The 144,179-nt window shown below is 36.1% G+C and overlaps 10 protein-coding genes and 4 pseudogenes across 11 annotated transcripts; 11 read left to right on the top strand and 3 right to left on the bottom strand.

Moving 5' to 3' along the window:
* Positions 1 to 4,244: 4,244 nt before the first annotated feature.
* Positions 4,245 to 5,298, top strand: LOC141489404 (trace amine-associated receptor 2). Its single transcript, XM_074190051.1, has one exon. The coding sequence runs from the start codon at positions 4,378 to 4,380 to the stop codon at positions 5,296 to 5,298; it is 921 nt and encodes a 306-aa protein (XP_074046152.1). The 5' UTR covers positions 4,245 to 4,377.
* A 32,496-nt stretch (positions 5,299 to 37,794) lies between these two features.
* On the bottom strand, positions 37,795 to 38,860 carry LOC141489918 (aurora kinase A- and ninein-interacting protein-like; annotated as a pseudogene).
* A 2,188-nt stretch (positions 38,861 to 41,048) lies between these two features.
* On the top strand, positions 41,049 to 45,754 carry LOC141489403 (putative E3 ubiquitin-protein ligase TRIML1). The gene is made up of 2 exons (XM_074190050.1): positions 41,049 to 42,300; positions 45,591 to 45,754. The coding sequence occupies exons 1-2, from the start codon at positions 41,049 to 41,051 to the stop codon at positions 45,752 to 45,754; spliced, it is 1,416 nt and encodes a 471-aa protein (XP_074046151.1).
* Positions 45,755 to 45,818: 64 nt separating this feature from the next.
* On the top strand, positions 45,819 to 50,506 carry LOC141489402 (putative E3 ubiquitin-protein ligase TRIML1). Its single transcript, XM_074190049.1, has 2 exons — positions 45,819 to 47,070; positions 50,343 to 50,506. Exons 1-2 carry the CDS (start codon positions 45,819 to 45,821, stop codon positions 50,504 to 50,506), a joined length of 1,416 nt encoding a protein of 471 aa, XP_074046150.1.
* Positions 50,507 to 50,570: 64 nt separating this feature from the next.
* LOC141489401 (putative E3 ubiquitin-protein ligase TRIML1) lies at positions 50,571 to 55,206 on the top strand. The gene is made up of 3 exons (XM_074190048.1): positions 50,571 to 51,822; positions 54,839 to 54,920; positions 55,050 to 55,206. Exons 1-3 carry the CDS (start codon positions 50,571 to 50,573, stop codon positions 55,204 to 55,206), a joined length of 1,491 nt encoding a protein of 496 aa, XP_074046149.1.
* A 140-nt stretch (positions 55,207 to 55,346) lies between these two features.
* Positions 55,347 to 60,050, top strand: LOC141489400 (putative E3 ubiquitin-protein ligase TRIML1). The gene is made up of 2 exons (XM_074190047.1): positions 55,347 to 56,598; positions 59,887 to 60,050. Exons 1-2 carry the CDS (start codon positions 55,347 to 55,349, stop codon positions 60,048 to 60,050), a joined length of 1,416 nt encoding a protein of 471 aa, XP_074046148.1.
* A 64-nt stretch (positions 60,051 to 60,114) lies between these two features.
* LOC141489399 (putative E3 ubiquitin-protein ligase TRIML1) lies at positions 60,115 to 64,815 on the top strand. The gene is made up of 2 exons (XM_074190045.1): positions 60,115 to 61,366; positions 64,652 to 64,815. The coding sequence occupies exons 1-2, from the start codon at positions 60,115 to 60,117 to the stop codon at positions 64,813 to 64,815; spliced, it is 1,416 nt and encodes a 471-aa protein (XP_074046146.1).
* A 64-nt stretch (positions 64,816 to 64,879) lies between these two features.
* On the top strand, positions 64,880 to 66,277 carry LOC141489398 (putative E3 ubiquitin-protein ligase TRIML1 pseudogene; annotated as a pseudogene).
* Positions 66,278 to 79,774: 13,497 nt separating this feature from the next.
* Positions 79,775 to 80,806, top strand: LOC141489917 (trace amine-associated receptor 3). The gene has a single exon (XM_074190268.1). It carries the CDS (start codon positions 79,775 to 79,777, stop codon positions 80,804 to 80,806), a length of 1,032 nt encoding a protein of 343 aa, XP_074046369.1.
* An 11,498-nt stretch (positions 80,807 to 92,304) lies between these two features.
* LOC141489916 (trace amine-associated receptor 4-like) lies at positions 92,305 to 93,342 on the top strand. The gene has a single exon (XM_074190267.1). The coding sequence runs from the start codon at positions 92,305 to 92,307 to the stop codon at positions 93,340 to 93,342; it is 1,038 nt and encodes a 345-aa protein (XP_074046368.1).
* A 6,629-nt stretch (positions 93,343 to 99,971) lies between these two features.
* LOC141489397 (trace amine-associated receptor 4-like) lies at positions 99,972 to 102,063 on the top strand (annotated as a pseudogene).
* A 10,231-nt stretch (positions 102,064 to 112,294) lies between these two features.
* Positions 112,295 to 113,326, top strand: TAAR5 (trace amine associated receptor 5). The gene has a single exon (XM_074190266.1). It carries the CDS (start codon positions 112,295 to 112,297, stop codon positions 113,324 to 113,326), a length of 1,032 nt encoding a protein of 343 aa, XP_074046367.1.
* An 11,457-nt stretch (positions 113,327 to 124,783) lies between these two features.
* LOC141489914 (trace amine-associated receptor 6-like) lies at positions 124,784 to 126,614 on the bottom strand. Of its 2 annotated transcripts, XM_074190265.1 has the most exons (2): positions 126,600 to 126,614; positions 124,784 to 125,821 (listed from the first exon to the last, which is right to left on the bottom strand). In XM_074190265.1, exons 1-2 carry the CDS (start codon positions 126,612 to 126,614, stop codon positions 124,784 to 124,786), a joined length of 1,053 nt encoding a protein of 350 aa, XP_074046366.1. The 2 variants fall into 2 exon arrangements, with proteins under 2 accessions (XP_074046366.1, XP_074046365.1); XM_074190264.1 differs by lacking the exon at positions 126,600 to 126,614 and having other exon boundaries at positions 124,784 to 125,839.
* An 11,889-nt stretch (positions 126,615 to 138,503) lies between these two features.
* LOC141489913 (trace amine-associated receptor 8b-like) lies at positions 138,504 to 139,559 on the bottom strand (annotated as a pseudogene).
* Between the last annotated feature and the right edge of the window lie 4,620 nt (positions 139,560 to 144,179).

The following is a 144,179-nucleotide window of genomic DNA, read 5'->3' as shown; positions in this document are numbered from 1 at the left end:
AGGAGAAAGAATTAAGGGGGGGTATAAACTACTGAGACTAGTTTATTTTCAAATCTTCCTCTGAAGGCAATTCTTACAGATGAAAGAGCTCCTGAGATGTTTGTGCAAGATCATTTTCACTAAGATAAGTGCTTATCAATTCAATGTGACTATTGTAATAGATACAACACTCATTTATATGTGAACTCTGATATGTGTTTAAAATTCTGTCTGTTTTTTTAATAATAAAATTCTGCCCAATGTTTTTCAACTTTTTGAGAATTTGTTCTTCAGTCTTGGATCACTCTCTTTAATAGAGATCATAGTCCCTTTATATCTTGGAAGATGCCATTGATGGCTTGGCACATCTTGGCACAAAAAGTCATTCTCTAGAAATTAAATTTTAATGTCAATAACTAATTTACATTTTACTAATTATTGCATAATAAAGAATATAGTGAATTATTGATAGGAATAGAATAGTATCAATAATATTGATCAATTCCTCACAATCATATAACATTTTTCTTTCTTCCTTTTTCTTTTGAATTACACTCAATTCCAGGCAGTACAGTAGAATGGATCAAGAGATAGCCTTGGAATCAGGATGACCTAGATTGAAATTCAGCCTTCAGAGTGACCCCAGGACAAAGTCACTTCATCTCTAAAGGCTCTAGGTCGATTTCTGAGACTATAAATTGTTAATCAGGTTCCAACCTAAAATGATAGGAGTTTCTTCATATCATTGAAATCTCAATTCTAGTTCCTATCTTTATTTTAAATTCATTGATTTCTTCCCTCTCTCTTTTGTTGATTTTTATTTTCAAAGTACTTTTATATACATTTTAATGTCACAAGGATATGGTTATGAACTTGCTCTGGTAGGAGACATTTCTCTGTCTCTCCCCTGCTGGCTTTCTTCATAAACAACATGAACATCCAAGATCAGTGTTATGCAAATTAAACAGAACACTTGTGTCATTAGTTGGCCATTTCTGTGTCCTAGTCTAACAATTAATTCTACTTTGCTTCTATTCTACCTTCCTATTTCGGAAAGTCAGAGTGACATAATGGAAATGGCACTGGAAGCATATGGCATGGAGCTGGTATCAGAAGACCCAGGTTTGGTTCCACACTCAGACAATTACCAACTGTGGAAAAATCACTAGAGATCTTTGAGCCTCAGTTTCTTATATATAAAATGGCGATGATCCTATTTACACTATGATATCAAAAGATTCTTAAATAAATGTAAGCTAATATGATTACAAAAAAAAAAAACTTCCACATTTTAGAAAGATTATAATCACCTCTAGTTGTGTGGATATTTATCTGACCCCTGAATTCTGATGATTCCAGAAGAGAAAGTGGGGCTGGTGACTTTGCACATCCCTCCCTTACTTGAATCCAATTCAATTGCATGTCATGGCATTGCCTACATGATGTCATGGTCCTTTTCAAGAACAAAGGACTAACAACAAAAACAATCTATGATATATCTTCTAAATTTTAAAGACTTAGTTTTCAGGAAGAGTATAGGAAGTAAGGACTCTGAGGTACATTTTTTTTATTAGTTTTTTTTTTTTGCAAGGCAAATGGGATTAAGTGGTTTGCCCAAGGCCACACAGCTAAGTAATTATTAAGTGTCTGAGACTGGATTTGAACCCAGGTACTCCTGACTCCAGGGCTGGTGCTTTATCCACTGTGCCACCTAGCTGCCCCTGAGGTACATTTTTAGTTTAAAAAAGTCAGAGCATCAATTATTAAGTCCTCTGGCTCCCTCTTAAATATGCAATCTTTTGGCCATTTTTACAATGAAAAAAGTTTGAGGCTTTTACCTCAGAGTAATAAATACTCTCCACTGTTTTAGAGGGAAAAAGGCAGAGGGAGATATCATTCCACTTCCAACTTCTTGCTTCAAGTGCTTATCCTAACTGTTTCTGAACTGGTAGTTTTAATTAGGAAAAATTTCCTTCTTACTACCATTCACCATTGAAATTCAAAATTGCTCTTAATGACTCATATCTAGTGTTGAAGGTGAAGGAAATCTGTGAGCATCAAGATAAATCAGAGATAGATGCTTATGTCCTCAGAGGATGGAGGAGGGACCTATCCTGAGTTAGTCTTTGAAACTTCAGGATGCTAAGTCCCACTTTCATTTTCAGGTTCAATTCCCTAAAGACCTACTGTTGAGTTATAAATCACCACAACCTACATCTTTTAGTTCTTTGAATTCAATAATTAACATTTCACAGTGGGTAGGCAAAAAGCAAAAAAATAATAAATTCCTCCCTGATTTCTTTGGAAATGGAGCAGGTAAGTGAGAAAAAGGGTATTAAGTGGATTAGATCTACATTTGTTTTTATTATTTGAGCCTTTCTTAAGAAGCAAAAATTCAGTTTCAGTAAAAGTGTGTTTGGTTGCTTGTGTTTCATGTTCTGTTTCTCATTTATAACTCTTTATAACAGCAAATGCCTAGGAACAAAGGGATAATACTGAAGGCTAAATCTAAATTTAGTGTTTTGATTTTGGCATCTTGCCAGGGTAATATGTTCCTTCCTGGGGGTGCCTTTGGCATTTGGAATCTTGGAAAAGGTGAACAGCTTGTTCCTAAATTGCCAAGTAAATCATAGTTTTTCCAGATTTTCCTCCAACTAAACTTTTATTATACAGTAGGAAAACAGTATGGCATTAAGTCAGCCAAGAGACTTAATCTGAATGAAGGAAAACCAAAATTTTTATTCTTTTTCTTTTTTGTAGGATGTGGTGTGTGGGAATGATGTGCAGATAATATGGATAAAAGACTGGAGGGGAGGAGGCAACTACTAGGGATCTAGATTAGCAATCTTGGGGATGTTCAGAACCCATAATATTTCAAAAACGATGAACAAGAAACTTATCTCCAAATAAAACTTATAATTAGGAGTCACTGCATTAATATGTCTTTACAAAGTACAGGTTTAAGAATTTTGCTTATCATTGTAAAGTATATGTAAAAACAAAATTTGTGCTCTGCCATTAGTTTACTCATGAAGGTCACTTTAGAAGATACAAAGTGTTAAAACTTAACTGATAGGCTTCCATAGGTAAGAAGGGAAGAATGAGAAAGAGATGCTTTGCTATCATTGCTTGATCATATCCTGATCTCAACCTTCTTTTGTTAAACTTAAATCAAAATCCTTTTCAGAAAACACTAGCCCAGAGAAAGACTTAAGAAGTTCTGAACCATCTTTCTGTCATGTCTTTATGTAAATGGTGATATTATCTGTCCCATGCTGATGTTTAAATGCTTATGATAACTTGTATTTATATAGCACTTAAGAATTGTAAAACACTTTCTAGACATCTGACTTGATCCTCACACTATGGCAATGAAGTGGGTACTGTAGGCAATGACTTATGTATTCTTTTCAAATACTTATCTCCTATCTCTATACATTTGCCTAAAGTGACCTCCTTGCCTAGCTCTTTTTGAGGTTCTCATCTTTCTGAAATTACTTTGCATGTATTTATCTCTATATTTTTTGTAAGTAAACAGACAGAAGAGTTCCTTTCATTTTTTTGTACCCGCAGGACCTAGCACTATGTCTTTCACTAGTAGGTACTTAATAATTTATTGAATGGAACTGATGAAATTAAGGTCCAGATAGGTAAAGTGATTTATCCTAGTAATGTTGAATGTGTGATTTGTATCTAGAGCTTCCTTATTCCAAGTCTTGTATGCCCCCCCCCCATATAGTATGTTGCTGCTCAATGTGGGTCAGATTACTTATATGAATTTTTCCATCTTGAAAGATATGCGTCACTTAAGAGTGAATCAGTAGACTATTTACTCAGAATAAATGTCATCTAAATTGTTTATGGATGCCTATAACTAGTCTAACATAATGCAACTGAAAGAAGGTATTAAAAGACATATGAAACCTTTTTTAAAATTTTACATATATATATATATGTGCAAAGAATTCATCTGACTCTTCAATTTAATCCAACTATTTACATTCACATTTAGAAGTCAATAATTTATTGAATTACTGATATCCACTTCAAGATATATGCACTGTGAAGATAAAAACAAGTGTCAATCTTCAAATGTTCAAAAAAGCAATTTTGTTCATTTATAGTCATTAGAGTATGAGAGTGAAAACAAATCTAAAATGATGAGCAACAGAAAGCCTCATAATATTTTAAAATAAAAATCTTTGAACTACCCATGTTATATCTGCTCATGTTAAAGTAACTTCTGAATTACTGTATTTTTTGCAAAGCATAATACATGTGAAATGTTACCTGACAGTCTTATATCTTCTTGCTTTTCTGAAGGTAGCCTTTAACTGCTCAGAATTTGGAAATGGATCATGCCCAGAGAGTGATAGATCATTAGGCATTCGAACTGCCATGTACCTATTTATGTCTGGAGCTATCTTCATCACTATTTTTGGAAATCTTGCTATGATTATTTCCATTTCCTATTTCAAACAACTTCATACTCCAACCAACTTTCTCATTCTCTCCATGGCAGTCACTGATTTTCTCCTGGGATTCAGCATTATGCCCTACAGCATGATCCGATCTGTGGAGAACTGCTGGTATTTTGGAATTCTTTTCTGCAAGATCCATTACAGCTTTGACTTGATGTTAAGCATAACATCAATTTTCCATCTTTGTTCTGTAGCCATAGACAGATTTTATGCTATATGCTACCCTTTGCATTATTCTACCAAAATGTCCATTTCAGTAGTAAAGAGGTTGTTGCTTCTTTGTTGGTCAGTACCAGGAGCATTTGCTTTTGGGGTGGTTTTCTCTGAGGCATATGCTGATGGAATAGAAGGCTATGATGTTCTAGTAGCATGTTCCAGTTCTTGCCCCGTGATGTTCAATAAGCTGTGGGGCACCACTTTATTTATGGCAGGTTTCTTCACCCCAAGCTCTGTGATGGTAGGAATTTATGGCAAAATTTTTGTAGTATCCAAAAAACATGCTCGTGCCATCAATACCATCCCTGAAAATCAAAGTAGTCAAATGAAGAAGGAGAAGAAAGCAGCCAAAACTTTGGGGATAGTGATGGGTGTCTTCTTGTTATGCTGGTTTCCTTGCTTTTTCACAATTTTACTGGATCCGTATTTGAACTTTTCTACTCCTGTAATATTGTTTGATGCTTTGACCTGGTTTGGCTATTTCAATTCCACATTCAATCCTCTAATATATGGTTTCTTCTATCCTTGGTTTCGCAAAGCACTGCAATATATTCTCCTAGGTAAAATATTCAATTCACATTTTCACAATACCAATTTGTTTCCTCACAAAGAATTGGGATAGAGATTCAGGAGAATTACTTTAACCTCTCTTAAAGTATAAAATGTATTTATATGTACATATATTTACATGTGTAGACATTATATGTGCATGCATATATGTGCACAAGTATATGAATGAGTGGACTAACCTTGGACTCAAGAAGACCTGAGATCAAGTTTTACCTCAGATATATATATCAATTGGGTACCCATGATAAATCAAAGTCTCAGACAAATCTCCAAGACTCTAAGTAACAGGTGCATTGGTGATGATTTGTATTAATGGAATTTGATGAGCCCAAAGAAATCACAGATCTGGACAGTAATATTAAAAATGTATACATATAAATCTCTAAATACAAGGTGTCCCCAAAGTCTTAGATTTGATAGCTTAATCAATAAACAAACTGTATTAAGTACGACAATATTCCAGGCACTAAGCTAAGTACAAGGGTTTCAAAAAGAGGCAAAAGACAGTCTCTGCCCTCAAGAAGCTTAAAATCTAATGGGGAAAACATTGTATAAACAAATATCTTAAAAGCAAATTATATATGGGATGAATTGGAAATAATTAACAGAATGAAAACATTAGAAATAAGAGTTAGGGAATGCTTTGTGAAGAAGCTGAGATTATAATTGGGTCTTAAAGGAAATCATGGAGGTTAGTAGTGAGAAAGGAGTAGTGAGAAAGTATTCTGGGCATAAGGGATGGTTGGAGAGAATTCCAGGAGCCCGGGGATGGGGTATCTTATTTATGGAACAGTGAGGTTAAGCTGTAATAAGCTATTTTAAGTGTTTAGTAGCATAAAGCTTCACTAAACATTTTGGGACAACCTTTATAAATATATGAGGAGATATGAAAGGCAGACCTGGCTTGTAGTCAGCAAGACTTAAATTTATGTCCAACCATCAGCACATACAAACAGTGTGACCATAGGCAGTCTCTTCTCTTTTAGAACTCATGTTTCTTTAAATCAATTGATTACTTTACCTATGATTATCTAGGAGAGGCTTCTAATGCATTTGGAGGGTCTCCCCTATTTGAAGAATTGTATTATATATGTATATGCATATTTGCATAATTTCAAAGCAAAACCAGATTAGTTCCCTAGGTGGCAGAACAAGTTTCCTCCTTTGAAAATGAAAGTGCTAAATTAAATGATCTTTAAAGATTCTGCTATTAACATTTTACAATAAGAAGAAAAAACTACACTCATCAATACACAAATACTCATATATGAGGGTTTGAGCTATGGAAGAACAGTTCACTTCAAAGAAACTTTCTATTTAGATATTCTAATGTTCTGTTCTTGTCCTACCCTGGGATGTTCCATTCCCCAAACTGGAATTTTCAACATTTCGCCGACTGCTTCTAGGAAGTTATCTTACCCTTATGATTGCATAGCAAAATAATTATTTTTGGCCAGACCGTAGAACGAGACAGTTAGTTGATTAGAAGACAAAGATATCTTTGCAAGCCTAAAACTCTTTAATGGGTTCAGGTGTATTATCAGGGAGGATAAAAATAAAAGTAGAGAACAAGCACAAATATTTCCTTGTCATTCCAAAATTTAAGTATCAGTGGATAAGTGGCAGACATATTTGGCAGAGTCAAAGCTGAAGGATTAGATGTAGATAATATTGTACTTTGCATGAGCAGCTAAGTGGCAGAGTGGATGGAGTACTAGCCTTGGAGTCAGGAACACTCCTTTTCGTGAGCTCAAATCTGGCTTCAGCCAATCGTTAGCTATGTTATTGTTTTTATTGTTGCTGTTTCCGTTGCAATTTGAAGAAGACCATGAGACATCAAATGAATGATGGCATGACTTACACACCATGTTGACTGCAGTGAGGAAAATATGTGCAAAGACATCTCACCGTCTCTTCCAGAACCATCTTCACCCCATGGCTTCATTAAATAGGAAACAAGACTTCTGGTGATGTCATGGATGCTGTGGGAATTCTTGGCCTTTTGGATGCAAGTCGTCTATGTAACCCCTGGTCGAGTCACTTGTCCTTTTTGCTGCAGTTTCCTCATCTGTAAAATGACTTGGAGAAGAAAATGGCAAATCATTCTAGTATCTGCCAAGAAAATCCCAAATGGGGTTGAAAATTACTGAACAATAACAACAAAATTGGGTATTGTCAGATTGCTATTTATCTTGTTGATGACTATTAATTGTAAAATAAGGTTTATCAGAATTTGTGTTTATAAATCTTTAACTGACTTAAAATTGGAATGGTTTGCATTACTGTGAAAAGGCTATGTTGAATGTTTTGTTTGACTTTTTAGAATGGATGTAAAGAGATGACTTTGATTATAACTCTGAAAGAATCATTTTTAAAGCAATAAAATGTGGAAGCCAACTAAAAAAGGCAAAATATGGTGATGCTGAATCTGAAATCAGAAATCCTAAACTTAAATCCCAGTATTATTTCTTACTACCTGTGGGACTTTGGATCTTTTGTATGTAGAATTACCCTTCTATCCAATGACAATTTTCCAGTCATTTCTAAACCAGACCCCACTGCCGCTCATGCCCTGCTTCCTCTTCCCCACTGGATCTTAAGTTTTTTTTTCTCAAACTAGAATGGGCACTCATTAAGGGCAGGGATTGTTTTTGTTTTTTTTACAAAATCCTTAGTTTATGACATTTAATAAATGATCTTATTGTTACAAAAATAGAGTCAACAAAATGCCTTCCTGATTTATTCAGTTACAAAAAGATCCTGGGTAGAACCTCTTCACCTAGTCATATCACCATTTAAGTCTTGACACTGGGGCTCAGTCTTTAGTATAGTAAAGATATTATCCATTTTTCCTAATCAGTGAGTTTGTACTTAAAAAAAGGGTCAACTTGGAAACTCTCCAGTAAATCACTCTCCATGAATTTTTAATATAATAATTGTTACATTTTCCTTGGCCTTTTTTTCCTGTCTCCCAAAGAGGTTTGTACAACATTCTGTAAATAGAGCGATCAATAGCTGCTGTTGACTGACTGTGCTTGGTTCTCATTAGAGCCTTGTGCTGGGGGCAGCAAGATAAGGCTGCCTGGCACCTCCTCTACCTCTAAAGCTGGAAATCAACCTCTTCTATTGCATGCATCTCTTTATCATGCATCTTTATCCTTTTGCAGCCTGGAGTAATAACAATAATAGTAATGCTAAAAACTGACATTTATTTAGCACTTTAAAGTTTGCAATGGGATTTAAAAGTACATTTTTCTTAAAGTGCAGATTGGACCATTTAGTTCCTTTGCTCAAGAAACTTCATCAGCTCCTTCTTGCCCATTTGATAAAATATAAATCATTCTGTTTGTCATTTTAAATCCGTCATGGTCTAGGTTCATTCTACCTTTTTTAGGCTTGCTATTAAAAATTTGGTTAATTAAGTGGCACAGTGATTAGAACTTTGGACTTGGAATCAGGAAGACTCATCAAATTTGGCATCAGATGCTTACTAGCTGTGTGACTCTTGACAAGTCACTTAATCCTGTTTGCCTCAGTTTCCTCATCTGTAAAATGAGGTGGAGAAGGAAATTGCTTTAGGATGTCTACCAAGAAAACCCCAAATGGGTCATAAAAGGTGGACATGACTGAAAAACAACTGGACAACAACTAATTTTTCCTCTTCACATACTACACATTCTTGTCAAACTCCTGTCTGATCTGATGCTTCTCAATCCTAGTGTTATATTTCCTACCTCCACACTTTTGCACCGGTTAATTCCTCATTCTTGGAATAAACTCTGCTCCTCATCTCCACTTCTTAGAATCCTTACTTCAAATCAGATTCAGGTGATGGATCACTTCCTACCCAAAGTTTTTTCCCCCCAATTCCTCTAATTATTAATATTCCCTTCAAATTACAAGCCTCCATATTTCATATATATATATATACATAAAAATGTCATTAGCCTGTTATATGTTGTTTCTGCCTAGAAGAATGTAATCTCTTTGATTGTTGGAATTGTTTCATTTTGTATTTATGTTCCCAGAGCCCACCTCTCTGCATTGAATAGAATGGGGAGTTCATTAATATTTACAACTAAATCAGAGTCCAGTAACATACAAAACTGGTTACTTGTATTCCCACAATGTTAGGCTAGTCAATTTTCCAGGGGTGGCAAACCACCTTCCTCCTCCTTGTAGGAAAATACCCCAAGTGGAGGTTATCATATAACTTCCTAGACAAAGTTCTGATAATCCCCTGGGAGCAGCAGAACTCTAAACCAATTTCAAAGTCAATTGACTACAGTGTTTGTCACGTCTCAAGCAATTTTTTAAGAGAGGATAGTGCATAGTGTTTACTATATGCTTTTCATGAAAAGATGAATATATATGCATGAAATATGATAGTGAAAACAATAAGAAATTTTAAATTCTATTTCAATTTTAACTTTGTCATTCATTTATTAAACACTTTGCTATGTGCATAGTTATTGTACTAAGTGCTGCAGCTAAGATATAAGATGAATAAATCACCATGTTTGACTTTATAAAGTTGCAATCTGACACACCAAGGACAACCACAGAAATATATGTGCTTGAGTCGAATGTAAACAAAATGCTCTGCAGGACTTTTGGCAGGAAAGATCATTTGATCTACAGACTTTTCTCATGGCTTGTAGATATTTAACCCCTACCTGCTTTTTTTCCTACTTGTCTTAGAAGTTAATGAAGATAGCAGCTCCTTTATCTTGAAATCTGGACCTTGCCTCTCATTGCTTCTTTCTTGAATCTTGTTTTGACTTTTCCCTTGGTTTTCATAACTGCCTTTTTCTCCCTCTCTTCCTATTTGTCAGCCCATTTTCTTGGATCTTCATCTGGGACACATTGACTAACTTAAGACTTGGTCCTGGGTCCACTTCCCTTTTCCCTATATACTATTTTACTCAGTGATCTCATTAGCTTCTATGGATTCAATTATCCTTATACACAAGGTTCTCATATCTATTTTTAAACTTATTTTTATTAGTAATTTTTGTTTTTATATCACCTTTATTTCTCCCATATCCAACAGCTATCTCTTATAACAAAATTTCAAAGGGGGGGAGGAAAGCATTTCAACAAAACTAACCAACATATTGTGTCTAACAGCATATAAAATCAATCTGTAATTCCCAAGTTCTGCAATGAAATCAATTCTTCTCTGGGTACAAGTTTGGTGATTATAATTAACAATGTGCAGTTTCATTGTTTCCACAGAAATTTCACTCTTTAAAAATTTTTAATTTATAAAATAATGCAAATATTTCAAAAACAAAGTAGGATAAAAAGATAATTGAATGTGAAACTACAAATCTATTATTTACAACTTGCTATTCTTTTTAAATATAATAAAGTTATCATGTAACTTTCTTTTTTCCCCTCTTCCCTCCTTCCCACTTCACCATAGGGATGGCTATCATTTTATATATATATACATATATATATATGTATATATATAATATATGTAAATCATTCTATACATCCTTCTATTTATCAGTTCTCATGGCTTTTTATCCAGCATTAACCTCTCTCCTGATCAAAGTCTTTTATTTTCATCTGCCTCTCGTATATCTCAGATAGCATATCCCATAGACATCTGAAACTCAACATATCTAAAAGTGAATTCATTATCATTTTCCCCAAACCCTCTTTTTAGGAAGACCATGACATCAGGGATAGGCACATGAGTGAGGTAGTGTTGTGCTAAATCATTAATCTTACTTCCTTTTCCAGATCCAATTAGATCCAGTGGATCCAGGATGACTGGAGATGACTCAGAATGTGAGGCAATCAGGGTTAAATTACTTGCCCAAGGTCACACAGCTAATAAATGTCTGAGATTGGATTTGAACTCCCATCCTCCTGACTCCACTGTAGGACACTACCATTCTTTTAATCGTCTAGGATTATAACCTATGTGTCATCCTTGACTTAAACTCTCTCTTATGTTTCAGATCTAATATAATACCAAACCCTACTTATTCTACCTTTGTAATATCTGTCTTGTACATTCCATTTCCTCCTTTGACTCTATTCTAATCTTCATTGTCTCATACCTGATTGACTACAATAGCTCTCTGATTGATTTCCCAGTCTCAAGTTTTTTTTTAAGTTGCATTTCAACCCCAACTCAGCTACCAAAGCCTTTTCCTAAAGAACTATATCAATCCACTTGTCTCCACCTAAACTCTAGCAGCTTTTTTTAACTTTAGGAGCAAATATAAATCCTTTGTTAAGTTTTAAAATCCTTTATAGCCTAATTTTCTTATACTTTATAAGTCCCTCCCAGCTATGCCTCCTATCCATGTCTCCATGTCTCCTACTCTACAATTTAGTAATACTCAATTACTTGCTGTTCCTCAATCCATACTTATTAATGGTTTCTCATGCCTGAAAGTGGTAAGACATTCATGGCCCCTACAGGAACACAAACATCTTTCTACAACAAATTCACTCAGCTCCAATATCTAGACACCACTATCTCAGACAGAGTTTGCTTACCTAACAATTTGAAGATCAATACTGACCATAAAGGTGTTCCAATAACCTTTCTGTTTTCTCAAAGTGCTATTCATAGCCAAACTAATAAATTGTTTTCATATGAACAATACAAACAGTAACTGACATGTTTTTTTTTCCATTTCAGAGGGAATAGGGGATTTCAGGAAGTGGGGAAAACCCTAGTTCACTAAAGAGGTAGTTGATGACGTTAAACATTTCATTACTGTAAATATGCTCCCACATAAACTCTGGAAAAAGTTAGAGCAGCCAAATCCAATTATTTCTGGCTACTCAGTTTTGCTGAATTCTGTTCATATCAGTTCTCTATAGAGGCAAATAGCATAGATCAAAAGAGAGTGTGAAAAGGGGATTTCATCAGAGGAATTTAATATTCAAGAATCTATGGAAAATAGTGAAAATCAAGGGAGCTCTGAGAAAAATACCCATTTATGCAAATTCTATTTCCTCTGAGAAAAAATGATTATTTCTATCTTTTATTAAAAATTGAATCAGGATTAAAGTATTTCATATTCTACTTCCTTATCCAGAAATCAACTAAGTGTGGGAAATCTTGGGCAAAAACTGACCCAAGCTAAGATCTAATCAGAGTAGAAGAAATTCTACAAAGATATTATAGCTTAATGGGAGAATTCCTACTCATTGTGTTTGGTCAGACAGGTCTGAAATAGAAGTGAAGGGAGAATATTTCAGGTATGGGAAACAACTAGGGTAAAATCACGGAGATTGGATATGGAATTGTGTGTGAAGATCCACAAGAAGAACATTATGGCCTGGATCACAGAGTTGAAAGAAATTAATTCACAATAAAACAGGAAAAGTAGAATATGGCCAGATTATGAAGACTTTTAAATGCCAAACAGCAAAATTTAAATTTGATCCTTGAGGAAACAGAAAACCACTATAATTTATTAAGTTTGTCACATGATCAGATCTAAACTTTAGCAAGATCATTTGGAAGCTCTATGAAGTATGACTTGAAATTTGGAGAAGTCTTGAAGCAGGAAGAGTAATTGTTAGGCTATTGCAATAATTTAGGCAAGTGGTAAAGAACTCTAAACTAGAGTTGTGTGAGTAGAGATAGAGGGATGGTTATGAGGTGGAAAGAAAGAAACAAATACAGTTATACAGGTTGACTATTAGAAATGGAAATTTTTGAGTTCCAAATTCTCTCCCTTCCTCCCATCTATAGGTTAAAATGTGTAGTCATTGGGGCGGCTAGGTGGTGTAGTGGATAAAGCACTGGCCTTGGAGTCAGGAGTACCTGGGTTCAAATCCAGTCTCAAACACTTAATAATTACCTAGCTGTGTGGCCTTGGGCAAGCCACTTAACCCCATTTGCCTTGCAAAAACCTAAAAATAAATGTGTAGTCATGAATCACAATAGTCATGTTGTATAAATATACTCCACCCCCTCAAAAGAAATGACAAAACCTCAAGACAAATAAAGTGAAAAAAAGTATACTTCAATCTTCATTCAGATACTATCAGTTCTGTCTTTGGGATGGATAGTATTCCTTACCATAAGTCCTTCAGAATTTTCTTGGGTAAGCATTACCGAGAAAAGGAAGGTCATTCACAGTTGATCATCCTGAAATATTGCTGGTACTTTGTACATAGTGCATTTCCTATTGTATCTGCTCATGTAAATATTTTTTTACTGATAACATCTTGCTCATCATTTCCCATAACAAAATAGCATTTCATCTCAATCAAGTACCACAATTTGTTCAACCATTCCCCACCTGATGGGTATCCCTTAATCTTTATCTCTCCATCACCAGAAAAGAATTGTTATAAATAGAGGGTGCATCTATTTAGTATTTCTAGAGATGACTTTTGGAAACATATCCTATAGTACAATGTGGAAAAGTAAGCAGAATTTTTTTTTAAGTAGACACTCATGCCACACATGGATTTCACTGAATATTTGTTGCTACAGAGAAAAGCTATAGTCAGACAAGGCCTTCTTCCATCAATATCAAAACTAGCATTTCTGTATCAGCTTGAATGAACCAATTATTTCAGTTATTCTAATCTAACAACAACAGCATCAATAATTAATATTTATATAATCCTTACTATGTATTTTGGTCACTGTGCTAATCTAGTTTTCCATGCTAATATAACATCAACCCCAAAACATTCTTGATGAAAAAATGGTAAGATGGGTTTAAAAATATATAATTTCTACCAGAAAGATCTTTTGAATAATTGAGAATACAATTTGGCAGAATAAATTGCATTTTCTTATTCTATCCCATTATTACCCAAAGGCTATAGAAGACATATAGGTTCTAGGCTGAAATTTGTAGCTATGGAATAGAGTGAAACTAATTGCCAAATAAAGTTGTTTGTATACAAACAGAACATTAACTTATTAGAACTAAGTTCATAATTAGTTTAAAATGGACATGAATAATAAAAAATATGGTATGCAATTGAAATAATTTGACTCTAAACTATTTAAAGAAGTAGTTGATGAAAATAAGATGTAGTCAGTAAGTATGATTAACATTATTTTATTCAAAAGTTTAACCCACTTAAATTTATTGCCATAACAAAGAGGTCAAAAGATTCCAGAAAACTTTTTGGTCAGCAAGTAATACCAGGCTAAAATATAAACTAACCTATAAACATATTATGAAGAAGATAAGATGATTATGAATTATATCATTTCATGAAGCAGAGGAGTAAAATCGGCTTGAAGGAAATTTGGCAAAATATCCAACTAAACAAAGTTACTCAAAGGGCACAGATAACGTTTGGGAGACTTATAATAATGTTATTTTCTATATCAGTGATAAAGAAACCACAACACTTGGATCTAAATTGGTATCATAGACCTAGATTTGTTTATAGAGAATGCAAAGATAGCATTGTGAAAAATAAAAATGAGAAAAAAAAATCCAGATTAGCTCAAATGATTTTAAGGAGAACATTTGAGCTAATAGCAATATGATTGTAAAGTCACTTAAGGACAAAGTATTTGAAGGAGGAGAAGGCACAAAAAATGTGGGGGGAAAATCATAAATTTTCTTAATACTGAAAAATATGGCCACAAGAACACAAAACTATTTACTTATATGTTCACTTTCCTGTCCATATAAAATATTTTTAGTCATATATATAGATGAAGAGAGCATCTTACTTTAATGAAAGTTTTAATAGGAAATAAAGTTTTACAATCTACATGCAACAATGGGATATGTCATTATCCCATTATCATTTCAAAATAAACTGAAAGATGCATAAATGTTTTATTACATCATGTTTTATTTTTGTTGTTGTTGCTGGGTTGTTTCAGTTGTGTTTAACTCTTCATGACTCCATTTGGGCTTTTTTTTTAGCAAAAATACCATAGTGGTTTGCCATTTCCTTCTCCAAATCATTTTACATATGAGGAAACAGGCAAATAGAATTAAGTTACTTGCCTGTCACACAATTAATGACTGACTCCTGACTCCAGACCTGATACTACCTACTATGCCTAGTGACTCATTTCATGTTTACTGTTTGAGAAAGCATTCAAATTGGTAGAAAAAAATGTTCCCTTACAACTTGTTTTCAAGAATCATTCAAGTTAACTTGAAAGACCTAATATCAGAAAAAATTCTGTTCAAAACCCCTATGATCATAAACATCAAACAAACCATCAAATAGTGATGATGCACATTTAGTGGAGATTCCAAATTGAGGAGGGATTCCCTGTAGATAAAGTTCTCTAGACATCCCTGCTTGTGGTTGATGTTGTGATGATGCCATCAATCTCTAGATTATTATAGAGCCCCTTGGAAGAGATTTGTCAATACTTGAAGGAGATTAGCTTAACCTTTGACACAGGAAGGATGAAGTAACTGAAAAAAAATCTGTTGTGCAGATTATGATATCGCTATATATGTCTCAGACAATGAATTGAACACACAGTGAATTGTAAGATTCTCTAATGACCCCAAATTTTCCATAAAGATAAGACCAATTAAAAAATAGCATTCTACTGGTGCTGTTAGGCAGCAACAAGACCAATCTCTGAAGAAATGAAAATGAATTTTAAGCAGAATGCAGTGAAGAGAAATCTGGTGGGTATGAGGAAGCTAAAACATATTATAAGTGAGGAACTAAGAAAAACAGAAGTAAGATATGTAATCAAGGCATTATATGACTGGAAAAGCAGATGGACTGGTTCAGCGACATTGGAAAAGGATGACTGATAGACAGTCAGAATGTTCCACTGGAGCCTTCACCATGTCAGGAAGTATTAATGAAGGACTCCAACATGTGAGGTAGATGCCATGAAGTTCAATGGAATAGTGGATAGCTATCCTAGAAGTTAAGAATTCAAAATCTGGCTTCAAACACTTAATATCTGGGTAAGTTATTTTTTCTTCTGTATGCCTTAGTTTCCTTAACTGTAAATTGAGATAATAATAGTATCTATCCCCCAGGATTGTTATGAGGATCCTATTGTTGCTGCTGGGATTTTTGGGTCACCTGATAAGCATAGGAATTTAGGGACCATTGAAAAACAAAAGAATTTGCATGCTCTCTGGGAATATTAAAACTGCTCAGGATTTTATTATAGTAAATTATTACAAATATACAAGTTAAAACTCCTGTAGAAGCAATCACTTTAAGAATAGGCTGGGTGAAATTTGAGTAAAAATGAGAGAGGGAGAGAAAGAAATAGAGAGAGAAAAGAGCAGGCAGCCATGAGACTTGGCTTAGTCTGACTACATGGCTTGGGGGAGGCCCATGGCACTGCACTGGCAGAAAGAGTGTAAGAAAAACCCATCCTGCTAGAGTCAAAGAAGGAAAGAAAGGAAAGAAGCAGTGCTTCCTGTTAAGTACTCTTCTGAGGGGCAGCTAGGTGGCACAGTGGATAGAGCACCCGCCCTGGAGTCAGGAGTACCTGAGTTCAAATCCGGCCTCAGACACTTAATAATTACCTAGCTGTGTGGCCTTGGGCAAGCCACTTAACCCCATTTGCCTTGCAAAAACAAAAACAAAAACTAAATACTCTTATGGGTTAGGTTGAGTAAAGTGAGGGATGCTTAGGGTGATCTTACACCTTGGGCCAGGTATCTTTCAATGGCAAACTACATACTGGTTCCTTAGTGTCCCAAGGTTAAGTGGAGGGGAAAATGGGAGATAAGATACAAAACAACAAGGTCAAGGGGAGACAGGATACAATCAACAATTTATATCTCAGGAGCAAACAGCCTTCCACAATTAAGATTTTAACAGCATTAAAGCTACATTCATAATTCTCTACATCAAGATGAGGTCTTATTTGTAAAGTACTTAACATAGTGCTTGGCAAAGAATGGGTGCTTAATAAATATATGTTCCCTTAAGAAAAGTTATGGAGGGGCAGCTATGGCACAGTGGATAAAGCACCAGCCCTGGAGTCAGGAGTACCTGGGTTCAAATCCGGTCTCAGACACACTTAATAATTACCTAGCTGGGTGGCCTTGGGCAAGCCTCCCATTTGCCTTGCAAAAACTAAAAAAAAAAAAAGTTATGGGAAGACACTGGCAAAAATTGCACAGGATGAGCAGACATTTTTGATCTCCAACACTAGAGGGAACTAGGTGAAAAGACCCAGAAACACCTTCAAAGAAGAAATATGGCTGAAATTTTTTTTTTTTAGGTTTTTTGCAAGGCAAATGGGAGGCTTGCCCAAGGCCACACAGCTAGGTAATTATTAAGTGTGTCTGAGACCGGATTTGAACCCAGGTACTCCTGACTCCAGGGCTGGTGCTTTATCCACTGCACCACCTAGCTGCCCCCACTGAAATTTTTTCTAAGAAAGATGGTCATGGATTTCACTTATATTTCCTCAGATTTACCTAGGTTTTGGAAGAAATAAATGCTGCTTACACCCCTCCAGACCATTTTATGTTCAAGTTATAATATTCTCATTTAAAACAGAAGCTATGTTTGTCACTGCCTTAAATCTTGCTGTATTGATTTCCATATTCCACTTCAAACAATTTCACCCTCCACCAGCTTCTTGATCGTCTCCTTGACATTTGCTCACTTGGGAGCTAGGATTTGTAATTTTGCTTTGGACACTGTGGTCATGCTAGTGGAAAGCTGCTGGTATTTCAGTTCATTTTTGTAATATGGACCTTGACCTCTATTTCTCATCTGTTTCATTGTAATTGATTGATCTCATACTGTACGCATTTCACTATACCACTATAGCACCATGTCCACAACAAAGGGGCTACTAGCATTTTCCTGGTTAACCCTGTGAACAGTGAACTTTACTTCTAAGAACAGAAATGGTTGGAAAGTCACTTTTCTGCATAAAGCCTCCTTTTAATCAGATCAAATTAGCAAATGTAAAAGGTGAACCTTGTTTTTAAGCTAGCCTTATTGTCTCCTTAGGTAGACCTCCAAATTAGAAGGGGGAGAATCCCCATACTTGATAAAGTTCCAAGGTCTGGAGAGCTCTTCTGAATTAATAAAATTATTAATAATGATCCTTTTGCCCTTAAGATATAGGACTCAAACAAGTCAGGGAACTCCTTTGATGGACAAGTACTGAAAATTCTATCTAGTGAAGACCCTTCTTCTGATTGTGCCAATGTATAACTCCTCCCCCAGAAAATCTCTTTGACCTCGATGCTCCTGAGTTCTTTTTCATGTTTACCTGCAGGCCTAGATGGACATTAAATAAGTTCTGTTACTATAACTCTGTATGTCTTTTATGAAAACAAAACTTTAAGAAAGTTTTTTCAACCCCAAACATCTCCTCCTTTTTCTTAGTCTCTTCAATGACCAATGTCTTAGGCCTGAAGGCTTATTAGATTCTTGCTGCTTGCTTCTAGGTCTAGGCATCCCCTTTCAACAGATTCTGAGGGGCAATACTGTTTATCACCGATTTCTTTATTCTTGGTTCCATCAAAATTGATAGGAAAATTTCTGAGTTTTCCAATGATATGTTATAAGAAGCAGCAACATGACTGAAAATGCAAAAGGGGAGGAAAGAATGCTTTCTAGGTAAAGGATTTGAGCATGGTGGTTTACCTTCTTTTCCTATCCATCTCTGCTTTTTAGAATCTCTGTTGTTGTTAAATTGTTTCTAACTTTTTATAATTCCATTTGGGTTTCTCTTGGCAAAGATACTGGAGTGATTTGCCATTTTCTTCTCTGATTCATTTTGCTGATGAGGAAATGGAGGCCGACAAGGTTAAGAGACTTCTCCAGAGTGACAGTTATTAAAGTGTCTGAGACCAAATTTGAATTCAGGAAGAGAAATCTTCCTGACTCTGGGTTCAGGACTTTATTCCACCTGGCTGCCCTTTGAATCTCTAGTTTCCTTTAAATACGAGATCAGTTACCTTCTACAAGAAACCTTTCTTCATTTTCCCTATACCCATTACTAGCCTCACTTCCTTTTGAAGTTATTTCTTTATCTATAATTTGTGTATTTACTGATAAGTTTATATGTTGTTCCTCTCCAGTAACTTGTCAGGAGCAGGAAATAATTCCTTTTTGTCTTGGTATTCCTAGTATATCACACAAAGTAGGTGTTTTATTTACTAAAGGATTTTTTAATTGTTAAATTGAGAAAAAACAGACGATTGAATTTTATATTGTGTGGTAAAAACAGGATTTAGTTGTAGAGACTTAAATGAAGTTAGTCGGGAATGGTTTTATGGGGAAGAGGAGTCTTAATTTGGCTATTATTGCTATTTTTGAAAATTATAAAATAGGATTATTACATCTTATTTAGTGGATACATGTGAAATCCCTAACTAACAAATGGATTGGGGAAAAGAATTAAAAAGTTCATTTTTAGTGATTGTTTGGAACAAAAATGACTTTTTTTTAATAGAAATAACATTAGAAACATTTATTGGGTTTCCAGATAATTCAACAGAAGTCTATTTAACTATTCTATAACATAATTATAGTGTTACCAGCCTGAATATGGGGTCTTGGGTCAGATATAGGAAGAACAGAGAAGTAAAAGGAGAAAAAGGAGACTAATTTCCTCTTTCTTTCCTGAGAATAGGTTTGGACCCTTACAAAATTTTGAAATAAATGAAATAATCTTAAGTATACATATACCTCTGTCTCTGTAACTCCACTCATTCCTATTGTTCTTATTCCCAAATCTACCATATTTGCACAATGCCTTCATGCTCTAATCTCTCTACCATGATCTGTCAACTATACTTAGTATCTCATAAAATGGTCAATGTTCCAAAATTACCTACCTTCCCTCCTCATGAAAAAAAATCTTATTTGCTAATAATTTTTTGTTAGATGTTAGAAGAAAAGAATTCTGAATGAACCAAATTAGACTGAAGTGTGACTAGTCAGATATAGAAATAATGTTACTAGCAGATGGGAGACTGACAGCCTATTGACCCCTGAGAGGGATTTGTTTTAAACTCCAAAGATGTTTTTACTTTATTTTAAGCCTTGTTAATAAAATCAAAAGAGACCAGATGATCTCATGATCAGGGAGACAAGTTTAAGTCTCAACTGTGACATATACTAGCTGTATAATTGTGGAAATCCCTGTGCCTCAAGCAATTCTCTAAAATTATTTTACTAAAAAAGTGCTGATGGAGGTAGATTCCCACTGAGTTCCCTACACTGAAGAAATAAAAGGTTTAGTTAAAAAAAACACCACCACAATAAATCATGCAATGATTAAAAAATAACTCAGTAACAAAGTCATAGTCATTTGCAGTATAAATAAAACAAATGAATTTCTGCCAGCAAGGTTTGGAACTTGAGATATTTTGAGTATAGTCATTACCAGGAAAGAAATCTATCCCCTGGTCTGCTACTTCACTGCATTTTTTTTAAAAACCATTTCAAATTTATTTTGTATATAGTTTCTTTGTATATAGTTGTTTGCATTTTGACCAGAGCATGAACTATCTATATCCGGTACTTAGTATGGTGCCTGAAGGTGATTATTGACTTGAGTTGCTGACTTTTACAACTTCTTTCATTTCTCTTTTTTTTAAAGATCAAAGTTTTCCTTTCACATTGGCAGTGGAATCAGAGATGTGTTGGATGTAGATGCAATTCAACTCATAGTAATTAAAAGCAGAATACATCCAGATTACAATATTACTCCTCTCTTTTCACAATATATCTCTTTTATCTTTGCATTCCTGTTATCTACAATAGTTTTTAATTTACAGGAAGCATTTACTAAATGTTGACTGATTCCTAGGACTCACTGGGCCAGCATTTGAGCATTCAAGATAACACTAACATAACAAAAGATATCCAGGCACTACTGTGGTAGAGGATACATTCAGGAACACACATACATAATTGTGCACATGTATTGTTCTTTTGCAAAAGAGCTTGACCATGTGAAAAGGTCTTACTTAGACTTTTAGCTCAATCATTAGCCTCTGGAAAAATTAATGTTTATTTTGTGATTTATGTATTTCACATGATTTCCTTTCAAAAACAATAGCTATTTTTAGACTAAATGTTCATTATTCTTTCAAATGTAAGAAAGCATTGGTAGTTGATCCAAAATGACCCATTGCACCCTTCTTCTTTGTTAAATATAGAAAACACCTGTCTCATCCTTTTGTTCTGATTTGCTGGGTTGGGAACACCCAGCCCTAACTCCTATGGACTGTTCCTGGAATCATAGAAGATTCAAGGGAAAGAAGAATGAAGGTCAGGCAATTTCTCATCTCTAATCCATATACTTATGTGTCCCAAGATATAAATATAGATATAAATCCATGGGATTATAAATTTTTCAAAGGTAGGAAATGAATTCACCTTGTTTATTCCCAAACTCCCATTACTTAGCACAATGACGAGCTACAAAATAGATTTGTATTTTTACAGTTACAAAGTCCTACATAACTACAAACCACTGATTCCTTTTTTCAGTCATTCATCAAGCAATTATTATTATGCATCTTCTATCTTTGCTCAATACTAATTTGGATATTAGAGATATGAAGCTCTTCAGCAGAATTATTTTATTTACATTTTAAAAAAATACCCATTAGTGGCATAAAGGTTGCCAAAGGTTCAGAAAGGTTGTCATGAGCTTAAGGTTATACAGACATTTACAAAGCAGGAATAAAATCTCAGTTCTTTGACTCGAAATATACTATTCTTTCTACTGTATCTGGCTGATACAAAATACTGAAACTATACAATGAAAATGAACATCTTATATTTGGGAATGGAAATAGTAAGATACAAATTATTTAGAACCCTGAAATGCATACTACATTTCTGAAACTTTTTGGTATACTTTGTTTATAAATCTCATGTTTATGAATCTAATGGTTCTTCTGGTAAGTCTACGAATTGTATGGGGGGGGCTCTAAGTTACATAAGAACTGGGAATTGTAGTTGTTTCCAATTATGGAAGAGAAAAAATATTGAAGTACCAGAAATGCAGGGCAGAGTCTTACACTGCTTATTTTTAACTTTCTCTGTAGAGAAACATGAAAGAAGAGTAGGAATGAGAGGTAGAAAGAATGAGGTTGGCAGTAGTAATAGCTGCAGCAGTAGTAGAGACCGACCCTAATTCTCATAGCAGGTAGAGCCTTTCCCTTTCCCTGGCTTGAAGGTCAACTTAAGAAAAGAATCCATCAAAGAGTGATTGAATAGTATGTCCTTGGGGAAAATAAACAAACCAAAACATTAGGATAATAGTCAATCTACATCCACTTTCTACTTCTCACTTACTTTATTAATCTGAAAATAGATTGTTGTGCTCTTTGCCTAAATTTTTTTTGGTATTTGCTATGTGGTTTATTGGTTAAACTATATTTAAAAATATTTACTAAAAAAGATAATTTTCATTGCATTCTGAGTTCTTTTTCTATAAAGAACACAATAAAGTTCTGCCTTTACTCTCAACTCTAACTTGTGGATAATTGATTACACTAAATTCAAATGACTAGGAGACCATTGTCAGTCAAGAGATTATTTGGAAACTTAGAATGTTTTATATATATTTTAATTAAAATCTGCATTTTTTTTATCTTGGCATTGAAAGTCAGTTGAACCTGAAACTTTGCTCTAGACTAAAACATCATGAAATAGGTATAATCTCTTCTTTCAGACAAGTTGCATTTAATTCCACCCCCCCACTCCACCCAGGTAGGGGGGAGTGTGTGTCTGTGTATGTGTGTGTGTGTGTGTGAGAGAGAGAGAGAGAGAGAGAGAGAGAGAGAGAGAGAGAGAGAGAGAGAGAGAGAGGGAGGGAGGAGAGGGGGGAGGGAGAAGTGAAGGGGTGAAGGGGAAGGGGGGAAGGTGGAAGAAGAGGAGGAAGGAGCAGGACAAAGGAGAGGAATCACAATATCACAATATGAGCAAACCTTACTAGGTGGGAGTATGATCCATTCTATACACTTTCTCCAAAAGGGATGGAGATAAATTCATACAAACTTTCCTCTCCATTGCCCTCTGCTGGTCAATATTTATAACTTGCTTTGTTCACAAAATTAACATGATTCGCATGTTAAATTTAAAAGAATAGCTTAAACTTGTATGTTTATTTTTTGGGGCATCCTTTTTTATGCCTCTCAAGGTCACAGAGCAAAGAAAGAACAATTTTAAACTTCAACCTTAAAAACATTTAGAGAAAAAAAGGAGAAAAAACGTTATTGCACCTACAATATGATAGGCTTTTGCTGAGTACTTTATAAGGATTCCATATGATACTAACAACAAATTTGGGGGAGTGTGGCAGGTGCTATTATTATCTATTTTACAGTTGAGGAATCAGAGGCAGACTCAGCATATCCTCCAGTATACTAACTACCTTCTCTGTTGCTTGGGTTTCTCTCTCTGACCTGAAACTTGAGAATGTTTAGTAACAAGAAATATATTTCTCATCTCTAAAGCAATAACTGGATGCCAATTCCCCAAATTCTGTTTTTTTCACATCTTTTGAAGTCTAATTAGGCATATAAGAATCCTTGTCTTGCTCCAGAGGAGAAAGTGAGACTGGTGACTTTTGCACACTCCTCCTTCACTTAAATCCTATCCAGTTTCAAGTCATGGCAGAATCTTTCCAATGTCATTTGTCATCTTTGAGAACAAAGGACAAGCTACAATAAGGTATATAGGAATCTATATCTATCAACCTCTACAGCACTACTCAATAAAAGAAATCTCAACTTCAAAGATACTGCAGAATTCTTTTTTCTTCTCATTTAGCAATGATAGCTTTCCCCTCATTTATTGCACCCAAGTTCCAAATCCATCTTTTGTTCATATCCAAAGAAGAAATGATATATTTTAATACTTGTTCTCAGTCTCTGGAATTGTTATGAACTAATTTTGGGAGTTTTTAAACTTGTTTTTAAGTCTCATTAAATTCCCCGTTCCTTCCCCGATTTTCCTGCAAACATAGTGGAGTGGTTTGCCATTTCCATTTCCAACTCATTTATAGACAAGGAAACTGAGGCAAAGAGGGTGAAGTGACTTATCAAGGGTCATATAGCTAGTAAGTGTCTGAAGTTAAATTTGAACTCATGTCTTCCTGACTCCAGTCCCAGCACTCTATCATGCCACCTAACTGCTTCTCAGAAGTTATCTCTTTCAACCCCTTTATTACAGATATTAGACTACAAAGACCCACATGGCTTAAGTGACTTGATCAGCTAGTTAGGGGTGGAACTTAGCATGAACATTCAGGTCCTCAGTTTTCTTTCTATTATTCTAAAGTGTCTATAGCTAAACATTTGGGAAATCCAAAGAAGGTTCTGTTTGAGTCTGACTACAAAAAATACATGGAGTAGTATAGGAAGTACCTTGGCTTGTCTAAATCATTTCCCATTCATATTCTGAAGTGTTTTCAAGTTCTATTACAAAACAATGATAAATAGTATTATACACCTGAACTATAACATATAAAACTCAGAAGAAGCTACTAACAATTCCACAACTGCAGAGTTTTGGTTGCAGAAGGAACACAAACTCTGAATAATTAGTTTCTAATAGATAAATCCCATATACTATAGTCAGACATTAAGTGATTAGATTATTTGCATAGACTGTTCAGCTAAATAATTAGAGCTAGGATTATTGAATTAAATAGTATTTATGTGCTTGGAATATTATAGCCTGAATGTCTGACATATAAAAAAATGACAATCTTGGTTTGCTGAATTCTTAGAAACCGATTTCATAAAGAATAAAATATTCTTAGATAATTTAGCAACTCATAATGCTCTAACAGATTTTATTTAAAAAAGTATATTAAAAAGTGAAAAATCATTTCACTGTTTAAAATTGCCCCATCAACCAAAAAAACCCCAAACAACTCAATAAATGTCAGTCTTATTTCTGACCCCAAGTAAGGTTGACTATCCATTTTTCTATTAATGCTTCTTATATTGATTCAAGAATGAAAGCTGAAGCTCACCCAAAGGAAAATAAAGAGGACAAATTGTGGGTATGACTAGGCTACTAAGATGCTTGCATATTTTCAAATTGTACAGGAGTTGATAAAAAAGAACACCGTTAGAGAGATATATGAAGATAAAAGAAATGGACTGGGTATATATAATAAAAGTAAGGGAAAAATCCCCCAGCTCCATATGTCAACATAAAGAGATGAAGATCAGAGTCCCCAACAAATTGAATGGATTGGTGAAATTATGGGAGGACATGCACAAGATTCACTTATAATGGGATGTCATATATGAATGAAATTTGTAATATTAGAGATCTTATCTAAATCCAAGAGATCACTGATCCATAATCAATGTAACCTAATGAGATGAAACCAGGATATAGAGCTATAAGGAAAGGGAAAAAAAATCTCTGCATCTTTTGATATTAGGTAATGACTTTTATAGATCCACCATGAAAATAAACTACAAATTCACATTTATCAAGTTTTACAGAAGTTGGGTTTTTTTGTTTGTTTTCCTCTCAATCCTGTAGACATTTCTAAGCCATCAGAGTGATCTCCTCTTTTTTTTTCTTCTCTCTATCTCATACCTCTACTTCGCACCAAAAGTTTCCTGGACTTCAGAAGTAAACCTCAGTCCCAGGCTGAGGGGGGGTGGTGGTTTCAAGTGCCCTGGATGCTGCCCTTCACTGATTGGCTCTGCTCCAGTCCCTTAAACATGGGTAAGGGTTTCTTTCAGACTCTTTTAGATCCCACTGTATCCTTTCACTTAGAGATACCTTTGCTATGTATATGTATATGGAAGTTCTGGTGGCACTTGTGGACAGTGTAGTGATCAGACAAAGAAAGAAGATGAACTCAAAGACAAAACCAATCAAACCAAAAAAAAACCCAAAAGGTACCACAAACACCAAAATATTAATAGTACTATATTGTATTATCACAGATATAGAAGTAAAATAGATGTTCATAAATTAGGTAATGGCTAAAATATTAAAATACATGAATATTATGGAAAATTGCAATGCTATAAGAAATGATGAATATAACAAATTCAGAGAAGCACGGAATGACCTGAACTGAAGCAAGGTGAAACTGAATCAAGAAAACTATATATATATATATATATATATATATATATATATATATATATATATATATATATATATGTTATATATATAGGGAAAGCAAAGTAATCTTTAAAAATGCTGTGAAATTATTATAAGCAAACCTGGCCCCAAAGGGGTTGCCTGGAGGCACTAAGAAGTTAAGAAGCCCCCCATGATCCCAGAACTAGCATATATCACAGAGGTAAGGAAGAATTTGGACTCAGGTCTTCTTAATTCTAAGGTCAGCCATCGACTTACTGTCATGCTGCCTCTGAGTATCCCCAATGTCTAAAATCACATTCTACTTGTAGCTACTATAAATACACATACATATACCCAATATATACACACACTCTCTATATATGTATATGTATAAATATATATGTGTGTGTGTATAAAATATATTCCAGTCTTAGAGTTTTGGCTAGTGTAGAAAGTTTCAAAGCCTAGGAAATGAGAATCTTTTGAATGAGAAATACTCACAAGGCACAATGCTCTAATGGAAGCCATTGTGTTGTCAATACAATTCTTATCTTTAAAATCACTAAAAAAAATCGTTAAAATCATTAAAAATATTTTTCAGTTTTTCTTTAAAATATTTTAGTAATAAACTATTTCTAGCAATTTTACTTTTCTGGACAAAAATTCAGGATTGTCTTTAAGTGCAGTGAGAGCAATAAGGAACATCCTTGGTTTATTTTTTTTTCCCTCTGGATTTCTCAGAGGGGTATGAGCAAATCAAAAGGAGAAACAATTTCACCCTGATTATAGACCCTGCTATTGTTCAGTTTGTGGCTCATGCACTGAGGTGGTAATAAAGTTGTTCCAAGGCCTTGGGAAAGATAATAGGTTGTTAGGAAGCCATAAATTGTTTCTGTCCAGAAGCTGAATGAATAATGTCTGAATTCCCATGTATTATTTAAAGATATTTGTGATTCTGAACACAGTGGCTAAGAGTCTTGTGATTATTATTATTATCTCAGTATCACTCTAGCAGCTACACACTTTGACAAGTATCTGTTAAGCATGGTAACCTCTGGCACCTTTCTATTGGGATGTTTGGTGATGCCTGCCAGCATAGTGAGACTTTTTGAGAAGGTCTTCTTTAAACTTCACACCAACAAAGATAGACTAATAAACTCAGTATACATTTTCTATCAATAGTCCTTCATTTCTTATAACCATTAACTGAGCTATGAGACCTACTGAGAATATGATCAAAATGAGTACCTTGACTGCATTCAATTTGATTCAATTCATCAAGTATTTATAATTTATATATATAAGCAATAGAATATATTAATAATACTTATTAATATAATTGTGTTCCTTCTTCTATGCTTTTTATTATTTCCCCAGGAAAGTCACAATATCTTATCTTTTGCAGCTCAAGCTCTACCAGATTACCAAGCACCCACTTTTCAAAGAAAGGGGCAGTTTTTATTCAGATGGGTCAAACTCTATTTATGAAAATCCATCTCCTTGATTCTGTCAGTATGACTCTTTGTGGATTACTCTTTTCTGAGCTCTGTTGTTGTGGGAGAAATAAGAGGTATTTTGTCTCCTCATCCCAAACAATTCGAGCATCACTGTTAGTTGTTACCTTATATATAATCAATCCATTTGTTGATCGACTGGATTTTATTAAGCACTTTATTAGTCAATGGGGGCACAAGGACAAAACTGAAACATCCACAAGCATGTATATATTAAAATTATATACAAAATATAGGGTAAATAGAAGGCACTTTTGGATGAGGGGAGGCACTAGCATTTGAGGGAGAGCAGACATTAGACTTTGAAGGAAATTAGGGATTCTAAGTGGCAAATATGAATGATAATTCAGTTGGAAGTTCTGGTGGCACTTGTGGACAGTGTAGTGATCAGACAAAGAAAGAAGATGAGCAAAGATTTCACAGGTAAAGGAAATCTAAACAGTAATTGTTCTCAGGTTCTAGTTATTTTTAGGGGAGAAAGCAGTGCAATCATTTAGAGTGTAACATGATGTAATATAACTGTAGTAAAATGAAAATATTTACATTGTTATTTCCCATTTTAGACAACTTGAAAAATGTTTTACTTTGGTTTTTAAAGAGCATTGAACTTGGAGTGAGAAATTCTAGTTTTAAATCCAAGTTCTGTTTTTTCCTGCCTATGTGACTTGGGATAGATCATTTAAGTTTTCTGGGCTTCCCTATGTCTATGAGCCTGTTAGTCTATTTTTCCCCCTTCTATATTGTCATGATTATAGACCTCAAAAAATTGCAGAGTAAACAATAAGGCTAACTTTTGGTAGAACTGTGAAATGGCAGAATTTTATCTTTTATTTATTCATTGTCTTCTTTTCGATGCCCTTTACTCTACATCCTCATACTCTCTCCTCACTATTAAAAATAATTCAGGCTCAGAAAAGGAGTTTATAAATAAATTCTGACTAAGGTATAAAAAATTGTTAAAGCTTAAGATGTTACCTCTCCCTTCCTGAATCATGGAATTCCAAATATCATCTACAGCAAGGGTTCTAACTTATAATCCATGACCTCATACATGGATAGATAGATTTTAGGGGTTTCATGAACTTGGATGGGAAAAATAATTACATCTTAATTCCTTTTGTAATCCAATATATAGCATTTAATGAATTTTTTAATTCTGAAAAAATATTCAAAGGCTTTACCAGGCTGCCAAAGGAATTTGTGATAAAACACATTTCTGATCTAGCGAGTAGAATGTTTCTTGTTTGGGGACTCTTCCAATAGACCTGAAATTATATTAGGTAGGCCATTGTATGTTCTTCCTATTTGTTTGGGGATCTTATAAAGAACATTCCTGTTCAAAAATAATTTGGTCTACATAATTTTTGACAATCCAATCCAACTCATATCCTAGTACTCCAAAGGGCTAAACTATGTTTATATGTAACTTATTTTCACTTAGAATTCAAACTTAAAATGCCAAGTAACTTTCTCCATAGTTTACAACCCTAACAGCTAGAGAAAGATTATTCTTACATCAGCTAAAGTTTTCATCTCCAGATCAACACTTTGCCATCTGTTTATAGATACTGAAAGGTCTCTAAATTGCAGTTGTTTTCTTTCTTTAAAAAAAAATAAGGCCCTCTGGTATTTGTTTTCTTAACACCACTAAATGTACCTGTTTCTCTAATCAGGTACAGTGTGAAATTATTTCTCATTATAACTAAGACAAGAGGCAAAAAAGGATGTGTTAATAATGCCCCTATGGTCTCCATTGCAACAGAGGAGTTTGGCAAGTGAGAATCAAATGAGAAAGAGACTTTTACCCTTGGTATTGCATCGTCAAAGTGTCAAACTGTAAATGAAGTGCAATGGGGATTGGTAAACAAGCAATCAATATAGCTGATTAATAGGCTCATTAATAGTGTCCTCTCTGGGGACTTCTATTCAAAACAAAAAGTATTCCCAAAGAATGATAGCATATGTTTGAAATCCATTGAAAACTTTTTGAAAATGATTTTCTAATTATGAAACCTACATGGAGAAAAAAACATTTTGGAGTTAAGAGTGTACAAGATCTAATATTTCAATTTATTTTTTAATGTGACTATGCCATTATTATAATATTATATTGTGATTTGTTATGCCACATTAACCAAATCATAATATAATATTATAATTATTTTTTAAGTGGAGAGCGAGAGTTCACATGGGACTTGTAGCATAGAAACTCTCTCCACTGATGCATATAATTTAACAACTATTCTCTGATCTATTGCAATTTTAGAGAATTTCTATTTCAATTTTAGAGAATTCTAGTCACCCTGAAGCTAATGTGGTCACAAGTACTTGAAACTAGTTCTTTCTGATTCTAAGGCTGCCCTTTTGTCTAGTACATCACTGTTAGATAATTAAATTCAAAAGTTGAAAGATTTGATTAAGATTGTAATACTAGGTAAGTCTAGAGTTATGTGAAAAAGGTGCAGTGCTAAATAGAGACAAAATAGATAATTTAAACTTCTATCACCTAATCACATAAGTAAAGTTTTTGATTGAGATGAATCTCATTCAGTCAATGCACATTTATTAATTACATATTATGTCCCAGGCACCATGCTAAGGGATGGGGATACAAGGAAAGATAAAAGTTCCTGTTGTCAAAGAACTAACAATCTAATCGGAAAGACAACATGTTAACAGCTATATCCAAACAAAATATATACAGAATAAATTGGAGGTGACCAACAAAGGGAAGACACAAGAATTAAGAAAACTAGGGAAGTTTTCTAGTAGAAGGTAAGGTTTTAATTGGTACTTGAAGGAAGTCAGGAAAATGAGGATATTTAGAAGAAAAGCATGGCCCACATGAAGGTCAGTCAGCAGATGGAGTGACTTGTTTATAATGAATTCATTTCTCTTTGTTTTGCTGGTATGAATCTGACTGTAGCACATGATATGATAAGAAGGGATGTCTTTGATCTCTGCTTAGACCTAATTCTTTGCACAAAGCACAAGCATTACTTGCCCTATTTCATTTTTGTATCTTTAGAATCTTAGCACAGTTTTTAACTTAATAAATGCTTTACATTCATTCTTTCATTCTTGTTTTCACTGAAACATACCTTAACATGACCTATAGATTGTCCATTTTTCTCCTATACCTCCTGTCCTATATCCACAAAATTCTTTTTTTCTTCTTTCCTGTTGGTCCAAGTCTAGACAAATGTATTTAAACAAATTTGCGTTGATTTTTTGTGGGGGAGGGTTGGGGGCAGGACAAACTTGTTTTTTCTCAATAGCAACACAATATTATGCAATGAAACTAGTGGACTCGATCATTCATTTCCCTGGTTTTATGAAGACTGGAGAGGCAGTCAGGTGGTACAGTGGATAAAGCATCAGGTCTGGAGTTAAGATAGATCTGAGTTTAAATCCAACTTCAGACCTATTTGTGGAACTCTAACAACCTGTTCACCTCAGTTTTCTCATATATAAAATGAGCTGGAGAAAGAAATGACAAACTACTCCAGTATCTTTGCCAACCAAACCCCAAATGGAGTCTGAACAACAAAGTTTGAGTACCACCTTTGCCATTTTATAGCTGTGTAATCAAAACTACTTTGAGACTGTTTTCTCATAAAACATGGTAATGTTAGAATGAAGTGGTTGTGATGATCATAAAACACTATGCTACTCTAACATGCTGCATAAAGGAGAACTGTTATTTGGAGGTGTGCTGGAGTTAAATTTTACCATGAAGGAGCTATTGTTAAAATTTTGATGAGAACATTTATACCTCAGAAATGAGCAAATGTTACAAATCAGGGTATTTGTTGTTTTGTTGATTATCTAGACCTAAGACAGTGATGAAGGAAATGTTAAGGATATAATTTAAATTTAAAAGTATGTGAAGTATATCTTTTTTCCTCCAGGGGGCTAGTGGTTAAACATTTACTAGCTATCCCTGGTTGCACTGATTCCCTTTAGGACAGAGGGCAAGAGAAATTCTTTCTCCTAGGAAATTCTGAAAGTAAAGTAGGAAGTCATGAGTCAAAAGGAGCAACACTCTATCTGTTCATTATTACCTTCAAGATGACTTCCTTCCTTTCCTTTCAGAGCTTGAATTCAGACATTTAGATTTCTATGAGGCAAATAGGAATGGCTTGGCTTGTAGTTGTGGCAATCACTTCTGTTTTGACCTGAAAATTAGCTATTGTTATCAGAGACATTCTGATTTTTGAGCAGGTATAAAGATGGGAACTATGAGTAAAGAGGATCTGAGTTACTTAGACTGCCAGCTATTGGCTGGTGAAGTGGAAGGGAGAGTTAATTTCCATAATTCTTTTCTTTTGCTTAGACTATCTGATCCTGAGAAAGCATGTGGGTATCCCATTCCTTTATTATTCCCTTTGCTTTGTATCTATTTGCTTACATTCTGCCTTTTCCATTAGATTGTAAACTCTCTGAGGTCCAGGACTATCTTTTGCTTCTTTTTTTTGTATACCAGTAGGTGCTTAAAATGCTTATTGATTCATTTATTGATAATCCTTTCCATGAACTAAGAGTGTGTGTGGTCTGTAATCTCTTCAGTCACAATTGAAGATCTGGGAAGGCAAGTGGAAGAAGTCCAGGGACAGCTGAAGGAGATGACTGCATATGGTAACATTTGATGTCTTTCATTTTATACTAATATTCAGTAAACTCTGTGATCACAGTGCAAATGCTAAATCTTTGAATTTGTGAATGTGAGACTTGTGAGTTTGATATTTCAAGAAACATTCCATTTGATCCCTTATATTAATTTCATTCTTGACCAAAATAAAATATTTAGTGCTGACACTGACTTTACAATTGGAGAGATCATTTAGCTATTTGGAGTCTGAGAGCCCTCTCCTGGCCAGTGGGCACCCTGCAACTTTTTTAGGAAGGTCTCATACTTGATCAGAGAAAAACTGATCAGAAGCCTGACTGGTGACTTAAGGAGGATGTTACCTGGTGGGCAACTCAGTCTGGTACTCCCTGGCTAGATAATTAATATAATGATATTCTGTCTTCCTGTGGGTTTAAGAAAGTCAGCCCTCACACAACATGCATAGATTTGAACTGTTTGACAGTAAACCAACTGTCTAGTTCAGAGATTTTCCTATAGTTTTTGTGTGGAGGCTTCAACAAAGAGAAATCTGAAACTCAGTAGGTGAGCATCATACCCTTTCTATGTAGGAACAAAATGTCTTTGTATCTCTAAAAGAGAATTCAGCTCCTACAAAATTCTTTAGATAAACTATTTCAGATTTTCATCCTCTAGTTACAGGACTAGCATTCCCCCCCTCCCCCCGCCCCCATACACTGCAGTTTTTGGCTAACCTGGTATGTACTAGCATAACTAGGATCTGAACCTTCATAATTGTTAGTGTTGCTGACAATAGCCACCAATGGTCAGTGTTTCTAGTGTCTTCTTTACGTTTCTCAGAGTAAGTTAGATAACTTTGTTCTAGTGGAATTTGGAGGAGATAGTTAAGTCAGATAAAAGGAGAGTTATTTTACCTTTCCCAAAAATATTTAGCAGCAGGAGCTGACCACATGGGAGGTACATAATTATTGCCCTGTTGTGCAACAAACTGGCGTAGGAAAAGACAGTTTTCCAAAATGCTGTGGCCAAAGATAAGTAGCAGAACAGATTTCTGTGTTTTGATTTCACATAACCTTTTTAGGATGAAGTTGCTCAGTCCTTCAACTTAAGGGAGCTACTAGTAGCTCTTTTTTTTTTTTCTGAAACTGATGGGGAAATAGCCAATTTTATTGATGCATGCTCATGTCTATCTGAAGTGGAGGAGTCCCCTCCTGAACTTTGTCCCTTCATGCTTAGTGATTGCTAAGGAAGTCAGTGTTTCACTTTAATGGTATTTTCACTAATAGTTACTTCAGGGAGTCAGCTTGTCAGCATAGTCAGGCAAAATAAATTCTTGCATTGACCGTATCCAAAAAAATGGGTCTCTTTCTTGAGTTAGTAGCATGGTTCATCAATCACTTACTGGAATTGCAAAACATTCTGATTTAATTTAATATTGAATTAATTAAGTAAATTAATTCAATATTAAACTCTATTTATTCTTCTCCTCCTCATCCTTCTACTTTAAATCCTTCAAACATCAATTGAAAAGAATGAAAGCCTAGACTTGTAACAATTAACAATGAGACTAAACATTTATTTAATGCCTTCCCAAAATTTTACAAATATTATCCATTTGATCCTTACAACAATCTTGAGTAGTTGCTATCCTGATTTTTCAGGGGAGTAAACCGAGACAATCAGAGGTTAAGAGACTTGCCTAGGGTCACGCAACTAGTACGTGTCTGAGACTGGTTTTAAATTCAGTTCTTCCTGACTCCAGGCCTAGTACTACATTCAGTCTAACTTCCTCATTTTATGATTGATAACCCTTAGTCCCAGAGAGATCATATGATGTTGAGATGAAAGAGTCACTTAGTTCAGTTCCTTCATTTTATAGATTAGAAAAATGAGGCTAAAGAAGTGAGTTCACTTGTCTAAGGTTACACACATGGGGGGACAGGAAGACCTGAGATCAAATCCAGCTTCAGACACTTACTAAATCTCTGGGAAATCATTTAACTTTTGCATGCCTCAGGTTTCTCATCTGTATGGGGGGCAGCTAGGTGGCATAGTGGATAGAGCACTGGCCCTGGAGTCAGGAGGACCTGAGTTCAAATCTGGTCTCAGACCTATAATAATTACCTAGCTGTGTGACCTTGGGCAAATTGATTAACCCCACTGCTTTGTAAAAACTGAAAAAAAGGTTTCTCATCTGTAAAATGAGAACAAAACTTGCCTTTACCTCTGAGGGCTCCTATGAAGATTAAATGGGAGTCCAATCTCCTCATTTTTACAGATGAGGAAGCCAAGCCCTAGTGGTTTAGTGATTTGTCTGATATTATGAATCTAGTGATTTAAAGGTTGCATAATAGATATGTACTTGTTTTCACAATTTATAACAGGCTTATATTTTCTGTAGGAATTGAGAGGTTTAATTACACATCTTTGTTTCAGTCAATGGTTGGTGACGTTGCAGGAAAAATAATTTGTCTAGCATCAGTTATGTTTAATCCTAACATGGCTAGTTAGTGAGTGAGTAGTGAGTGCCTCTGAAACTTTATAAAACTTAATTAAGGCACTATACCTACCTTGTGGGAGAAGAAGAGCCATAAGATGTCACTGAGCAGTTAGGTGCCCATTGAGAATAATTAGGTCATAAATTGCAGGAGTAAAAGGAATTCAGGAATAGTACATTATTTTTTTTTCATTTATTTATTTATTCTTATTTTGTACAAATAATTTTTTTATACATTACTAAAATATTTGTTTGAGAGTAAACATAAAACCCCTCCCCCCAAAAAATATCGACCCACATGGGCAATAAAGTAAAGGGGAGAGAAAAAATTAAAATTAAAAGAAAAGAAAAATAATAATAATAATAATTGTAGGTATGGCCAGGTGGCACAGTGGACAGAGTATCGGCTCTGGAGTCAGGAGCACCCGAGCCCAAATCCAGCCCCAGACATCCAACAATCACCCAGTTGTGAGTCCCTGAGCAAGCCACCCCAACCCCATTGCCCTTCAAAAACCAAAAAAAAAAAGACATAAAATAATAATAATAATAATAATAATAATAATAATAATAATAATAATAAGGGGTGGCTGGGTGGCAGACAGAGCACTGGCCCTTGGGCCAGGAGCACCTGGGTCCAAATCTGGTCTCAGACACCCAACAATCACCCAGCTGTGTGACCCCAGGCAGGTCACCCGGCCCCATTTGCCCTGCAACTCTCCCCCCAAAGATAATAATAATAAAATTGTGCTTCAGTCTGTGTTCTATCACCAGTTCTTTTGCAGGTGGATCATATTCTTTATGATAAGTCCATCTCAAAAGTTACTACCATATTTTCCCACTGTTGCCATTGCTGATGGCAGCTCCTTCCATTCATACTTCTCTACTACCATGTACTATATTTTCTCTCTCCTTTCACTCCAACTCTGCTGTAGGGTAGCTGAGTAGCACAGCAGACAGATCCCTGGTGCTGGGGCCAAGAGGCCCCGAGCCCACATACCACCCCTTAGGCCCAGCATCCACCTGGTCCTATGGTCCTGGACAGGCCATCCAATCCCAGCCCCTTGCAAGAAGTAAAAAAGAAAATGTGTTATATCTGACCACTCTCCCCCCATGGTCCATCCTCTCCTCCATCACTCACATCACCCCCCTTCCCCCTGTCCTCCTGTCTCTCCTTTTTACTCCAGATGCCTATGCCCCATTGAGGATATATGCTGTTTCCTCTCCTAGCCACCTGTGATGAGAGTGAAGATTCCCTCATTCCCCCTTGCCTTCTCCCCCTTCCATATCATTGCAATAGCTTATTGTAATAAAGAAAAATCTTATTATATGAAATATCTTGGGATAGTACATTATTACTGATTTAGCCACTATACTACCCAAGTCTTTCTGTGACTAATTTATGATTATAATTAACTTAAAAAAATTTTTCTTTTCCTTCTTTTAGTTGTGAACTTAGTCATCAACACATAGAAACATTTCTGGATACAAAGAACATTTCTGTACACAATTTTAAAAGTAATATATGTATATATATAAAGTTTAACATGACATAGTTAGAACTGTTCTATTTTTGTTCCCTCCTGCATTTTTATGTATATTTTAACATATTTAATTTATATTGTTTTTGTCTATCATTATTCAATAATTGTTTTCTAAAGTAAAAACCCTCTTTCCAGAGAAATATGCATAATAAAGTCAAAATCAATACATTTTCAATGTCTAAAAATGTATAATTCTTCTACCTTCTCAAAGGTGGCATGTTTGTTGATGATATGTTTAATGATTAGTCTCTTGAAGTCATTATTGGTTTCCATTATTTTTATTTTCATCATACAAATTGTTTTATACTCATTTTAGTCTGAATTAGTTCATACACACATTCTACAGTATTTTTGCATCTGCCATATTCATAATTTTACTTTTATGGTTCCAATTTTAAATAGAGTTTATTCTCCAGGACAAGAATTGCATTATTTGTTTACAGTACTAATAAAATTCAGTGTTGTCCACTTCTCTGGGTCCCATGATCAGATAGGGATCAGGAGGACTAGAAATAACCCTGGATGTGAAGCAATCAGGGTCAAGTAACTTGCCCAAGATCACACAGGGTCAAGTGTCTGAGAGCACATTTGAACTCAGAGCCTTCTGACTCTAGGGCTGGTTCTCTATCACTGTACTATCTAGCTGCCCATATCAGTCGGCATGTAAATATCAGCCATTATTATTATTACTATTGTTATTATTATTATTTCATTTAAAAATTATTACAAATTTAACATTCAATAAACAAGATGGAATTGAATTGAACAACAAGCCAAACCATAAAACCTAGTAGAACAGAAGATGTGATAGTGGGGTTAGGAAATATGAGTGATAGGTCTTGTGCATGTTTCTGAAATCTCCCCCTGGAACTAATATAATCCACTTCCACCTGAGTTTCAACATCCTCAAAACCCTAGGATGAGAGAATTACTGATGGAATTACAAAGGTGAAACCAAATTGTAACAAGCCACAAGTTGAACATAAAGCACTTCTAAAACCATTTGAACAGAAATGTTTTCCTTTGAATAATTGTCATGGCCATACTACAGATCTCTGAGATGAAATGGCATATAGGCATACACTGAAAAATAACACCAAAATTATCTAGATTTAGGAGATGTGATCTCTATTCAGATCAATATAGTGGTTTGCTCCCAAGAAAAGATGAGATCAATAATTTCCAGAAATGGTGGGGGCCAACCGCTCTTACAAAGCTAAAAAACACCAGACTGCCTTCATTCCCTCAAATCCAGAACTAGGGCCCAAATCAGGACCATCACCCCAAATGACTACACAGCACAAGGCTCAGGTATTTTCCTATCTAGATATTTCAGGGTCTTTTAATACCCTGTAACCACAACAAAAATTCAAAAGCAGTACTTGATAACTCTGTTACCTTGAGAGTCCTGGGTAAAGATCATATCAGGTTGGGAATTTAACTGAGAGGTGCCTAGGACAGACTTGCCCTGGCAGTGAACCTGAGGAGTGAGGGATGTATGCTGGAGCTTTCTTGGGAGGTTGGCTATATCTTGGAGAGCAGCTCTAGAAGGGTGAGCAATGACCCTCTGGCCCTGAGAATCCTCTGTGTGGCTTCTTAAGTCCATGTCCATGTCCTGTCTCTCACTATCCCAAGAAAAGACCTGACTGGAGGAGGGACTTTGTTCCCCTAACTCTGTGTTCTTTTCCCTCCAGGGATCCCTGCTCTCTCCCTTCCTTGCTTTGCCATATTGGTGGCCTTGTTTGTTTTCTTTAAAAAATACTGTCCTTTCCCATTCTGACCTGTCCACTATGCACTTAGTCTCTTGCCCTTGCCAACATGTATTTTCTCACCCTCTCTTCTATGGGTTAGCACACAAAGGCCTTTGGAGTTCTGAGTGAAGGCAAAACCCACCTCAGTAGAACCCAAGTTCAACTGGAGCAGAGGCATTTTCTGGTCTTGGATGCTGAGCACAGGTGGTCTGGCCTCTCTGCAAAAGTCAGATTCCTCCTTGGGAAATGGAGAGGGGAAGATGAGCTCTTGAGGTTCCTCAGTGATGGAAGGAGCTACAGTTTCATGACATTGGGCACATTCATCCCCAAGGACCAATGGAGGAGGATCCAACCACATCACATCTCTTTTCTGCTCCTTTCTCTGACTTGCTGTACCAGGTGAAGGCCTTGCCTTTCCTGACTTTGAAGTGAAAAATGATGTAATGCCAGTCTGCCTTCTCTGAGTAAAGCCAACAATAGTTTATTTCTCAACTCAAGCTGAAGGCAGCATTCTGGTGATGGGACTGGATAATCAAGTCTTAAATACCACAAGTGTATGCATTTCTCCAAATGCTGGGCATATACATTTTCTTCGGTTCTTTGCTGAACATTCTGTTTCTTCAGTGCTGCTGCATCCAGCCACATGCTGCAGGCCTCGGCCTTAGCAGGGGCTCTTCTTCTCATGGTCACTGAGAGCAGGCTGCTTGGGTGTGCTGACTGACCTTCCCACTGTAAGCCGTGTGCCAACAGCCTTATTATTATTATTATTATTATTATCTACCAGCACAAATGAAATGCTACCATGTATTGTGAAAAATGAATCAAAAACTTGACTTTTTCCTCTAGGGGAAACTCTCCAATTCCCCAGACTTATGATCTCAATCTTTGTTCTAAGTGAGTTGTAGTTTTCATGTCAACTTAACTTGGAACAAAGTCCCTGCATTATCTTTCTTTGGGCAGTAGCACTGCACTGCCACTGACATACTGGATACTTTTGTCATTTAAAAAAGAAAAGGATGAAAGATATTTTTCCAAAATAGGAAATTTGGCTTTACTCTGATATAGGAAGCTTTCTTTGGAAGCTCTTGCTTCAGATCTCACCTCCTCAAGTTCAGATTCAAACCTTGTATTCCTTTTTATGATGTTCTAGGGTCTAAGATACACTTCTCTGAATTCATGCCAAGGAAGCGTTAACTTGCCTGGCTCACTGACCAGGGAGAAAACTTCACATCTTTAACAAAAACTTCTTAAAAGTCTATTATAGCATAAGTAAGGTAGACAAAACTCAGTGCAATAATAGTTATTATGTGATATGTTGAAAGACAATTCTTAATATTATATACTTATTTAAATTTATCCATTTTACAATCATCATTATTTTTTAAGTCTTAAATCTGAGGTAGTTACTAAATCTATAATACTTGTCATTTTAAAAAACAAGACCTGAGGCAGCTGCTATCTTAAAGACATGTATTTTATTATAGAAACTCTATGTAGGCAGTTCAACAGCATTACAAAATGAACTTCTGAACATTTGAACTTCAATTCATCTCCCAACAAGGTCTCAATCCTTTAAATTTATCAATTTATATATATCAAAAATCTCTGCCTCAGGTCTTGATGGTAAAGATGAAGAAAGGAAAAGATTCATTATATAAATCAGGTTTGTCTAAAACTTAACCCTCAGGGCTCTATGAAGCTCAATTTTATGTGAGCCCCTCTGGGTTTAGTAAATGCTTCAGAAAATCAAGCCAAGCTGCGACAGAGGTCTAATTAAAACGGCAAATCAAAATATATTGTCTATTATATGAAAAAAAACCTTTTAAAAGTAAGGATGGATAGCCCTGATATGAATCAAAGAACTAATTGAAGATTCAAAAAAGATAATATATGTAAAATTATTTAAATATATAAAAATCTACACTGGATTAAGACCTAATAGAGTAAGAACATAATAATTTTATTAGTATCACATAGATGTGTATCCTTTCAAATTCCCCCAAGTAATGGCTTAAGAAGAGTTTCCATTTCCTTTCCCCAAAACCATATTATTTAAGTAAAGAGTATATTTTTGTTTTTTATATTCATTTTTAATAGTATTTTAGTCAAATCAATTAAATGTAAGGACAATTGTCACCATTCATTTTTGAAAGATTTAGAGTTCCAATTTCTATCTCCATTCCCCCCTCTCTCTCTTTCCCCTGCCTAATATGAAAAGTGTTCTGATATAGGCTATACATGGAAAACATATTTCCACATTAGTCATGTTGTGAAAGGAAAAACCGAAAGAAAAGGAACCCCGCCCCCAAACAAACAAACCCGAACAAAGAAAGTGAAAGTGGCGTGCTTGATCTGTTTTCATCAGTTCTGCGCTGCATGAGGGTAGCATTTCCCATCTTGGATCTTTTGGAAGTGTCTTGCACCATTGTATTACTGATCAGAACTAAGTGAGTCATAGCCGATCACAGCAGTGCTGTCTTACTGTGTTTCATGTTCTCAGGGTTTTGCTCACTTCACTCAGCAACAACCAGTGGGATATTTTTCTGAATTTGCCTGCTTATCATTTTCATAACTAGTGCTTTGAAAGTATTTGCTGAAGTGAACCCGTTGAGTGAAGGCCTCTGCCACGCTACCTTCTTCCCAGGGGTGGATGAAGCTTTGGAAGCCAATTCTACAGCAGAGAGTGGAGCAGCAAGGGGTGCATCAGGGGAGTTGACACCTCCCAGGTGTGAATCTAGAGAGTTGGAGACTCGGGCCTGTGAGGGATATAAAAAGGGACATGCTATCAACTTCAGGCTCAGAATCTGAGTCTTGGACCTGCAGAAGCTGAAGGAAATCAATCAGTCATTCAGATCAAGAGAAATAAAGGAAGATGTCTGTAGCTCATTTAGCTGAGGACCTCAAGGAAGAGCTGACGTGCTCCGTGTGCATGGACTACTTTAGCCACCCAGTGACCTTGGGCTGTGGCCACAGCTTTTGCCACACGTGCCTCCTTGGGTGCTGGGCAGCAGTAGACCAAAGCACCTGTTGTCCTGAGTGCAGAAGTGTCTTCCAGATGAGAGACTTAGAGCCCAACCGTCGCCTCCAGAGGTTGGCTGGCATAGCCAGAAGTCTCAGACCCTACTTGCTGCAGATCAAAGAGGAAAGGATCATATGTGCGGAACACAAGAAGGATCAAAGCCTGTTCTGTGAGGAGGACCGATGCTTCCTCTGTGCATCTTGTCTCCAAAGTCAGGAGCACGGCAACCACACAGTGCAGCCTCTCCACCAAGCTGCGGAGGCTTCCCGGGACAAGCTCCAGGAAGCTTCGAATCTCCTCTGGAGAGAAGTGGAGACAGTTCAGAAGACGCTGGCTAGAGAGAGAGAAAAAGAGGAGATCTTGAATAAGCAGTCACTTACTTGGAGGGAGAGTATTAGGATGGAATATGGAAGATTACTTAATTACCTGAAGAATGAAGAAATGTGGTACCTTAACAGACTGGACTGGGGCGAAAAGGAAAACCGGCAGAAGTTGAGAGAAAGCGAAGTGAGACTCTCACAGCACCTCCAGAAATTAACGGATGAGATCCTAACCATCGACCAACATTGCCAGCAACCCAATATCCAGCTTCTCCGCGTGGCGGGAGACACATTTGGGCGGATCCAGTCACTGTTGAGTGAGCATCCAGAGGCTGCCAGAAATCCACCGCCCATGACTCGCATCACCGGCATGTTTGAAATGATGAATAGGTTCAGAGTGAATGTGACCCTAGATCCTGAAAGCGCATCTCCTTACCTCATCGTGTCTGATGATTTGAAGACAGTCAGAAATGGAGGATGGCTGCAGAATGTACCTGTTACCCCAGACCGATTTGAAGATGAAATCATTTTGGGCACTCAAGTATTTACTTCTGGCATTCACTACTGGGAGGTGGATGTGGGAGACAGTAACCAATGGACACTTGGTGTGTGTAAGGCATCAGTGAACAGGAATTCTAGTGTGCCACTCTTTCCCGGCGACGCATTTGTGATTACATACATAAGAGACGAGGATTTTTGCACCGTGATCGGCAATTGCTGCCCCTCCCCACACCATTCAGTGTCCCCTATCCACAGGGTAGGGATTTTTCTGGACTGTAATGAAGGTATGATTTCATTTTATGATGCTCTGGAGAGATACGTCATATTGACTTTCCCACGTTTCCCTCTCTCTGAGCCTCTGCGACCACTGTTTTCTCCTTGTCCTCCAATAGAAGGGGAAAATTCAATTCCAATGTCCATCATCCCATGACACATCCATATCTGATGCCACTTTTCGTTGTTTCTTCGCCTGATAACGGGGTTGAGTGACCGGCCCAAGATCACACAGCTAGGTCATTCTTGGGTGTGTGAGGCCACATTACAACTCGGGTCCTCCCGAGCCTGCCGTAGGTAATCCATCCACTGTACCCCCAAGTTGCCGCCCTCATGTCTCTTCTATCTCTGATACATTCCTAGTTATCAGTTTCAAACTCTCCTGCACAGGACATGTGCCACAGGAGCATTTTGTCCTGTCACTGGGGGTCATCCAACATTCAGTATCTGAGATAAATTACACAAATGTAAATTAAGTTAAGAAATAAAAGGGATTTTTCAAAAAAGAACACTATTCTCAGATTCTTGAAAAGAGATCATTCAGCGAGACCCGATCAGGGTTTGTTCAATATCTGGTGTGGTTCTGTCTTTAATCCCTTGCCCTACTTCTGTGAAGCTATATCGATATAGATACAACAGGGACATGAGTCTTTTTTTCCAGTCGTAGTCAGCTCTTCGTGACACCATTTGGGATGTTATTGGCCACGATACTGCAGTGTTTGGCCATTTCCTTCTCCAGATAATTTTACAAATGGAGAAATGGAGGATGGTAGGGCCGAGTGGTTTGTCTGGATCTGAGGCAAAATTTGAACTCAGGAACAGGAGTGTTCCTTACTCTGGGATTGCTACTCTACTCAGTCTTGCCACCCAGCTGCCCCACAGACCAAGTACCAGTCTATTTGAATTTCAGTTTTTCTCATTGCAGATGGAGTTTTGCTTGCTCATACTGCATACTGCATAAAGCATTTGTGTAGATGCAAAGAAAGAGTTCTGTAATTGTGAAACCCAAGATGAACTATATTCTCTTATTTATTTATCCAAACTTCTTCCAATAAAATGCTCTGCTTTTCCTTCAAAATAAGGTGACTCTTTGTGTTTCTTTGTACCCCGTTAAATGCTACAAAGGAAGAATTTAAACAATAAAAATGAAATGAACGTATTGCAAGAATAATTAAGAACAAACAACAAACAGTTTAGTAAAAGAGGCACAGAAACACAGAAGGAAAAACCAGCCTGTGGAAAACAAAATTGGCTTCATGGTAAAAGAGGCAGGAAAAAATGCCTTTAGGAACAGAACTCCTTAAAAAGTAGAAAAGACTGCATGGAAAAGGAGGGTAATAAAATCTGCTGAAGAATGGAAAAAGAGGTATAACCTTCCTCAGAAGAAAATATCCTTTTATTTAAATGGGAGGGCAAGGAGATTAGTGGACTTGTTGCTGGTCACCCAGCTCGGGAGTTTCAAATGTCTGAGACAAGAATTGAACTCACATCCTTCTCACTGAAGGACTGGTTTTCTCTCCACTCTACCAGTTTCGGACCAGGGAGGTAGCCATGAAAATATCAGTTATTTCGATTCCTACTCTTATTACCATTATCACTACTATTTTTACCATTCGGCACAAACGAAGGCCTGAAACTTCCAATTGCCCTGACCCATCAACTGGGTCTTCGTTCTGAGTGAGCTGTGGTCGTCATGTCAACTTAATATGGAACAAAGTCCCTGCCTTGACTTCCTTTGGTCAGATGGCACTGTCACAGACATAGTGGATAATTCTGTCAATTTTAAAAAGAAAGGGATGAGAGATGTTGTTCCAAAATAGGCAATTTAACTTTATTTGCTCAGAAATAGGAAACTCTCCTGGAAGCTAGTTTCACCAGATTTGATCTCCTCAGACTCAGATTCCAAACCTGTATTCCTTTTTGTGATGTTCTAGGACCTAAGATGCACTTCTCCCAACTCACACCAAGAAAGTGTTAACCTACCTGGTTCACACCTTTGCTGTTCCAGAGCAGCATTCCCCTGAGTTTGAGCTAGCCAGGAGAAGGCTTGACATCATCAACAAACACTTATTGAAAGCCTATAATATTCTAAGTAGGGGAGACAAAACTTAATGTAATAGTAGGTATCATGTGACATGCTCAGAGACGATTCTTAATGTTATATAATTGTTTCTATTTATTCATTTTACCCTTGTTATGTTGACAGGCATGAAATAGCTCTGTGAGTTAGTTCCTACATTCAGAGCCCTTCGTTTTCAAAGTCCAGACCGGAGGCAGTTATTTTTTATCATACTAGTACCATGTAGGCAGTCCAACAGCATCTTAGAATCAATTTTTGAAATATTTGAACCTAAATTCATCTCCCAGCAATGTCCTAATCCATCAAACCTATCCATTTGTATATCACAAAACTCCACCTCGGTTCTTGTTCATTAAAATGAAGAGAGTAAAATATTCCTGATGTAAATCAAAGGCCCAATTAAAGATTCAAAGATAATATCTGTAAAATCTTTTAGATGCATAGTTTTCTACATTGCATCAAGAACCACTACTATATGAATATCATAATTTAATTAGTATCACATTGATTTGTATTTTCACCCAATTCTCCTCCGTGGGAGGTTTGAGTTCCCATTTTGTCTCTGACAAAGCACATCGCTGAAGTAAACAACATTTTTTCCTTTTCTGTTTCCATTTTTGAACTCAATAGTATATTCTTCTTCCCAAATGCATGTAAAGAAAATTTTCAGCATTCAGTTTTTGAAAGATTTTGAGTTCCAAGTTGTTTCTCCATCTCTCTCTCTCTCTCTCTCTCTCTCTCTCTCTCCTCTCTCTCTCTCTCTCCTCTCTCCCCCCCCCCGCCCACTATGAAAAGTTTTCTGATATAGGCTATACATGGAAAACATATTTCCACATTAGTCATGTTGTGAAAGGAAAAACCGAAAGAAAAGGAACCCCGCCCCCAAACAAGCAAACCCGAACAAACAAAGTGAAAGTGGCGTGCTTGATCTGTTTTCATCAGTTCTGCGCTGCATGAGGATAGCATTTCCCATCTTGGATCTTTTGGAATTGTCTTGCACCATTGTATTACTGATCAGAACTAAGTGAGTCATAGCCGATCACAGCAGTGCTGTCTTACTGTGTATCATGTTCTCAGGGTTTTGCTCACTTCACTCAGCAACACCCAGTGGGATATTTTTCTGAATTTGCCTGCTTATCATTTCCATAACTAGTGCTTTGAAAGTATTTGCTGAAGTGAACCCGTTGAGTGGAGGCCTCTGCCACGCTACCTTCTTCCCAGGGGTGGATGAAGCTTTGGAAGCCAATTCTACAGCAGAGAGTGGAGCAGCAAGGGGTGCATCAGGGGAGTTGACACCTCCCAGGTGTGAATCTAGAGAGTTGGAGACTCGGGGCTGTGAGGGATATAAAAAGGGACATGCTATCAACTTCAGGCTCAGAATCTGAGTCTTGGACCTGCAGAGGCTGAAGGAAATCAGTCAGTCATTCAGATCAAGAGAAATAAAGGAAGATGTCTGTAGCTCATTTAGCTGAGGACCTCAAGGAAGAGCTGACGTGCTCCGTGTGCATGGACTACTTTAGCCACCCAGTGACCTTGGGCTGTGGCCACAGCTTTTGCCACACGTGCCTCCTTGGGTGCTGGGCAGCAGTAGACCAAAGCACCTGTTGTCCTGAGTGCAGAAGTGTCTTCCAGATGAGAGACTTAGAGCCCAACCGTCGCCTCCAGAGGTTGGCTGGCATAGCCAGAAGTCTCAGACCCTACTTGCTGCAGATCAAAGAGGAAAGGATCATATGTGCGGAACACAAGAAGGATCAAAGCCTGTTCTGTGAGGAGGACCGATGCTTCCTCTGTGCATCTTGTCTCCAAAGTCAGGAGCACGGCAACCACACAGTGCAGCCTCTCCACCAAGCTGCGGAGGCTTCCCGGGACAAGCTGCAGGAAGCTTCGAATCTCCTCTGGAGAGAAGTGGAGACAGTTCAGAAGACGCTGGCTAGAGAGAGAGAAAAAGAGGAGATCTTGAATAAGCAGTCACTTACTTGGAGGGAGAGTATTAGGATGGAATATGGAAGATTACTTAATTACCTGAAGAATGAAGAAATGTGGTACCTTAACAGACTGGACTGGGGCGAAAAGGAAAACCGGCAGAAGTTGAGAGAAAGCGAAGTGAGACTCTCACAGCACCTCCAGAAATTAACGGATGAGATCATAACCATCGACCAACATTGCCAGCAACCCAATATCCAGCTTCTCCGCGTGGCGGGAGACACATTTGCGAGGATCCAGTCACTGTTGAGTGAGCATCCAGAGGCTGCCAGAAATCCACCGCCCATGACTCGCATCACCGGCATGTTTGAAATGATGAATAGGTTCAGAGTGAATGTGACCCTAGATCCTGAAAGCGCATCTCCTTACCTCATCGTGTCTGATGATTTGAAGACAGTCAGAAATGGAGGATGGCTGCAGAATGTACCTGTTACCCCAGACCGATTTGAAGATGAAATCATTTTGGGCACTCAAGTATTTACTTCTGGCATTCACTACTGGGAGGTGGATGTGGGAGACAGTAACCAATGGACACTTGGTGTGTGTAAGGCATCAGTGAACAGGAATTCTAGTGTGCCACTCTTTCCCGGAGACGCATTTGTGATTACATACATACGAGACGAGGATTTTTGCACCGTGATCGGCAATTGCTGCCCCTCCCCACACCATTCAGTGTCCCCTATCCACAGGGTAGGGATTTTTCTGGACTGTAATGAAGGTATGATTTCATTTTATGATGCTCTGGAGAGATACGTCATATTGACTTTCCCACGTTTCCCTCTCTCTGAGCCTCTGCGACCACTGTTTTCTCCTTGTCCTCCAATAGAAGGGGAAAATTCAATTCCAATGTCCATCATCCCATGACACATCCATATCTGATGCCACTTTTCGTTGTTTCTTCGCCTGATAACGGGGTTGAGTGACCGGCCCAAGATCACACAGCTAGGTCATTCTTGGGTGTGTGAGGCCACATTACAACTCGGGTCCTCCCGAGCCTGCCGTAGGTAATCCATCCACTGTACCCCCAAGTTGCCGCCCTCATGTCTCTTCTATCTCTGATACATTCCTAGTTATCAGTTTCAAACTCTCCTGCACAGGACATGTGCCACAGGAGCATTTTGTCCTGTCACTGGGGGTCATCCAACATTCAGTATCTGAGATAAATTACACAAATGTAAATTAAGTTAAGAAATAAAAGGGATTTTTCAAAAAAGAGCACTATTCTCAGATTCTTGAAAAGAGATCATTCAGCGAGACCCGATCAGGGTTTGTTCAATATCTGGTGTCGTTCTGTCTTTAATCCCTTGCCCTACTTCTGTGAAGCTATATCGATATAGATACAACAAGGACATGAGTCTTTTTTTCCAGTCGTAGTCAGCTCTTCGTGACACCATTTGGGATGTTATTGGCCATGATACTGCAGTGTTTGGCCATTTCCTTCTCCAGATAATTTTACAAATGGAGAAATGGAGGATGGTAGGGCCGAGTGGTTTGTCTGGATCTGAGGCAAAATTTGAACTCAGGAACAGGAGTGTTCCTTACTCTGGGATTGCTACTCTACTCAGTCTTGCCACCCAGCTGCCCCACAGACCAAGTACCAGTCTATTTGAATTTCAGTTTTTCTCATTGCAGATGGAGTTTTGCTTGCTCATACTGCATACTGCATAAAGCATTTGTGTAGATGCAAAGAAAGAGTTCTGTAATTGTGAAACCCAAGATGAACTATATTCTCTTATTTATTTATCCAAACTTCTTCCAATAAAATGCTCTGCTTTTCCTTCAAAATAAGGTGACTCTTTGTGTTTCTTTGTACCCCGTTAAATGCTACAAAGGAAGAATTTAAACAATAAAAATGAAATGAACGTATTGCAAGAATAATTAAGAACAAACAACAAACAGTTTAGTAAAAGAGGCACAGAAACACAGAAGGAAAAACCAGCCTGTGGAAAACAAAATTGGCTTCATGGTAAAAGAGGCAGGAAAAAATGCCTTTAGGAACAGAACTCCTTAAAAAGTAGAAAAGACTGCATGGAAAAGGAGGGTAATAAAATCTGCTGAAGAATGGAAAAAGAGGTATAACCTTCCTCAGAAGAAAATATCCTTTTATTTAAATGGGAGGGCAAGGAGATTAGTGGACTTGTTGCTGGTCACACAGCTCGGGAGTTTCAAATGTCTGAGACAAGAATTGAACTCACATCCTTCTCACTGAAGGACTGGTTTTCTCTCCACTCTACCAGTTTCGGACCAGGGAGGTAGCCATGAAAATATCAGTTATTTCGATTCCTACTCTTATTACCATTATCACTACTATTTTTACCATTCGGCACAAACGAAGGCCTGAAACTTCCAATTGCCCTGACCCATCAACTGGGTCTTCGTTCTGAGTGAGCTGTGGTCGTCATGTCAACTTAATATGGAACAAAGTCCCTGCCTTGACTTCCTTTGGTCAGTGGCACTGTCACAGACATAGTGGATAATTCTGTCAATTTTAAAAAGGAAGGGATGAGAGATGTTGTTCCAAAATAGGCAATTTAACTTTATTTGCTCAGAAATAGGAAACTCTCCTGGAAGCTAGTTTCACCAGATTTGATCTCCTCAGACTCAGATTCCAAACCTGTATTCCTTTTTGTGATGTTCTAGGACCTAAGACGCACTTCTCCCAACTCACACCAAGAAAGTGTTAACCTACCTGGTTCACACCTTTGCTGTTCCAGAGCAGCATTCCCCTGAGTTTGAGCTAGCCAGGAGAAGGCTTGACATCATCAACAAACACTTATTGAAAGCCTATAATATTCTAAGTAGGGGAGACAAAACTTAATGTAATAGTAGGTATCATGTGACATGCTCAGAGACGATTCTTAATGTTATATAATTGTTTCTATTTATTCATTTTACCCTTGTTATTTTGACAGGCATGAAATAGCTCTGTGAGTTAGTTCCTACATTCAGAGCCCTTCGTTTTCAAAGTCCAGACCGGAGGCAGTTATTTTTTATCATACTAGTACCATGTAGGCAGTCCAACAGCATCGTAGAATCAATTTTTGAAATATTTGAACCTAAATTCATCTCCCAGCAATGTCCTAATCCATCAAACCTATCCATTTGTATATCACAAAACTCCACCTGGGTTCTTGTTCATTAAAATGAAAAGAGTAAAATATTCCTGATGTAAATCAAAGGCCCAATTAAAGATTCAAAGATAATATCTGTAAAAACTTTTAGATGCATAGTTTTCTACATTGCATCAAGAACCACTACTATATGAATATCATAATTTAATTAGTATCACATTGATTTGTATTTTCATCCAATTCTCCTCCGTGGGAGGTTTGAGTTCCCATTTTGTCTCTGACAAAGCACAACCCCGAAGTAAACAACATTTTTTCCTTTTCTGTTTCCATTTTTGAACTCAGTAGTATATTCTTCTTCCCAAATGCATATAAAGAAAATTTTCAGCATTCAGTTTTTGAAAGATTTTGAGTTCCAAGTTGTTTCTCCATTTCTCTCTCTCTCTCTCTCTCTCTCTCTCTCTCTCTCTCTCTCCCCCCCGCCCACTATGAAAAGTTTTCTGATATAGGCTATACATGGAAAACATATTTCCACATTAGTCATGTTGTGAAAGGAAAAACCGAAAGAAAAGGAACCCCGCCCCCAAACAAACAAACCCGAACAAACAAAGTGAAAGTGGCCTGCTTGATCTGTTTTCATCAGTTCTGCGCTGCATGAGGATAGCATTTCCCATCTTGGATCTTTTGGAATTGTCTTGCACCATTGTATTACTGATCAGAACTAAGTGAGTCATAGCCGATCACAGCAGTGCTGTCTTACTGTGTATCATGTTCTCAGGGTTTTGCTCACTTCACTCAGCAACACCCAGTGGGATATTTTTCTGAATTTGCCTGCTTATCATTTCCATAACTAGTGCTTTGAAAGTATTTGCTGAAGTGAACCCGTTGAGTGGAGGCCTCTGCCACGCTACCTTCTTCCCAGGGGTGGATGAAGCTTTGGAAGCCAATTCTACAGCAGAGAGTGGAGCAGCAAGGGGTGCATCAGGGGAGTTGACACCTCCCAGGTGTGAATCTAGAGAGCTGGAGACTCGGGGCTGTGAGGGATATAAAAAGGGACATGCTATCAACTTCAGGCTCAGAATCTGAGTCTTGGACCTGCAGAGGCTGAAGGAAATCAGTCAGTCATTCAGATCAAGAGAAATAAAGGAAGATGTCTGTAGCTCATTTAGCTGAGGACCTCAAGGAAGAGCTGACGTGCTCCGTGTGCATGGACTACTTTAGCCACCCAGTGACCTTGGGCTGTGGCCACAGCTTTTGCCACACGTGCCTCCTTGGGTGCTGGGCAGCAGTAGACCAAAGCACCTGTTGTCCTGAGTGCAGAAGTGTCTTCCAGATGAGAGACTTAGAGCCCAACCGTCGCCTCCAGAGGTTGGCTGGCATAGCCAGAAGTCTCAGACCCTACTTGCTGCAGATCAAAGAGGAAAGGATCATATGTGCGGAACACAAGAAGGATCAAAGCCTGTTCTGTGAGGAGGACCGATGCTTCCTCTGTGCATCTTGTCTCCAAAGTCAGGAGCACGGCAACCACACAGTGCAGCCTCTCCACCAAGCTGCGGAGGCTTCCCGGGACAAGCTGCAGGAAGCTTCGAATCTCCTCTGGAGAGAAGTGGAGACAGTTCAGAAGACGCTGGCTAGAGAGAGAGAAAAAGAGGAGATCTTGAATAAGCAGTCACTTACTTGGAGGGAGAGTATTAGGATGGAATATGGAAGATTACTTAATTACCTGAAGAATGAAGAAATGTGGTACCTTAACAGACTGGACTGGGGCGAAAAGGAAAACCGGCAGAAGTTGAGAGAAAGCGAAGTGAGACTCTCACAGCACCTCCAGAAATTAACGGATGAGATCATAACCATCGACCAACATTGCCAGCAACCCAATATCCAGCTTCTCCGCGTGGCGGGAGACACATTTGCGAGGATCCAGTCACTGTTGAGTGAGCATCCAGAGGCTGCCAGAAATCCACCGCCCATGACTCGCATCACCGGCATGTTTGAAATGATGAATAGGTTCAGAGTGAATGTGACCCTAGATCCTGAAAGCGCATCTCCTTACCTCATCGTGTCTGATGATTTGAAGACAGTCAGAAATGGAGGATGGCTGCAGAATGTACCTGTTACCCCAGACCGATTTGAAGATGAAATCATTTTGGGCACTCAAGTATTTACTTCTGGCATTCACTACTGGGAGGTGGATGTGGGAGACAGTAACCAATGGACACTTGGTGTGTGTAAGGCATCAGTGAACAGGAATTCTAGTGTGCCACTCTTTCCCGGAGACGCATTTGTGATTACATACATACGAGACGAGGATTTTTGCACCGTGATCGGCAATTGCTGCCCCTCCCCACACCATTCAGTGTCCCCTATCCACAGGGTAGGGATTTTTCTGGACTGTAATGAAGGTATGATTTCATTTTATGATGCTCTGGAGAGATACGTCATATTGACTTTCCCACGTTTCCCTCTCTCTGAGCCTCTGCGACCACTGTTTTCTCCTTGTCCTCCAATAGAAGGGGAAAATTCAATTCCAATGTCCATCATCCCATGACACATCCATATCTGATGCCACTTTTCGTTGTTTCTTCGCCTGATAACGGGGTTGAGTGACCGGCCCAAGATCACACAGCTAGGTCATTCTTGGGTGTGTGAGGCCACATTACAACTCGGGTCCTCCCGAGCCTGCCGTAGGTAATCCATCCACTGTACCCCCAAGTTGCCGCCCTCATGTCTCTTCTATCTCTGATACATTCCTAGTTATCAGTTTCAAACTCTCCTGCACAGGACATGTGCCACAGGAGCATTTTGTCCTGTCACTGGGGGTCATCCAACATTCAGTATCTGAGATAAATTACACAAATGTAAATTAAGTTAAGAAATAAAAGGGATTTTTCAAAAAAGAGCACTATTCTCAGATTCTTGAAAAGAGATCATTCAGCGAGACCCGATCAGGGTTTGTTCAATATCTGGTGTCGTTCTGTCTTTAATCCCTTGCCCTACTTCTGTGAAGCTATATCGATATAGATACAACAAGGACATGAGTCTTTTTTTCCAGTCGTAGTCAGCTCTTCGTGACACCATTTGGGATGTTATTGGCCATGATACTGCAGTGTTTGGCCATTTCCTTCTCCAGATAATTTTACAAATGGAGAAATGGAGGATGGTAGGGCCGAGTGGTTTGTCTGGATCTGAGGCAAAATTTGAACTCAGGAACAGGAGTGTTCCTTACTCTGGGATTGCTACTCTACTCAGTCTTGCCACCCAGCTGCCCCACAGACCAAGTACCAGTCTATTTGAATTTCAGTTTTTCTCATTGCAGATGGAGTTTTGCTTGCTCATACTGCATACTGCATAAAGCATTTGTGTAGATGCAAAGAAAGAGTTCTGTAATTGTGAAACCCAAGATGAACTATATTCTCTTATTTATTTATCCAAACTTCTTCCAATAAAATGCTCTGCTTTTCCTTCAAAATAAGGTGACTCTTTGTGTTTCTTTGTACCCCGTTAAATGCTACAAAGGAAGAATTTAAACAATAAAAATGAAATGAACGTATTGCAAGAATAATTAAGAACAAACAACAAACAGTTTAGTAAAAGAGGCACAGAAACACAGAAGGAAAAACCAGCCTGTGGAAAACAAAATTGGCTTCATGGTAAAAGAGGCAGGAAAAAATGCCTTTAGGAACAGAACTCCTTAAAAAGTAGAAAAGACTGCATGGAAAAGGAGGGTAATAAAATCTGCTGAAGAATGGAAAAAGAGGTATAACCTTCCTCAGAAGAAAATATCCTTTTATTTAAATGGGAGGGCAAGGAGATTAGTGGACTTGTTGCTGGTCACACAGCTCGGGAGTTTCAAATGTCTGAGACAAGAATTGAACTCACATCCTTCTCACTGAAGGACTGGTTTTCTCTCCACTCTACCAGTTTCGGACCAGGGAGGTAGCCATGAAAATATCAGTTATTTCGATTCCTACTCTTATTACCATTATCACTACTATTTTTACCATTCGGCACAAACGAAGGCCTGAAACTTCCAATTGCCCTGACCCATCAACTGGGTCTTCGTTCTGAGTGAGCTGTGGTCGCCATGTCAACTTAATATGGAACAAAGTCCCTGCCTTGACTTCCTTTGGTCAGTGGCACTGTCACAGACATAGTGGATAATTCTGTCAATTTTAAAAAGGAAGGGATGAGAGATGTTGTTCCAAAATAGGCAATTTAACTTTATTTGCTCAGAAATAGGAAACTCTCCTGGAAGCTAGTTTCACCAGATTTGATCTCCTCAGACTCAGATTCCAAACCTGTATTCCTTTTTGTGATGTTCTAGGACCTAAGACGCACTTCTCCCAACTCACACCAAGAAAGTGTTAACCTACCTGGTTCACACCTTTGCTGTTCCAGAGCAGCATTCCCCTGAGTTTGAGCTAGCCAGGAGAAGGCTTGACATCATCAACAAACACTTATTGAAAGCCTATAATATTCTAAGTAGGGGAGACAAAACTTAATGTAATAGTAGGTATCATGTGACATGCTCAGAGACGATTCTTAATGTTATATAATTGTTTCTATTTATTCATTTTACCCTTGTTATTTTGACAGGCATGAAATAGCTCTGTGAGTTAGTTCCTACATTCAGAGCCCTTCGTTTTCAAAGTCCAGACCGGAGGCAGTTATTTTTTATCATACTAGTACCATGTAGGCAGTCCAACAGCATCGTAGAATCAATTTTTGAAATATTTGAACCTAAATTCATCTCCCAGCAATGTCCTAATCCATCAAACCTATCCATTTGTATATCACAAAACTCCACCTCGGTTCTTGTTCATTAAAACGAAGAGAGTAAAATATTCCTGATGTAAATCAAAGGCCCAATTAAAGATTCAAAGATAATATCTGTAAAAACTTTTAGATGCATAGTTTTCTACATTGCATCAAGAACCACTACTATATGAATATCATAATTTAATTAGTATCACATTGATTTGTATTTTCATCCAATTCTCCTCCGTGGGAGGTTTGAGTTCCCATTTTGTCTCTGACAAAGCACAACCCCGAAGTAAACAACATTTTTTCCTTTTCTGTTTCCATTTTTGAACTCAGTAGTATATTCTTCTTCCCAAATGCATATAAAGAAAATTTTCAGCATTCAGTTTTTGAAAGATTTTGAGTTCCAAGTTGTTTCTCCATTTCTCTCTCTCTCTCTCTCTCTCTCTCTCTCTCTCTCTCTCTCTCTCTCTCTCTCTCTCTCTCCCCCCCCCGCCCACTATGAAAAGTTTTCTGATATAGGCTATACATGGAAAACATATTTCCACATTAGTCATGTTGTGAAAGGAAAAAACCGAAAGAAAAGGAACCCCGCCCCCAAACAAACAAACCCGAACAAACAAAGTGAAAGTGGCATGCTTGATCTGTTTTCATCAGTTCTGCGCTGCATGAGGATAGCATTTCCCATCTTGGATCTTTTGGAAGTGTCTTGCACCATTGTATTACTGATCAGAACTAAGTGAGTCATAGCCGATCACAGCAGTGCTGTCTTACTGTGTATCATGTTCTCAGGGTTTTGCTCACTTCACTCAGCAACACCCAGTGGGATATTTTTCTGAATTTGCCTGCTTATCATTTCCATAACTAGTGCTTTGAAAGTATTTGCTGAAGTGAACCCGTTGAGTGGAGGCCTCTGCCACGCTACCTTCTTCCCAGGGGTGGATGAAGCTTTGGAAGCCAATTCTACAGCAGAGAGTGGAGCAGCAAGGGGTGCATCAGGGGAGTTGACACCTCCCAGGTGGTGAATCTAGAGAGCTGGAGACTCGGGGCTGTGAGGGATATAAAAAGGGACATGCTATCAACTTCAGGCTCAGAATCTGAGTCTTGGACCTGCAGAGGCTGAAGGAAATCAGTCAGTCATTCAGATCAAGAGAAATAAAGGAAGATGTCTGTAGCTCATTTAGCTGAGGACCTCAAGGAAGAGCTGACGTGCTCCGTGTGCATGGACTACTTTAGCCACCCAGTGACCTTGGGCTGTGGCCACAGCTTTTGCCACACGTGCCTCCTTGGGTGCTGGGCAGCAGTAGACCAAAGCACCTGTTGTCCTGAGTGCAGAAGTGTCTTCCAGATGAGAGACTTAGAGCCCAACCGTCGCCTCCAGAGGTTGGCTGGCATAGCCAGAAGTCTCAGACCCTACTTGCTGCAGATCAAAGAGGAAAGGATCATATGTGCGGAACACAAGAAGGATCAAAGCCTGTTCTGTGAGGAGGACCGATGCTTCCTCTGTGCATCTTGTCTCCAAAGTCAGGAGCACGGCAACCACACAGTGCAGCCTCTCCACCAAGCTGCGGAGGCTTCCCGGGACAAGCTGCAGGAAGCTTCGAATCTCCTCTGGAGAGAAGTGGAGACAGTTCAGAAGACGCTGGCTAGAGAGAGAGAAAAAGAGGAGATCTTGAATAAGCAGTCACTTACTTGGAGGGAGAGTATTAGGATGGAATATGGAAGATTACTTAATTACCTGAAGAATGAAGAAATGTGGTACCTTAACAGACTGGACTGGGGCGAAAAGGAAAACCGGCAGAAGTTGAGAGAAAGCGAAGTGAGACTCTCACAGCACCTCCAGAAATTAACGGATGAGATCATAACCATCGACCAACATTGCCAGCAACCCAATATCCAGCTTCTCCGCGTGGCGGGAGACACATTTGCGAGGATCCAGTCACTGTTGAGTGAGCATCCAGAGGCTGCCAGAAATCCACCGCCCATGACTCGCATCACCGGCATGTTTGAAATGATGAATAGGTTCAGAGTGAATGTGACCCTAGATCCTGAAAGCGCATCTCCTTACCTCATCGTGTCTGATGATTTGAAGACAGTCAGAAATGGAGGATGGCTGCAGAATGTACCTGTTACCCCAGACCGATTTGAAGATGAAATCATTTTGGGCACTCAAGTATTTACTTCTGGCATTCACTACTGGGAGGTGGATGTGGGAGACAGTAACCAATGGACACTTGGTGTGTGTAAGGCATCAGTGAACAGGAATTCTAGTGTGCCACTCTTTCCCGGAGACGCATTTGTGATTACATACATACGAGACGAGGATTTTTGCACCGTGATCGGCAATTGCTGCCCCTCCCCACACCATTCAGTGTCCCCTATCCACAGGGTAGGGATTTTTCTGGACTGTAATGAAGGTATGATTTCATTTTATGATGCTCTGGAGAGATACGTCATATTGACTTTCCCACGTTTCCCTCTCTCTGAGCCTCTGCGACCACTGTTTTCTCCTTGTCCTCCAATAGAAGGGGAAAATTCAATTCCAATGTCCATCATCCCATGACACATCCATATCTGATGCCACTTTTCGTTGTTTCTTCGCCTGATAACGGGGTTGAGTGACCGGCCCAAGATCACACAGCTAGGTCATTCTTGGGTGTGTGAGGCCACATTACAACTCGGGTCCTCCCGAGCCTGCCGTAGGTAATCCATCCACTGTACCCCCAAGTTGCCGCCCTCATGTCTCTTCTATCTCTGATACATTCCTAGTTATCAGTTTCAAACTCTCCTGCACAGGACATGTGCCACAGGAGCATTTTGTCCTGTCACTGGGGGTCATCCAACATTCAGTATCTGAGATAAATTACACAAATGTAAATTAAGTTAAGAAATAAAAGGGATTTTTCAAAAAAGAGCACTATTCTCAGATTCTTGAAAAGAGATCATTCAGCGAGACCCGATCAGGGTTTGTTCAATATCTGGTGTCGTTCTGTCTTTAATCCCTTGCCCTACTTCTGTGAAGCTATATCGATATAGATACAACAGGGACATGAGTCTTTTTTTCCAGTCGTAGTCAGCTCTTCGTGACACCATTTGGGATGTTATTGGCCACGATACTGCAGTGTTTGGCCATTTCCTTCTCCAGATAATTTTACAAATGGAGAAATGGAGGATGGTAGGGCCGAGTGGTTTGTCTGGATCTGAGGCAAAATTTGAACTCAGGAACAGGAGTGTTCCTTACTCTGGGATTGCTACTCTACTCAGTCTTGCCACCCAGCTGCCCCACAGACCAAGTACCAGTCTATTTGAATTTCAGTTTTTCTCATTGCAGATGGAGTTTTGCTTGCTCATACTGCATACTGCATAAAGCATTTGTGTAGATGCAAAGAAAGAGTTCTGTAATTGTGAAACCCAAGATGAACTATATTCTCTTATTTATTTATCCAAACTTCTTCCAATAAAATGCTCTGCTTTTCCTTCAAAATAAGGTGACTCTTTGTGTTTCTTTGTACCCCGTTAAATGCTACAAAGGAAGAATTTAAACAATAAAAATGAAATGAACGTATTGCAAGAATAATTAAGAACAAACAACAAACAGTTTAGTAAAAGAGGCACAGAAACACAGAAGGAAAAACCAGCCTGTGGAAAACAAAATTGGCTTCATGGTAAAAGAGGCAGGAAAAAATGCCTTTAGGAACAGAACTCCTTAAAAAGTAGAAAAGACTGCATGGAAAAGGAGGGTAATAAAATCTGCTGAAGAATGGAAAAAGAGGTATAACCTTCCTCAGAAGAAAATATCCTTTTATTTAAATGGGAGGGCAAGGAGATTAATTGACTTGTTGCTGGTCACCCAGCTCGAGAGTTTCAAATGTCTGAGACAAGAATTGAACTCACATCCTTCTCACTGAAGGACTGGTTTTCTCTCCACTCTACCAGTTTCGGACCAGGGAGGTAGCCATGAAAATATCAGTTATTTCGATTCCTACTCTTATTACCATTATCACTACTATTTTTACCATTCGGCACAAACGAAGGCCTGAAACTTCCAATTGCCCTGACCCATCAACTGGGTCTTCGTTCTGAGTGAGCTGTGGTCGTCATGTCAACTTAATATGGAACAAAGTCCCTGCCTTGACTTCCTTTGGTCAGTGGCACTGTCACAGACATAGTGGATAATTCTGTCAATTTTAAAAAGGAAGGGATGAGAGATGTTGTTCCAAAATAGGCAATTTAACTTTATTTGCTCAGAAATAGGAAACTCTCCTGGAAGCTAGTTTCACCAGATTTGATCTCCTCAGACTCAGATTCCAAACCTGTATTCCTTTTTGTGATGTTCTAGGACCTAAGATGCACTTCTCCCAACTCACACCAAGAAAGTGTTAACCTACCTGGTTCACACCTTTGCTGTTCCAGAGCAGCATTCCCCTGAGTTTGAGCTAGCCAGGAGAAGGCTTGACATCATCAACAAACACTTATTGAAAGCCTATAATATTCTAAGTAGGGGAGACAAAACTTAATGTAATAGTAGGTATCATGTGACATGCTCAGAGACGATTCTTAATGTTATATAATTGTTTCTATTTATTCATTTTACCCTTGTTATTTTGACAGGCATGAAATAGCTCTGTGAGTTAGTTCCTACATTCAGAGCCCTTCGTTTTCAAAGTCCAGACCGGAGGCAGTTATTTTTTATCATACTAGTACCATGTAGGCAGTCCAACAGCATCTTAGAATCAATTTTTGAAATATTTGAACCTAAATTCATCTCCCAGCAATGTCCTAATCCATCAAACCTATCCATTTGTATATCACAAAACTCCACCTCGGTTCTTGTTCATTAAAATGAAGAGAGTAAAATATTCCTGATGTAAATCAAAGGCCCAATTAAAGATTCAAAGATAATATCTGTAAAAACTTTTAGATGCATAGTTTTCTACATTGCATCAAGAACCACTACTATATGAATATCATAATTTAATTAGTATCACATTGATTTGTATTTTCATCCAATTCTCCTCCGTGGGAGGTTTGAGTTCCCATTTTGTCTCTGACAAAGCACAACCCCGAAGTAAACAACATTTTTTCCTTTTCTGTTTCCATTTTTGAACTCAGTAGTATATTCTTCTTCCCAAATGCATATAAAGAAAATTTTCAGCATTCAGTTTTTGAAAGATTTTGAGTTCCAAGTTGTTTCTCCATTTCTCTCTCTCTCTCTCTCTCTCTCTCTCTCTCTCTCTCTCTCTCTCTCTCTCTCTCTCCCCCCCGCCCACTATGAAAAGTTTTCTGATATAGGCTATACATGGAAAACATATTTCCACATTAGTCATGTTGTGAAAGGAAAAACCGAAAGAAAAGGAACCCCGCCCCCAAACAAACAAACCCGAACAAACAAAGTGAAAGTGGCATGCTTGATCTGTTTTCATCAGTTCTGCGCTGCATGAGGATAGCATTTCCCATCTTGGATCTTTTGGAATTGTCTTGCACCATTGTATTACTGATCAGAACTAAGTGAGTCATAGCCGATCACAGCAGTGCTGTCTTACTGTGTATCATGTTCTCAGGGTTTTGCTCACTTCACTCAGCAACACCCAGTGGGATATTTTTCTGAATTTGCCTGCTTATCATTTCCATAACTAGTGCTTTGAAAGTATTTGCTGAAGTGAACCCGTTGAGTGGAGGCCTCTGCCACGCTACCTTCTTCCCAGGGGTGGATGAAGCTTTGGAAGCCAATTCTACAGCAGAGAGTGGAGCAGCAAGGGGTGCATCAGGGGAGTTGACACCTCCCAGGTGTGAATCTAGAGAGCTGGAGACTCGGGGCTGTGAGGGATATAAAAAGGGACATGCTATCAACTTCAGGCTCAGAATCTGAGTCTTGGACCTGCAGAGGCTGAAGGAAATCAATCAGTCATTCAGATCAAGAGAAATAAAGGAAGATGTCTGTAGCTCATTTAGCTGAGGACCTCAAGGAAGAGCTGACGTGCTCCGTGTGCATGGACTACTTTAGCCACCCAATGACCTTGGGCTGTGGCCACAGCTTTTGCCACACGTGCCTCCTTGGGTGCTGGGCAGCAGTAGACCAAAGCACCTGTTGTCCTGAGTGCAGAAGTGTCTTCCAGATGAGAGACTTAGAGCCCAACCGTCGCCTCCAGAGGTTGGCTGGCATAGCCAGAAGTCTCAGACCCTACTTGCTGCAGATCAAAGAGGAAAGGATCATATGTGCGGAACACAAGAAGGATCAAAGCCTGTTCTGTGAGGAGGACCGATGCTTCCTCTGTGCATCTTGTCTCCAAAGTCAGGAGCACGGCAACCACACAGTGCAGCCTCTCCACCAAGCTGCGGAGGCTTCCCGGGACAAGCTGCAGGAAGCTTCGAATCTCCTCTGGAGAGAAGTGGAGACAGTTCAGAAGACGCTGGCTAGAGAGAGAGAAAAAGAGGAGATCTTGAATAAGCAGTCACTTACTTGGAGGGAGAGTATTAGGATGGAATATGGAAGATTACTTAATTACCTGAAGAATGAAGAAATGTGGTACCTTAACAGACTGGACTGGGGCGAAAAGGAAAACCGGCAGAAGTTGAGAGAAAGCGAAGTGAGACTCTCACAGCACCTCCAGAAATTAACGGATGAGATCATAACCATCGACCAACATTGCCAGCAACCCAATATCCAGCTTCTCCGCGTGGCGGGAGACACATTTGCGAGGATCCAGTCACTGTTGAGTGAGCATCCAGAGGCTGCCAGAAATCCACCGCCCATGACTCGCATCACCGGCATGTTTGAAATGATGAATAGGTTCAGAGTGAATGTGACCCTAGATCCTGAAAGCGCATCTCCTTACCTCATCGTGTCTGATGATTTGAAGACAGTCAGAAATGGAGGATGGCTGCAGAATGTACCTGTTACCCCAGACCGATTTGAAGATGAAATCATTTTGGGCACTCAAGTATTTACTTCTGGCATTCACTACTGGGAGGTGGATGTGGGAGACAGTAACCAATGGACACTTGGTGTGTGTAAGGCATCAGTGAACAGGAATTCTAGTGTGCCACTCTTTCCCGGAGACGCATTTGTGATTACATACATACGAGACGAGGATTTTTGCACCGTGATCGGCAATTGCTGCCCCTCCCCACACCATTCAGTGTCCCCTATCCACAGGGTAGGGATTTTTCTGGACTGTAATGAAGGTATGATTTCATTTTATGATGCTCTGGAGAGATACGTCATATTGACTTTCCCACGTTTCCCTCTCTCTGAGCCTCTGCGACCACTGTTTTCTCCTTGTCCTCCAATAGAAGGGGAAAATTCAATTCCAATGTCCATCATCCCATGACACATCCATATCTGATGCCACTTTTCGTTGTTTCTTCGCCTGATAACGGGGTTGAGTGACCGGCCCAAGATCACACAGCTAGGTCATTCTTGGGTGTGTGAGGCCACATTACAACTCGGGTCCTCCCGAGCCTGCCGTAGGTAATCCATCCACTGTACCCCCAAGTTGCCGCCCTCATGTCTCTTCTATCTCTGATACATTCCTAGTTATCAGTTTCAAACTCTCCTGCACAGGACATGTGCCACAGGAGCATTTTGTCCTGTCACTGGGGGTCATCCAACATTCAGTATCTGAGATAAATTACACAAATGTAAATTAAGTTAAGAAATAAAAGGGATTTTTCAAAAAAGAGCACTATTCTCAGATTCTTGAAAAGAGATCATTCAGCGAGACCCGATCAGGGTTTGTTCAATATCTGGTGTCGTTCTGTCTTTAATCCCTTGCCCTACTTCTGTGAAGCTATATCGATATAGATACAACAGGGACATGAGTCTTTTTTTCCAGTCGTAGTCAGCTCTTCGTGACACCATTTGGGATGTTATTGGCCACGATACTGCAGTGTTTGGCCATTTCCTTCTCCAGATAATTTTACAAATGGAGAAATGGAGGATGGTAGGGCCGAGTGCTTTGTCTGGATCTGAGGCAAAATTTGAACTCAGGAACAGGAGTGTTCCTTACTCTGGGATTGCTACTCTACTCAGTCTTGCCACCCAGCTGCCCCACAGACCAAGTACCAGTCTATTTGAATTTCAGTTTTTCTCATTGCAGATGGAGTTTTGCTTGCTCATACTGCATACTGCATAAAGCATTTGTGTAGATGCAAAGAAAGAGTTCTGTAATTGTGAAACCCAAGATGAACTATATTCTCTTATTTATTTATCCAAACTTCTTCCAATAAAATGCTCTGCTTTTCCTTCAAAATAAGGTGACTCTTTGTGTTTCTTTGTACCCCGTTAAATGCTACAAAGGAAGAATTTAAACAATAAAAATGAAATGAACGTATTGCAAGAATAATTAAGAACAAACAACAAACAGTTTAGTAAAAGAGGCACAGAAACACAGAAGGAAAAACCAGCCTGTGGAAAACAAAATTGGCTTCATGGTAAAAGAGGCAGGAAAAAATGCCTTTAGGAACAGAACTCCTTAAAAAGTAGAAAAGACTGCATGGAAAAGGAGGGTAATAAAATCTGCTGAAGAATGGAAAAAGAGGTATAACCTTCCTCAGAAGAAAATATCCTTTTATTTAAATGGGAGGGCAAGGAGATTAGTGGACTTGTTGCTGGTCACCCAGCTCGGGAGTTTCAAATGTCTGAGACAAGAATTGAACTCACATCCTTCTCACTGAAGGACTGGTTTTCTCTCCACTCTACCAGTTTCGGACCAGGGAGGTAGCCATGAAAATATCAGTTATTTCGATTCCTACTCTTATTACCATTATCACTACTATTTTTACCATTCGGCACAAACGAAGGCCTGAAACTTCCAATTGCCCTGACCCATCAACTGGGTCTTCGTTCTGAGTGAGCTGTGGTCGCCATGTCAACTTAATATGGAACAAAGTCCCTGCCTTGACTTCCTTTGGTCAGTGGCACTGTCACAGACATAGTGGATAATTCTGTCAATTTTAAAAAGAAAGGGATGAGAGATGTTGTTCCAAAATAGGCAATTTAACTTTATTTGCTCAGAAATAGGAAACTCTCCTGGAAGCTAGTTTCACCAGATTTGATCTCCTCAGACTCAGATTCCAAACCTGTATTCCTTTTTGTGATGTTCTAGGACCTAAGACGCACTTCTCCCAACTCACACCAAGAAAGTGTTAACCTACCTGGTTCACACCTTTGCTGTTCCAGAGCAGCATTCCCCTGAGTTTGAGCTAGCCAGGAGAAGGCTTGACATCATCAACAAACACTTATTGAAAGCCTATAATATTCTAAGTAGGGGAGACAAAACTTAATGTAATAGTAGGTATCATGTGACATGCTCAGAGACGATTCTTAATGTTATATAATTGTTTCTATTTATTCATTTTACCCTTGTTATTTTGACAGGCATGAAATAGCTCTGTGAGTTAGTTCCTACATTCAGAGCCCTTCGTTTTCAAAGTCCAGACCGGAGGCAGTTATTTTTTATCATACTAGTACCATGTAGGCAGTCCAACAGCATCTTAGAATCAATTTTTGAAATATTTGAACCTAAATTCATCTCCCAGCAATGTCCTAATCCATCAAACCTATCCATTTGTATATCACAAAACTCCACCTCGGTTCTTGTTCATTAAAATGAAGAGAGTAAAATATTCCTGATGTAAATCAAAGGCCCAATTAAAGATTCAAAGATAATATCTGTAAAATCTTTTAGATGCATAGTTTTCTACATTGCATCAAGAACCACTACTATATGAATATCATAATTTAATTAGTATCACATTGATTTGTATTTTCACCCAATTCTCCTCCGTGGGAGGTTTGAGTTCCCATTTTGTCTCTGACAAAGCACATCGCTGAAGTAAACAACATTTTTTCCTTTTCTGTTTCCATTTTTGAACTCAATAGTATATTCTTCTTCCCAAATGCATGTAAAGAAAATTTTCAGCATTCAGTTTTTGAAAGATTTTGAGTTCCAAGTTGTTTCTCCATCTCTCTCTCTCTCTCTCTCTCTCTCTCTCTCTCTCTCTCTCTCTCTCTCTCTCCCCCCCCCCGCCCACTATGAAAAGTTTTCTGATATAGGCTATACATGGAAAACATATTTCCACATTAGTCATGTTGTGAAAGGAAAAACCGAAAGAAAAGGAACCCCGCCCCCAAACAAGCAAACCCGAACAAACAAAGTGAAAGTGGCGTGCTTGATCTGTTTTCATCAGTTCTGCGCTGCATGAGGATAGCATTTCCCATCTTGGATCTTTTGGAATTGTCTTGCACCATTGTATTACTGATCAGAACTAAGTGAGTCATAGCCGATCACAGCAGTGCTGTCTTACTGTGTATCATGTTCTCAGGGTTTTGCTCACTTCACTCAGCAACAACCAGTGGGATATTTTTCTGAATTTGCCTGCTTATCATTTCCATAACTAGTGCTTTGAAAGTATTTGCTGAAGTGAACCCGTTGAGTGGAGGCCTCTGCCACGCTACCTTCTTCCCAGGGGTGGATGAAGCTTTGGAAGCCAATTCTACAGCAGAGAGTGGAGCAGCAAGGGGTGCATCAGGGGAGTTGACACCTCCCAGGTGTGAATCTAGAGAGTTGGAGACTCGGGGCTGTGAGGGATATAAAAAGGGACATGCTATCAACTTCAGGCTCAGAATCTGAGTCTTGGACCTGCAGAGGCTGAAGGAAATCAATCAGTCATTCAGATCAAGAGAAATAAAGGAAGATGTCTGTAGCTCATTTAGCTGAGGACCTCAAGGAAGAGCTGACGTGCTCCGTGTGCATGGACTACTTTAGCCACCCAATGACCTTGGGCTGTGGCCACAGCTTTTGCCACACGTGCCTCCTTGGGTGCTGGGCAGCAGTAGACCAAAGCACCTGTTGTCCTGAGTGCAGAAGTGTCTTCCAGATGAGAGACTTAGAGCCCAACCGTCGCCTCCAGAGGTTGGCTGGCATAGCCAGAAGTCTCAGACCCTACTTGCTGCAGATCAAAGAGGAAAGGATCATATGTGCGGAACACAAGAAGGATCAAAGCCTGTTCTGTGAGGAGGACCGATGCTTCCTCTGTGCATCTTGTCTCCAAAGTCAGGAGCACGGCAACCACACAGTGCAGCCTCTCCACCAAGCTGCGGAGGCTTCCCGGGACAAGCTCCAGGAAGCTTCGAATCTCCTCTGGAGAGAAGTGGAGACAGTTCAGAAGACGCTGGCTAGAGAGAGAGAAAAAGAGGAGATCTTGAATAAGCAGTCACTTACTTGGAGGGAGAGTATTAGGATGGAATATGGAAGATTACTTAATTACCTGAAGAATGAAGAAATGTGGTACCTTAACAGACTGGACTGGGGCGAAAAGGAAAACCGGCAGAAGTTGAGAGAAAGCGAAGTGAGACTCTCACAGCACCTCCAGAAATTAACGGATGAGATCCTAACCATCGACCAACATTGCCAGCAACCCAATATCCAGCTTCTCCGCGTGGCGGGAGACACATTTGGGCGGATCCAGTCACTGTTGAGTGAGCATCCAGAGGCTGCCAGAAATCCACCGCCCATGACTCGCATCACCGGCATGTTTGAAATGATGAATAGGTTCAGAGTGAATGTGACCCTAGATCCTGAAAGCGCATTTCCTTACCTCATCGTGTCTGATGATTTGAAGACAGTCAGAAATGGAGGATGGCTGCAGAATGTACCTGTTACCCCAGACCGATTTGAAGATGAAATCATTTTGGGCACTCAAGTATTTACTTCTGGCATTCACTACTGGGAGGTGGATGTGGGAGACAGTAACCAATGGACACTTGGTGTGTGTAAGGCATCAGTGAACAGGAATTCTAGTGTGCCACTCTTTCCCGGCGACGCATTTGTGATTACATACATAAGAGACGAGGATTTTTGCACCGTGATCGGCAATTGCTGCCCCTCCCCACACCATTCAGTGTCCCCTATCCACAGGGTAGGGATTTTTCTGGACTGTAATGAAGGTATGATTTCATTTTATGATGCTCTGGAGAGATACGTCATATTGACTTTCCCACGTTTCCCTCTCTCTGAGCCTCTGCGACCACTGTTTTCTCCTTGTCCTCCAATAGAAGGGGAAAATTCAATTCCAATGTCCATCATCCCATGACACATCCATATCTGATGCCACTTTTCGTTGTTTCTTCGCCTGATAACGGGGTTGAGTGACCGGCCCAAGATCACACAGCTAGGTCATTCTTGGGTGTGTGAGGCCACATTACAACTCGGGTCCTCCCGAGCCTGCCGTAGGTAATCCATCCACTGTACCCCCAAGTTGCCGCCCTCATGTCTCTTCTATCTCTGATACATTCCTAGTTATCAGTTTCAAACTCTCCTGCACAGGACATGTGCCACAGGAGCATTTTGTCCTGTCACTGGGGGTCATCCAACATTCAGTATCTGAGATAAATTACACAAATGTAAATTAAGTTAAGAAATAAAAGGGATTTTTCAAAAAAGAACACTATTCTCAGATTCTTGAAAAGAGATCATTCAGCGAGACCCGATCAGGGTTTGTTCAATATCTGGTGTGGTTCTGTCTTTAATCCCTTGCCCTACTTCTGTGAAGCTATATCGATATAGATACAACAGGGACATGAGTCTTTTTTTCCAGTCGTAGTCAGCTCTTCGTGACACCATTTGGGATGTTATTGGCCACGATACTGCAGTGTTTGGCCATTTCCTTCTCCAGATAATTTTACAAATGGAGAAATGGAGGATGGTAGGGCCGAGTGGTTTGTCTGGATCTGAGGCAAAATTTGAACTCAGGAACAGGAGTGTTCCTTACTCTGGGATTGCTACTCTACTCAGTCTTGCCACCCAGCTGCCCCACAGACCAAGTACCAGTCTATTTGAATTTCAGTTTTTCTCATTGCAGATGGAGTTTTGCTTGCTCATACTGCATACTGCATAAAGCATTTGTGTAGATGCAAAGAAAGAGTTCTGTAATTGTGAAACCCAAGATGAACTATATTCTCTTATTTATTTATCCAAACTTCTTCCAATAAAATGCTCTGCTTTTCCTTCAAAATAAGGTGACTCTTTGTGTTTCTTTGTACCCCGTTAAATGCTACAAAGGAAGAATTTAAACAATAAAAATGAAATGAACGTATTGCAAGAATAATTAAGAACAAACAACAAACAGTTTAGTAAAAGAGGCACAGAAACACAGAAGGAAAAACCAGCCTGTGGAAAACAAAATTGGCTTCATGGTAAAAGAGGCAGGAAAAAATGCCTTTAGGAACAGAACTCCTTAAAAAGTAGAAAAGACTGCATGGAAAAGGAGGGTAATAAAATCTGCTGAAGAATGGAAAAAGAGGTATAACCTTCCTCAGAAGAAAATATCCTTTTATTTAAATGGGAGGGCAAGGAGATTAGTGGACTTGTTGCTGGTCACCCAGCTCGGGAGTTTCAAATGTCTGAGACAAGAATTGAACTCACATCCTTCTCACTGAAGGACTGGTTTTCTCTCCACTCTACCAGTTTCGGACCAGGGAGGTAGCCATGAAAATATCAGTTATTTCGATTCCTACTCTTATTACCATTATCACTACTATTTTTACCATTCGGCACAAACGAAGGCCTGAAACTTCCAATTGCCCTGACCCATCAACTGGGTCTTCGTTCTGAGTGAGCTGTGGTCGTCATGTCAACTTAATATGGAACAAAGTCCCTGCCTTGACTTCCTTTGGTCAGATGCACTGTCACAGACATAGTGGATAATTCTGTCAATTTTAAAAAGAAAGGGATGAGAGATGTTGTTCCAAAATAGGCAATTTAACTTTATTTGCTCAGAAATAGGAAACTCTCCTGGAAGCTAGTTTCACCAGATTTGATCTCCTCAGACTCAGATTCCAAACCTGTATTCCTTTTTGTGATGTTCTAGGACCTAAGATGCACTTCTCCCAACTCACACCAAGAAAGTGTTAACCTACCTGGTTCACACCTTTGCTGTTCCAGAGCAGCATTCCCCTGAGTTTGAGCTAGCCAGGAGAAGGCTTGACATCATCAACAAACACTTATTGAAAGCCTATAATATTCTAAGTAGGGGAGACAAAACTTAATGTAATAGTAGGTATCATGTGACATGCTCAGAGACGATTCTTAATGTTATATAATTGTTTCTATTTATTCATTTTACCCTTGTTATGTTGACAGGCATGAAATAGCTCTGTGAGTTAGTTCCTACATTCAGAGCCCTTCGTTTTCAAAGTCCAGACCGGAGGCAGTTATTTTTTATCATACTAGTACCATGTAGGCAGTCCAACAGCATCTTAGAATCAATTTTTGAAATATTTGAACCTAAATTCATCTCCCAGCAATGTCCTAATCCATCAAACCTATCCATTTGTATATCACAAAACTCCACCTCGGTTCTTGTTCATTAAAATGAAGAGAGTAAAATATTCCTGATGTAAATCAAAGGCCCAATTAAAGATTCAAAGATAATATCTGTAAAAACTTTTAGATGCATAGTTTTCTACATTGCATCAAGAACCACTACTATATGAATATCATAATTTAATTAGTATCACATTGATTTGTATTTTCATCCAATTCTCCTCCGTGGGAGGTTTGAGTTCCCATTTTGTCTCTGACAAAGCACATCGCTGAAGTAAACAACATACTGCAGTATTTGGCCATTTTCTTCTCCAGATAATTTTACAAATGGAGAAATGGAGGATAATAGGTTTGAGTGCTTTGTCTGGATGTGAGGCAATATTTGGACTCAGAAAGATGAGTGTTCCTTACTCTAGGATTGCTACTCTACTCAGTCATGCTACCTAAGTACCTAGCTGCCCCACAGACTAAGTACCAGTCAATTTGACTTTCAATTTTCTCATTCCAGATAGAGTTTTGCTTGCTCATATTGCATACTGCATAAAGTATTTGTGTAGATGGAAAGAAAGCGTTCCATAATTGCGAAACCGAAGATGAAATACATTCTCTTATTTATTTTTCAGTGCTTCTTCCAATAAAATGCTATTCATTTCCTTCAAAATAAGGTGACTTTATTTTTTGTATTCCATTAAATACTAGAGAGAGAATTTAAAAATAAAGGTTAAATGGAAGTATTGTACGAAAAATCATAACAAAAACAACAGTTTAATAAAAGAGGGATAGAAATGTAGAAGGAAAGACTAGCCTCTTAATAACAATATTGGTTTAATAGTAAAAGAGGCAGAGAAAATTCCTTTAAGAAAAGAACTCTTTAAAAATTAGTAAAGTTCAAATTGAAAAGGAGGGTAATAAAATCTACTGAAGAATGGAAAAAGAGGTATAAATTCCTCAGAAGAAAACATCTTTTTTTTAAGAGGGGGCAAGCAGATTATTTGGCTTGGTGCTGTTCACACCGCTGGGTAGTTTCAAATGTCTGAGACAAGATTTGAACTCATATTCTTCTAACTGAAAGAGTGTTTCTCTATCCAGTCTACCGTCTTGCTGACCAGAGTTGTTGCCATTAAAATATCAGTTATTTTGGTTACTACTCTTATTACCATTATTGCTACTATTGCCATGTGTTGTGAAAAATGAATCAAAACTTACCTCTTTACTGAAATTCCAATTGCCCAGACCCATCAACTCAGTCTTTGTTCTTCATGTCAACTTAATTTGGAATAAAGTCCTTGCCTTATCTTTCTCTGAGCAGTGGCACTGTCACATCCATAGTGGATAATTCTGTCAATTAAAAAAAGAAAGACCTCAGGAAGATAAGTGTTCCTTACTCCTGGATTGCTACTCTATTCACTCTTGCCACATAGCTTCCCCACAGACCAAGTATCCCATCTTTTTGACCATTTTGTTTGTTTATAATACATACTGTATTGATTGTTTGTATAGACCGAATGAGTGAAATGTTGTTAAAAAAAAGTATTTTGGAAATTTGAAGCCTAAAATGAACAATATTCTCTCACTATCATTTGTCAAATCTTCCAATAAAATTCTGTCTTGACTTTCAAAATAATGTGACTCTTTGCATTTCTTTATATCACAATAAAAGCTGCAAAGTAACAATTAAAAGTAAAAAAAATGAATTTTTTTAGTTTTTAATTAAATGAAATTTAAGAAAAAAATAATAGTTTAGTGAAAGATGTACAGAAATACAGAAGAGAACAACCTCTTAAAAACATGATTGAGCTAATAGTAAAAAAAGTATAAAAAATTCATTGAAGAATAGAACTCCTTCAAGAGTAGAATATATCCAACTTAAAAGGAAGGTGTAAAAATTCCCTGAGGAAAAGAACTGCTTACAAAGTTGAATTGACCAAATGTGAGAAAAGGTATAAAATTCCTCTGTAAGATAAATTTTTTTTGTGAGACAAAGATGTTAAGTGATTTACCCAAGGTGACATAGCTAATTAGTATCAGGCATCTGAGGCCAGATTTGAACTCAGACATGGGTCATGCTTCTGAGTTTATTATACTGAAATGACCTCTATTTTGTTGTTTTTTGTGAGGTAAAGGTGATAATATCTATCAAATGTGTATGTCTAGGTGTATGCTAGAACTTGGAAAACTCAGAAGCATAGACTAATAAATAAGACATCCTGGAATATACAACACAAAAAAACACAAATTATGACATGCACATGGAAATTGACATGTAGATACCAACCACCAAACCTGGATGTATAACAAAAACTGTTTTCTCTTTGTTTTTGTATCTTGCCTAACCAATCACAGTGCCAGGGTCAGAGAGAAGCTTATCTCTCCAATTTTATTGGCTATTGTTTTTATTCTGCTTTCACCTTCTCCTCTTTGCCTCTCTATCAAATGGACTCTTTTTATTATTTAATATTTATTTATTCTCATTTTGTACATTTTGTTATACAAATGAACTCTTTAAAAATGTTTAAATAAGAAACTATCATTTTCAAGGTTACACAAATAATCAGTGGCATAAGTAGCATTAGAACTCAGATTTCTTAATTCCTAATCCATTTAACAATTAATAAACCTGCTTTCCTTTGTAAATTCTCACAGCTGAAGAATAAGATTCGTAGTAAAAAATACCACAGCACTTAAGCATAATCTAGAATGAACTTCTAGTCACATATTAGACAAGGTTCAGTTTATTAGGAAATATCTGAGTAGAAACATTGAGTGTTATGTTGATATCTTCATGACAGAAAACCCTAGTGATTATAGGAAATTATACATAAACTCTGAAGTCTTCAGAGAGAAGAGAGTTCTTTGGGGAATCATCAGAGAGGGAGGATTTTTCACTATTCCTTTGGGGAGATAGAATTAAAAAGAGCAATTCCCTAGTTTTCTGCACTTAATTTATTTCTCAGAGCTTCTAGCATTTTGCTTCTATTTTCCCCAATAGCAACTCTCCTGAGTGTTGATACAAAAATCATAAAAACTCTTTAGGATAGTTATTCCTAAAGCAAGCTTCCAAGAGATCTACTCTTCTAATCCCACAACCAAAAGAACAAATAAAGATATTCACTGAATCAAGATTGACTTCTCAAGGCAGGGAAAGTGCTGGACTCACTAAATACAGGTGAAAAATGTCTTTTTGGCAACATTTCTTTCTTTTCAAAAAATAATCAGAACTTAATGAATAGTGAAAATAAACTTGGAATTGTTGGAATGAAGGTTGCAAAGTTGACTGGGAAACAGGGAGCATGGTACCATGTGAAGAGTTGGATTTGGAGACAGAGAACCTGAGTTCAAATTGGTTATATTAAAATTTACAAATATATATGAACTTGGGAAAATCATTTAACATCTCAAAGTATCAGGTTTTTTTTTGTAAAATGGTGTTTGAATATGACCTTTAAGATTCTTTTTAAACCTAAACCTATGTTCCTATGACTAAATTAGATTAAAATAAAATTTAAAAAACAGAAAAAGTTTTTAAACATAGGAAGACAGAAAGTATAAATAAATTTAGAAAACAATAACTTATTTAGTGCAATGTAATAAAATGGCTCAATAAAAATTGAAATCATTGATTGATTCAATTATTATGTGTTTGAATCATTCTAAAATTCCTTTTTTTGGTATTTATGGTTTGATATGATAATCATAATAGCAGAGATTTAGAATTGTAAGGGACTTTGAGTTCAACATTTTATTCCAATTCTCTCATTTTATAGAGGAGAAATAGAGGCAAACAAAAGTAATGAAATTTGCCTAAAATCATAGAGATTATAAATAGCATATCTGGAGATTCAAGTTCTTTTAACTACAAATTCATTCAACTTAATAATGTACCATCTGAAAAGAGGTGATGTGCTTGTTGTGATTTAATTATTTTTCTGGGACATAAATATCCCACTATTTTGGTATTGCAGAGAAGAGTGGGAAGAGCCCCAAGATTGCAGTCAGGAGGCCTGGGTTAAAGCCATATCTCTGTGTGAATTTGAGAAATCAATCAATTATTCAAGAAAGTATATTTTTATGACTAATATTTGCCAGATACTGTGCTATATACTGAGAGACAAAAGACAAAAAGAAAAAAAAATTCCAATTCTTACAGAGGTTATTATCTATTGATTTTATGTTCTATGAAATAATTTAAATTTTAGGCCTATTTATTATATGTATATCAAGTACTTTTAAAATCTTAGTGTACTATATAAATAATAGATATTATTATCTATTGAATGAGAAATTAAAACTAAATCATGGTCCATGAACAGATTTTTTTTTGGGGGGGAGGTCCTTGAACTTGGATAGGAAAATGCATCTTTATTTTAATTAATTTTGGGGTTTTTTTGTAATCAAATACATTATATTTTATTCATTTAAAAATTATTCTGAGAAAGAATTTTATATACCTTTCTAGATGACAAAAGAAATCCATGACACAAAAAAGATAAAAAATTCTCAGACCTTTTTCAGAGTAAGTGGGTTGAGAAACAAAACCCAAAGTTTGCAGTTCTGAAGGGTTTTTTTGCAAGTCAATGGGATTAAGTGACTTGCCCAAGTTCACACAGCTAAGTAATCATTAAATGTCTCAGGTCCTCCTGACTCCAGGATCAGTGCTCTATCTACTGTGTCACCTAGCTTCCCTTGAAGTTGTTTTTAAAATAGAGTGTATATATGTGTGTATATATATGTATATATATACACACATATATTTACATATATAATGTATATATGTAAATGCATATATAATGTATATATACATTATATATATTTACATATATAATATATATTTAAATCTAATTCTCTATTAAATTTAATTTTATTTGATTAATTGATTCTGGATTAGAGGACATAAAAAGTCTGAAGCTCTGGTGTGATTCCCACTAGCAATATTTCTTCTACCACATGACTACCATGTATTCTTTTGAATCAGAAAGACTCTCAAATCAACTGATCATTATCATAGTTGCTTTTCTAGTGTCTGTCCTGTGAAACTTTCCTGCAAGAGTTTAGACTATAAGTTTTCTTGCTTATGTAAATCAGTTAATTTTAGCTTCATTTTTAGAGGCAACTTGTTGTAGAAAGAAAGAACATTGGATATCTAGAGGGCTGTCTTAGTTCTTTTTTTTTTCCAGTGCTTATTATTAGCTTACTGTGATATTGAGCAACTCCCTTCAGTTCTCTGAATCTCAATTTCCTCCATAGGGTACTACTTCATAGGGTAGTTGTAAGAACTGACTGAGATAATTCCAAAGAAAAATTTTGCTAAATGAGAAGTTAACCATTACATCTTCTCATTAGAACAAATGAGTCAAGTTTTCTAAAACCATTCTGAAAAACTCTCTACTCCTCCTCTTCAGATCAAATATAATAGATAATGTTTATTCCCAAGGTTCACATAATATTTGTTTGAGAATAAGCTTTACTTTGTACTCTTCTTATTCAAACCAAGGAGATATTCACCAGTCATTTTACCACATATATAATAATTAAAATTATCTCTGTCTGTCTGACCATTCGTTCATCTATCTGTTTTCATCTATCTATCTCTCTAATATCTATTCATTTAGGTGGTATAGATGGTACTGTTGGACTTAGAATCAGGAAGGATATTAAAATCCTATTTCAGTCACTGTACAAATTATTTTCAGACTCAGTTTCCTCATTTGTAAAATGGTAATATTAATAGAACCTTCCTTACATGTTGTGAGGAACAGCTGATAAAATATAGGCAAAATGCTTTGAAAGCCTTAAGATATTCTACAAATGATAGTTTTAAAATTATTATTAATATTATTCTATGGGGGCTACTCTCAATTTATGCCTTCTCAATATCACTTCCACCTAGATTTTCATTATTATTATTATTATTATTTTTTTTTTCAGAGAGATTTATCTTCTTTCTTCCAGGCTTCAAATAATGCAACTTCATTCACTGACATAATATAGCAAAGAGGAAAAAAAATGAGAATTGTACCTTTTCATTTTCACTGTGTTTTCCTTATTCTCACAGTAAAGTTTCTTTTTTTTTGTTGGTTCAGATTGTTGCTCTAAATGTTTCTCATGGCTCCAGCTTTTTTCCGGAAGACAGTTCATTCAGAATGACTCTTCTAACTTTTATAAGTTGGAATTTACTATTAGAAATCTCCCTTGATCTGTAAATTCTTTGGAATAAATTCATTGCTAGAATACCATGTATCAAGATTGTTTTGCAGTGATATAGGATATAAAGCTTCAATGTTAACAATTGGTTTTGGACATTTGCTTTTTATTTATTTTGGGGTTTATTTTTGCTATCTTTTTAAAATGAAATGTCTTCAAAGTTGTCTTTCTTGTGGTTTTGAACAGGACAAGACTTTCAGGATGAAAATTGTATTTGAACTTAGAAATAAAAGTACTGCCCAGATAAATACCAGAAAACTTTATTTCATACAAACCTTTCTTTCTTGGCTTGCCCATGAAAGTATTCCCTTTCTTCCTTCCTCAGAAACAAGAGATTTCTAACTGTCAAAGTTGTGAAATCTCTGGCACTAGCAGATATCGTATTAGCAAGGTTAGTTTGAGGATTTAATAACAATGTGATTGTTTTGCTTTTTTTATTTTTAGCATGTAGCTTTATTCTACTAAACAATAACAATAATTTTGAAGGTGAAATGGATTATAAATATAAAACATTTCTGTATTGTGGCTTTGTAAAATCGTTTGTTTTAAAATCCAGTTATTATGATCTCATGCAGCAAATAAGCTGCTCCTAAATTTGTGGATGACACTCTGCTGGAATATGAACTCAGGAAAGTTCTACCAAGATGAAAATACTTCAAGTATGAACTGAGCAAGGAATTGACTCTAAATTTGTTTCCTAAGAATACACTTGTTAAGTTTGGAGAAATATTCTTTACAAATATGAGGCTTAAATGGACTTATAACTTTATTGGTGAAAAGTGTTCACATATGAAACCATAGATGATTGAAATATTGCTGTGTAACATCCCAACACAATACTGATCTTTTGATATGAGAAATGAAGAATGGCAGTTCATTTCCTACACAATTAGGTTGTATAGAAATAACTTTCTGTAAAATTAAGGATCTAACATTCACACACACATACATACATATATAGAAATTATATATATATATATATATATATATATATATATATTTTTTTTTTTATAGAAAATTTGGCCCTTTTTTTGTTTGCTTAAAAATCCCAAAGGTCTATTTACAAACATTCTTGTAAAGTCCAAAATTCTTCTCAGGTCTTAAATCAAAAAACGTAGGCTTTTTAAACATGCTATTAGGTTTCATTTTGGGCTTCTGGGTTTTAGTTCTGAATTTCTGGATGTTTAAATTAAGTATTTTTGTGCTTTCTCTTAAAGGCAATAATAAAATAAAAATATTTATTTTTAATTAGAAATATTCAAGGGGGCATAGAAGCATAAAAAAATCTTGGTTTAGGGTAGCTAAGTGTTTTCATAGATAAAGCACCAGTACTAGAGTCCTGAGGATTTGAGTTCAAATGCGACTTCAGACACTTGCTAAAAATGTGTGACTCTGGGCAACTCACTTAACCCCAATTTCCTCTCAAAAAAAAGAAAGCAAAAAGGACCTGGATTCAAATCCCAGATCTGACATACTACCTTAGATAAGGCATCAGTATTCTCATCTATAAAATGAGAGATTGGGTTTAACAATGTCTAAACATCTCAGGTCTTAAATCAACAAGCCTATGAACCTTCCAAGTTAACTGATTATACCTTTGGATATCCATTATTGTTAAGAAATTTTTCCATACTTAAGAGCAGAAATCTGTATAGATGCAATGATACTTTCTTCTATGTTGACTCTGAGACTAAGCAGAATAAGTTGAATCTCTCTTCTATATTTCAAATACTTTAAGATTGCTATCATGTAGGGGTGGCTAGGTGGCACAGTAGATAGTGAGCACTGGCCCTGGAGTCAGGAGTATCTGAGTTCAAATCTGGTCTCAGACACTTAATAATTACCTAGCTGTGTGGCCTTGGGCAAGCCACTTAACCCCACTGTCTTGCAACAAAAATTTTAAAAAAAGATTGCTATCATGTTCATTTGACAGTTACTAGCTGTGACACTTAACTGATTGCCTGGCATTCAGGGCCTTCTCAAGTCACCCCAATTCATATCTGGGATTCAGATGGCTGTAGAGGAGAAAGTGAGACTATTGATTTAGCACAGCATCCCCTGCCCCACTCAAATTCCATTATCTTTGCAGAATACTTACCTGGCAACAATTAAATTTAAGAAGGCTCTATTTAGTTTAAAACATTAATTATCAAATTTACTGATGACTAAATGATGGAAGAAATGACTAGTAAGTTGAATGGTGGAATTAAACATTGAAATAATCTTAAAAGGTTTGAATGAAAGACAGAAACTTAGATGAAACTTAATAGAGAAGCATTGGCTTTTATGTCATATGCCCATGACTCATAAAAGAGTAGATTCAAAAGGTGGTATTTATAACCCAATTTGATTTTTTGGATGGAATATGGAAAACAGTTTCCTGGTAATCATTAGTTTAGTGAGATTATAGCAGCCTCAGACCTCAACAGTCTTGGATTTTTTCCCCCCTTTTCCTTATCATTCCCAATCTTCATGTCATTCAGAATCCCTGGTTATAATTATACCTTAGCATGGTCCTTGTGGTCACATAGGAGTCATAGTAGCTGCCAATCTTGATTGCTTCTGTATGGAGCTGGTCATCTTTTCTGAGTGTTTTTTCAGTACGTAACATAGTGTCTAGCTTAATAAATGTTTATTGATTTATTGATTGAATTTTTCCATGTGGTCTCTAGTTACAATGACTATTCCTATTTCTCTCTTGGGAGATTGAATAGAGAGAAAGTTCTTTTTTCTTATTAGCCAAAAAATTTTGAAGTCATTAATCTTGATTCTATAGGTCATTTAAGAATTTTAGACTCATAAAATATCTTAGAAATTTCCCAGTTTAGCACCCTAATTTTATTTCTTATATTAAAGGAATATTAATTACATTTAAAGAAATTGAAGTCCAAAGAAGGTTAATTAAGTCACTTAAGGCCACACTTCTGACAGAATTGCAACTGATTTTATAATTCTCAAAGAAGAGCACCTTTCTTGATGTCTTATTTTTTTTAAGTAAGTATGTCAAGAACTTTTAACTCAAAGTAAGTCAGAAAAGGATTAAATAGGTGAAGAGTGATGAGTGAAGAGGCAGGAGGGATGAAAATGAACATATCTGATCATCTCTGATTCTACAGCAGATGCAACTTGCTCTTTTCAGAAACTATATAGACTATAAAATGTGAATGGGAAATTGTATTCCTTTAAAAGTGATCCAATCGGCCAATAGTGGTGAGGTTAATATAGCCAGTCAAGTTGGAAAGGGTAACTAATGGAAAAAAGCATAGAGGGACTTCTACTGTTGTCCATATAGCAGGAAAGCCTTTAATAAAAATGTTCTTTGGGAAGGATAATCAAGTTGTAAACAGAGAATGTTTGGGGTAGACACATTTGTCACACTTACCCTATATTGAGTTTATCTAGTTACAGAGATACAGGAGCATATCATATAGTCATCAAAACCATAATTTTTTGTGAGAACTTGAATTAAACGAATTTTTCAATCAGTCCAATCGAATGGACTGTACTTAACAAAACTTACCATTTCAGAGCTTTGTTTCACAAAATGCTGTTTTTCATAATAATTTGTACTAGAAGATACTTTTGGGGGCATGCAACTTGAATTATTTTGAAGTATTGGGTGTGATGCTTTGAGCATCAATGCACTTTATTTCATTTGATCCTTTTGCCACTAAACTGATGCATTTCAGAGTTGGGTGTCATAGGTTCAGGTGGCAGAAGGTAACCATGAAGTAGCATGAAGGTTTGGCATTGACAGAAATTGAGATGTGATTTTAGCTTCCAGAGAGAAAAGAGAGAGAGGAGAAGGAGATTAATAAAGGAAGAAAAAAAGAAAAGGAGAAGTAAAGCAATTCAAAATGTTTTTGAGGCTTGCTATTATTTTAATTAGCATCACTAGTCTTTTAGCTCTATATGGGCTTATGTTTCTTTATTTTTTCAATTGAAGTTTTACTTTATTTTTCCAATTACATGCAAAGGTAGTTTTTCATTATGCATCCATTTGCAAATTTATGAGTTCCACATTTTTCTACCACTTTCCTTTTTATTCCCCTCCCCATGGTGGTGAATAGTCTGATAAAAATTGTACATGTACAATTGTGCTTAACATATTTCCATATTAGTCCTGTTGTAAAAAAGGAATTAGATGCTTACCAGTAAAGCAATAAATACCCTATTTAAAGTTATACTTTGATGTTTTATCATGGTGTAGAGGTATACATTGAGTTCTCCAAGACTGGCTCAATGGAACACAGTAGGTCCTATTAAACTAAAAAAGATTTCAAGTACAGCCCAGAGATGGATTGTAGGTATTGGTCTGAGGTTTAGCCTAGCTAAATTCGCCAAAGGAGGCTGACTACTTCATGATATTTTTGACTATATCAGAAAAACCTTATATCCAAGACCTGGAAAGTTTGTATTCTGTGTCAGTATATGGTGTACCCAGTCCAGTGAAAACATATTTATTGTTAATCTATCACACCTAATTCTAAGAATACCTCTAGTATTTTAGTATTGAAAATTTCAAAGCACTCCAAGGATTATCGTGGGAAATATTAGCTATTGCATAGCAAAGAGTGTTGAAAAAGATTAATAAAAGTATTTTTAGGGGCAGCTAGGTGGCACAGTGGATAGAGCACCAAACCTGGAGTCAGGACAAGCTGAGTTCAAATCTGACCTTAGACACTTAATAATTACCTAGCTGTGTCACCTTGGGCAAGTCACTTAACCCCATTGCCTTGCAAAATAAACCAAACCAAACCCAAAAACCCATTTTTAACCAAGAAAAATAATAAAAATAAAGAACTGAAAGCATGGACTATTCTTGACTATAATAAATGGTTAATTGAAAATTCTGTCCAAGTTTGTATTTTGCTGCTTATAAGAGAAATTAGGAAACAAAGTCAATAACTATAATTTACTTATTTGGGGGTTTTCAAGATCTTATGTTAACAAGGAATATTAAATTTTGTTATTACTAGGAGCTGCAAAATTCTGGATACTTTTTTGAAGAGGAAATGTGATTAAAGGTCTTTATCTAAAGAAGATTTGCACAGAGTTAAAGGTCATGGATATTACTTACATTCCTTCTGACTTATCCAGTTGTCTGAAATTTGGGAATAAATCCTGCCCACCTACTACCAGATCCCTTTCTGTACGAGTCATAATGTATTCATTCATGACAGGAGCCATGTTTATCACTATCTTTGGAAACCTTGTTATAATGATTTCCATATCCCATTTCAAACAGCTTCATTCTCCTACCAACTTCTTGATCCTCTCCATGGCAACCACTGACTTTCTTCTGGGATTCATCATTATGCCTTATAGCATGGTCAGGTCAGTGGAGAGCTGTTGGTATTTTGGAGATGGTTTTTGCAAATTCCATGCAAGCTTTGATATGATGCTGAGTCTGACTTCCATTTTTCATCTTTGTTCCATTTCAATCGATCGGTTTTATGCTGTGTGTTATCCTTTGCATTACACTACCAAGATGACCACATCCACAATAAAGAGACTGCTAGCTTTTTGCTGGTCAGCACCAGCCATCTTCTCCTTTGGTTTGGTCTTGTCAGAGGCTAATGTCTCAGGAATGGAAGCTTATGAGATTCTTGTTGCTTGCTTCAAATTCTGTGCTCTCACTTTCAACAAATTTTGGGGAACCATACTCTTTACTACTTGTTTCTTTACTCCTGGCTCCATCATGATTGGTATCTATGGGAAAATCTTTATAGTTTCCAAACGACATGCTCGAGTAATTAGCAATATGCCTAAAAATTCAAAAGAAGAGAGCAGAAAAAATATATCTAAGAAAAAAGACAGGAAAGCAGCCAAGACTCTGGGCATTGTAATGGGGGTGTTTCTGGCCTGCTGGTTGCCATGTTTCATTGCTGTTTTAGTTGATCCATATTTAGGCTATTCTACTCCTATGGTAGTGCTTGATCTTCTAGTGTGGCTTGGATATTTTAATTCTACCTGCAATCCATTAATTCATGGCTTTTTTTACCCTTGGTTTAGAAATGCACTTAAGTACATTTTATCTGGCAAAATCTTCAACTCACATTCAGGTACAGCAAACCTGTTCCCTGAAACCCATTAAAAATTGTACTAAGAAAGTGAACAAAAAATTAAATATGAGGCCTGTCAGTGTTCTGAGTTTGAAATAGCTTATTACTTGATAAGTCACTAACATAACAATCTAGAAAAATAATATAAGATATGGTACAGTGTTGTATCTACTACTTCAAATTATTGATTCAATAAAATTTATGAAGCTTATTGCAATATCCTCAGGACTGAGATTAAAAATATGTGAGAGATGGTTGCTGAGAAGATATTTAGAACAAAATCCTTTGCTGGAGTGACTAAAGAACATTCACTATCTTGAACTTGACTTTTCTCTCTCCCTCACCACCTTTCCCTAATATCCAAGCATTTGCCAAGCCTTCTTGGTTCTACCTCTATAATAGGAATAGGGAACCTTTTCTTTCCAGGGGTCATTTGACTATTTATAACATTTACCTGCTGGATTTGGTCAAACATTTAGTTAATTCACCTCTTAAAAATCTTCTAGATTTATTGAATTTTGAGTACCACTTGAGGTTGCCATGGTAGCACCAGACCAAATGATTTTGAAAACCTTATACAGTTTAGCAGACTGGATATTCCCCTCCCCTCCTCTATAACATTTCTTTTATAGACAAGGGTCTACTTTAGACCTTGTCGTCTCTCATCTATAGTATTGTGAATAGTATAGTTTTCTAGTTATCTTTCTGTGTCAGTCTCTCCCCTATCCAAAACAATCTCCTCAAAGCTGCTAAATTTATAATTCTAATTTCTATTATAATTCAATTTTCTCAAAAGTCTCTGTAGCTTCTGAATTATAATACAATGTGATCAGCCTGACAGGCTTTCCTCAATCTGGTTCTTATCTACCCTGCTTGCTTTATTTTTATATTATTCCCTTTTTATAATCTTTATTCTAGTTAATCTGTTTTGCTATCCATTTTGCATACATGACATTCCATCTTTTACATTCATACCTTTGCACAGGTGGTCTTCCTTGTCTCTCTGTTCAGCTCTACCTTTGGAATCTCTAGCTTCCTTCAAAGCATAACTCAAGCTTATATGAGCCTTTTCAAATTACTCCAGTTGCCTATGCTTTTTGTCTTTTGAAATTACTTTGTATTGCTGTATACACATTATTTAATTATGTATATGTGAACATATTATATAATTCTTGTAGAATGCAAGCTCCTTGAGGGAAAGGATTACTTTCCTTTTGTTTTTATATTCCTAAAGTCTTACATATAATAGTTGCCTAATATTGTTTGTTAAGCTGTTGAATTTTTTTAAAGTAATAGACAATTAAGTTTCAAATTATATTGGCATGGTTTCACTATAGGGATTTGTAGAAATGAAAGTTCACATGGACTGGATTAGTCAATGAAAATTTCGTGAAGGAAATCAAACTTGGTTATTTTAAAATTGCATGAATTTTAAATATTATTTATTTTGTTCCTGAAAATTAAATATTTTGCAGTGTTTCACAATATAATAACAAAATTATAGGGAAGCATAGGTTTAGAATAAAAGGAGAAATAATGAAAATATATGAATGAAGAATAAATATTACTTCCAGAACTCAAAACTTCATTATAAAGAAATAAACATTAAAACAATCTGATATTGGTTAAGAAGTAGGAGGTGAATTTTTAGCCAAACAAAAGAGGTAAATGCAAAAATAAAATAAAATTTAGGATTTTGATTATGTAAAACTGAAAGCTTTTGTATGAATTGGATAGATCAACTAAAATAAGAAAAGATATGTTCAAATGGGAAACACTTTTATATCAAACAACTCTAAAAAAATTTAACATCCAAGCTATATAGGAAACTAAATAGAAATTCGTGAGCCATTCTAAATAGGTAAGTGGTCAAAGGATAAAACAGGTTTCAAAAGGAGAATTGTAAACTATTAAGAACCATATGAAAGAAAAATGGTGGAAATCACTATTGATAAGAAAAATACAAACCAAAACACCCCTGAAGTTTCATTTTGCATTCAGAAAATTGACAAAGATTACAAAAGATAGTAACAATGTTGGTGGAATTGAGGAATGACAAATACACTTATGCACTGAAAATGAAGTTGTAAATTGAATCAACTATTCTTGAAAGCGATTTAAAATTATGTGAAGAGAATGACTAAACTGTCCATACCTTTTAAACCAGAGATTCTAATCATTTATACTGAGATGGTCAACGAACAAAATAAAGTCTTAATATACACCAATTATTTTCAGCAGAAATTTATATAGTAGTAAAGAACTGGAAAACAAAGTAGATATACATGGATTGAGAAGATGGTTATACAAATTGGGGGACATGAACATAATGGGATATTACTATGCTTTTTGAAACAATGAATAGAGAGAAATTTGTATAAACACACAAACTCTTGCAAAGTAAAGTAAGCAAAACCAACAAATGATTACAATGTAAATGGAAAGACTCCTTCTTCATACTATAAGTTTTATTTCCTCTATAACATCCACTTTTCCCCACTCTTGCTCCTTATCCCCTCACTTTTCAACTTCCTATTATGTGCTTTCTTCCCGCATAAGAACATAAGCTGCTTGAGGGTAGAAATTATCTTTCTAATTATAGCTATACATTTAGTATAATGCCTATCACATCATACATGCTGAGACTGAAAACAATAGCAAAATAGTAGTAACTGATTGTTATGAAATTATAATGACCAAACATGATTACAATGAAGAGGTGTAAGAATACGCCTCTTTTCAAATTTTAGTTAAAATGGGAGATTATAGGTTTGAAACATTGCAATGCATCTTTTGTTGTATTATTTAGTTATATTAATTTGCTTTTTTTTCTTACTCTTTTCTTTGTTATAAATGATGAATTTCTTGATGTTGGAAAGAGAGAACTATAGGTGATAGAAAAATAAAAGATATCACTTTCCCCACCTATTATTTGGAGTTAAGTTGCTTGCCCAAGGCCACACAGCTAGGTAATTATTAAGCATCTGAGGCCAGATTTGAACTCAGGTACTCCTGACTCCAGGGCTGTTGCTCTATCCACTGTGCCACCTAGCCACCCCGCTTTATCACTTTTTTTTAATGAAGCTATCAAGACTCTCCCAAATGACTAAATTATAACAATTATGAGTAGGTTACATTTATAGTACACATTAAGATTTTCAAAATGTTTTACATAGTATCAAAAAAGTCTCAGTGCACATTAAATTTATTAATGCTTAAACCTCCAATACTTTTACATTTTCATTAAGCTATTAAGGTTTAAAAATACACTAAAACTTTTAGGATGCCTCTATTATTTAATTTGATTAAGAAGCATTTGATTTTTCTGGTATTTTGGGGGCTACATTTGATGATTGATGGAATTTTTCCATTTTTCCCCAATGTTTTGACATTGCCCAGGTAGAACCAGTTCTATATTATAGTAGGAACAAAGGAATTTGACTTTACTTGGGAGGAAGTTTTGTATAATGAAGAAAATGTTCTCTTGGAATTAGGAAGACCTGGGTTCAAGATCTTACTATGATACCTATCAAATATATTATTCTGGTCAAGTAATGCATCATCTCAAGGACCTAGACAGTTTTCTAGGACTAAAAATTAGAGAAGAGTTGCCAATTTGCATCAGGAAAGAGGATGGCTTCTTTGGGACTCCCTTAATGTCTGCAATCACAGATTTATTCTAAAAAATAGAATAAAACAGATAACACAAAGACTTTGAATTGCTGAAAATAAAGTCAGAATGGCTTCAAATTCTACTTCTGATATTTGTTGGCTATGTGAATATGAGCAGATCATTTAACTTCTCTGAGCTTCAGTGGCTCTTCCAGTCAAATGAAGCTACTACGTGTGATGGTTCAATTCTAGGATTATTATGAGAGGCAAATGAAATAATGAGTATTATATAAATGTCAATTGTTAATATTAAATATTAAATCCGTAGTCTATACACAGTAGTACAAAAAATAATTTAATCGTCCAATTTTCTCATTTATTTCTTTTCTTAATAAATTCTTTTAAATCCCTTCTTATTGTATTCTTGGAGAGATTGTCAAGGTAAATAAAATAGAACCTTTAATGTTTCACTAAGTATTCCTCTGTTTGGCACCAGGAGGGATGTCTTTTTTCTTTTTCTATTGTGTGTAAGTCCTGGAGTTTCTGTCTCCCTCTTCTGTCACCAATGTAAAAATCCTCCTGGGTCAACTTCAAAGAACCAGCTCTTTAGGGAGCTGGAGAATTCTCTTTACTTTGAGCACCTTGAGAATTGTTAAAGAATATACCTGCCAGAGGCAGACCAGGAGGGAGGAGAAGACTCCCCAGGGACCTCTCAGCCAGAGTTTTGTGGTGGTATCTTGTCTAAATATAATAACCTGGCTGAGAAGGGGCCCAATCTCCATACATTGGAGCTAGCAGGTATACCAGTGACTTCCTGAAGCCTTTCTCAAGTAAGCAGCATGAAGAAGAGTGAAATGAAACATTCTTTTCAATGGTAAGGCATAGTTTATTTGAGAGAGTAATGTTACAAGTCAACTTCAACTTCTAAATCATTGTGACTATGAACATATTTAAATGATAGAAAAATACTCACAAGACCAAGGAGACTACTATGTTGAGGGATTTATTAATACAATTAGCATAGAATGGAAAAAGGTAAATTCAGTTTTAATATGCAGAAATGAACATAATATTTAAATTTCAGTTCCAGATTCTATCCTTTCTGCCTCCCCCACCCCATGAGAAAGCAAGAAAAACAAATCAATGAGTGTGTGTTATATAACAATTTGGCAAATTAAGTCTCATACAAATCTCATCAGGCAGGGGTTTAACATATGTAACTACTTAATAAATTAAGGGAGCATTTGAAAAATGCTTTCTAAACCTAAAAACTATACTTAAAACTAGCTATTATTATGACAATAAATGAGATGATAAAAATCAATAGGATGTATGGTCCATTAACTGAAATGCTAAAAATAATCCAAGGAATTTGAAGACTCATATCGTTTTCTACTTGATTGAACTGCTCTTTCCTATGACAATATCATTTTAGAACTCATGTCCTAGCATTTTCACATTTAATCATGATAAGATAATGGGGTATGGGAAGAGAAGTTTTAGTAAGGAAAATGATAGCCCAGGGTACTTAAAGAGAGATCCACAAAGGATTTCTATCTGATTTCTCATATGTAATTTAATTAACATTATTGAATCATGTCATTTTAGTTGTTATTTTTATTTGAGGAAAATAGAGAGTGGAAAGGGTACTGGATTTGGACATAAGAGAACTAGAATTCATCTCAGAAATCAGGTAAGTTAACTCTATTATTTACAATTGGGGAGACTGAAGTCAAGGGAGATTGCTCCCCACCATACTTTCATGTAAAATCACTATTATATAAAGATTTTGTGGTACAAATATCAGATAAAGAGCAATTCTATCAGAGTCTTCAAATTAATGTGATTATTTTAATATTTCTGTTACTAATGTGCATGTATATGTGCACTTAATTTCTCTGTGCCTCAGTTTCTTTATTTGTAAAATGAAGTGATTCAATTCAATGACCTCAGATTAATTTTGACTCTGAATCTCTGATCTATGAACTTCCTAAGTCTCAGTTTACTCATATGGAAAGTGGGATAATTCCTGTATTAATTTAACCCAGTGAATTAAGAGCTAGCATTTTTTTTTTTTTAGATTTTTCAAGGCAATGGGGTTAAATGACTTGTGCAAGGCCACACGGATAGGTAATTATTAAGTGTCTGAGGCTGGATTTGAACCCAGGTACTCCTCACTCCAAGGCCAGTGCTCTATCCACTGCACCACCTAGCCACCCCTAAGAGCTAGCATTTCAGCTAGGAAGACTAGGGTTCAAATTGCTTCTGACAAACATTGACTGAGTGCCTGGGGGCAAATTGCCTAACTTCTTAGTGTGCCCTATAGGCAATGTTTTAGAGTCTAAGTTACAGAAAAGATCAGGTTTGTATATGTATATTACTATGTATTTGTGTATTACTAAAATTTTAAAACCAAACTTATTAAAGGTTTTAGAGAACATATGGTATCATCTGATATTCATAACAACTTTATGAAGTAGGTAATAGTATCATCATTTTATTTTTAAGGAAACTGAAACTGAGAGAGGTCATGATTTGCTCAGGGTCACACAACTAAGTGGTGTCTCTGTAGGGATTTGAATTGAGATTATCCTGATTTCAGGTCCAGGGCTCTTGCCCACTATCACAATAGAACAATGAAAATAGCTCAGCTCTTTTTTAGATCACCTTAATGTTTATTAAGTGCTTTTCCTTGGTGTAGGTAGCCCAAATTTTATGAATTCCATTTTAAAATAGGAGGAAAGTATGGTTCAGAGATTTTATGACTTGTTTAAGATTAAATCCAGGATTGAGCTTCCAGAACCAATTTTCTTTCAACCATATAGTGTAGCTTCACATGAGAACCTATAATCATGTTCCACCCCTCTTTTTTAAGAGAATTTTCTTGGACAGTTAGGTGGTGCAGTTCTGGAGTCAGGAAAACCTAAGTTCAAATGAGACCTCAGACACTTAATAATTACTTAGCTATGTGAACTTGGGCAAGTCACTTAACCCTATTGCCTTAAATAAATTAAAAGAGAATTTTCTTTAATATGAGACAAATATATATCTGTATATATAATTATGTATATCTAATATGGTATATAGACATATAACATGTAAAATATATTATATATACAGGATATATAAACATTATATTTATGTCTATATTTGTAGATATAAAATAGATGTAGCAACTATGATATAAATCTTGTCTTTTTCTTTTAATTCCTGACCTTTATCTAGCATATTGAAAATTTATAAGGTACTTCTAGAATATTATTTTATTGAATACACAAGCCAAATCTGTGAAGGAGGTGCTAGTATTATTTCCATTTCACGAATCAGGAAACTGAGGTTCAGAGATAGAAATTCATTATCCAAGGTCACACAGCTGTTCTGGGTCAAAAGTAGAATTCTATCCCAGGTAAACTATAATTTTAAATTCATCATATTCTCTCTTCTTCTATTAAGTTACTATTCTCTTTGTATAACTTTTTTTTAAATATAGAAACTCTGTAGAGAGATCATAACAGGTATAAACAAGAACAATAAATATTTTCAAGATGAAACTTAAAACTCAAAAGGGAAATAACAAATTAAATTAAATCTAAGCATATTTTTTTGTAAGGGAAGTATCTGAATAAGCAGAAGCTATCTAATGCAGGAATTTATTTTGCCTGAGTTTTGTGCTTGTAAAAATTTTTCTTGCTTTCCCATTGGGGGGACAAGAGAGAAGTTGAAAATACAATAAAATTGAAAAAAGAAATAAAACTACTTAAATGATAATTTTAGTAAATTGCTAGTTAGGTTTCTAGAAAAATGAACAATTCAGAAAAATTATTTTATTAAAACCAACAAAGAAAATCAGAAAATGTCAGATACAGGACATCCTTTCTTCTTTCCTTTTATGAAACCTGAGCCTAGATTAGTCAGCTGGAGATAAAGTGATTATAAGAAGGAGAAAGCTGTGTGTGTGTGTGGGGGGGAGTCAGGAAAAGTTTTTTTTTCCAAATCTTGGCACATTAGTTGAGAAACTAAGGGTAAATCACTTAATTGTTCTGTGGCTCAGTTTCTTTATTTGTAAAATGAAGTGATTAGATTCAATGACCTCAGATTAATTTCAACTCCAAATCTCTGATCTATGAACTTCCCTAAGTCTCAGTTTGCTCATATGGAAAGTGGGGATAATAATTCCTGTATTAATTTAGCCTAGTGAAATAAGAACTAGCTTTTCAGATAGAAAGACTAGGGTTCAAATTTCCTCGGACAAACAATGACTCAGTGCCTGTGGGCAAATTGCCTAACATCTTAGTGTGTCCTATAGACAATGTTTTAGACTCTAAGTTACATAAAACATCAGGTCTTTATTTGTCATGAGAGTTCCTTATAAGAAAGTTTTTATATCAATGAGACTGTGAGTGTGGCCAACCACAACAACGACAAAAAACAAAACAAACAAACCCTTCAAACCAAAATTTTTGGTTACTTGCAGTGTCTCTTGATGTTCATCCTGCCCCACCTCCCATTCCCTAGGTTGTCATTTACCACCGGTGAATTGGGATAGCAGAGTTTGTGCGTTTGCATGTATGTGAGTATGTGTGTGGAACTTGAAAGAGGTGAATGGTCTGAACAAATGAAAAAAAAATTGACTGTAAAGGAAAAAGCTTAAGTTTGAGAAGAAAGAGAACCCTCTGTTCTATTAGTTGAGTGTTGAGGTAAGTCTTTTTTTTTTCATTGGTATTATTCAAGGACACCCAGAAATGTTATTATATTTTAATTACCAATTCTTTGTGAACTGAACTTACCAAACTTTCTATAGGTAGTACAGTCAAGGTTGACCTATAAGTTCTAGGTTTTGTATGGGATACCTTGCTTCTTGGTATCAGCTACTCTGTTGGTTGGCAAATTGAAGACAAAGCAAGACCTTTAATGGAATTCTTCATGGAATTTCCTCAGGGAATCCTAAAGGTTTATTAGTAGATGTGGTTGCTCATAAAGTAAAATGTGGTACAGAAGGTTATCTTTCCTGAAAATCAAAGAGTGAGAAAGCACCTTAGCACAAAGGTAAAGTCAGGAACACTTCCTGAGTTCAAATCTGGTCTCCAATACTAGCTAAAAGCTATTCCCATTTGCTCTTGACATTATGATGGTCTCGACATGGATACTCTTTGATATAATCAGTGAACATATTGAGGTAATTCTTTCAGCAACATGATATTTACAAAATAAAAACAAAAAATCTTTGGCATTTTTATATAATAAAACTTAATAGACTATAAGACAAAGATAAATTCCATTCCAAATAAGTATAAAACATAAAAGTCTTGAGGATCATACTAATAAAACACACAAAATGCTTATTTTGTTTCAGTAGCAAAATTCTCCTTAAAGAAATAAAGAACAAATTAAATAGCTGGAGGAATGTTCAATTCTCATGTTCGGACCATGCCAATAAAAGAAAAATTAACTTAGAACTCTTTTACTGTACCAATCAAACCATCAAAAGAATTCTTTACAGTTGAAGAGTCATACATGTGGCTGCATGCCACCCACAATCTCTGATATGCTTCCTGAACCAGTTTGAAATGGAATTGAAAATGTTTAACAAAACAAATAAAAATATTAACATCAATATTTTTAAAATTAATATGTGATTCAGAAGGATCCTTATGTATGAAATTTGTAATTGTTTGACATCACTGTCTTACAGAACTAAATAAAATAATATAATTTGAGAAATAAAGGATCTACAATATAAAAAGGAAACTAATGAAAAGAGGGAGGGACAAAGGGAATAGTACTTCCATGTGTCAATCTGTAAAATAAAGCAGCAGTCATCAAAACCACCTAGCATTGGTTTAAAATAGAGAAGTAGATCAATAAAGCAGATTAGACAAAGGAACATCAGAAGTGAATGGAATGTAACAAAACAGTGTTTGATAAACCAGAAAATAACTAACTTGGGGGAAAACTTTACTTGAGAACTGCTAAGAAAAGTACAAAGTGCTTTGGGAGATATAAGATATAGGAACGTCATGTGTCATGTTCCAAAGTAAAATCTTAATTGATATTTGACCTTAATATTGAGGACCAGCTATCAGTAATAAAGATATTCATAAATTCCAATGATGCACAGAGCCAAATACAATGGATAAAAGAGAAATTTTTGATTACACAAAACTGAAAAGCTCAGTCACAAAATTAATCCATCTAAAATAAAAGGAAAAGCAATTAATGGAGAAAAAAATCTGTATCAAATAACTCTGACAAGTTTTGTTATTCAAAATATATGTAGACAAATAAAAGATATATACACATATACTTGATCAATTTGTCTTTTTTTATCTGTCTGTATAGATCATCTTTCTACATACACACACAAACACACACACATATACACAGTCAAAAAACAATCTATAAAAGATTAGTGGTCAATGCATGTGAACAACTTAATCTTGAAAGAATAATTGAAAACAATTAACAATAAAATGAAAGCTCCAAATGACAAATAAGTGAAATAAAAATCAAAACAAACCTAAGGTTTCCTTACACTTATTAAAGATGACAAAACATGAGGGGTTGTGGGAAAATAGGCACAATAGTGCATTTGGTGATGAAGCTGTGACTCATTATAACCATTTTGAATAGAAATTTGGAATTATACAAATAATTTGACCTGTTCCATAACATCTATTATTTTCCTTATGCTCAGATATTATGAACAAGAAGAAAATTTCAACATACAGCAAAATATTTATAGCAGTATATCTCAGTTGAGAAACTGAATCAATGTTCATGATCACATCCATTGCTATAAACAAATTATAGCATATTAATGCTATGGAATATTACTGTGCTATCAGAGACAACAAATATTATGACCACAAAGAAGCATGCAATGAACTGAATCAAGAAAAGTAAGCAGAGTAATACACATACACACACACACACACACACACACACACACACACACAACAATGGAAAGAACAATCATTACAAAACAAAGGTAATATTTTGAAATTACAAAAATTAATCATGGCACCAAAGATGTAATATGAGAGAAAACTTCTACTTCGCTTCTTTGTCAAAAAAAGAAGTTCTATGGATATAGTAAATTGCATCTGTTTTCAGACTTTTTCTATAATTATTTTACTCATTTTTCCCTTAAATGTTTTTTAAAGATAGCTCTCTGGGAAGGAAGAAAGGTAAAATAATAAAAGAAATTTTGTTGATAAACAAGACAAAAGATATCAATAAGTCATCTTAAAACACTAGAAAACAGTATTGAAGAATAATAAGTTAGATCAGTCAATCAAGAAGCATTGCATTTCTACTATATTCTAGATTAGAAGTATAAAGCATAAATAAAAATGTGCTGATTGCAGAGTTCACATTCTATCAGGTTAATAATATTTACACTTAATTTTATATAAAAATACATAATAAAAAATTAAGGTAACTTGGTAAGGAAGGGATTTTGAAGCACAGGGAATTGAGAAATACTTCCTGTAAGTAGAAGAGATTGAGGTGAGCTTTAAAGGAATCAAAGGACTATAAAAGATAGAACTAAGAAAGGAGAGCATTTAAGAGACAGGAGAGAGGGAGATGGAAGCTAGAATGCCATTAAAGGAATTTTATCGTTCTGAAAAACTCTGAAGGTATATAATTACAGTTACACATCTGTCAATTATTCAGGGAGTGTAAACTGTGTAACTCATGTTTGTATTTAACTGTTATTTGGGAATTGATTATTCTGGTAGATAGTAAGGGTCAAACAGGTTTGAATCTGCCAGAAATATTCTCATTCACATCTGATTAAATTACATTTCTGTGATGTTTGCTCTCCCCACTCTGCCCTGATCTTTACCATTTTCTCCTCAGAAACAGAAGACCTGTGGCAGTTTTGAAAAGGAGACTATTCCTTAGGACTTGGACAATGAATTCTCCTGAACTCTGGAACCCACCAGAAGTGCAATATTGCTTTGACTTTGTTAACAATTCATGTCCTAGACATGTAAGACCTGCAGTTAGTGTATGGGTAATGTACATGGTCATGATAGGTGCCATAGTGATGACAATGCTTGGAAATTTGGTGGTCATCATCTCCATCTCCCACTTCAAGCAGCTCCACTCTCCAACCAACTTCTTGATCCTATCCATGGCAACAACTGACTTTTTGCTCAGCTGTGTGGTGATGCCCTTCAGCATGATCAGATCCATTGAAGCCTGTTGGTATTTTGGAAGGCTTTTCTGTAGAGTACACAGTTGTTGTGACATCATGCTTTGCACCACTTCCATTTTCCATCTGTGTTTTGTCTCAGTGGACCGCTACTATGCAGTGTGTGACCCTTTACATTATGTCACCAAAATCACCATCCCAGTGATACAGGTCTTTTTGTTCATCAGCTGGTCTGTCCCAATCTTCTTTGCCTTTGGTCTTGTTTTCTCTGAGTTAAATGTCATTGGTGCTGAAGATTTTGTGGCAGCAATTGATTGTGAGGGTCTCTGTGTGCTAATATTTAACAAACTCTGGGGAGTACTGGCCTCCTTCATTGCTTTCTTTCTCCCTGGTACAGTAATGGTTGGTATTTACATACACATATTTTCTGTAGCTAGGAAACATGCCAAGCAGATTGATACCCTTCCAAATTTGAAGGGTGGAGAAGCCAAAACAAAAGCCTCATCAAAAAAAGAGAGCAAGGCCACCAAAACTTCGAGTATAGTCATGGGGGTTTTTGTGCTATGTTGGCTGCCATTTTTTGTCCTAACTATCACAGATCCCTTCATTAACTTCACCACCCCTGAGGACCTTTACAATGCTTTCCTCTGGTTGGGTTACTTCAATTCCACCTTCAATCCAATAATTTATGGGATGTTTTATCCTTGGTTCCGTAAAGCATTTAAACTGATTGTGACTGGAATGATCTTCCGACCAGATTCATCTACTCTCAGTTTGTTTCCTTCACATGCTTAAGCAATGCAACTATTCCCATGATGTTTCTTTGAAGACACTCATTGCTCCTTGTGGATAGAGGGGCAGGATAAATTCCCACCATCCAGGAGTCAATATTTGTCTATCATGTGCCTTTAGAAAATACTATACAGTAGCTCAGAAATACCAAAGAGTTACCAAAGAATATCAGAATTGAAAGGGATTTAAAAATCCATCAATCCTAATTCCTATCTTTCTCTACTCCTCTAGTTTGAAGGTGAAACCCAGAGAAGATAAGTCATGTGCCTAGTGCAGAACTTCTGGTGAAGGGCAGAGTCAGATTTAGAGTCTGCTTCTGAGTCCCAACAAGCCAGTGAGTGTTCTTTCCAGAAGACCAACTTTGTTGCCTGTCTTCAACTAGGCTGTTCTCTTGAGTTGGTTGAGTAAGTATACAAGTCCAGTGTCCAGTAAGTGATGACTGACTTCTTGAGTTCTAGAAAAGTCTCCATTATTTTATGAACTCTATCACTCTTATTACAAAAGACTCCCATCCTCAAATTCTATTTGAGACATTCATTTGTCCCCCATTAAAAAGCAAGGCACAACTTATACTTGGGAGAATGTGAAACACACTAGAGATTACCTAGCTTTAGTGTTTTATTGGATGGACATAAAAGAGTGCAGAGAGTTTAAGCTACATAGCTATAAATGGTAAGGCCATAACTAAAACTGAAGGTTTGTCCCCAAACTGTTTATATTTTCATATCAGTGAGATGCTTAGACTCTTTCCTTAGAAGAAAATTGGACCTGAGAAAGACAAAGTGTGCTTATAAACGACTGGGATGGACTTTTATATAGGAGAGGCCAATTTGGAGGAAAGGACAAAAGTAGAAGCTGAATGCCCTTACTTCCAAATTTACTCGGAGGCAAATAACTCAGCGAGCAAGGTTTCTCACAATGAAATCTCCTGAGATTGTGAATACTATGATACAGCTATTTTATTAAATATAAGAGTGGTTTGTATTTGCAATTTATTTGCAAATGTAAAGGGTTGATTTGTTGTAGTCTATTTGTACATCTGGATTGATCTGTGTAGAAGATGGAACCCCAGGGGAAAGATAGGAAAATCTGGATGCCAAATTTTCACTTGCTAACTTTTAGGACAGTGTTGTGGGTATATAAATATACATATATCTTATCTTCCCTATAAGATTGCATGCTCTTTTAATCATTTGTTTTTCTCCTTTTATCACTAATTTCTCCTTTTCTCCTTTTAGCACTAATTTCTCTGAGGTACCTTATTTGTGCCTGTACCTCAAGGCTTTGTCCTTGGCTCTCTTTTCTGCACTTTCTTCCCATAATTTCTGTTTAATCCTTTATTTCAATATTCTTTACAAATGAATTCTAAATTTATAATCTCCCACTCTGATCTCTCTCCTAAGTTTTAAATCCTCATTTCTAACTTTGAACCAGTACCACAGATTCAATAAGATTAAGAAATAAATCTGTATCTTTGGACTTCCCATTTTTCTTTTAATGATCCTATCATTTTTCCAGTTTCTCAGATTTAAAACATGAGAGTCATCTTTCAGTGAGAGTTATCAAATTCTGTTGATTATTCCTTCCAAGAATCCCTTTTTCCTTTCCAGGGTCCCTGATCACACTCTAGTTTAGGCTTTTATTAACTTTTGCATGGACTTTTTCATCCCCACTTCACTCTGCTATGAGAATAATCCCTTGAACCAATACATGCATCATATTATTGGCTTCTGAAATCACCATCAATAACTCATCAATAAACCTCAAATACATGATATTTGAGGCCCCCACTCCACTACAGAGGTAGTGATCTACTTTTCTAATCAAATTTTTCACCTCTTCATATACTGTCTGTCCTCAGTCAATCATTCTTTGTTCTCCAGAAACTATTTATACAATCTGTCTTTCATTTCTGTCATTCTATTTGTAGAATATTCTCTCATTGAACCTATAAAAAAATCCTTCCAGGCCCATCAAAAATGCTACTTCTACCATGAAACCTTCCTTAATGTTTCCCAGCTAACTAAGTCCTTCTTCTTCTGAGTGCTAACAACAATTTGTAACTCTCTTATGGAACTTTTGATAGATTTTTACCATCATAACTTATATACAGAAATCAGACTGAATTAGTTAATCAGTTTCTATGAAACTGCAATATGCTCAGAATTGTGCTAATAAATGGATGAGGAACCTTATTATAATGGAAATATGAAACCTAAAGAAGGACCCAGTTCAACCACATAAACCCTGGAAAACATTTGAAAGGGAAGCTAAAGAAAAGGATGATGATATTTGTCCTTTGTTCTTGAAGAAGACTATAACATCAGGGAGGTAATGCCAGGACGAGCACATGAGTGGGGGGGGTGATGTGCTTCCAGTCTCAGATGTGCTTCCAGAGTCATCTGGGTTCAGGGGTCAGATATGGATCAGTACCATTGGAGATGGTTCTAGATGCAAGGCAATCAGGATAAAGTGTCTTGCCTAAAGTCACATAGCTAGCTAGTAAAGGGCAAGTGTTTGAGATTGGATTCTAACTCCTCATCCTCCTGACTCCAAGGTCAGTGCTCTATCTACTGTGCAACCTAGCTGAAAAATAAAAGAAAATCAAAGGGGAAGAGTTTTTTCATTCAAGCTATTATACAAAATATTAGACAGGAGCCAGTTGAGCTAGAAAAAAAGTTCTTCATAAATCACTCTGAAACCATTGTTCTGAAGTAGGTATTTTGAAACAAGTGGGACTTCTAGTAATTGCCATTTTCTTGTGTACTGACTAATAGTCATCTAGTTCTGTATCTGGTTTCTCTCTGTATTGGAAACAGAGCTTGTCCTCATAGGTTTCCACAGAAGGAGAGATGGAACCTTGCCTTGAATTTCCAAGAGTACTGGGAACCACATCAGATAACTACGGTTGGATATATATATATATATATATATATATATATATATATATATATACACATATATATATATACACATATATATATATATATTTATATATGTAAGCAGAAGAAGACACCAACAAAATGGAGAAACTCTATTGATTAAGAAAAGCCCAAGTGAAAAGCATAAGATGAGAGAAAATCCACAAAATGTATGAAAGACTTTATGACAAAAAATTTGACTTGGCTACAAGGACTATAAGAAATTCTAGAAGAAATGAAAGTTATTGTAAGTTATTGAGGGGAAGAATGAAGAAAAGGAGAGCAGGTTATAACAAAGCTAACAGAGATCAAAGACCACATGAGTAAATAAGGAATATGAGATTAAAGTGAAATTATTGCAAAGAAGAAAGTATTAGGTACCTATTATTTTAAAGGAGGTAACTAGGGGTACAGTGGATATAGTGCTGGGTCTGAAGTCAAGAAGTCTCATCTTCCTGAGTTCAAATCTAGCCTCAGGTAATTACTAGCTATGTGATCCTAGGCAAGCCACTTAACTCTGTTTGCCTCAGTTTCCTTGTTTGCATCATATGAACTGATGGATATCAATGCAAACCACTTCAGTATCTTTGGCAAAAAAAACTCCAAATGGGATCACAAAAAGTCAGACAAAATTGAAATAATTAAAGAATACCTGTTTAATAAAATAACAAAACTGATCTGAAAAACAAGTCAAGAGGAGAAATGTTCCTTTAGAATCATCCTGTCTTCAAGAATCATCAAGAGAATTAATGAAAAAAGAAAAACACACACAGAGAGCATAAGAACTTGTTTCTGTTTTTATTTTTAAGGGAAAATATAAAAGGGGAAAAGGGATACACTAAGGGAAAAATGAAGGGGAAGAGCTTACTATCAGAGCAAGGGTATATAGGTATGGATGGAATGAGGGGAATAGACAACTTTTTCTGTTTAAGACAATTATTGAACACACACACACAAAGATATTGATAGAGAAATTGTTACACTCAACAGGAAAACAGGAGGGTACAGGGAGATGAGAATATAAGAGTCATGATGGAATAGACAAAAGCAAAACAAATTTTAGCTTCTGAACAGTGGATCATAAAGGGATAAAGGACCAAATTCAGAGGATTGGGTTTTGGACTTGGTAAATAGGGAGTGAACAGAAGAATATGAATGTAGACCCTTCATTTTACAGATTGTTCATTTTTATCAGATTTCTTATTATTTGGCTTTGTTTGCTTTGTAAAAAGTATTACTAGACACTGAGAGAGAACAAAATATAAGGGATAATGAGGGAGAGTAATATTCAATTGAAAGCTATAAAAATGAACGTAAATGAGATGAAAATCATTTATAAAACAGAGGTTAGCAAAATGAATTAGAAAATAGAATAATACAACAATGTGAAACTGAACTCTCAAGTCATGAACTGTGTATATTCTTTGAACTGCAATACTATTATCAGGTATATATGCAATTAATGTCAAAGATTCAGAGAAAGGACCTATATGTAAAAAAATGTTTGATTTATGGTAGCTCTTTTTGTAGAAGCAAAGTATTGGAAACAAAGTGAGTGTCCATTAATTGAAGAATGAGAGATGAAATCATGGTATGTAATGGAATGTTATTGTTCCATAAGAAATGATGAAAGGGCCAGATTCAGAGAAACTTATAAAGTCTTGTATTAACAGATGCATGGTGAAGTCTACAGAACAAGGAACATTTCTTTCAATCACAACAATATTACAAAGTAATCACTCTGAAAGACATAAAAAACCATGACAGAGAAAATGGTTGTCATGACCCCAGAAGTCTGGTCATACTTCTTACCTCTTAGCAGAGATATAATGAACTAGAGGTATAAGGTGAGACAAGCATTTTCAGATTCCTTTATTTAGTTTAGCTGTGCTTATTTGTTTCAAGGATAAGCTTCCTTTTTTGAGTGGGTAGCAGAGTTGTAAGGGATTAGGGGAAGATAGTGATAGTGATACCAAAAAGAAAGAACAGGAATGTGAACCATTGAAAATACAAAGAAAAGAGCAGATGGAAGTTCAGAAGGAGATGCAAACAAGCAGTGTTAGAACCAACATGTGAAAATTTTAAGTATACTCTTAAGAGCTATACATATTGGAGATTCACAGTTATATGTCCAATATTTTCCTTAAAAATTTTTGCATTTTTGATGTTCTTAAAGTTCATATTAGTAAATACAATAATTTTTAAATATTTATGAAAAAGGATGATTAATGAATGTTTAAAAGGTTTCATAAACTATGCCCCTTAGAAGGAGGAACAATCAAACTTTCCAAATTTAGTCAACTCTTGACTCCTTTCTCCCTCACCCATTCCTCCCTCCTTCATATGTACTCAATTTCCTAGTCTTACTGATTCAGTCTTTATAATAACTCTCCTATATGTTTATTCTCTCTATTCACTCTCCACTTTAGTTCATAAAGTCTCTGCTGGACTTTTGTAGTAGATTCCTAATTGTCTCTTGTTTTCTGCTTCAAGCTACTTCTCTTCAATCTTTATTTACTTAGCTGCCAAATTGATATTTCTAAAACAGAACTCTGGCCATATCTTTCCCTTTCCTCAAAAATTTCTTTATCATCTAAAATCTCTTGGATATAAAGTAATTCAAAGTGCTCAGTCTAGATCTTACCTCCTCAGTTTGGCATTACCATTTTGGTCTTATAGCAGATTATTTCCCTTACCCAAATTTCTATTCCAAGAAAAAAGGCCTACTACCTTCTATCTCCCAACACTGTACCTTTTCACTAGTGGTTCTTGTCTTTCTCCTCATCTTAAACATTTGGAATTCCTAGCTTCCTTCAAAACATAGCTCAGATAGCATCTTCTTCATATGACTATTCTTCATTCCCTCTCCTGTCCCATTCCAGCTTACTACCCCCCCCCACCAAGTAGTAATATGCTCTCCTTGAAATTTGCTTGTGAATATAAAAGACTTTTCAATTTGCTTCCCCATGGATAGGGAAAGGGTCTAAGTTTTCAGTGGAAATATAGGATATATTATATGAGAAAGCCAGAGATAAAGACATGCAGTCTCACGTGTGGGTGTACATACACACAGAGCAAGATAGATAAAGTCAGGAGAGAGAGGAGGTCAGAGACAGAAGATAGGTTTAAATCTTACCTCTGACATTCACATAGTGAATGTTAAAAAGTCACTATATTTGTAATCCTCTATGTCTTCATTTGTAAAATAGGTATAATAATATCTACAGTATCTAGCTCACACAATTGTTATTCAGTTCAAAGGAGATGAGTATTATGTAAATGTCAATTATTTATATTAACTTAAATCAGTAGTCTATGCATGGCAAGATAAAGAAAATAATTTAATGAACCAAATTTGCTCATTTGTTTCTGTTTTCAATAATTACTAGTTAAACTCTACAGTAGGTTTTGAGGGAGTTTGAAAAGGTAAATCAAATAGATCCTTTAATGTTTAACTAAGTATCCCCATATTTGGTACCAAGTGGGGTAAATCATGATGTTGCTATGGTTGCCTTTTTTGTCTTTTTCTATTGCTCATGAATCCTGGGGCTTATGTCTCCCCCTTCTGTTGCCAGTGTAGATAGTCTTGGACCAACTTCAAAGAAGCAACCCTTAGGGAGCTGGAAAAAATCTCTTCATTCAGCTGTGTCTTGAGAATTGTTAAAGCATACACCTGTCCGAGATAGGCCAGGAGAGAGGAGGAGACTCCCCATGGACCCATCAGTCAGAGGTATTTACATAGTATCTAGACTGAATATAATGACCTGACTTAGAAGGGGCCCAATCTCCATAAATCAGAACCAGCAGATATTCTAGTGACTCTTCATGAAGTCTTTCCCAGGGTGAGCAGGTTGGAGAACAATGAAGTGAGACAATCTTTGTAATGGTAATGTATTTGATAAGTAATATTCCAAGTCAATTCGAACTTCTAAATCATTGGGACTATGAGCATTTTTAAATGACAGAGCAAAATACAGGATCAAGAAGACTACTATATTATATATATCATATATGTTATATATAATATATTATATCTTCTATATATAATATTATTTATACAATTATTCCAGAAAGGGAAAAAATAAATTCAGTTTAAACGTGCAGAAATGAATACATTATTTAAATTTCAGTGCCAGATTCTATCCCTTCTACCTCCCCCATCCCATGAAAAAGCAAGAAAAACAAATCAATGAATGTATGATAAATTTACTTTGGAAAATTAAATCTTATGCAATTGAATCAACACAGTAATCAGGTATTTAGCATGTTAACTGCTTAATAAAAAATAGAATATTTGAAAAAAATATAAACTTTAAGTTTTATAGAATTCCAGAAATCAATCTAGCAGCTCCTTAGCACATATGACTGATTAATAAAATTAGAATATTTGAAAAAACTGCTTTCCAAACCTTAAAATTACTTTTTAAAATTAATATTATCACTAATATTACAACCACTAAATGTGGCTATAAAAGTCACTAGTCTATCTATCCTAAATATATATAATATATATATATATATATATATATACTATATAATGATATATGTATATCATTAACTGAAACACCACAGTACTAAAAAGAGCCAATTTTAAGTCTCAAAATTTTTCTATCTAATTGAACTGTTTTTTCCTTTACCTAATATCACTTCAGAAATCAAATTCTTATGTTAATTTCTTCCCAGAAAATGCTGAGCTATTGGTAGGGTATGGGAGGAGAAAGAGTATAAATGAAATAAACAATCAGATTACTCTATGAGAAATCCAAAAGCATTTCTAACTGATTTCTCACAAATTTAGATTATGTTATTGAATTTTGGTATTTAGTTGTCATTTTTATTAGACAAAAATGGACAGTGGAAAGTGTATTAGATTTGGAAGTGGAAGATCACAGACCTAGGACCTATCTCAGAGGCCATATAAGCAAAGTCTTTTATTTAGAACTGAGGAAACTGAAGCTAAGGGAAATTATTCTCCATTGATTTCTTGCCCTTCAACATGATCAAACCCATTGAAGCCTGTTGCTATTTTGGAAGGGTCTTTTACAAAATACACAGTTGTTTTGATATCATAGTTAGTACCACCTCTATTTTCCATCTGTGTTTCATCTCAGTGGACTACTACTATACAGTGTGTGACCCTTTACACTGTTGTCACCAAAATCACCATCCAAGTGATTCAGGTCTTTTTGTTCATCAGCTGGTTTGTCCCAATCCTCTTTGCTTTTAGCCTGGTAATTGACTGTGAGGGTCTATGTGCACTAATATTTAGCAAATTCTGGGGGACATTGACATCCTTCAAATCTTTTTTTCCCTTCCTGATAACAGTAATGGTGAGAGTTTACATACATCTGTTTTCTTTAGCCAAACATTCCGTAGCCAAAAATGTCAAGCAGACTTATACTCTTCCTAATTAGTAGGCCCAAGGAAGTCAGAGAGAGAGTTTTGTTCAAGAGAGAAAGCAAGGCCACCAAAAACTGAATATCATCATGGGAATGTCTATACTGTCTTGGTTGCCATTTTTTTTGTCCTCATAATCACAGATCCTTATATTAATTTCATCACACCTGAAGATCTATACAATGCCTTCAGCTGGCTGGGCTTCTTCAATTCCACTTTCAATCCAATCATTTATGGGAGGTTTTATCCTTGGTTTTGTAAGATGTTTAAAATGATTGTAACTGGAATGATCTTTCACCCAGACTCATCTACCCTCAGTCTGGTGCTGTCCCCTGCTCATGCTTATGTGATACACAAATTTCCCCATAATTCTTCTCTGATGAAAATCATTGCCCCATGTAGGTAGAAGGGCAGGTTAAATATTACTACTCTTTCCTGCAATGGTCTTTTACTTGCTTTTATTGCCTATAAGAAAAATTGTACACTATCTCAAAACTACCAGAGTTTCCATAGAATATCAGAACTGGAAGGTTCTTTTTAAAATAACTGGTCAAATCTTCTCCTTACTTTCCCCTTTCTCCTCGTCTTCTCCTCTGAAGATGAGGTCCAGGAAAAGAAGTGATATGATCAGGTCTGAACTGCTTGCTTGTGGCGGAGACAGGTCAAGAAGATAAATATCCTGATTTCTAACCATTCTATTGTACATTGCTGTCTCTTCAGTGGACTGATCTTTTGAGTAGGCAAAGTAAATATCCAATGATGTGATATGATTTTGGGAGTTTTGGAAAGGTCCCTCTCCTTTCTAATACATTCTACCACTCTTTTATTCCACAGGACTCCCCTATTCTCAAATCGCAGAATTAGATATTCACCTGCTTGGTTTACGTCAAACAATGACTTTGTCCCCTTTTAAAACACAGTTAAGGACAGGTAGGTGTGGCAGTGGATAGAGCACCAGCCCTGGAGTCAGGAGGACCTGAGTTCAAATCCAGTCTCAGTCACCCAATACTTAACTGTGTGACCATGGGCAGGTTACTTACCCCATCGCCTTCCTAAGCTCCCCCCACAAAAAGTCAATACATACAGTTAGACAAACTTTCAGAGTTTACCTTGGTTCCCCTTACCCCCATCCCATTCTTTTTTCTTTTTGAAAGATGAAGAAACAAAATATAGTAAATCTAAGTTAGATAGTAAATAGATTCAAGTCAAAACCTCAGAGTTCCTTGAGATACCTTGAGTGAAGGAAAGGAGAAAATGGATGCTAGGGGTCTCTACTTCCCGGTTTGTTCTTAGACTGGCCAAGTCTGATTCCAAGATATTTTGAAATTTTTCTCCAGAGAAACTCTCCTGAAGTTCTGAAAGTTCTGATAGCATATTGTATTGAATGCAAAAGAATGGTTGATTTTACTCATAGCTGAGTTTTGGGATAATTAAGGTAGTCCAGGTAAAAACACTGGACCATTTTGGATATAAGTTCTCTCTTGCTAAATTGTATAAATGATTTGAGCACATATTTTCTCTCCTACTATATTATAAGCTCATAATAATAATAATAATCCCTCTGATCACTTTACTCAGTTTTTTTTGCTTTCACTTTCATTAATCTTCTATTCTGGTTTTCATTTGTCAATGCACCTCAAGGCTTTGAACATAGTTTCTTAAATGTTTTCTAAATTGTTTTTCCTGTGGAAACTTATCCAGTCCCACAGTTTCTACATCTGCCTCTGAGAATAAAATTAATTAACTTCAGTATGATCTCTTTTCTTAGTTCAGGCGCCCAACAACAAAAGGATATCCAACCAATATACCAAATTCAACATTTCTAAAACATCCAAACATTTCTTGACCTACTTTTTCTTCTAATAGCATACTTGTGTGTGTATAAAATGATTATTTTCATTTTAGGTTTTTGATTAACTTTTTTCTGGGCTATTGTAACATCAAAAAAATTAATGGTATACTAGGCACAAGTCTAACAAAAACAATTTATATTCTTTTGACATCATCTTAAATCCAATCATTTCTAGTTTAGAGTGAAAAATGTCCAAAAGGACATTCCCTCATGGCCTTGTACATGTCTCTCTTACAGGACATTTTAAAGTAATATTTATAGAAATCTTGAACAAATAAATATTATCTTACAATATGACAAAAACCTGACATAGCTTGGTAAGCAAAAGTTAACATTTTGCTTCTGCAGTCCAGAACTCAATTTTAGGGAATTATTCTCCTAAAATCACTCAATTCCTTAAAGACCTTTCCTTTCAAGGCTGCCCAATCCCTTACCACTGAAGGAATCATGAGACTTCCTCTCTTTGGTCTGTAGCCTTATCTTTCCTGAGGAAGGCAATGGGTAATCTTGGCTTAACAAGGGGTCCTAAGTCTATCAACTTTCTTTCATTTTCAGACCCTTAGTTTTTGCTCGATCTAAAAGAAAGGTGTCAATACTATGGAAAAAGGAGGAAAAGAATTCTAGAGAGAGGGATTTGTTTGCTCAGAAACCTACTTAATTCCTTATAATTTTTTTTCCTTCAGAGAAGTCTGAAAAGAATTTCAGTTGGAAGTTTTTATTTTAGGAGAACCTTTTTATTTCAGCTGAACTGAAAAGGCACTTTACACATACACACACACACACACACACACACACACATATATAGATAGATAGATACACATACAAATATGTGTATATATACATATACATACATATATACATTTGTATGATTTCTACAACAATGTATTTTAACTGGTCTGCTAGATTCCTGTTGCTGCCCTCTCATCAATCTATACTCCATACTGCTATAACAGCAATCCTAAGAAATACTTCTACCATCATCATCATCATAGCATACTCTAAAGATGGTTTTAGGTTTGCAAAGCACTTTAAATATGACTTCACTTTGTCCTCACAACAACCCTGAAAGGCAGATACTATCATTATACCCATTTTATTGATGAGGACACTGAGTTTGGGAGTAATTTTCCTAGGGTCATAATAACTAGTAAGTGTCTGAAGGTTGAATCTGAATTCAGATCTCCTTGAATTCAAGGCCATTATCCATCCATTGTGTTAGCCTGTTGTTTATTTAAATCCCTTGATCAACCAGTTTCAATTACCTCCTGTTCTTTTGGCACTTGATAACCCATCTCCTCCCTTATCTTCCTTCACCCTTTACTCAGGACCTAACTGATTTTGTAATCCACTATTCCCCTTTGCACATTTTGTGTCTCAGCCAAACTCAATCACTTTTCATTTTACAACAATGCTTCTTAACTTTCAGGACTCTCCTTGGAATATCTTCCACCCATCTATACCTGATTTCAGGACTATCACATGTACTAAGCAATCATTATTCAGGGGTTGCGGCTGTATCTTATTTGTGTCCTACAAGTCATCAAACAATGACTCAGAGACTTTATAAACATTCTGAAGTATCTCATCACTCATATATCAAAGAAATAATAAATTATATTCTGTTTAGTTTTTGTATCATGGAATCACATGTATATATTTTAAGCTAGAATTAGTGAATGAATGAATAAATAGCTGAAAATTAATGGACAAGTCTAGAATCATCTAGAAGGCCTAGCATCCTGATTCCCACACTATATATGTTCTCACTTCGTCTTCCTAAGGAACTAGATTGCACAAATATTACCATTCCCAAATTGTGGATAAGGAAGTAGACTCAGTGAGTTTCATTTTTTTCTTTATGGTTACATAGCCAGCAGAAATAGGCCAAGAATCTATATCATAGGGTTATTACAATTAAATCTGAAAGGTGCTTCCAGAAATAATAGTCACAAATCACTTCTGATTTCTAGTGTTCTTCCTCTTTGCTAATTGTCATCATTTCTCTTTGTTAGGAACCACCTTCCAATAAAAATCCTGCCTCACACAACATTTCAATTTCAAGTAGTATCTGAAATGGAAAAAAAAGACTGGATTTTGAATGCAAGGACCTGGGATTGTATCCTAACTATATCATTTGCTACCTGTATGACCTTGGACAAGTCTCCAACAAGTCAGATTATTTTTTGTTGCAGTTTCTTTATCTGCAAAATGAAAGGCTTAACCCATACATATGATCTATATGGTCCTTTAGAATTCTAAATCAGTGATCTCATTGTATTCTTTCATTTTATAGATGTTAAAACTGAAGTCCATGGTCATGGTGGAACCTGAACTCATTCCTGCATCTGGAGCCTAGTGTTCTTTCAATTACATCATCCATCATGAAGAAATTGAATGATTTATAAAACTGCTAATTTCTTGAAATTATTAAATTATCTAGAGAGTAAAAAAGAAATTGAATGAATGTATTGATCACCTCCTGAAAGATATCTCAAAATTAAAATTCCCAGGGATCTTATAGCCATAATGCAACTCCTAAGAATGCCATCATATAAATGAATTTTTTAAAAAAGAAAATATGTTCTATATTTGCCTTTTCAAAGGTTTTTAAAGTTATTAAGTGGCAAGGGGCTCCATAGAACATTACTGGAAGGCAAAGGGAAATACCAAAAGTTTGGAAAGAAGGGGTCATATGATGTTCTTATAAGAATAAAAAAACAAATATTTGGATCTTGAGTCTTTCCATATATCAATATACATGAGTCCCTTAAATGAAATTTTTAATTGAAATTTAAAAAGTTATTTAAAATATGAAAGAACAGTTGCTATCATGTTTCAATACATAATTCAATCTTCCTACATATTTAAAACTACAAAAAAATGCAGAAGAAAGACTTGAGGGAATAGATCTAGGGAAATATATGAGTTAAGTGTTCCCATAAGATAAGCCAGTGATGTCGGTAATATCTTAACTGGCAGCACTGGGAACTCCCAGGTCCCTGGTAAACAAATATGACAATTAGAATTCAACTAATAACTCTGCAAAGTAGTTTGTAATCTCAGCATTCCATAATGAAGTGATTTCTTGCTTAATTGTCTTTTCTTAAAGTTGGAAGTAAGCTGAAATTGAAGGTGGTTTCAAACTTTTTAAAAATGGGAACTTTTCATATATCTCTCTTACAAGTCATTCAGTAAATTAGTGGTATTTGTTAAATCCCATAGTGAGGAAATATCTGATTTTTAAGGGCACTTAGTTTCATTCTTGTCCTTCATTATGGAAGAAGATTAAAATGGCATCACTCCGTTGGAGGGCAACTAGACAGTGCAGTGGATAGAGCACCAACCCTGGAGTCAGGAGGACCTGAGTTCAAATCTGACATCAGACATCTGACATTTACTAGCTGTGTGACTTTGGACAAATCACTTAACTCTGATTGCAACACATCCAGTCATCCTGATTCATATCTGGCCACTGGACCCAGATGACTCAGGAGGAGAAGGTGGGTCTGGTGACTTGGAATAGCACCCTCTCACTCAAATCCAATTAATTTGCTTTTTTGTCATGGTATCACCTCCCTGATGTTAAGGTCTTCTTAGAGAACAAAGGATAAAAAAAATCAGTATTTTTAATCAATAAGTAATTATTATGTGTTAAGTACCGTACTGGCTCTAAGTATGCCAAAAGAAAGTCTCTGCTCTCAAGAAATTAACAGGATAATGGAGTGGGCAACAAAAAAACAAGCAAATAGTACAAACAAGATTTATATAGGATAAAGTATCCCTCAAAGGGACAGGATTAAGATTACAAACTGGGAAAGGCTTCTGACAAAAGATAAGACTTTAGTAGTAAAGAGGTGCCAACAGCAGCAGTAGCAACAGTAATAATAGTGTCTTTACACATACACCTACGTATAGACATATAAGTATGTATTTATACATATTTATTTATACACACATACACACAATCTTTCCAATGGATAAATGATGAAATCTTCTTTAGGATAACTGTTTAAGAAGTCCTGAGTGACATGACATCTTTAAGCAGTAGCCTCCAGTTTTTATCTCAAGTAGCAATGCTTGTTGAGGACCACTCCACCAATGCATCCAGCTGTGTGATCTCAGACAAGAGATGATTAACTCTTCTGTACCTTGAATTCCCCATCTATAAATAAAAAATAAAAATACTATCTTATGGGCTCTATGAGAATAAAATAATAATTTTTTTAGATGTCAAAGATTATATAAATACAAGGTATTATTATTCAATTCAATCCAAAAAACATTTGTTGAGGTATTACTATGTGCTAGAAACATGGGAAAATGAGTAGTTAAGGAGATAAAATGCTGGACTTGGAGTCAAAAAGATTAATCTACTTGATTCAAATCTGAGCCTGGGCAAGTCACTTAACCCCATCCACCTTAGTTTCCTCATCTGTAATATGAACTTGAAAAGGAAAGGACAAATGACTGCAGCATCTTTGCCAAGGAAACCCCAAATGGAATCAGTAAGAGTTGAATACAACTAAAAAATAAATGAACAACAATGTGCTGAGCACTATACTAAACATTAGAGGAAAAAATAAGGAAAAGAGGGTCCCTGCCCTCCAGAAACTGAAGGGGTAGAAGTCTGGCTCATAAAGGGGAGGTTGGTTGTTTGATTAATGAAGGAAGGATTAAGTGGGGCTGGATCAGTGTTGAAAGGTAAGGGTACATGTGGTTATGTTGAAGTCAAGATTCTCAATTGACCATTGTCAGGAGGATGGTATATGACATTTTCCACTACTTTGCCACATTCCTCTTGCTGTCATACCATGATCATCATACAGTCAGCTTATATAATTTCAGAAGGACCCCCAGAAACTACTTTAGAGCCACTGATCTAGTTCAATTTACTCAAGTTTTCCAAAGAGGGTATTGGGACCTTGTGAGGCTATGTGACCAACCCAATGTCCCACAAGAAATACGTGGAAAAAGGTAGAATTTGATTAGGTTCTTTGATAATGAATCCATTGCTTCTCTCCATTGCACCATGCTTTTGTTGACAAATTTGACAAGATGTCTTTAGATTTATCAAATCATAACAATACTGACTTGTTGTTTTTGTTGTTGTACAATCATTTTAAGCTGTGTCTGACTTCTTGTGACCGTATTTGGGATTTTCTTGACAAAGAGAATTTGACAAAGTTGTTTGCCAGTTCCCTCTCTAGCTTATTTAATAGATGAGGAAGACGTGGCAAAGAGGATCATACAGCTAGTAAGTTTTCTGAGACCAGATCTGAACTCAAGAGGAGGCACTTCCTGACTCCAGGCCTAGTACATTTATCATGTTATCTCTTTGAACTCCATATTTTTAAACTCTTTTAAATACCATATTCTGAAACAGAAATAGGTACTGTTCTTACTTTGTACATTGTGTGTAAAGTGACTATTTTTGCTCCGAAATAAACACTTATTGAATAAATGTTTAATTGAAAACAGAATGCCTTTCTACTGTTCACATATATGGGCAATGATATTTGTACTTTTATCTACAATGTATTTTAGAAAAATTGACTGGCATAATGAGGTATATTTACATTAAACCTAGTTACAATATTTTTTAAATGCACTCATTACTTTGTTTATTAAATGTTACCTATCTCTTTTTTTGTTTTTTTGAATTTTACAATATCGCTTCCCTTCCCCTGCCCTCCACAGAAGGCAGTCTGATAGTCTTTACATTGTTTCCATGCTATACATTGATCAAAATTGAATGTGTTGAGAGAGAAATGATATCCTTAAGGAAAAAATAAAATATAAGAGATAGCAAAATTACATAATAAGATACCATTAAAAAATTAAAGATAATAGTCTTTGTTCAAACTCCACAATTCTTTCTCTGGATATAGATGGTATTCTCCATCACAGATACCCTAAAATTGTCCCTCATTGTTGCACTGATGAAATGAGCAAGTCCATTAAGGTTGGTGATTACCCCCCATGTTGCTGTTAGGGTGTACAATTGAACTCTGATTTTTCTCATATCTACCTCATGAAATTATCATGAGAATCAAATGAGATAAAATAAGTGAAGAATCAAGGGTCAATTATTATTAAGCCTTCCTATTTCATTGGTGAAAAACTCAAAGCCAGAAAGATCACCTGAAATATCCAAGGTCACATAAATTCATAGTAGTCAGGAGGAGCTAAAAGCCAGGTAACCTGGCCTCTAGTCCAGTCTTTTTGTCATTATATTTCTCTACCCTTCACCTTCATGCTCTGCTTGTGAGGCTGAGGGATAAAATTAACATAATTATCTCTATTTTGCCAATAGAGAAATTGAGGCACAGAGCAATTGAATGGTGGAATAACTATCATTGAATTAGAATTAATCAAATATTACACATAATGCACACCCTCAGAATGACATTTGACATGTGTGTGTAAAAATGAACATAAGATTTGACAGTCTTCCTTGTGAAAATAATGGATTTGGCTAGGAAATCTGTCCCAAGAAAAACTTTTATGATGTACATCAAAGTAAATGAAACAGTATAAAAATGACTACAATAATGTGAATGAAAACAGCTAAAGGCAGCTAACTAATCAATTAGATCAGTTTTGGATCTGTGAAACAGATGATGAAACACACTCTTCATCTACTCATCTAGAGTGGTTGATTGTCCACTCAGGAGAGAAAGGATTGATCTAGGAGGCAATTTTGTTTTATAGTATTATTTAACTGTTTTTAACTTACAAAGATTCAGTGCAGTGGAGAGGACTGGGGCAGTGCTGTCTTGTAATATATTATATTTTTTAAAAAAAGACTGGTCTCAAAAATAAAAACTATGCATAAATTTTTAAAGAGATATAATAAAAAAACAAGAAGGTATTATCTTCAATTTATATTCTATTTTCACAACTCCTTTAATATTGTGAAAATGGACCATAGGGGTGGCTAGGTGGCACAGTGGATAGAGCACCTGCCCTGGAGTCAGGAGTACCTGAGTTCAAATCTGACCTCAGACACTTAATAATTACCTACCTGTGTGGCCTTGGGGCAAGCCACTTAACCCCATTTGCCTTGAAAAAAACGAGGAAAAAAAAAGAAAATGGGCCATAAAATACTTCTGAATTCCAATTTTCAAAATTCTTTACTTGTGTTCCATCTTGTTTTTCCTATATCTCAAATGAGGACTGTAAATTGAAATCATTTTCAATTCTGAGGACTGCAAACATTCTCATTATAGCCAAACACTATGAAAAGTAATGACAAGCATTTATTAAAGAGGTTAAAACATCCCCTACTTTTTAATAGTTAATTTTTGATCAGACTTTGTCTTCTCTTCTGTATTCTCCTTGATTAGAATTTGCTTATTATCTCTCTATATTGAATAGAGTTGGTTTCTCACCTAAAAAATTTATACAGTTTTAGAAATACATTAGTATATCTTGCAATATTTAGTTGCCTTTCCCCTATTTCCCCATAATTATGCATCCATTTAAAACCTGTTTTCTCTTGAAGTACTGATTATTTAAACATATATGCATAATATGCACACATCCATAAATATGTGTATGTATATGTATACATAAATACACACATACACATATATCTATTTATATTTCATCAGTTATAGGAAAGCAGAGGTTCCTAGGTTTATGCTTTGAATCCTTCGTACAGAAATTTATTTATGTGATTGACCATAAAGGTGAAAAAAAGTCATGTGAATTGTCCTTGAAAACAAATTCGGCAAAAATGAATTTCAATTGAGTTGTTAGGGCGCTTGATGTTTATGTTGTACTGGGATTTGTTTGATTCTTAAGCACCTGAGCCAAGGTAGGCAGAAAATGTATCCCGTAAACGAATTCCTTCGAGACTCTTTGGTTCTCATTGGATACTACACCCCATATAAGTAAGATCGACTTCCTATTGAAGTATAAATTCATGAAAGGATTTCGAGTATGGATTTGAACAGAGTCCTAAGACGGAACTCACAATGTGAAAGAGTTCACCAAATGCTGGAAGGAATCATCTTTCAACTTCGTGGTTCCCATTTTAACCTCAGTAAGTATTAGAACAAAAAGAACATTGAATCCTAGAGTTCCATCTATTTAGGATTTCTTTGCCCTGCTCTAGGAAGTATTATACTGCATTTCCTGCCTTAATCTTCAAAGTCTGAAAATCCTAGCAAAGTTGGATTTGGAAATCGTGCACTATGTATAGAAATCATAGCAGTCTTACTCTAATCCTTTAATTGTTGGGGTAATTAAAACGGAATTGGGGGAGGTTGATCAAATTGTGGAATGAAACCTCTAATTATGATCCTTTAAGAATCAATCTCACTAATTTCTCAAAGGGTGAGTCTATAACGTGTTTACCAAGTATTGATTTACTTAAAACAAACAGGGAAAAACATCAACAGCCACCTCAAAAACTTCTGCCTCCTAGTTTGGATTGGGAATATGAGTTTAAATCCGACCTAAGAATCTTACTAGGACTTTCACGGGGTTCTTTTTTCATAATCGAGTAACTTTCTTCTAATTTTTCTAGTCCCGGAACAAAGCACATCTTGATTTAGCCTTGGTAAAAGCAAGTTTAACCGCAAGTCCTGTTCTCAGCCCTCTTATAAAGGGCAAAAAGCCCTTAGAACTCCGGGAAAGCTTTGTTATTTAAATGCCATCATTCAGAATGTTTGGTGGAGGGTAGCTAATCCCTTTTTCTTGCTTATTTTACAGACAAAGCCTTGCTCTTGGTTTAGAAGAGAGAGATTTCAGGCTGGGGGATTCCGCCAAGAAGCTCAACATGGGAGCTCTCCCTGAACTTGGTTCTGAAGACCAGCCCTTAATTTTATGCTATCAGGTGAATGGCTCTTGTCCTCGAACCCTGCATCCTTTGGGCATCCAGCTGATCATATACCTGGCCTGTGCCATAGGTATGTCGATTACTGTCCTGGGGAATCTCTTCGTGGTTTTTGCTGTCTCCTATTTTAAAGCCCTCCATACTCCCACAAATTTCTTATTGCTCTCCCTAGCACTGGCTGACATGTTCCTTGGACTCCTAGTGCTGCCATTGAGCACAGTTCGATCGGTAGAGAGCTGCTGGTTCTTTGGGGACTTCCTCTGCAGGTTGCATACCTACCTTGACACCCTCTTCTGCCTCACCTCCATCTTCCATCTGTGTTTTATTTCCATTGATCGCCATTGTGCCATATGCGACCCCCTGATTTATCCAACTAAATTCACTGTCAAGGTAGCATTCAGATACATCGTGGTGGGCTGGGGGCTCCCTGCAGCATATACTGCCTTCTTCCTCTACAGCGATGTGGTGGAGGAAGGACTGGGCATGTTATTGGATGAAATGCCTTGTGTGGGCAGCTGTCAGTTGCTGTTCAATAAATTCTGGGGCTGGTTGAACTTTCCCGTGTTCTTCTTCCCCTGTGTCATTATGATTGGTTTGTATGTGAAGATCTTCTTCGTGGCCAACAGACAGGCCAAGCAGATCAGCACCATGAGCAAGGGCATAGATACCTCTGTAGGTCAAACTGGGGCCTCTAAGCGGGAGAGAAAAGCAGCAAAGACTCTGGGGATCGCAGTAGGCATTTACCTTCTGTGTTGGCTGCCATTCACCATTGATACCTTGGTGGACAGCCTTCTCAATTTCATCACCCCACCTCTAGTCTTTGACATCTTCATCTGGTTTGCTTATTTCAACTCAGCGTGCAATCCTCTGATCTATGTCTTTTCCTATAGGTGGTTCAGGAAGGCTTTAAAACTCATTCTGAGTGGGGAGGTCTTCTCTCCTAGGACCCCTACCATTGACTTGTACCAAGACTAACCAATTTTCCTCAAGGGAGGGACCAGGTCACTTATTGGTAAAGGAGAGTCACAAAACATCTTTGACCAGGAGGTTTGGCAGAATCAAGAGGGAGAATTTATGGAACTGGGAAAGAAACATGAAATTAGAAAAAAGGTAAGTTTTGATTTTCCTGATATAAAACTTTTGAAAGAGTGAAGGAAAAAAAGAGATTTAGAAAAAGGAGCCTTATGCTATTAGGATGTCAACCAGACAAAATAAACAGTTTAGTTATCTGGTTTCTGTTTTACTGTCTACTTTTCAAAAATCACTTGGTAGAAAGTTGAAGTGAGTGAGGGATTGCAAAACACCTCAGCAGCTATGATTCTAAATTGATGAAATTTTTCCTTAGTCACTTTATCAGTTTAACCAGTTTAATCTTTAAATCCAATGCTTTTTGAGCAAGAATCAGCTTCTTCCAACCTATTATTCTCCTGAAGTAAGGACTTCATAATTTTGAAAGACATGTCATCCCTTTATTATCTGGGAAACATTTAGGACATTTTGTATAACTGATATCTTTAGTTACATTGCCAAGTTAACCCTTGTTTTTTCCATAAACTTATATTTTATAATTTGTCTTACTAAAGAAAAAAACAATACTACATAGTTTAGAAATTCCCCTTGCCACCCAAGTCCTAAAATCACATTCTGTTCAAAATTAAACAACTTTTAACTTCATAGGGGATTTCAAAAATAGTAGTTGTTTCTTAAAAATAATTTATTTAAGGTGTGGCTAGGTGTCGTAGTGGATGAAGCACCAACCTTGGAGTCAGGAGTACCTGGGTTCAAATCTGGTCTCAGACACTTAATAATTATCTAGCTGTGTGGCCTTGAGCAAGCCACTTAACCCCATTTGCCTTGCAAAAAAACCTAAAAAAATAATTTATTTATATTCCTAGTGACTTAATAAAGTGAAGACAACTTTTATTTTGTCTGATCTCTAAATTTATTTACCCTATTTTAGACTTCAGAGCTTCTCCCTACTCCAATTTATTTCTTTTTTTTTCAAAAAAACAAGTTTTGTACATCATGAATAAGATTGTAGTACACTAAGATTTCAAATTTAGAGTTAGATGAGATTTTAAAGTCACCAAAAATTTGTCACTAGTCAAATATACTTTTTCACAATCTTCAACCTTCCTAAAGTCTGTAGCCTTTGAAATCATTGATTACCCTCTTTTTATGGGTACTTTCTCTTCCTTATGTTTTTGTGACACTCCTCAGTTTCTTTCTCAAAGTCATATCTACTAACTATATGTGTCCCTCAAGGTTTTGTCCTGAGGCTCCTCTTTTCTTCTATACTATCTTGCTTAGTAATTTCATCATCTCTCATAGGTTCATTTATCATCTCTTTGCAGATAACTCATTGATCTATATATCTAGTCCCAATCTTACTCCTGAGTCCCAGTTTTGCATCAGAAAATACTTTTTGGATATATTCAACTGTATACCTCATAGACATCTCCTACTCAAAATGTCATTATTTACCCCTCTAAACCTCTTGTTCCAAACTTCCTTATTACTGTCAATGGCATCACTGTCCTCTCAGTCATCCAAGTTCAAAAGTTTGGAATCATCTTGAATCTTCTCTCACTCCACAAATAAGATTTTTTTTGCCAATTTTCTTCTGTACTCACTATATCTGTTACATAATTTTCTTCTTTCTACTCACAAAGTCATTATTCTAGTTAAGTTCATTACAAAAAAACTTTATTTTTGAAACTAATTTTCAGATATAGAAAATAAAATTATATTGTGAAGCACAAAATTCTATACTTTAAATTGGCAATAATAATTTAAAGTGACAAATGTTTGTTGGCAGGGCTTTGTAGAAAAGGATATACAGTTTCATTGGTGGTAGAATTATTGAGATCATGCTTTTGTAGAATAATTTGGTAACATATGACAAAATATACAAAAACAATAATATCTGATCCAGTGATATAGGTACTAAAGTTAAATATGAAGGAATTATCAAATGAGAACAAAAACATATATGGAAAATATTCATAGCAACTTTGTGACAAATGTCTTGAAAAAATACATTATGCAATTAAGGAATGACAAATTTAACTGTATACATTAGTTGCATATAGTATATTGCTATGCTTTAAATAGCACTCAAGTATGAATTCTATGAGGAAATGTGGAAAGATGATCAAAGTGATATATTGAAAAGAGTCACAACTTACAAAATAACTATAACTAGATAAAAATTACAGCAACAAACCTCCTAAGTACATAGATATAAAAGAAATAAAGAATAAATAAAATATTTTTATTACAAATTAAAGGCTATATTCTTTTCTTCTGAATAAATATATTTTGGCATTTATGGTTTTAATTTTTTAAAACTTTAGTTGCCTATTTTGTGGTTATTGTTGTGGCTATTATTATTTATAGCCATATTAAATATTAATTAAGCAAGGACTTCTCTTGTTTTTCACTTACACTCAGATTTGTGGTATAATTTGGGTCAACAAATATTTAAATCTACCACTATTATTCCCAATCCAATGATTCCGCATCATGAACAAGTTATGGTACATGAATGTAATGGCATGCTCTTGGGATAAACACAATGATGAAGGATTTGGTTTCAGAGAAAACTGAAAAGACTCCCATAAACAGATGCAGAGTGAAGTTCCAGGGGAATAATTTATTCTATAAAATCAATATTGTAAAAACAAACAACTTTGAAAATTATAAGAACTGTGATCAATACAATGACCAACCGTGATTCCAGAAGACTGATAACACACCATGCTAGTAATCTCCTGAAAAGCAATGTATTTATGGTGAAGAATGAGAACATAAATTTTTGAACATGGTCAATACAATATTTTAGTTTGTTCAACTATGTATTTTTGTCATCAAGATTTCATTTTCATTTTTTTCTGCAATAGTTTGAGGGAAGTAGTAGGGAGAGAAAATGGATTATTGTTAATTTTTTAAAAAATGAAAATTTGCTTAGAAAAAAGAAAGAAAAAGGCAACCTGAATTTCCTGTTTCATTAAATATTTGCATGTTCTTAGGGAAGTCTTTTTACCCGCTTCAGCCTCAGTGTCCTTATTTGTGAAAAGATAGATTTGGAATAGATAATCTTTATGATGTTTTTTCTAGCTCTTTTATTATATAAATATATAATATTGATTTTCTTCAGACTAGATAATTCAAATATTTAAAGGAGAGACTGCAGAGTTTGGGGATATTTTACAGAAATGGATATTTCCTGTTGTTCTTTCAAGTCATGCCACATAGAGACCAGCCCTCACTGTCTATTGGTAAACTTGTCTATGGTCATCATGGAATAAATTTACACACCTTTGTCATATTTGACCAATGTCCCTAAATATCCTTGGAGTTCTGAAGTCAAAAACTCTGCCTTAACTATCAAAGGGTTATGAGTTATGAAGGAAAGGAAGGTAGTCTGAGTGGAGAGAGACGACTTTTTTTTTGTTGTTGTACAAATTGATGAGAATTTATGCTTTGAATGTCTAGGGACTCCAAGTTGGCAAAATAAGTGGTGAAGTATCCTCAATATTTTTATCACATATTGCTTTGACTGTTTCTTGAATTTCTTGATCTTCAATTACCTAGGTCATTCAATCATTTAACAATAAAATGGATAGCCTACTATGTGAAAGATTCTTTTCAGCACTATGGGAATGCAAAAATTTAACATTGCCTTTTTATGTTTTTTTATCAGGTATAGATGATAATCAACAAATCAAGTGCCTAACATGTCCTAGATATTGTGTTATACATTGGGAATACAAAATAAAAAAGCAGGTAGAAAGGTAGAAAGAAAGATAAAATAAAAGAAGGGAAGGAAAAAAGAAAGATAGAAAAAAGGGAAATTTTCACACTTAGGAAGCAATTCTACTCTGGAGAATTGTTTGTATATAGAAGAAAAATACCACTAATTTTTCCTCCTATATAAAATTCCCTCATAGTGAAATATATAACCAAAAATTGACTTCTTTTGATTCATGACAAAGCATTTCAAAACTGAGTCCACATAAAAAGTTAGAAATCATTTTTTCTTTCAGGATACATCCAAACATTAAGTCACACAGAAGACAGCAGTTTTCCCTGAACCATTTATATAAGGAATAACTTATTTCATAAACATCCAATGTTCTAAATGAGCTAAAAGTAAACAAGAGTTCTAAAACCAGACCCTGGCCCTAGAGAGCAAAAACATTTGGGTTTGATTCTAAGTAAAACAAAACAAAACAAAATATAAACTTCCTAATGATGAGAATAGTCCAAAATGAAATGGTTATCTCTGAGTGTTCAAGTAGAGAATGAATATGGTACAATGAGGTTTCCTTTCAAATACAGAGTGGAATAACTGACTGTTGAGGTCTCTTCCAACTCTGAAGTTCAATGACATTGGCATTATATGTGACATCTTTAGGAACCAAACTAAAGAAAAATAATGATCATCAGTTCAAAAGAAATGTCCTCAGAGTGAACTGAGGCACTGTACTAAAGGTCACCTCAACCATGACTAGAGAAGGGAATTACATGTTTTCTCACTTTTCACTAACATCACTGGTAACCTGAAATATTAGGCAGCAGACCATGCAACCTGCTATACTGAGTATAACAATCAATGAAAATCTTTGGTGACTAGCAAACTGAGAGTTCTAACAGGGTCAGGGGTAAAAAGGAAAGCAAGAGGCTACTGCTTGTCTAATCACAGCAGGTGCAAGGATCTTCCAGGGCAGAGATATTTTCTTATGCCCTTGGATTCTTATGCCCATCAACACTAAAGTGTAAGTACTGGCAGCATCTTTTTTCAGAGAACCTAGATTTTCAGAAACTTCTCAGAGAGTAGGTCTTAAATTTTTTTTATAAGACTAAAGATGGAAAACAGTAACCACCTTCCCAAGAGGTGATAGACTTAAAGTATAGAATGACACAATTTTGGACATGGTGAATATAGGAATATTTGTTATGAGGATTTTATTTATTATTTTTGTTTAATCCCTGGGTATCATTCGAATTGAGAGATAATAAATGCTAATGAAAAATAAAATTTAAAAGTATTATGAATATAAGATAATTAGCCATGAAGTCTCCATAAACTTGAAAAGAGAAGTAAGCAGGGTCACAAAAATAATATATACAATGATTACAACTATGTATATATATATATATATATATATGTATATATGAAACAATGACGACAATCAAAACTGAATATCAAAAAAAGGTACCATCCTCCCAACAAATTGTGTCTTCAAAAAGAAATATGAGAAGACATCTCTACCAATTCCTTTCCAGTGGGAAGTAGAGTATTTATGCTTAAGGATGATGGCTTGAGCAGTCCAGCTTCACTCGCATTCAATTCATGGGCAAGTCAAGTGTCACTCCTGGGATGTCACTGGCCCTCTTTGAGAACGGAACATGAATGACAATAGACTGGGACTTTGCCAAGTCAGCCATATGATGAGAACAGTAGATGAAAAAAAAATAGGCAGATTAGAAACTTAGCAGCCTCCTGCCTAAGGATCCAGGACTCTGAGTCAGTTGGAAGAAGTGTTCCTGTTTTTATAGTAACACTGTCCAAGTACTTCTATCTCACCTTCACTCTGTAAGAAGCAAATGTAGGTTTTATCCAGACTATGCCATGTTTCATTCTCTAGGCTTTGCCATTGTGCATTTGAGTAAGTGCTAACCTTTTCCTTTCCTACTTTTCATCTCCCTTTAATGTTTTGTCTTCATCATAATATAAGCTTCTTGAGGGAAGAGACGATTTCACTTTATTCTTTGTTTTTATTTATATTTTCAGTGTTTAGCAGAGTGCCTGGCACTTATCAAATGCTTAATAAATGTTTGCATCTTGACTTGACTTAAGAGGAGCTGAGGAGGCAAAGAATTGCCTGAAAGAAAAGAGTATTCTGAAAAGGGGCCTATACATGTGACAATATTGATCCAAAGAGAAAAACTCTTGAAAACCAAGTTGGGACTAATTTTAAATCTAAAGATTCTTAAGAGCAGGAACCCAGACCAATAAGCCACCCCTCTAGCCCAGTGATAAGTGGTATGGAACCACTAAAAAGAATATACAAAGTGAATTGAGAATACTAGGAAAAAACTGAAACACCAAAGAGGAAAAAATAATGAAAATAAAAATAAAAATACAATCATATAAACTGACAGAGATGATGCTAAAAATCCAAAGGAAAAAAATGAGTAAAACAACAGAGAGAAACCAAATAATAAATGTTACAAAGGAAAGTGAACCAATAGTGGTGTATGATAGAATGAGTTCTGTGTACCCACCAGAGATCATGGATTTATAAGTATAAGGCTCTGAATGACTAAAAAGAGAAATAAAACTCATAAAGGAAGATGTTGGGAGTGAATTTAGGCCAAAAATGAGAACTTGCAATTCAGAAAATAGAAGACTCCATAGAATTATAAGATGAAATTTCATGTACTAATATAGCCTAATAGTGTATGAAAAAAGGATGTTCAGTAAAAAAAGCCCAAAGTATTTGATTATTTGAAGTAATCCTGCAAAAAAAGAAAACAAACTCTTAGAGATGAGATTATTTGACCTATAAACACGAGAAGTTAAAAAATAGACATTAATAAAAGTAATTATTAGTGAATTACTTTTATATAAAAAAGTAAAAAGACCAAATTATAGGGAGAAAGTACAGAGACTATTAAAGGATTGAAAAAAAAGAACCTAAGGGGGATACACATATCAGGGAAACAAAGACTCCAGAGATAAGCAAAGTTGGATAGTTGAATTGATACTGTGAACTAACTCTCACCTTCCCACATGTGATCCAAATATTTTTTTTTTAGTGGGAGGGAAGAACTGAATTAACAGGTGGTAGAAAACAGAATGCAGAAGATGATGCTTATTGATAAACTGGAATAAACTTATTTGAAGATAGCTCTTGAAACACTAATTTACTGAAAAGAAAAATAGGAGCATCTAGAGCAAATGCCTTTGGGCAACCTGTGAGCATCTACAAGAGAAATATACAACATCACTCTTAGAACAGTTAATTTTCTAGTTATCTAAAAAATAACATTTATGATACAAGCATTTAATACAACCATTTCTCCTAACTTGTTTCAATACAACTTTGTAGGAGCCATTATCTCTTATTTTTTCAAAGGAGAATTTACCATGACCTAGAGCTATTGATAATCTTGGCAGAATAATTAGTTTTGAGTGATTTCAATGTGTGCACCTGACAAGAACTGAGAAATTTTAGAGTGCTACCCCCAAGACTGTGCTATGTTATAGTATAGCCTCCATAAAAGTATATTTTGATGCTGAAATTTAACTTAACCCTTTTCTACTTGCCATGTCCAAAGCTGAAGAGTGAAGAGATTAGTCCTATTGTCTATTGGCATTAGAATGACATGAATAGCTGCCATTTATATACTGCTTTAAAGTTTGAAAAGAGCTTTAGAAATAATATCTCATTTTATCATTACATCAACCCTGGAAGGTAGGTATACTCAACAGCCTCATTTTGAGAAAACAGGCAGACAGAAGTTAAATAACTTGTCCAGGGTCACATGCCTAGTAAGTATCAGTGACTAGATTTGAACTCAGATCTTTCAGATGCCATGTTCAACTCTATACACTATACCACTTAGTTATCTCAATAGTAGGTAGCCAAGGAGTCAAGAGAAGGGGAATACAGCAATGATTGGAAAGTACTGGGAAACGGAGGCCCCCAAGGAATGCTCTGTCATTCTAGAGAGTTGGAACACAATGTAGTTGAAGAACATTCCTATAGCAGAGGAGAGATGAGCCAGTCGGGTGTATGCAGATCTTCACAATCGGCTTAGTTTGGGAAAAGTGTGCTAATTTGGAATCTTCTTTCTCCCCTCCTCAAAAATACAAAGATCCATGAAATATCCCCCCAGTTGAAAGTAAGGTATTGCTTCATTTGCACAGAAACTTCCTGTATGTTGAGTTAAAAATAAATGAATTAAATATCTACAAAACTTAGCATTCTCTCTAATTTAGTAGAATCCCATCTTCTTAGTATGTGCTGTGAGTTCTGTCTCTTCTCATCCCATATGTAAGATATTAAAGATCCTGTTTTATGAAAAACATAATATAGCACAATTGATGGCATTTGAAATTCATTCTATCCCACTAGCCATCTGGTGAAGTAGAAGGTAGTTGACAGACTGCTGCGCTGAATTGGGCAGCATTCAAAAGATAGGCACCAGTCAAAGCAAGGTTCTTTTGTCTGGTTACTGTTGAGATGAAAAAGATATGCTGTAAGCCCAAATAGTAAGAACAGAAAACTTTTCATTTGGGACAAGGACATGGTCTTCTCAGTTCTTTGCTTCTTGGTCTAGTTTTTCCTGATTTTTAGGTGGAGTATTGGAGATGTTCAACTTTATGAACTTTGAAAGGTTAGAATAGTGAGTCCCTAGAGGTTCAGGACCATGAATCTACTTCATATATATATATATATATATATATATATATATATATATATATGTACATACATACATACATACATACATATATATATGTGAGAGAGAAATTGTTTGAATTTTGAGCCTATTCTCCTTAATTACTAATGTAAGTAAATAGGAGATTATGTCCTCAGGTGTTATAGGAAATGTTTGCATTCTTTTCTTTCTATTTCTTTGTAGTAAATATCCCTAATTAAAATATGGTTTATTTTAATTGATTAAATGAAACTAGGTGCTATAATTATGAATGATTGATAATGGGGAGAACATGCCAGAATGATGGCTTGAGCTGATATCATTATAGATTTATATCCCCCACCCATCAGGGCAATGTCTAAAAGTATGAATGAGACTAGCTTTCCTCAAATGGAGAATTCAATCTCCTAGGATACACACATACATACACATACATATTGTGAAGCAAGAGTGAGGTCAGATATGTTGCTATGTCATATCAGATGCTTTGTGACCACATTTGGGGGTTTCTTTGCAAAGAAACTGGAGGGATTTGCCCTTTCTCCTCCAGTTCATTTTATAGAAATTAAGGCAGAGGGCTAAATGACTTGCTCAGGATCATGGAGCCAGTAAGTGTCTGAATTCAGATTTGAACAGAGGAAGATAAGTTCCAGACTTGAGAACTCAGAACTCTATTAACTGAACCACCTAACTTTCCCAAGTCTATATTATGAGCTCTATCAAAACATGCCTTTCTTTTCTTTATTTAGTTCTTTATTTTAGAAGATGTGAGATGGGGGGATAGAAATTGCAATCATTTCCCATCTTTGATGGATTAATGTAAAAAAATCACCCAACCATCCTGTGTAGATGGTTGTCTATGGTTTGGTAGATGACTCAGAATCTCTTCCTAACTTCCCTCAGCACCTGGATGTCTGGGGAGGCCTGAACTTCCAGCAGGACTTGAATGGACTTGGGCTCCAGGATTCCCGTTGGGGTACAGAAGGCTGAGACTTCTGTCATCTTCTAGAGGCTGAAAATGCTTCATGAGAATCTGCTTGTGGTCTAACATTAGACCCTCATATAAGGACATAGTAAATAGCAATTTATAAGCCTTAAAGTAAAGGTAATTCGGAAGATATGAGTTCAAATCCAGTCTCAGATACTTACTAATTGTGTGACCATACCCAAGTCACTCAATCTTTTTTCCACTTTGATCTCCTCATCTCCCCATGGTTGCTATTTGGATCAAATGAGATTATTTGTAAAATGCTTTGCAAACTTTAAATCACTATATAAATGCTAACTATCAGAATGATAGCCCAGAAGCAGAATTCCTGGACACAGTAGACACTGAATCAAACGGTAAATGATCACTTTTATAGGACCTTACAGTATTTGAATAAGAAAGGGCACTGCTATGACTTCATTGTTCCAAGATAGGCACAATACAATGAAATATATAACAGCTTTGGCATTAGAAAATTTTAGGATCCATCCTAGGTTTGCCATTTTTATGCATAAAACCTTGTACAAATCACATGCCATTGCTATATTTCTAAGTTGTTTAATACTTTTTTAAATAAGAGAGTGATCTAAGAGTCAGGATGATTGATCCCCAAAGTTGTTAATCAGAAGTTGGGGGGAGGTTATCAGGTAGAACTGCAGCTGATCTGAAATGAAAGGTGTGACTTGATACATTTAGGGAGGAAATGATCATCCTAAACCAAAGGAAAGATTTGAGTAAATCTACAGATACAGAAATACATGTAATTTATTTAGGGGAGTAGTAGAAAATAGAGATACATAGATAAGGTTCAGATTGGGGAGGATCTTGAATGCCTACCTAGTATTCTAGCCATAGAATAACTTCTCTGTTAATTTTTCCTTAGGGTCATAGATATAGAACTGAAAGCAATCTTGGATGTCATCTAACTCAGTTCTCACATTTTGTAGATATGGGAAATGAGGTCCAAAAAAGATCAAGTTCAAGGTGAAAAAAGGGAGCAATGGTAGGGCCAGGATTCACACTCAGGCCTGCTAAATCTGTTTAACTCTCTTTCCACTGCTCTATGTTTCTTCCTTTTTATTGCCTTCTAGATTATTTATCTTCTGAGAAAAGAGATAATTCTTTATAATTATTTGTATTCTCATTGAGTCTACTACCTAACACAGGAATATCTAGTATTTGTTGCCTGAATCTATTGAATGATTTATAATTCATATTTTAAAACAATAAAAACTGATGCAATAAGTTAAACTGAAATAAATATTTCAGAATGCAGTTACAAATTATTTTTATTATTTAAAAGGGAAGTCTCTGGAAACACATTTAAAGGTAATTTTAACTAAATGATCTAATGAAATGGATCAAGGATGCATCAATACCAAATATGTCAAGTAATTAATAAGTCATACTTCAATGATGAGAGGTGAGAAAACTAAATGGTTAGTTACTGGGAGACTAAAAGGAAAATAAAAATAACACAGTTTCAGAAAGCCCCAGAGACATCAATGATGGGGATGGACTGGCTAAGAGAATCAGTAAAGATATGTTTGAGTTGATACTTTGGAGGGTAATTGTAGGGATTTTAATGTTCAGAGCTTAGGAGGGAAACCATTAAAAATACCCAAGGGAGGGGGCATCTATACAAAGAAGGTATTTTGTGGAAATGAAACCACAAGAGGTCTTGGGACAGATCATAAAAAACAAAAAATCAGAGGGAAGAAAATGAGGATTCCTGAAGAGAAATAATTGTAGAGATTGCAGTGGTCCTTAGTTAATCCTGTATAATTTAAGTAAGCAAAGTCTTTTGCACTAGTGATCAGGAAATCCACACATTTATTTAAAGACAATAAGAAACCTTGCCTTGTCTAATTTAATTTTTATTCCTCTTTTGAAAAATGATTTCTATCTTATCTATTCTCTTTGTAATTATATAGTAATTCTCCACATATATTCAGAAATCAGAAGTACATAAAAATATGATGTAAAATTCTTTATTCTAATGCTTTGCCTTGCTCAGAGAATAAATTCATGGTTGAAGAACTGTCCTGTAAGATTTTCCCAGTTACAATCAGTTTTATTGCTTTCCTAAACCATGGATAAAAGAAAGCATAAATTAAAGGGTTCATGGCAGAATTATAATAAGCAAACCAACAAAGGATTTCATAAACATAGGCAGGGGTGATGAAACCTACAAATGCATCAAATAATGCATCAATAGAATAGGGTAAATATGAAATCAGAAATGCAATCACTGCAATACCCAGTGTTTTTGCTGCTTTTCTCTCCCTTTTGGCCACTCTGGCTTTGTAACTGTCTGAGAATGAAGATTCCCCTTTACTACTTGTATTTTCAATCTTTCTAGCTTGGAGTTTAGCTACAAGAAAAATCTTAGAGTAAAGAATGACAATAACCAGTGTGGGGATTAAGAACAACAAAAAATCTACCAGCACCCAATTTTGATTCACATAAATCTGACAACTCCCCACACAGGTGAGAGCACTTATTAATTCCTCCAATCCATCATCATTGGCACCTGTGTAGAAAACAGAACCACTGTAAGTAATGGGGATAATCCAGGAGAGAGCAATGCACAGTCCAGAAATATTCACAGTGAACTTGGTTGGATAGATCAGAGGGTCAGTGACAGCAATATATCTATCGATGGAGATGAAGCACAAATGAAAGAGGGAAGCATAACAAAATGCTATATCCCCACAGCTATGAAATGTACAGAACGTCTCCCCAAAATACCAGCAACTCTCCACAGATCTCACCATGCTGAAGGGCATCACAGTGATTCCCACCAAAAAATCAGCACAGGCCAAAGAGACAATGAGAAAATTGGCTGGAGAGTGCAATTGCTTGAAATGAAAGATAGAAATCATTACCAGCAGGTTTCCAAATATTGCAAGCAAAGCTCCAGAGCCAAATGCCATATAGAGGATCACACGGGGTCCTTGGGAGTAGGGATTTTTAATACAGGACCCATTTACATTTTCAAAGCAGAAAAGTACAGCTGCAGGCTGGGACTCTGAACTGCTACTCATGATTCTTCTCTTAGAAACTTGGTTTATCCGTGTTTGTGATGATACTGAAATTCGAAATTTTCCTACAAAAAAGACACATTACTTGAAATAAATAAAATAATTTCAAGTTATATACAAAAATTTTCTTTCATCTAAACTTCATATTATTATTCACAATCATAATTTTCAATGTTTTCAATAAATAAATGCCAATAAATTAAATTACTAACTGAAAGCACATCTACTTTGGATGTACTTAAACATTAGAAATGCCATACCCTGCCCCTAAGATAACATTTCCTCTCAATCTTCTGGTTCTATACCTGGAACAGCTTCTTAAAAGCTGGGAGATATGACATGGTTATGCAGCTGCCATCACCTTTTATTTGAATTGTCTCCCTTATGTTGTCAGGTCAGATTAATACCCAAAGCACATATTACTTTCAGGAACTTTGCCAAAGAAATCTCATCTACTGAAAACCCTTAAGATATAATCCCCTATAGTGCAAGGTGTGAACTGAGAGAATAAACTTTTTTTCCAGGGATCATTACCTAGGAAGTTTTCCAACAAAACTAAATATTTTAGGAACATAAACACACATATATATTTTATAAGCATATTCATATACATACTTATATATCTAAATATACATGTATACAACAATCATACTTTGTATATATACATGCATGCTGACATACATTATAAATATGGCTAGACATTACATGCATTGTATCCACATATATACATTTCATTAACTGTCTTGGCTAAAACAATAGTTACTAGATTGCTGCTCATTTCATGGATCACAACATATTATTAATGCTATACATATTATGTTATTAAACACATGTTATAGTACATGCAAAACACATGCACAATTCTGCATAAATACATGCTGGATTCATGTTTGTGTGAGGAACAAATAAATGCCAAATATATTTGCTGTGCAGTGTGTATCATGTACATATATACACATATGTTTGGGATCATATGCATGTAAATGCTTTGAACATATTTGAGGTCACATGTAGACATAATATTCTAGAGGATCAAGAGCCAGGCTCTGACTCAACAAGACTAGGGTTCATACTTATTATATGACTCCTATTGTCCCCAGCAATTCTCTAAAATTTCAAGTTGCAGAGCAAGTCCTCATTTATATTGATGGATGGTGCTTGTTACATTACAAAACCCCAAGTCTGGTCACAATAACAGCAACAATAACCCCCAAAACCACCTATATATATGTCTCTATTATATATTCTTATATTAGAACTGATCTATAATCACAAATTTAAGAAAATTTTATAGTTAATTATAAACTGCTCATTAGATAGGAATCTAAACTCTAGCAGGGACCTGGCAATGGTGCCTAATCATTCTCTTCTTTTGTTGGTCTCTTGTACATCTCCATTAACTAGATAAAATAAGACAATCGTTTTGTACACAACTGGAGATCTATAAAAATATATGAGCAACAAAAAACAATGATCACCAATTTTTAAAAGGAGGTCAAGCTTGGCAGACTTCCTGGGCAGAGGAGAGGAGAGTATCATTGAGGATGATGTTGGAGATGGATATAGATCACCACCCCAAGGTGTGTGGTGGTCTATCTGAATACATAATATTTAAAGATACAAGTAATTTTCCTATGTTTCCTTAGAACCTTGTTGGAGTAAGAAAACATGAGGATTTCTTGGCAGCCTCTCTATATTTGAAAAGATTACTTCAAACAATGGGTGTCCAGACTATCAGATTTAAATTGTGAAATGGCCCATATTAGAGTATGTCTCAATCTATTCATGTAACTGCTCATTTCAAGGAAGATTGGATCAGGTAATCACTAAGGTACCTTCAAGCTCTTTTATTTTACTATTTCATAGGAAGGAAGGAAGAAGAGAAAAAATCAAGAAAGTTGGAAGTTATTGATCACCTCTTATATACCACACACTTTGCTAGGATTCAATCTACCTCAAATAAGAGCACATCCTAAATCACTTCAAATCTGGGTTCCACATTGCCAGAAAAATTTTATAATTTATCTTTTGATTTATAGTTTATAATACAAACACACACACATATATATATTTATGTGTATGTGTATATATATATGTATATATATATATATATATATAGTAAGAGAGAGAGAGAGAGAGAGAGAGAGAGATTATATTTCCATAAATACTTAACTTAAAAATCAAATTACAGGGAGAAGTTAGGTGACACAGTGGCTAGAGAACTAGCCCTGGAGTCAGGAAGTCTTGAGTTCAAATCCAGCCTCAGACAATTAATACTTAGCTGTGTGACCTTGGGCAAGTCACTTAACCCCATTGCCTTGAAAAAAACAAACAAAAAAAGTCAAATTACAAAAACTTTCAGATCTATTCAAATTATTCACAAAATAGTAACACAATATTTTCTTTTTAAAAAAGATTTTATTTATTTTGAGCTTTACAATTTCCCCCCCAATCTTCCTTCTATACCCCGTCAAAGTCAGTCTGTTAGTCTTCACATTGTTGTAAGCTGAATGTGATGAGAGAGAAATCATATCCTTAAGGAAGAAAAATAAAGTATAAAAGATAGCTGAATTACATAATAAGATAACTTTTTTCCCTAAATTAAAGGTAATATTCTTTGGTCTTCATTCAAACCCCATAATTATTTCTCTGGATACAGATAGTATTCTCCATTGCAGATATCCCCAAATTGTCCATGATTGTTGCACTGATGGAATAAGCAAGTCCATGAAGGTTGATCATCACCCCCATGTTGCTGTTAGGGTGTACAGTGTTTTTCTAGTTCTTCTCATTTCACTCAGCATCAGTTCATGCAAATTCTTCCAGGCTTCCCTGAATTCCCATCCCTCCTGGTTTCTAATAGAACAGTAAACACAACATTTTCAAGTTACTTCCTGTTTTGTTTTAAGTATGTTTCAGTTTTTGAGCTGGCTCAGCTTTCTAAGCCAAAGAGAAAAAAGTTCTTAATAAAACAATATCTTATCAGATCTTTAAATTTTACTTCATATTTTTATTTTAAAAGCTCAAGGTAATCTCAACAACTCAGTTAACAATTTCACAATTTCATATTATTTAAATAGCCTTAATTTCCTTTCAAATATAGACTTTAAAGAGTTATACATAGAGTAAACCCATTCCTTCCCTCCCTTTTTCAAAAATCACCTAATCAGGGGGCTTAAATTTTGTTAAATGTACATTCAGATCTTGTTGAGTTCCTTTCCAGACTCGCTTATCCTTTCCCTAGGCAAACGTTGAGGGGGCAGGAGACAAAGAAGACAAGGATCTCATAGATCTCCTAGATCTCCAAGATCTCCTAGTACTCTGTTTATTAAACCAAATACAAGTGCTTAAATATCCTCACCAGTCCCTGGTCCACTCCCACTCCCATGGCACTCTACATTCAACAAGTAAAACAAGGCTCTGGTGCTCGAGGACACCAGGTCATGAAAGTTTACAGTACTCCCAGACACACAACAGTCCCTTATAAGATCTACAGAAAATTATATAAAAAAATTATCAGATTTCCTAATTAAAAACCATGTCAAATTATGAAGTAGCTACATTTAATTAAAGTGATAATAAAAATAGCATTTGCCTTATAACCACTTTAAAAAATAGCAACTTTCCTAATATAGTAATAATTCTAAATTTCACTTAAAATGAGATCAAAATAGTTTACAAGTTTCCTAATATAGTAATATTATTAAATTTCACTTGATATAAGACCAAAATGAATTCTACCTCAATTTCCAAGATTTTACAGAAATTCAATTTATAATTTCAATTATTTAGTATTATTTGATGGACTATAGCAAGGGGAAGTTTGAAAACATGGCATCTCCTTTCTGACTCCTTAAAATACTAAAATCCTGTCTCCATAAGGTGACTTGCCATCTTGATTCCTAAAATGCTCCATTACTTTAACTTTCCCCAATTATACTTTCCCCAAAGATATTTAACTGCAAAATACTCAGAGATGCATATAAAGTTTTAAATTATATTTAATATGGGAATAACTTCACACACCATTTTAACAAAATTGCCAAATGCCTGACTGCCTAATTAATGTGGTTCTTCCAAATTAAATAAATTCAAAATAAATACCTTTGGCTTATTCAGGGTAGCAAAGGGAGATTCACTAAAACCAAGGCCATGGAGGCAGAAACCAAGCTAAACTGAGGGAATGGGATGGTTAGAGCCACTTTAGATCAAGTGAAATGTCAAGGAAAGGGATAAACTGTGGGAGAAGAGCTTCAGGAGAAAAAAAGAAAAACCCATAAATTTCCTCAAACAAGACAGTAGGCACCTATGGTTTAATTAATTTTGAAATCAAAACAATTAGCACATCATAATTTTAGGTTCATTTTTAAAAATCATACCAGTGCTGATGGCATGCCAAGGGGTACCCAATATTCTTTTATAATTTTTCAACTACAATCTTAGATAGAACCAATAACTAAAAACCTATTCAGCAAAATTTCCAGTTTTCACACTGATAGAGGGAACTATGGGCACAGAGAATTATTGCAAGTGGAAACACATTTTGTAATCTTTTTCTACACTGTTAAAATGTTTAAATCCTATGTATATAAAATTGATCTTTGTAATCTTCACTATACTGTTAAAATATTTCCTATTGACCTTTATTTTGATCCTGGCCATATTCTCCCCTGTGAGTCAAGCTAGATTGCAATAATATGTCTCCTTAAACCAGATAGGAGCTCATCCTACAGCCACACCTCCTTTAGCAATCTCTTCAATACAAGACCCAGACCATTCCCCAAAACACTGCTTCTTCCATAGACCCAAAAGACCAATTCTGTCTGAGAAGAAATTTTAGGGACAAAAAAATGTTTATTCTGAGGTGATTGATTAGCTTGAGTTGAGGGGAATGAAAGCCTAAAGGGCAGGAAACCACTGATTCCTAAGCAACTAAACAATCTAAGCCTCCATAAAAGATTAGTAAGGAAAAGTAGAGGAGCAATGGAGTTTTATTTGGGGAAAGTTTTTTCCCCATTCTAGAGAAAATTGAATTTCACAAAGTGGAAAAACTCAACTGAGAAGTCAGTGAGCTTGTTAAGACAAACTTAGGGAGTGATAGTGGAGGTGAGGTAATTAGGGATATGTAGACGAGAGGTAATAAGTCAAAGACTTGATTATGTTTGACCTTTGTTCTTGAAGATCATGACATGACAAGCACATGAATTGGTTTTGAGTGAGGGGGGCTATGCCTGAATCACCATCCTCACTTTTCCCGCCAGGGCCGTATGGATCCAGTGGCCTGATATGAATCAGAATGACCACAGACAGCCCTGGATGGGAGGTACTTAAGTGATTTGCCTAAGGTCACACAGTTAGTAAGAGTCAAGTGTCTGAGGCTAGATTCAAAGATTTAATCCTTTCAGATTGATTGGGGCTTTTTTTTGGGGGGGGGGGTTACCAGGAGTCCTTGCCAGGGAGGAGCAAGGTACTTTACTTATGAAAAATTGCTCTTAAATGAGGTTCGGATTCCTTCCTGCAAATGACACTCTTGCTGATACTCGTGAGAATGAAAGTATTTTAATTACACAACACAAGGAATAGATTGATTACAATAACATCCAATACAGCAACTAATACATTAAAGACAATGGGTTAGTAATACTATAATCAAAGTAGAAGAAAAAGATAACATCACCAATTTGGGGGAGCACCAACTCTGAATAGTCCATGGCTGGGGGGAGCCTGTGTTCTTTTTCAGCCTTTTCTGAGTCCCAATTGGGAAAGAAAGGAAGAAAGAAAGAAATAGAGAAAGAAAGAAAGAAAGAAAGAAAGAAAGAAAGAAAGAAAGAGCGAGCCCCAGGCAGAATCAATTCTCCATGGGTGAGATTCCCACCAATGCTTGAAGCCTCAGAGTGTTTATCAGTGGAGAACAAAGAAGGCTAGTTGCTAATTTATTTGGGAGGGATTTCCTTAGTTGGGAGGGAGTTCCTTTAACAGTAATATGGGAAAAGCCTACAAGTCTACCAGTTTGAAGACTTCAAGGAAATGCCATAGGGGGCTGGAAAATTTTACTTTGAATAAAGTCAATACTGTGAGAATAGCCAGTTCTCCCCAGTACTACCTGTGTATTCCAAGGAGTGGCTGGCTCCTGGAACCTTTGGAATTTGGCCAAATCACTTATGGAATGTTGGGGGGGTAAATTCGTGAGGAAGGCACATCCTCATATAGGCTCGAGAGAACTTACTTATAAGAAAACTTAATTTTCTTATTCATTATCATTGATTAGAGAGATGCAAATTAAAGCATCTCTGAGGTACCACCTCACAGCTCTCAGATTGGCCAATATGGTCATAAAGGATAATGATCAATGTTGGAGGGGATGCAGGAAATCTGGGACACTAATACATTGCTGGTGGAGCTGTGAACTGATCCAGCCTTTCTGGAGAATAATTTGGAATTATGCCGAAAGAGCAATAAAACTATACATACCCTTGGATCCAGGAATACCACTACTGGTTCTGTAACCTGAAGAGACCATTTGTATAAAAATATCCATAGCAGCTCTGTTTGTAATGGCAAAGAATTGAAAATTGAAGGGATGTTCATCAATTAGAGAGTGGCTGAACAAATTGTGGTTTATGTATGTTATGGAACTCTATTGTTCTATTAGAAATCAGGAGGGATGGGAATTCAAGAAGTCTGGAAAGACTTGCATGAATTGATGTTGAGCTAGATGAGCAGAACCAGAACATTATACACCTTAACATCATGGGATGATGATCAACCTTGATGGATTTGCTCACTCCCGCAATGATGAAGGACAATTTCAGAAGATTTGTGATAGAGAATACCATCTATATCCAGAGACGTGTGTGGGACAAATACCACTTGAATAAATTTCAGAGATCTCTCAAGGTATGAAGAGAAGGCTTTATTTGTTTCTCAAGAAATGGGCCACAATCAGCTGAGGCTAAAGAGAAAGGTTCAAGAATCACATTTATCCTAACATGATCCCCCCCCACCCCACTGACCCACCCTTGTTAATAATGAGGGATGTGGTTTTACAATCTAATCACAAGAACTACCTTAGGGAAAGGAGCATAAAATTCAAACAAAGCAAACTAATCTAGGAAAAGGAACATAAAATTAAAACTGAAACCAGATTATCTCTTTAGTCCCAGGAATTGAATCATTTTCCAAACATCAACAGATAAGATGAAGTCAGTTGACTCTTCAACAATATCCCAGAAGTTTGCTTTGTCAAGGGAGGAGGGACACATAGCTAACCAGATTCAATCTATAACTTTTTATTGAAGAAATCTCAAAACTTCATCCCACACAGAAGGAACTGTGGAGTTTAAAAAAAAACAAAGATTATTATATTCAATTTTCTAAAAGTTGTCTTATGTATTACCTTTTTCTCTCAACACATTCAATTTTGATCTATGCGTATCATGGAAATAAATGTAAAGACTATATCAGGCTGCCTTCTGATGGGGGGAGAGAGGAAAGTGAGAGAAGGGAAAACTGTAAAATTCAAAACCTTTTTAAAAAAGACTGGTAGAAACTATATTGTATATAATTGGAAAACAAGTGAAATATTTACAGAATTAAAAAAAGTTTATTGAACACTGGGAAGGTAGGGGAAGGTATGTGGTCAGTACAGAGAGAACAAGGTTATAAACTATATTTCCCTGTCTAATATTTCCTCTTCTTCAATGTGACTTGACCTTGGTCTTAAGTAATGTCAGAGGTAGGAGAAGATTCTAAGCATGTCAAGATTCTGACTTCAAATGAAACCTCAATCCACAATGTCATGATGCCTGTCTGCATTCATCATAAAAAGTAGATAGTTCTTTTAGTTCATAATAACTTAATATGCATATTTTGAATAGGAAGACAATGTAGTCCCTGTTAGGGGAAGCTAGATGTTCAAGACCTGGGAAGGAAGACTCATTTTCCTGTGACCAAATCTAGTCTCTAGTCTAGTTTTCTTGGTGAAGATACTGGAGTAGAGCAGCTAGGTAGTGCAATGGATAGAGCACTGGCCCTGCAGTTAGGAGGAGCTGAGTTCAAATCCATTCTCAGACACTTAATAATTCCCTAGCTGTGTGACTTTGGGCAAGTCACTTAACTCCATTGCCTTGCAATCCTCCCCCCTGCCCCACCCCGCCAAAAGATACTGCAGTAGTTTTGACATTTCTTTCACCAGCTCATTTAACAGATGAGGATACAAAACAAACAGGATTAAATGACTTGCCCAGGGTCATTATCTGAGGTCATCTATAGACTGAATCTTTTACTCTTTAAGGTGTAACATCTAAATTCAGTTATGGCTAAAGTGGTGGGTAACAAACTATAGCAAAATGAGCAGGGGCTTTAAATCATGCTTTCAGAAGCGGGGTGAGGTGGTGTTTCTGGGCCTGTTTTTATTGGCAATCAAAGATTCAGGTCTATAGAATGGAGAGGTCAACACTTGGCATCATAACTAAATGTAGTTAAAGACTAGTAGGTGACACAGTGAATAGAAGGCTGGATTTGGAATGAGAAGAGATCTGAGCTCAAATTGTGCTTCAGATATTACTAGCTATGTAACCCTGGGCAAATCATTTATTTATCCTACCTTGCTAAAGTTTCTGCATTTGTACAATGGGGATAATAGCACTTGCCTTCCAAGGTAATCATGAGGATCAAGTGAGCTAATGTATGTAAAGAGATTTACAAACTATAAAGTACCATATGAGTAAGTAGTTTTTCTTCTAATTTGTTCTTAATAATACAGTGTTATTAAAAGCAAGATATATGTACTGTAATGGGGGAGGATCTGGAAATGATTTGTAAGAAAAACTTGCCAATGGAAAAGGGATTAGGTTTCTTCTGCTTGGATTCAGAATCCTATACTAGTTCTAGGACACATATTTCAATACAAAGGTAAGGTTGGGTGTTCAAGTGGTCAGAAAACTAGACTTCCACTTAGAAAGACCTGAGTTCAAATCCAGCCTCAGAACTTAGTATCTAAGGAACCCAGGACAAGTCACTTAACTTCCAACTCTCTTAGTTTCCTTATCTGTAAAATAAGGATAATAACAATTACCTTCTAAGGCTGTGGGGAAGATAAATTCTAATATTATATTATCAAATATAAAATAATTGAAAAACCTTAAATTGCTGAATAAATTCATTCTAAAGAAGAGAAGAATATTAGTTCTAGAGTTAACAAGACATAAATTCAAATACAACCTCAGAAAATTATTAATGAATAGATTCTGGACCAGTCATTTAGCTTCCAGCTTCTCATCTCTAAAACATTCACCAAAGTAATGAGGATCAAATGAGATAATATTTACTTAGTGCTTTACAAAGTAAAGTGCCATATTCAAGATAGCTATTAGAGTATAAGGCAGAATTTTCTAACTATTAGAACTACCCAAAAGTGGCCTGGGCTACTTCCAGAAGCAGAATTCCTGGACAAGATGACCACTTTTTTAGGATCTTGTAGGAAAAAAACATCTTTGAATAGGGAAAGGCATTGCTGGGACTATCTGAGATAGCATAATACAGTGATATGCATAATAGCTTTGACATGAGAAAATCTGGGTTCTGTTCTATGTCTGCCATTTTTATCCAAAAGAGCTTATGCAAGTTGCTTGCCATTATCTCATTTTAAGTTGTTTAATACTTTTTTTTTAATTCAGAATGTGAGCAGGGGTTGGGGGAGATATTGGGTAGAATTTCAGTTGAATTTTAAATGAAAGATGGGAATTGATATATATAGGCAAATGAAAAGACCATTCTAAGTAAAGGGAAAGATGTGAATAAGCCTACAGATGTAGAGATGTATATGGTATTTCAGGAGCATCTTAGAAGTTCAGTGTAGTGGTAGAGAAGGTTAATTTAGGGGAGAAGTAGAAAATATGGTTACATAGGTAAGGTCCAGACTGTGGAAGGTCTTGTATGCTAGTCATAAAATAATTTATCTGTTAAACTTTTCATAGGTTCATAGATATATAGTTGAAATCATTCACCTAAATTCTCACATTTTACAGATGAGGGAAATGAGGTCCAGAAAAGATTAAGTGATTTGTTCAAGGTAAATAACATAGTAAGTGACAGAATGAGGATTTATACTCAGGCCTGCTGACTCCATGTTTAGTCCTCTTTCCACTGGTCCATGTTTTCTTCCTTTTAATTTCCATCTAGAGTATATATTTGCTGAGAACAGAGATAATTCCTAATCATTATTTGCATCCCTATTGTGTCTACCACCTAACTCAGGAATACCTAGTATGTGTTGTCTGAATTTATTGAATGGTTTATTAATCTCTATTATGAAAAATGAAAATATTACTTACTAGAGAAATGCAAATTAAAGCATCTCTGAGATACCACCTCACACCTCTCAGACTGGCCAATATGTTGGAGGGGATGTGGGAAATCTGGGACAATAATGCATTGTTGGTGGAGCTGTGAACTCATCCAACCTTTCTGGAGAGTAATTTGGAACTATGCCCAAAGGACAATAAAATGTGCATACCCTTTGATCCAGCAATACCACTACTGGATCTATACCCTGAAGAGATAATGAAAAAGGGTAAAAACATCACTTATACAAAAATATCCATAGCAGCCCTGTTCGTGGTGGCAAAGAATTGGAAATAAAGTAAATGTCCTTCAATTGGGCAATGGCTTAACAAACTGTGGCATATGTCTGCCATGGAACACTATTTTTCTATTAGAAACCAGGAAGGATGGGAATTCAGGGAAGCCTGGAGGGATTTGCATGAACTGATGCTGAGTGAGATGAGAAGAACCAGAAAAAACATTGTATACCCTAACAGTAACATGGGAGTGATGATCAACCTTGATAGACTTGCGCATTCCATCAGTGCAAAAATCAGGAACAATTTTGGGCTGTCTGCAATGGAGAATACCATCTGTATTCAGAGAAAGAATTGAATTGTGGAATTTGAACAAAGACCAAGGACTATTACCTTCAATGTAGAAAAAAACCCAGATGTCTTATTATATAATCTTGATATCTCTTATTCTTTATTTTTCTTCCTTAAGGATATGATTTCTCTCTCATCACATTCAATTTGGATCAGTGTATACCATGGAAACAAGGTAAAGACCAGCAAATTGCCTTCTGTGGGGGTGGGGGAAGGGAAGCAAGATTAGGGGGAAAATTGTAAAACTCAAAATAAATAAAATCTTTAAAAGAAAAATATAAAAAATGAAAATAATATAATAAGTTAAATACTGGTTTTGAAAGTTAACTGAAACAAATATCTCAGAATGTAGTTGTAAATTATTTTTATTACCGAAAAATAGAAAACTGTATAAATAATTTAAAGGCAATTTGACCACATGACCTAATGAAATGGATTCATCAATCACCAATTTGCCAAGTAATTGAGAAATCACACTTCTATGCTGCCAGGTGAGACCATATTTGCCCATTGGGTGACTGAAATGACAAAGCAAATCATGTATTTTAAAAATGTCCCATAAACATAAATCCTGATCTCTATCTCAGATGTATATTTTTTACTTTGACCATCTGACCCAGATAGCTGTTACTACTTGTACTGAAGGCAGATATTCAATCATTTTGTAAAATGACTCTAAACATGTCACATAAGAGAGATGACAGAAAATTGACTAATATAACTGATAGAATGCCATGTTGTTCGTGTGTGTTTGTGTGTGTGTGTGTGTGTGTGTGTGTGTGTGTGTGTGAAAGTGAAAGATTGATCCCAGAAGACTGAGTTCAAGGAATAATAATATTTCTGAATTAACAGGGGATGAGGAGGAAAACTTAGAAGAGGATTGAATAGTGCTGGGGTGGATAGAAGAGAAAATAGTTTAAAATTTTACAGCAGAAAAAGAATCTGTCGATCAATGGTGCCATCTATGTTCCAGGAAAGTTAGGTACTGGGAATAAAAATAGAAAACCAAGAGCATTCCTGGCCTCAATTACTTCATTTTAGGTAGAGGTGGTGATGGTGGTAATGATAGGACCACAATATTCAAAGATAAATAAATATTATATGTATATATATATATATACTTATATCCATATAAGTATATAATGCCTATATATGCCTACATATATAAATGTGTGTGCATCTGTATATATATATATATATATATATATATATATATATACACATACATATATACATACATACATACACACACATACTTAATAAAAATATTGGGAATGGACTGGTACTAAAAACTGGGAGATTCAATGAAGGTATAACTGGAGGTTCAGCTGATACTTTGAAGGGTGATGGTAAGGATTCCAATGTAGAGTTTAGGAGGGAAACCATTAAAGTCATAGAGAGACCATCCATACAGAGACACAGAAGAATGTAGAGGGATTTTGGGGAAATGAAACAGGAAGTCCAGTTTGACTGGAAAGACCTTGTCAATAAAAAAAACCCCAGTAGACTGGAGAAGGAAAATGAAAATTTCTCAAGATAAATTATTCTTGTGATTCCAGAACTCCTTAATTAATACTGCATAATTTAAATAAGCACAATCCTTTGACTAGTGATCAGGAAATTCATACAAAAACACTAAGAAACCTTATGAATTGCCCTGCTCCTCTTTTGAAAGATGATTTCTTTCTTATATGTTTCTCTCTGTAGAAATACATAAGAATATATTATAAAGTTCTTTATTCTAATGCTTTGCCTTGCTCAGAGAATAAATTCATGGTTGAAGAGATGTCCTGTAAGATTTTCCCAGTTACAATCAGTTTTATTGCTTTCCTAAACCATGGATAAAAGAAAAGCACAAATTAAAGGGTTCATGGCAGAGTTATAATAACCAAACCAACAAAGGATTTCATAAATATAGGCAGGGGTGATGAAGCCTATGAAGGCATTAATTAATGCATCAATAATAGGGTAACCATGAAATCAGAAATGCAATCACAGCAATACCCAATGTTTTTTCTGCTTTTCTCTCTCTCTTGACCACTCTGGCTTTGTGACTATCTGAGGATGAAGATTACCCTTTTCTACTTGTATTTTCAATCATTCTGGCTTGGAGTTTAGCTACAAGAAAAATCTTAGAGTAAAGAATGACAATAACCAGTGTGGGGATTAAGAACAACAAAAAAATCTACCAGCACCCAATTTTGATTCACATAAACCTGACAACTCCCTACACAAATGAGGGCACTTATTAATTCCTCCAATCCATCATCATTGGCACCTGTGTAGAAAACAGAACCACTGTAAGTAATGGGGATAATCCAGGAGAGAGCAATGCACGGTCCAGAAATATTCACAGTGAACTTGGTTGGATAGATCAGAGGGTCAGTGACAGCAATATATCTATCGATGGAGATGAAGCACAAATGAAAGAGGGAAGCATAACAAAATGCTATATCCCCACAGCTATGAAATGTACAAAACGTCTCCCCAAAATACCAGCAACTCTCCACAGATCTCACCATGCTGAAGGGCATCACAGTGATTCCCACCAAAAAATCAGCACAGGCCAAAGAGGCAATGAGAAAATTGGCTGGAGAGTGCAATTGCTTGAAATGAAAGATAGAAATCATTACCAGCAGGTTTCCAAATATTGCAAGCAAAGCTCCAGAGCCAAATGCCATATAGAGGATCACACGGGGTCCTTGGGAGTAGGGATTTTTAATACAGGACCCATTTACATTTTCAAAGCAGAAAAGTACAGCTGCAGGCTGGGACTCTGAACTGCTACTCATGATTCATCTCTTAGAAACCTGGAGTATCTGTGTTCTTGATGATCCTGATTTTCACAATTCTCCTACAAAGAGACACATAACATTGAAATAAATAAAATAATTTGAAGTTATGTCTAAACATTTCCCTATTACCTCACATGAACTAAACTCCATATTATTATGCATAATCAGAAGAACTTACAAGTCTAAGTTATAAGCGTTTTCAGTAAATAAATGCCAATAAATAAAATTAATAAAAACCATTAGAAATTCCATACCTGCTCCTAAGATATGGTTTCTTTTTAATCTTCCAGTTCTATACTTGAAACAAGATTCTCTTTGTCAAAAGCTGGGAGCTATGATTATGCTGCTGCTAATCGCCTTTTATTTGAGTTGCCTCACCTATGTTGTCAGGCTAGATTAATATCCAGAACACATTTTACTTTCAGGAACTTTGCCAAAGAAATCTTATCTATTGAAAACCCTTAAGATAGAATCCCCTATAGTGTAAGGTGTGAACTGAGAGGATAAACATTTTTCCCCAGGTATCGTTATCTAGTAAGTTTTCCTACAAAGCTGTGCCTAATAATCCTGGAACATTTACATACATGTATTTTATAAGCAAATACACACACACACACACACATATATATATATATTTGAATACACATATATGATACAAATATGCATTGTATATATATATATGTCTGCATACATTATATTTGCCTATATAATAAATGTATTATATATACATATATACATTTCATCATTTGTCATAGCTAATATAATACTATAATGACAAAAGTCAAGATTATCAAAGAAATCAAAGGAATCCCATCTCAAAACAAAGTACCAAATTTTAAAAGATGTAATTGACAAAACAATTTGGTACTGGCTAAGAAACAGAAAGGTTAATAACTAGAATAATGGGTACAGAATAGAACACAGAAACAAATGAATAGTCGCCTAGTATTTGATAAACCCAAATATTCTAGATATTTGGGCAAGAATTCACTAGATGACAAAAGCTGTTGGGAAAATGGGAAAGCAGTCTGGCAAAAATTAGGGATAGACCCACATCTCACATTGTGTACCAAGATAACCTCATTGTCTAGAAAGAAGTTATCTGTCCACTATCGGTTAGATAAAGAAAGGGTTTATAAGAAAAAAGGAAAAAAAAGAAGGGATGGTTGGAAAGGGTGGGGGGTTGAGGGAGAGAGAGAGACAGAGAGAGAGAGAGAGAGAGAGATTCATTTATTTAGAATTTAGAATCAATTATTTAGAATTTAAACTAAAAATTTAATTAAATTAAAATTTAAAATGTTTTGCACAGATTTTTTAGATAAGTCTCCTTTTTGTTTTTTTTTCAAGGCAATAGGGTTAAATGATTTGTCCAGGGTCACACAGCTAGATAATTATTAATAAGTATCTGAGGCTCGTTTGAACTCAGGTCCACCTGACTCCAGTGCTCTACACACTGTACTGCCTAGCTGCATTTTAAAAGTCTCCTTTCTAAAATATATAGGAAATAAAGTCAAAACCTCAAGAATCAGAATATCATTTCCCTTTAGAAAAATATTCAAAATGGTATGAATACACAGTTTTCTGGAGATATCAAAGTTAAGAACCATTTAAAAATTCTCTAAATAACAGCTCTGAAGTACCACCTCAGATCCATAAGAAAATGACAAATATTAGAGGAATATTGGCCTTCTGATAGAGTTACATACTATTCTAATCAATCAAGAAAGAAATTTGGAATTATGGCCCCAAAGAGGATGGGTGTCTAGGAGGTTGGAACAATTGTGGGTATGGGAGGTGGGTTTGTAAAGACTCAATGAGGGTTTGTTTACTAGTGAGGAAATCACATAGCTCTCTGACCCAAAAGAATAAGAAATGAATTTTAATGTAGAGTAATTGTAAAGCCTTGCTGGTAAATATTTTAAAGAGGCAGCAATGGAAAAAAGGGATTTTTTTTGATAGAAGTCAAGAAAAGAGAGGAAGCAGTTGCAAGCATGACTTTACAGGCTGGGGAGAACAAGACAGTTAGTTAACGTTGGAGGAGCAGTGCAGTAGTAGCATTAGCAAATATCAACTACCATAAGTACCATAGAGAAGAGGAGAAGAAGAGAAAATAGAAACAGCCCAAAGTCAAGAGCAGAATGGCAAAGAGACTGACTAGAGTAAGGAATCTAACCTACTGTCCATGCAAAGAGGAACCGGGGAAAGAGTCAAATAGTGACTAACACCTGAATTTCATTGATGTCAGCCATACATGGGGCATGTGGTACATGTAAGAAGGATAAAGTTGGGGCTAGGGTTGAGGCTCTTCCTATTATCTCAGTGGATTTACATTTCAGAAGGGGGTTGAGTTGTTGGATAACAATGGGAAGGAATCAGAGCCCATAGAGTATGCCAGGCAAGCACAAATAATATTTCCCTTAATATTTCTTTTTCCTAAATCTGGTAAACTTGTGTATGCCATTTGACCTAGTCATACCTCTACTAACTTTATATCCAAATATGATCAAAGAAATAGGAACAGAACCCATGCATATTTTAGCAGCACTTTTTTTTTTGTGGTGACAAAGAATTGGAAGGTGAGGGGCTACCCTCACTTGGAGAAAGTTGAATAAGTTATGAAATATGAATATAATGGAATATTATCATCCTGTAGGTAATGATGAAGTTAATGTTTTCAGAAAAACATAGGAAGACTTTGTTGAACTTATAAAAAGATAAGTGGACATAATAATCTATACAGTAATAGCATTACTGTATAAACAAAATAAAGTATAAACAACTTTGAATGAATTAGTAACCCATCATTATAATGACCGATTGTAGTTGCAAAGAACTCATGATGAGACATGCTATCCAACATCAGAGATAGAACTGATGGACTCAGTATGCAGATTGAAGTATAAATTTTTTTCTTTATATGTCATTATATTTGAGACTAATTTTTCTTTTTCACTGATGCAATTTAAAATGTCATAGCTAATGAGAAAAATTTTTTTTGCATGAATATACATATTTATAATGGTTTTGCTTTTCCTGCCTTATCAGTGAGTAGGGGAGTATATAAGAAGAGAGAGTGCATTTTCAAGTTAAAAACATTTTCCATGCTTTAAAAAAAATTGAAAAATAAAAAAAATATTTGAAAAAGAATCATGCAGTTTACAGTTAATCTTTTTTAATTATATGTATTTTTTATCATTACCTTTTTCTGAAATTATGATTGTTCTGTTTTTTCTAGTATAAGTCAAAACATAAAAGTTCTATTCTTAGTCCCTTATTTTACCCCTGTGTGAATATATTTCAAGTGTTCTTGCAAACATATTGTTAGATGCCATTTTCTAATCTATTCTGTTACTTTCTGTTTTATGAACGAATTTATCCCCTTTATATGTTGCAGCTTGCTTCACCTTGCGGCCTTAACAGCCACAACCTCCCTCCTGGAGCGGGGCTGAGAATAAGTAGTCAAGCCATACTGCCTTATGCCTCCAGCTCAATTTTATTACTGCTTAGCTTCTACATATATACTGTTAGGTCTTCCGGGGTAGAACAAAGAAAGTGAGGGAATGGGGAGGTTTTAACAATCAGGGTCTACGTGCAGCATCTTGAATTACAGGATAAGGGTGTACATTAAAGGGGGAGGTGGTAAAACACAGCTGTATCCTGTGCCCTTGGGCCATGAGGTGGAAAGAGCAGCTCTCAAGGACTCTGGCGTACCTTATCTCTCAGGGAGGCATGCCAGCTCCTGAGACTGAGTCCAGGTGATGGGGCTGTTAGAATAGCTTGTGTTCCCACATTTATATCCACAGTTTTGATTGTTAATTTAGTATTTCTTAGCATTTTAGTCTCCACCTCTTTCCTACTCATGCAATCTTGATAAAGAATAAGAAGGGTAAAAGAGAAATATACTTAATAGTAGAGCTCTATATTTAAGATCATTTGTTTTCTCTCTATTGTACCTCTTTTCTAGAGTGGTAACTCTGAGCATGCTATTAGCATTCTTTTTTTGCTTTGAACTTATTAAAATATTTTGTAAAATTTCTAATAACTCTTTGTGAAAAATTTTGATAGGCATAGATTAAAAAGAATCTAACTATAGTTGGATTTCAAATTAGTTGAATGACCAGACATAAAGAACAGTTGTGTATAATTGTTTTTCTATGGAGAAAAGTTTCCTTTTTTCTGGACTCTAAGAAATGAAGAACTGCCTCAGGAAATGGCAGCTGATTTTTCTTTTTCACTGATGCAATTGTTTCTCTTCAGAGTTGGTTGAATTGCTTTTTGAAAAATGTAACCCTTAGGGCATTCTCAGTCTATTCTGGATATTTTCTGTGTAGTTACTGTAGCTTTTATTCATTAACTTAGGCTTTACAATCCACTTACTTCCTATACTTCCTTTCATTGGCCAGGGTCCTACAATCCTCTAAGACTGATTAAGGAACTTTTCCTCACCTTATTACTCAGTTACTCCAAGGTATCTTTAGATTTATGATTAGCTTTATTTCTTGAGAACTATGCCTAAAACCCAAATAATTATAGGTCCCAGCCCAAGCCCCAAATGGTCATTGTTTAGACAGTGGTTCAGAGTGAATGTAAATATCAATTATTTCTGCTTGAACCCAA

Source organism: Macrotis lagotis, chromosome 5 (assembly GCF_037893015.1).
Source record: "Macrotis lagotis isolate mMagLag1 chromosome 5, bilby.v1.9.chrom.fasta, whole genome shotgun sequence".
Classification (NCBI taxonomy): Eukaryota; Metazoa; Chordata; class Mammalia; order Peramelemorphia; family Peramelidae; genus Macrotis; species Macrotis lagotis.
Note: the sequence above shows the minus strand (reverse complement) of the source record. Positions and strands in the feature narration are given on the sequence as shown.

What these genes read in the sequence shown, in the direction of transcription:
- LOC141489404 (XM_074190051.1), top strand. Translation starts at nt 4,378, where the DNA reads ATGTACCTATTTATGTCTGGAGCTATCTTCATCACTATTTTTGGAAAT.
- LOC141489403 (XM_074190050.1), top strand. Translation starts at nt 41,049, where the DNA reads ATGTCTGTAGCTCATTTAGCTGAGGACCTCAAGGAAGAGCTGACGTGC. An exon ending in TTTTCTGGACTGTAATGAAG is followed by an intron (nt 42,301 to 45,590) that starts GTATGATTTCAT and finishes CCTTCTTCCCAG; the next exon opens with GGGTGGATGAAGCTTTGGAA.
- LOC141489402 (XM_074190049.1), top strand. Translation starts at nt 45,819, where the DNA reads ATGTCTGTAGCTCATTTAGCTGAGGACCTCAAGGAAGAGCTGACGTGC. An exon ending in TTTTCTGGACTGTAATGAAG is followed by an intron (nt 47,071 to 50,342) that starts GTATGATTTCAT and finishes CCTTCTTCCCAG; the next exon opens with GGGTGGATGAAGCTTTGGAA.
- LOC141489401 (XM_074190048.1), top strand. Translation starts at nt 50,571, where the DNA reads ATGTCTGTAGCTCATTTAGCTGAGGACCTCAAGGAAGAGCTGACGTGC. An exon ending in TTTTCTGGACTGTAATGAAG is followed by an intron (nt 51,823 to 54,838) that starts GTATGATTTCAT and finishes TGTTTTCATCAG; the next exon opens with TTCTGCGCTGCATGAGGATA. An exon ending in GTATTACTGATCAGAACTAA is followed by an intron (nt 54,921 to 55,049) that starts GTGAGTCATAGC and finishes TTCCATAACTAG; the next exon opens with TGCTTTGAAAGTATTTGCTG.
- LOC141489400 (XM_074190047.1), top strand. Translation starts at nt 55,347, where the DNA reads ATGTCTGTAGCTCATTTAGCTGAGGACCTCAAGGAAGAGCTGACGTGC. An exon ending in TTTTCTGGACTGTAATGAAG is followed by an intron (nt 56,599 to 59,886) that starts GTATGATTTCAT and finishes CCTTCTTCCCAG; the next exon opens with GGGTGGATGAAGCTTTGGAA.
- LOC141489399 (XM_074190045.1), top strand. Translation starts at nt 60,115, where the DNA reads ATGTCTGTAGCTCATTTAGCTGAGGACCTCAAGGAAGAGCTGACGTGC. An exon ending in TTTTCTGGACTGTAATGAAG is followed by an intron (nt 61,367 to 64,651) that starts GTATGATTTCAT and finishes CCTTCTTCCCAG; the next exon opens with GGGTGGATGAAGCTTTGGAA.
- LOC141489917 (XM_074190268.1), top strand. Translation starts at nt 79,775, where the DNA reads ATGGATATTACTTACATTCCTTCTGACTTATCCAGTTGTCTGAAATTT.
- LOC141489916 (XM_074190267.1), top strand. Translation starts at nt 92,305, where the DNA reads ATGAATTCTCCTGAACTCTGGAACCCACCAGAAGTGCAATATTGCTTT.
- TAAR5 (XM_074190266.1), top strand. Translation starts at nt 112,295, where the DNA reads ATGGGAGCTCTCCCTGAACTTGGTTCTGAAGACCAGCCCTTAATTTTA.
- LOC141489914 (XM_074190264.1), bottom strand. Translation starts at nt 125,839, where the DNA reads ATGAGTAGCAGTTCAGAGTCCCAGCCTGCAGCTGTACTTTTCTGCTTT.